General features: G+C 44.6%; 4 protein-coding genes and 1 pseudogene across 4 annotated transcripts in view; 3 read left to right on the top strand and 2 right to left on the bottom strand.

Annotated features, from left to right (window-relative positions):
- Positions 1-789, top strand: part of TCTE1 (t-complex-associated-testis-expressed 1) — a 10,301-nt gene extending 9,512 nt beyond the window's left edge. Inside the window, exon 4 of the mRNA XM_066623168.1 lies at positions 577-789. Within this exon, the coding sequence (XP_066479265.1) occupies positions 577-789 (213 nt within the window). The remainder of the gene's footprint in view (positions 1-576) is intronic.
- Positions 790-5,788: 4,999 nt separating this feature from the next.
- TMEM151B (transmembrane protein 151B) lies at positions 5,789-52,530 on the bottom strand. The gene is made up of 3 exons (XM_066618628.1): positions 52,154-52,530; positions 32,290-34,511; positions 5,789-14,813 (listed from the first exon to the last, which is right to left on the bottom strand). Exons 1-2 carry the CDS (start codon positions 52,247-52,249, stop codon positions 33,075-33,077), a joined length of 1,533 nt encoding a protein of 510 aa, XP_066474725.1. The 5' UTR covers positions 52,250-52,530; the 3' UTR covers positions 5,789-14,813; positions 32,290-33,074.
- Positions 52,531-76,664: 24,134 nt separating this feature from the next.
- Positions 76,665-76,777, bottom strand: LOC136637171 (5S ribosomal RNA; annotated as a pseudogene).
- A 4,831-nt stretch (positions 76,778-81,608) lies between these two features.
- NFKBIE (NFKB inhibitor epsilon) lies at positions 81,609-113,781 on the top strand. The gene is made up of 6 exons (XM_066611596.1): positions 81,609-82,132; positions 105,538-105,640; positions 106,593-106,821; positions 106,918-107,006; positions 108,768-109,016; positions 111,935-113,781. The coding sequence occupies exons 1-6, from the start codon at positions 81,753-81,755 to the stop codon at positions 111,998-112,000; spliced, it is 1,116 nt and encodes a 371-aa protein (XP_066467693.1). The 5' UTR covers positions 81,609-81,752; the 3' UTR covers positions 112,001-113,781.
- A 6,613-nt stretch (positions 113,782-120,394) lies between these two features.
- Positions 120,395-143,230, top strand: SLC35B2 (solute carrier family 35 member B2). Its single transcript, XM_066618627.1, has 4 exons — positions 120,395-120,476; positions 131,625-131,818; positions 132,988-133,148; positions 140,459-143,230. The coding sequence occupies exons 1-4, from the start codon at positions 120,466-120,468 to the stop codon at positions 141,395-141,397; spliced, it is 1,305 nt and encodes a 434-aa protein (XP_066474724.1). The 5' UTR covers positions 120,395-120,465; the 3' UTR covers positions 141,398-143,230.
- Positions 143,231-144,179: the final 949 nt, after the last annotated feature.

The following is a 144,179-nucleotide window of genomic DNA, read 5'->3' as shown; positions in this document are numbered from 1 at the left end:
TAAACCAATATACATTTGTCTAAGGGTAATATCTTAAATACACATAGCAAGGAGACATTAAGGGTCAGCTAGGTCAAGTGCTGGTTGAGGGACCACGCCATCAGAGGGACCACCCAACCAGGTTGTCCCCTGAACCTGAAATGCTGATGGAAGTGCTCATTGTCCCATTAGGAGGCTGTGATAGGAAGCCCACTGCTGGACTTTGCTCCAGCTTCCAGCCATCTGGCGCCAGCAACAAACCACAGTTCTGCACGTTTTCACCATGATGCACCTGGAAGGGGAAAATCCAGTTGCCTATGGGGAACGCCATGGCACTTTGGTTTAAACCGCTGAGCCGATGAGCCTGTTGACCGCAAGGTTGACAGTTTTCTTTTTGTACGAGATAACTTTTCTTTATGTTTACATACCTTGTTGAGAGCAGAAAATATACCTGCCCCCTTCTCCAGTCTTCTTTAGGCATTTCTTGAGTCCTTTAAGGAACCCAGGGTAGGTGTGCTTCAGATCAGAAGGGTATTTTGTTTGTATGTGTGTTTTTGCTTTCTTTGTCCTTCAGCCTAGTCATTTTATTGATTGCAGGATGGAGGGAAGCAGCTGCTGGAAGGCATGACCGATAACAAGACTGTGGTGGAATTTGACCTGAGACTGGCAGAGGTGGGACAAGAGAGTGAATACCTCATTAACCAGGTCATAAAGACCAATCGAGAACTAGCCCGTCTTAAAAGCCTTCAGCACCCTAGCAACATGCCTGGCCCAAACCCTGTTGAAGAAAAACATTCCGAGGGAGACTAACTTGCTCTGTGTTTTGGGCTTTACCTGCATCATCTTCCATTAAATGTCTATTTGAGTCAAACATTCTGGTCAGAAATTATCCTTTCTTTTTGGCTGGCCTGATTTTGTATAGGTTTCATTTTAGATAGGCCAATTTACCATTCTGGGACGTGAGTCTCATTATTTTTGAGGGTTCTGTTCCCAGAATTCACACGGTTGGCAAAAATAGCATTAAAGTAAATCCATTTAAAAAACAAAGTCCCTTTGCTAAGCGATTTAAAAACAGCCTTGTTGTACTTTGTGATGCAAAAGAGAGTCATTAAGCAGACAATCCATCAATCAGTCTCTCTCCAGATGCTTGGAAAGGCTTCTCCTCCACCAATGCAAAGTGATTAGGGGAGATTTGTACTTACCGTGAATCCCCCTTCTCAGTGGTCTCCATGTTTGGGTTAGTCCTCCTCTTGGGTAGCTCCTCCCTCTCAAGATAGACAGGCCAGTAGAAACAAAGTTCCTGAGGGGGAAGGGCTGCCTTGACTTTCCCAGGCTGTCCAAGTTTGAAGACCCCTCACCACTCTGCGATCCAGGAGATGGGTGGAAGAACGCCAGTCCTGGCTCTGGATGCATTGATCGACCTGATCTCGTGGCTCCGGTCATCCCAGGCATGGAAGGCAGTCGTCCTGCTGCCAGTGTGTGCAGAGGGAACTAATCCTGCCCTGCCTCTTCTATAGCCTCATCCCAGGCACTAGCCCCTGGCTACTCCACCCTGGTATAGAGTCTTTCTCTCTCACTCTGTCACACCCCCCTTAGTAGGACTTCTCTGTCTTCTCCTCTCTCTCTTTTTTTTTGGCTTCAAAGGCGGGTGGACTAACTCGAACATGGAAACCATTGAGAAGGGGGATTCATAGGGATTCATGGTAAGTACAAATCTCCCCGTTCTCCAGTGGGATCTCCATGCTCGGGTTAGTCCTCTTCTTGGGATGTGCCCAAGCCATGCTCCTCAAGGGTGCGAGCTGCCGGAAGCATGTGTAACGACACTCTGGAGAACACTCCTGGCGAAGGCTGCGTCTCCTGAGGGTGTCAATCTTATAATGCTTAATGAACGTGTTGGGTATGCTCCAAGTGGCTGCCCTGCATACTGCCTCCGGTGATGGGTGAGCCCTGAAGGCGGCGGAGGTAGCAGCTCCCTAGAGCTAATGCCCTTAGGGGGCTCCTTACTGAAAACCTTATAGGCCTCGGCTATGACCTCCCTCACCCACCTGGAGATGGAGTAGGGCGATACCTTCCTACCCTGGTTACTGGGCCTGTAGGCCACTAAGAGGGCCTCCGTCTTGCGGAAGCTGGTGGTCCTGGAGAGGTAGAAACTTACCGCTCTATGGACATCTAAGGTGTGCCAGTCCCTTTCCTTGGGATGGGAGGGATTGGGACAGAAAGTGGGCAAAATCACTTCCTAAGAACAGTGAAACAAGTTCACCTTGAGAAGGAAGGTGGGGTCGGTGCAGAGGACTATCCTGTCCCCCTGGACCAGACAAAGATCCTTGGCAATGGAGAAGGCTGCCATATCTGAGACTCTTCTGGTAGAGGTGATTCCCACCAGAAAGGCTGTCTTGTAAGACAGGAGTTTGAGAGAACAGGTAACCATAGGTTTGAAGGGGGCCTGGTGAGGGCCTGGAGAACTAGAATCAGATCCCATGTGAGAACTCTGGGGACTGGAGGGGGGTTAACCAGACTTACCCCCCAGAGGAATTTATGCACGTGGGGGTACAAGACCAGGGATCTACCTTTGGGAAAACCCAAGATAGAAGATATAACAGAGACCTGGCATTTGAGGATGGCTGTACTAAGGCCCCTTCCCAAGACCTCCCTGAAGGAAGTTCAGGAGGTCCCTGACCTTGATCCTCTTGTGGACACTGTTAGCAGGAAGGACAGGTGGCCCCCCAGCACTGCCACTGGTGCATCAATCAATAAGATACTGGAGAGAGAATGATTGATGGATTGTCAGCCAGCTGCCCTCTCTCGCATTAACAGGCCATTGTATGAGCCATATATTAACAGGATATGATGTATGAGCTTGTGCAGGAAGGGTGCAAAAGGTCTAGGGACATAGAAGCTGAAGAATAACTTAAAACATATTAAGCCAGAGGAGTGTCATATGTATGAGGCTAAGGCTGCAATCCTATCCACAGTTACCTGGGAGTAATCCCCAATGACTATAATGGGACTTAGTTTTGAGTAGAAATGCATAGAATTGGGTTGTAAGTCATATGGCAAGAATTAGCCTTTACTGTATGGTCACATGAGAACAAGCAGATAACCAAACTACAAGGGAAGCTCTTGTATATACACACCTGGAGAAACATGTAAGAAAAATGTGACTGGATCTTGGCCATACTGGTATACGCAAGCATGGTTACATAGTATGGAAGATATGTCAACCTGTGGAATTATCAGGAATTAACAAAACCCTAGGAATTAAATAGGTTTCTGCCATTACAATGGATGGGTACTTCTTCCTCTCCAGTCAAAGTCTGTACATGTTTTTGCTGGAACTAGCATAGTCTTTTTGAGATTGAATGTGTCTATCCTTATCTGAGAGGGTAAAAAAAATGGAGGAGGGCGACAGCTCCTACCTCCCGTATTGGTTTGGGAATCACCTGAGCTCCACTTTTGATAGGGGATCAACAGAATTGGGTCCTGCTACTTGTGCAGTCTGGCCAGGCCTTGGCATCAACAAAGTAAGAAGCTGTTCATTTGGCACTGCAGCTGGTGGTGCTGAACCCTGCCAGCAGGCCTGAGGCTTAATAGCAGAATTATGTATACCAGGGGTCTCCAAATCCTGGCCCGGGGGCCAGATGCGGCCCACAGCAAGCCTCTTTCCGGCCCGCAGCCAACCTCTTGTCCCCTGAAAGCCTGTGGCCCACTCAACTGAACATGACCAGAGCTATGCTCTGATTGTGTCTGGAGGGTGTTCTGAGAGCCAGAGAGATTGAATGAATGAGCCCATTCATTCATTTATTCACTAAGTTCCATCTCTAATTTATTTATTTAAATTTTATATTTAAATTTCTTTCCGGCCCTCCACACCACGCCAAATATTTGATGCGGCTCTCTGGTCAAAAAGTTTGGAGACCCCTGATGTATACCATAGGCTGCAATCACAAAACCAGCCACTTACCTTCTACCTGAGCAGTCAGAAACCTATTTTAGCCTGCAACATTAATCCTCCCATTCTGCAAAATTGGGGTTTGTGGAGAATGTATTGTGTGAATGATAGACTTGACTCTCAAGTTCTAAAATTGGGTGTGGGGAATGCATTAGTCCCACATGTCCCAAATCAGCCATGCTTAAGTGTAATCTGGAGTTTTGTTCCAGATATGCTTTGGGGAGGGGAAGAATATTTTTTTTCCATTTGTACAATTCTGCACAAGTATAGCAGTACAGTATAAACAGTTTTGACAAGTTCTTGGTTAAGACCTCACACTAAGGAAATGAACAACTCATACAAACCTCATGATTACAAAGATGTTCTTGCCTGTGACTGTATTCTGAAATGTTGGTTATTATAAAGCCAGTGATTGGATCTACTATGACTTAAATGATTTCCTGGATGCAATTTGCTTTTGAATTTAGACATCAACACTTTATATGACCCAGTTATGTCTTCTGCAGTGTTATCTTGCCTTTTTTCTTATTAATATGGTCAAATGGAGATCATTGGGGGAATCCAGCCAAGATGCTTGCAAGTGAGAGTTATCATCTGTTACGGGAAGGTTCTCATTTTTGACATCAAAGGGTACACTCCCAATCTGACCTAAGGTGTCCTGCTTTTTCAAGCTTCTTTGTGCAGTGGTGAGAGAACAGAGATTTGTAGGGCAAAAAAGGAATATCAGAATCTGCATCTCTGACTACTGTCCCAGTTTAGCACACAGCAATGAGGTCTTTTAAAACACAGCAGGTGCATTATTGCTTATATAATTTGAGGTTCTTCTGGGCTTCTTTTCCCTAGCCAACCCTAATGTTCATAGAAAGCAATTTGTCCACAATCCCCAACAGCATTATTTTTCTTTGGTACATGCCTCTGTTGTTCCTTTAGACTTGCTTGGGTTTTAATTATTATTATTATTATTATTATTATTATTATTATTATAATGATGATGATGATGATGATGATGATACATCACTTAGCATTTGTATACCACTTTCAGATGTGGAACGTGCATCATGTGTATTATTGTTATGCAATCCTTACAACAACCCTGTAAAGTAAGTACATTTTATTATCCCAATTTGCAGCTGGAAAACGGGGGGCTGAGAAGTGGCTTGCCTATGGCCACCTAGTTAATGTGTGACAGGCAAGATTTGAAGCAGGAAAGTGCATCTCTTAGAAAGTGCAGCTCCTATTAGCTTGCAAGTGTTCTGCCAGTGTTCCACCAGCGTAGACTGCTTTGTGGCAGCTGCAAACAACGGTCCGGCAGCACATAGGGTCACATATATTTTATTATAAATAATCAAATGCTTGCTAGGAAGGCAGGCATGTATTCCCTGCTTTATCCCATTGGTTCTGACTTTTTAAACAGTATTTTCAAAAGACATATAATATATTTGGTAAGTAAAGTCCATACTTAATTGCTACTTCAGTAACTTCCTATGTATCCTAATCCACTAAGTGCTTCATCCATCTTTTAACAGTAAGAGTTCAGATTCACATTCTCACATGGAACTATAGGAGTGCCAAATGTGAGAAATATACAAATATCCCAATCCTATCTCCACCAGCCTGTGCAACGCAGCAGCACTGACAGAGCAAAACTGTTCTGAGAAAAAAGGCTGAGATGTCACAAGTACCACCAACCAGTGTTGTGCACAACTAATTACTGTTGTAAACTAGAACCAGCTTTTCTCCAAGCTTGACTTTGTAGAAGATTCAGTGAGATAAGAACATGGTGGATGTGCTTACATAGCAGTCTCTAATCTTTTTAATGTGTTTCTATGCATCCTATGTAGAAAATCAGACATAAACACATTTCACACTGTGAATCATCTGGAACTTTTATTACACTGATTTGGTTTACAATCTTTGTACTTAGATATTTCCAACAAAAAAGGCAACATTGTGATATACCGTTTGTACATATAGAAAGACAGACAGAGCTAGATCATATTGACATACTGAAAATTAAAAACTGTTATCAGTGCTCACGGAAAAAGTCTGTCAGAACTGGATACATCCCCACCATTTCTTCATTCTGAGTGGTAGATCCATCCATGGCTCTGATATCTGCATGCCCCTTGGCCAATGGGACTTTTAGCTGCTTGATGTCATGGCCATAATAGATCAGAAAGGATACATGTGTGAGGTTCTCTAGGTGGCAATAGCAACCACTTTAGAGGTGTTGACAGCACCACACTGTAGTCCTAACAACCTGCGAGTCTATTTCCTTCCTAACCCATGTGTGAATGCTTCAGTGGCTTGAAACACAGGGGGATGCACCAGCATGAGAAAAATCCCAATGGCAGCAGCTACAAGATATCCCCCTGAGACACGTCTAGAACATTAGATATTCACCATCAACCACTTAGTTCTTGATGCTGAGGCAGACTGGCTTATTGAAGTTACAAAATGATTTATTACTTAAATTACACACCTGAATTAAGAAAAGATACTTTTAGTCACCCAGAATCAGTCAAATAAGGTAAGTGCAACTCTTCACAATGTGGATGAGACCTGCTAACTCACGGTTGGGTTTCAGTTGAGAATGAATGTATGTGATGGGCTCACCTGCCCATCCCTGCCAAAGCTAACTACCTGCAAAGAGTGCAGAGGAGAGAAAATAAATGTAGGCAATGAGACACTTGAAAAGGTGCAACAAATAAATGTCAAGTAAATAAAATGCAGCATTTGCTTCTTCATTCTTTTGAGCATCTGAGCTATAAAAGATTTCAAGCCTGAAGGGCTTCCTGTGGCAAGTCCTTTCAAAGCATGTGGTCTACAAGGATGCGCAGAAACAAACGTGGGCAAAGTCATCCTCTAAGAGCCCAATCCTACCCCTCCTCAGCCCAGACTGTGCAATGCCGCTGCCAGTGTGTGATGAATGTCATGGGCGAGGGGGGAGAACAGACGGACAACGGACAGAATGCGACCAGACAGCCCAAGAGAGGTAAGTAAAAATTTTTTACTTACCTCTCTATAGGCTGCCTGGTCTCCAATGGGTCTCTTCCAATCTACACCAGCTCTAGTTGGTGTAAGTCTGAGGTTGGGTCCACGCCAGGAGATAGGATTTTGCATGTACTTGTGCCATCAAGATCCACCCTTCCCCAGTTCACTCCCACCCACAATCTTCCCCTGAACTATTCCCTTGCTGACTTAACAGCAACTGCAGAGGACAGCAGATGTTCTGCAGACTGGTGGTGCTGCAGCAGTTTGTGCTGGTATGTCCAGCCAGCAGGATGGCAAAGCTGCTTTTGCCCCATCAGCCCAGAACTTATTGTGGCAGGTCCACCACTGTAAGGCCCAAATAAGTTTCCTGATATAGAGGCTGATGTTGTTTTTCTGTATATTTACCCACCAGAGAACCTACACAGCAGGAAGGCAGCAGTTACAAGGAAAAGCTTGTATCATATTCTGGTGGCAAGTAACAGAAATATGCAGTACCAGTAAAATATTCATTCATAAAATATGAGTCAGTTCAGTTATGTGACTGGGGTTTGACCTTGACCCTGGACTCAAATTCCTGCTCAGCCGAAGAGTGGACACCAGAGAAAACAGTATTAGCCAGAGTTATTATATCTTTAAACTGGGAATAATACCAACCTACTTCACAGGCTTGCTATGAGAATTTATGTATTTAGATCTATAGCCCAATTGTTCTGAAGGCGCAGGTAAAGTACTAGTGTAAAGGCTTAAAAATCCTTAAGAACAAAAGCCCAAATAGGTCAATCTTACTTAGTTGTAAATCTTACACCATTTCCAAAAGATGTTCAAGTTTTCACTTTGGTGAATCTCCAGCACAACACTGATGGGGGGACCATACACTAATATTGTGGCATATGCTGTCCTATGACATTGCTGTCCTATGAGTATCACAAACATGGCAAACATGTATCACAAACATGGCAAACTGCTTACAAATATCAGAAAATGACTGAGAACTCATTTTTTCCCCAGTGCTTGGCAGGATTTTGCTATGCCAAGAAAGTACATTGTAGGTCTCAAGAAATGCTGAAAATATATGCCAACTAGGCATTGCAAATCTAAGAAAAACTATCAAATTCTAACCAGAACAGGTATTTTTGCTATGCATTTCCAGAATATCCAGGTTTTCATTCTGTGACTTATGCAAAAGAATAAAGCAACAAAGGTAGGAAGTGCTATCATCGTTTTTGTGCAAGGGTTGGTTTAAAAATGTGGTTTATAGAATTTTCAGTTCAGGAGGATGATGTTAGGGCAGAAAGTAAAAGCCTTCATTTTATTCTAGTGGTTTGAAAAGCTGTTTCCAGGCAAAATGGCAAGTTCTGCTCTTGTTTTTATAAATTGAATGCATGTAACACAGTCCATTTTCCATCCTTGCTTATGTAGTCTTTCCAATAAGCAACAGAAGCACTATTTGGAAGATGCAAGGTTGTGGATGCTAAGAGGGCTTCTGCACACATTACATTTTTGTGACATTTCCCCAGTGTATGCTAGCTAGTTTTAGAGTCATTGCCTTCTGTCCCCATTTTATGCTAGAGGTAGACTACAGATGTCCTCTAGCATATGCCAATTACAGTACCTAGATAAGCTGTAAACCCAAGTTACAGCAACTAAGGGAAAACACATAATATGAGCACATGTTCTGATAACAGCAAACAAGTTTTAATCCAGTGCTGGCAACTAGGTTGTGGAACAGCAGATTTTACCTAGGAAGCTCTCATGTAATTCCTTGCGTCCTTCAGTTCCTGTCCCATTTAACAGTCAGTGCTCTGACTCCATCATGATGCTTCTTTTTCACACACACACTTCAATGTGTGAAGACACATTGCGGCTGCTGCAATACAAGTACATTGATCCACCTCTGTGTGCACTTAGCCTGTTAGAGGAGGTGACACAGAATAGCAGTCATAGGAAGGTGAAGATGACAAGTGTCCTGTTATGTTTGTCTGCTCACCTACAGACAGCACTACCAGTCATTTCCATGGTAACAAAAAGAAGTGGGAAGAAGCAGCTTCTGTATTTAAATAAATCTGTGAATGAATGTAATACTAATAGAATGAAAGACTAATGGGAATAGGATAGTCTATTTGTAGTATAGACAAGATTTTTTTCACTCACCTGTGAACAATATGCCTTGGATTAGGCTTGATATTTTAGATATTTTAGGCTAGATATTTTAGGTTTGATATCCCTACTCAGAAGGAAAAGGTCATGTAAATTGAAGAATCCTGCCTTAACTTTCAGAGGGGCAACCATGGTTGTAGAAGCTAAAAACAAGTAAGTCTGTCTTGTGGCACCTTAAAGATAAACAAATTACATTTCAAATGTAAATTAATTTAATTAAAATTAAATTTATTTTTGCATAGTCCACAAAAATTTATATACTACAATATATAGTATATATTGGGGTGGTGGTGGACAAATCTGGGGTCGTGCTGGACAGGTCAATGAAAGTGTCGACCCAATATGCGGCGGCAGTGAAGAAGCCCAATTCTATGCTTGGGATCATTAGAAAAGGTATTGAGAACAAAACAGCTAATATTATAATGCTGTTGTACAAATCGATGGTAAGGCCACACCTGGAGTATTGCATCTAGTTCTGGTCGCCACACCTCAAAAAGGATATAGTGGAAATGGAAAAAGGTGCAAAAGAGGGCAACTAAGATGATTGCTGGGCTGGGGTACCTTCCTTATGAGGAAAGGCTATGGCGTTTGGGCCTCTTTGGCCTAGAAAAGAGGCACCTAAGGGGGGACATGATTGAGACATACAAAATTATGCATGGGAAGGATAAAGTGGATAGAGAGATGCTCTTTACTCTCTCACATAACACTAGAACCAGGGGACATCCACTAAAATTGAGTGTTGGGAGAGTTAGGACAGACAAAAGAAAATATTTCTTTACTCAGTGTGTGGTTGGTCTGTGGAACTCCTTGCCACAGGATGTGATGGTGGCATCTGGCCTGGATGCCTTTAAAAGGGGATTGGACAAGTTTCTGGAGGAAAAATCCATTACGGGTTACAAGCCATGATGTGTATGTGCAACCAACTGATTTTAGAAATGGACTATGTCAGATGCAAGGGAGGCCACCAGGATGCAGGTCTCTTGCTATCTGGTGTGCTCCCTGGGGCATTTGGTGGGCCGCAGTGAGATACAGGAAGTTGGACTAGATGGGCCTATGGCCTGATCCAGTGGGGCTGTTCTTATGTTCTTACCATCAGCTTGTTAGTCTTTAAAATGCCACAAGACTGTTTGTTGTTGCTGCTGCCATGTGATAGGATACAGTATTATCAATAATTTCTAGAGGACTTCAAGATGTTCATTGTGTTTTATAATCTGTGTTTTGTTCATCTCATCATTAGCTTCCTAGAAATAGCTGTTGCTCTGTCTCACACACACAGGTGCACACAGGCTGCAATCCTATCCACACTTCCCTGGGAGTAAGCACCATTGACTATAACAGGACTTACTTCTGAGTAGACATGCACAAAATTAAGTTGACAGTGGATTACAACTGAGAAATTCAAAACAGGGATAATGCCCTTGATCTTGTTGAGAGATCAGTGGGAGCAGGTGCTACACAGAGCATCAGCAAATTTCAGACTGACTGCTAAATGGCCACCCCATGTGCTGCCAAATACCTACCAATGCCATCTCACCTGTCTTTGATCTACCCCCTTTAGAGGTATTAGGGCAAAGGAGTCGTTAGTGTCAACAAGTGGCTGGGAATTCTGTAAAATTCAATGGGGACATGACCTAAGGGGGAAATCCAATTGTTTAATGCTTATCTCAAGGTGCTGTCTCTGAAGCCAACTTTGCACACAAACTCCACACCTGCCATGGGAGGGCTCAGCCTTGTGGGAAAGGATTTTGGCTCAGAGATAACACACACACCCATTGCCACTTCAGTGAGGAAGGGAGAGCTCAGTTTCAATTCACCATTCTACCATTAGAGGGAAGGATTTGCAGTTTCCTATATTGACTGAGAGAATCTGATATATGCAACATAAGGTCACACCTAGGATTCGTTTATGGCCCAATCCTATGTGGATCTTGCTGATGAAACTTCATCAGCATAAGCCTGGGCCACTAGAACAGCAGCTTCAGCAATGGCATGCAGACTAGGGCTGCCACAGCACATTGCTTACAGACACAGGCACGGTGCAACATCAGAGCACACAGTCCCTGCCAGTGCTGGTAAGTCAGCAGAGGGGATGTTCTGGGGGAGGGGCAGGGACCAGGGCCACTTGGAGCATTCTGGGCTGGGGTAGATATTGGTGACAGCATATCTGCCACTATCTTACGCCCCCTTTCCAGCCTTGACATACCCCCTTGGGTCCACTTGGACTTATGCCAGCCAAAAGATTAGTGCAGATCTAAGCAGGCCCATTGGGGACCAGCGTAATAGGTAAATAAAAAGTTTTTTTCTTCTCTCCCTCCCACACCATAGTTCCTGGTGACCCATGTCATGCAGCTGAGGCTATTGCACACTATGGGCTGGCTGAGGACAGGATTGGGCTGTTATTTACACAAGCATTTGTTTGCTCATTTGGAAATTGAGCTGACATAATCCAACAGGAAGACATGGTACAGCTATCTACAGCACTATCAAGAGTAGATCTTTCAGAAGTCTAGAATGTCTTCTAGAATGTCTCTTTCAGAAGTATGACTTGTTGCTCTGTCTCACTGCCCCTTTGCTTTCTCATATGTTTATAACCTCTGAGTATATTACATGGAATGTTTTTGGTATAGCCTCAGTGACAACATGGGTTTATCCATTTGAAAGCCATCACTGTAGAAAACTAGCCTTGGGCTGCAATCCTATACACACTTTCTTGAGAGCAAATTCCAGTGAAACTTACTACTGGGTAAACCTGTGTAGAATTATGCCTGTACTAAATTCAAAAAAAAAAAAAAATGCAGATTAGCTTCTTGGGCTTAGGCTATTCAAGTAGCTATAAAACAGTCATTATTTTCAGAAGACGAATGTGTGTCACAGGGTACAACTAAAAGGAAACCATGCGATATCAGTGCCTCCATCCAAAGCAACTTCTTTGCTCCAATAGCACTTTTCTTAGCACTTTTCATTCAAACATTCTATAAAAATGGATTTCATTCCAAGCAACCCAAGTTTCAAACTACCACAATATAGCACCTCTTTCACTCCTGTTCATGATTTCCTATCATGCCTTGCATGTTAGACATTTTTTTAAAAATCTCCTCAAAAACTGAAACTTCTTGAGGTAAAGAATGTGCCTTCAGCACCAAGCCAGCATGGTAAATTTATAAGTACGTTCCTCAGGAGTAAATCAACTATTCTTTCTGCAATATTAACCACTTGTATCCACCATTATTAAATGCATGTTTACTTAGTAGTTTTAATGGGTCTTACTAGCTAACTACTTGTTTGGAATGTATGTTTGGGATTGCCGTCTTAGCTTCTTTCTCCATGAGTCCTTCTTTCTCTTTATGAGCCCCATGAAATGGCATGAAACAATCTGATGCAGAGGTTCGTGCAGCTAAACCCCTGCAATACAAGCCCTGTAACATCATAACTGGTGTAGACTGTATTCTTCGTTGAGGTTTAAAGCTGGAGTAACAGCCAATGTGGTATAGTGACACTGACACTCAGGCCAGGGAGACCTGGTTCTGAACACCAGTACCATGAAGCCTATTGGTAACTCTGAGCAACTACATTTTTAGCACAGCCTAGATTGTTTTGGGAAGAAAATAGGGAATTCTCCATGTATGTCACCTAGACTAATAAATAAACCAAATAAAAGCAGGGGATGTTTCAATAAGCTATGATGACTTTGGAGAACCAAAGTCAGCTGCTGGTTGAAATGACCATAGATCCCAGCATGCAACACTCTTTCTTCAGAAAGAACAACAATGATCAGTATTACTTACAATGAGCCGCAGATCTTATGTTCTTAGCACCAAAGTAACAAACAACTCCAAATTCTGTCCTCAGAATATGGAATTGGAGCTGTTCAGGATACTGAACTTCCACATCCTGACCAAGGGAATCCTAAACCAGATCCTTTCCAGTTTCTTTCACCAGACCACACTTTTATATTTACAAGCTTTACAACAACCAGGAAGGGACAGAGACATGTTTTTGTTTGTTTTAAAGAAAGCAGATTCTCACAGTGTAGTCTGGCACTCATATCTGATAAAAGATTCTACACTTGTGCAATTTGTTTACAGATGTGCAAATACAATCCAGATTATGATTTGCCATGATTAAAGAATTATGATCTTGAATCTTAATTTTTAAAGGTGAGATGTTCTCCTATTGGAGAGAGTAGTCTTGGTATTGGATATTGGAAAGTTAGTCACTATTCTACAATTTTAGATTCAGAAATGCACAGATCCATTAATACATCAAGTATATTTTATATTTATTCTGATGTCACCAACCATCTCTGTCTGCAGCAAATTTAAAACTGTTAAATTATTCCCTAAAGGAATAAGCCTTGATGCTCACTGCATTCTTACCAGAACGATTTTACTTCATGGAAATGTACAGATGCAGCAAAAAAAACACTAGCTGGCTAAGAATACATAAACTCAGTGCTTGCATCAAGGCACAAGATTATTATTTTTAACCAATGCGTCTGTGGATATTTTATCCTCTGAAAGTTCCCAGGATAAGTGTCAGAGATGCATGTCTACTCTGCACTGCAACAACAATATGAAATGCCTCCAAGACAGCAATTTTAAATTGCTGTGTTTTATTTCCCTTTTGGTAGAGACATTGCAATTTAATAGAGTTGGACAAAACATTCCAAATGCTGTTTTCTATTTAACCTCTTAAATGAAAAAATATTTTATGAAGAATTTGTTCCAGTTTGTTCAAACAGCTTAGTTTTTTAAAAATATAACTACATATATAATTATTTTTAAACCTCTCTGAACAATTTTGTTCATTCAGCTCTGATTGGGGAAAAAAAACCATGAAAGACAGTTTTATAGAACCATGAAAAACTGATGTTCAAAAACACTTTTACATACACACACTCACATACCTCATTATGCATTTTCTCCCAGCATTAGTGAAGCATTGTTGCTTAGTGAGAAAGAAAAGCAAATCACAAAAATCTTATCATATAGACTGGAGTGGAAAGAATACATTTATCACCTGGTCCTGTGCATAGGCCTCTGTTGCCTTGGGAGACTCATTCATGGTCTTGGCCATTATTTTTAAGTGAGCATTTTTCACCTTGATTGATTAATGGGATGCTGCCCAACATCAGGACTCATTAGCTATCACCTGACAGTGCTGCTAGGGAATATTTGAACCATGTGACTGATACAGATACTAAATTCTCTGGATGCATTCTACTTATATTCCCCCTTCCCAAATAAGTGAGCAGCTAAGATTGCCTTGAAGTTCATGCCAATGAAGAGTGAAAAGATTTTCCAAGTGTAGGTGTGAGGTGCTTTCCCCCCCCCCCACTGTGCTTTACAAACTAGTCTACTTATTGAAGTAGTACCCACTGAACGGCAACATGGAGTCATAGAATTTCAATATTTCCTGGATGTGTTGTATAGATGAGTAAATGTTATTGTTTGCCCGAAGAAACGGTTACACACTGCAGAAATATTTTCTCTGTAGGACTTCATATTGAAGCAGATCCATCCTAAGACAGACATGGTAAGCACAGGAAAAGAGAATGCTATGAGGAGCAGGAATCCTTTTAGATCATTCTCAGATCTTGAACTATGAGAAACAGAATCTTGGCTAGGAAGACCTATCCTTCAGAGATGCCTTCAACTGGGTAAAGTAGATCTCAAAAGTGTTTTCTTTTTGATGATGCTGGGAAGATTAAACTCTTGGGAACAGCACACCTCTTCTTCACAGTAGGGTTCCGTAATGAAGAAAGGAAAACAGAACAGGTTGGTCAATGAGATTACTGTTTCTCCAAACTCTACAGTTTGAAGAGCAAGTAGATGACTGAATGCAACTAAAGAAGGGAACTAGACAACCTGGAAACACATGATACCCACTTAAAAGCTTACCACACGGCAGTTGTAACTGCATGGAGACATCTACAGCCATAGAAGAAACCCATTGTTATTACCATCACTGCCTGCATCCACTTGGAAACTTGGAAAGAGAAAGCAGAAGTAGCCTTTCCAACTGATCAGACGATATAAGCAACACAGTGGCTCTTGGGACCAAAGTTTTAAAAACAGCTACTAGATAGTTCCTAATTCTGCTTCCACCAAAGGATTCCAGTATTAAGCGCATTTGCAGAGGTATAACAAGGGCAGAGCCTGAGGGGCACCTACCCCAGGCATTATGCCAAGGGGACACAATTTGTTTCTCTACCAGAGCCTCCATTACTTCTGGGTTCTCCAGAGATGGAGGAGGCACTGGTGGCAGCTGCTTTGCAATCTGGCTGCCACTCTGTTCCTTCTGTGGAGAAGAAATGGGGATGGCAGCCAGATCACTTATGATGCTCCTCCTCAGTTGTGATGCATCAACTGTTCTCATTCCTTGGACTGGAAAGAAGGAAAAGGGGGTTTTCCAAAAGAAGTGTGATGGCAGGGGGAGTGGTGCACTATTGCACTGGCTCTAGCCCAACTGTCTCCTCACCACCCTCCTTCAGGGCAACCGCCTCTTCTTTTTCCAACCCAGGGAATGGGAGGAGGTGCAATGATGATGAGTGGATTGACAGAGGTGGGTGCCACCCTGCCAATATGCAGCATCCTCAGTCAGCCTCATGGCCAGTTCAGCCCTGATTGAAACATTGCCACAGCCCGTGGCCTAAGGAAAAAGTGGCTTAAGCAAAACTATATCAGGTTCCAATATAAAACCTCTTAGCATGCACATAAAACTGTGACTTTCTAAAACACCTGTTATTTCAGTTGAGGTTAATAAAGTCAGTTGACGGGAAAAGTGGTAACTGTATTCATAATTAATATATCCAAACAAAGTATATTTTGTATAATATGTATCTCTATAATAAATTATTACCAAACTGGCCTGAAATCAAAGATCCTGTTAAAAACTGTCTATAGAAGCGTCATGGATTTGTGGTAGTTGTATATTCATTTTTTCCAGTGAAATATCAGTTCAACTGATATTATTCAGTTGATATAATATCAGTTCAACTGATATTATAATTTTACAAATATATACTCTGTGTTACAGTGTGGGACTATGTATAGCTTTGGCAGTATTAATTTTGACCAGGCTTTTAAGTTTTCATATATACACTGTAAAACAATGTATGCAGTAGGAGGTACGGCTTAGCACAGAAGCAGAATTTAAAAAATGTAATATGGACATGCCAGAAACAAAGGTACAAAGTTATTACTTACAACCTGTATGACAATTCAGTCAATAATCCATTGTTTTACCATTGTTGCCTCAAAGTCAGGCAATAGAAGACTTATGCTCTTCTCTCATAACACACACCTCTTGAAAAAACAAACTAAAAACAAATTACATTTTTGGATAGTTAAAACATGTGGAGTAACACTCAGTGAGGAGCTCTGCTTGATGACTTCCACTGGCATTTTGTGTCAAGTTATACCAAAGTCGCTTTAAGCCATGCTGCAACAGTATGTGAGCAAGTAACCTAGGGCATGTCTGTGAGGGATCTTCCAGTATTCTTGATTAGGTATTAAGGTGTCAAATCTGAAAAACAGAAATGAGTGCTAACCAAAAGAATATACAATGTCAGAAGAATATTTTGTGCATCTTTTTGCAGATAACTTCATGTTTCCTTTGCTATGCTATGTGAACTAGCAGAAGACAACTCAGGTCATGAATTGTCACAGCACACTGAGAGCCCAATCCTAAGCTCAGCGTGCTGGCTTATCACTGGCGTGCACTGTTGCAAATGTGCCATAAGGCACATTTGTTGGCCCTAGCACTGGGTGAGTGCCAGTGATAGCCCGGCGCCAGCTCGGCGCCCAAGTTCTGCCACTCAGCGGTCATATGGACCACTAAGCAGTAGAGAGGTAAGTGGAGGCATGTGAGGAGGCATTCCAGGAAAGGGGGAGGCGAGCAGTGAGCAGAGAGGAGGTGTTACGGGGAGGCAGGGAGAGGGTGGGGAGGAGGCATGCTGGGGGAAGGGAGGGAGGCGGGGGGGCTCACCACCCAATATAGAGGCACTTGATTCAACGCCGACCTTTAGGTTGGTGTCCATTAGACCCTTTGGAGTAGCCCACTGTGGGGCTACTCCATTTACCCAACGGAAGGGGACGAAAGTCCATTTCTCCTGAGGAGCCACCGATGACTACCTGGGATGTGCAGGATGCGGCAGCAGCCATTTTCAGCGCTGCTGCAATCCCGCATCCTGGGCAGCTCAGGATTGGGCTGTCAATCTGTTCTGCCAAATCCCAATCCACTGGGCCTTGTAAACCAGTCCAATCAATCAGAGTTGCCAATAAGCCAAGTTATAGTCCAAAGTCAGGTTCCAGGTAGGTCAGTCCAATCCGTCAGGGTATCCAAATCAAAGTCCAAAGCCAAAGTCCAGTCACAATCCACAGTCTGATTCCCAATTCCATAAACCAAGTCAGTCAGTCTCCTCTCCTACCTCCAACCTGCACTCCTTCAAAACCCACCAAACCCTTTCTGCCTCAGGTGCTCCCTATATACCTGAGGGATCTCCTTATGCTCTAGTGGCTGCAGCTGTGCAGCACACCTCCAGCTACCAGCTTAATCCTGCATTTACTCAGAGCAAGGGGCACTGTGGACACCACACCCTACCTCCTCGGCAATATCTTCTGCAATTCCAATACACAATCAATGCTTCAGAATTCCCCTCAACTTTCATGCAAACTTTGAAATTGCAGAGCCTTTAACTGACTCCGCATATACAGTCCAAGAGCTATAACAGTATACACATATGCCAATAGAATTTAAATGTAAATATGCTACTTTCATGTGTAGTCAAGCACAGGAATAATTTAAAATCTCTCAGTTCTTCTAACCAACTGTTGCAGGGCTGGCCAACTGATGGCCCCCAGGACATACATGCCCCTATCACTTGACAACTGAGAGGTGACCTGGGAAATGATTCTTGCGCTGCCTGATTGCATAAGATGAACTGCCTAGCTGCAACAAGCAGACTTCTCAGTGCTGAAGGGAAAGATCACTCAGAGGCCATTAGAAGATTTCTCCCCGTTCCAGGGGAGTTGGAGGGGTGGCCTGCAAGCTGCCTGATAATGGCGCTAGCTCAACTCCACTCCACACTCAAGCTCAGCTAGCTGGTTGGGGCTCTACTAACATTCTCATCTTTAAGGACTGATATGATCTTTCAGCCCAGAAGGCTGGAACCTTCCTACTAGAGAGAAGAGATGAGTGATGACATCATGGCTGAGAGTCTTGGCAATTTGGCCAAGAAGGATTATAACTGACATTCTGATTGTGAATTTTGTGTTAGCTAAATCTGCCCTTTAGTCCTATTGAACTAAGAAATCAAAGCTGTAATCCTTACAAATCAATCCTATGCATGTCTATTCAGGAGTCCTACTGTATTCAATGGGGTTTACTCCCAAGAAAATGGGTATAGGATGACAGTTTTAATAGAGTGTAAACTGTAAGCTTTAATAGGGTTTAACCTAATCCTAAATGTGCCCAGCACCAGCGCTGAGCCTTAGCACCGGGTCCCATAAACAAGCCGTAAAGCACATTTATGGTACCAGGTTAGTAACGGGTGTTGGCACCAGTCAAGTACTGGGCCTAGCACTGGCAGGAAGAAGACACACTGCCAGTGGGGGTGAGTGCAACTACTGGACAGCGGTGCGGCCTCTGGGGGAACAGAGTTGGAAAGGAACCAGGGCAGGAGGGGGGTGGGATTGGCGGAGCTTTGCTCAACAATGAAGCCCAGTGCAGACTTGAGAAGCCCCATTGCAGGGCCTGGGGTTTTCCCCACAATGGGGAGACCTCCCACAGAGACCTCCCGACCTTTCCCCAAGGAAACCTCAGGTTGCTTCCTGGCGCCCCTTGGATTCGGCAGTACAGTTTTGGCGCAGTTGCTCCAGAGGGCGCTGGGATGCTCAGGATTGGGCTGGCCATCCTCTTGAACACAGTGGGACATAATACAGAGTAAACATACACAGGATTGCACTGTAAGGCTGGAATCTTATGTGCATCTTCTAGGCAGTAATTCCCATTAAATTCAGTAGGACTGACTACTTAATAAACGTATCTGACACCACACTGTTTGTGCCCATACCCAATACCTTTAAAGTAAGATTCTAGTGTTTTGGATTGCAAAGATTCAGTTATGGGGCTGAGATCTATATGGGCTGAGATCTTCTAAATCTACAAACAATTGCTAATTCTGAGTACAAAATAAGCCTGTTAAAAACTGGTGTATTTTCTTTTCTCTGTTGTATTAGCTTGATTTTCTGGAATGTTTTATTGGTTAACTATAAACTAGCATTGGATCCCCTCTGGGACAAAATGTCAAATCAGGAATTTGAATATCAGTTCTGACAAGATTTAAACACCACCACCAGCTAGGGTACTATTGAAGGGAATTTCCAGGGACAATATTATATTATATAAAATACAATCTCTTCTGTGATAGCAAGCTGTACTTATTGCAATTAGGAAGGCAAAAAACCCTGTTTTGCTTTATCCAGACAAGGATGCTGTTTGTGGTCATCTTGCCTCCACAGGAGTCAAAGTGACCCAGCCTGCAATTAGAAACAAGACCACTGGGGGACAAAGTCACATAATAGCTTCCCTGAGCACAATATTGCATTCACTGCAAGGGATGATGATGATCCAGTGATGAGAAAAAGCAGAAATACCCTAAACATGTTGCTCTTTCTAGGCCCAGATCATCAGTGCTCAATGCAGCATGAAAGCAGGTTGTGCTCTTACAGAAGGATTCCTCTTGATTTCACTATGCTCAAGTAAGTATATTCAATGGAGCAGGTTCATTTCTGGAATCTCAATGTGGAATCTCAAATGTTTCTTCAAAAAACAAATATTCCAAAACAAATATTCACCAAGATTTGAAATTCAATATGTCTCAGTATGTCAGTATAGCAGACCTGCACCAACGATTTAGAAGGTACAGGTCCGAGCAGACCCACTGCAGCAGCTGGAGCTTTCCCTGGGGCAAGGGGACAAATGTCCAATTTACCGCAAGCCCCCATAGGATGCAGCTGGCCCCGTTGCACTAGTACAAGGGGGTTGGTAAGATTGGGCTGCCTGTTTCTTATTAACACAATGGGATTTACTTCTGAGTAAACCTGTATAAGACTGCACTGTTAGAAATCAAAGGAATGTTGCATAAACCAAGCATCAGATTAACTACACAGAGATTCAGGTCCAACTTTGTTATACACTGATTTTTTTTATACACGGGTTTAACTCAACACGAATAGCCACTGCAAATGAGAAGGAATGTGCTGATCCCTGGAGAAGGGGGAAAATGCATCCTTTTAAAAATCACAGTTTAAAAAACTGCTTTTCTTGCAGTTGTAGAGAGACAGTCATGCAAGTGAGTACAGATATAACCTAATTATCCACAGATTTTTCAATCTCAAGGCAATGAGAAAGGCCCTTTAAATTAAAGGAAAACAGTCTTTTAACAATAGCCTCATTAATGAGAGAGAGAGAGAGAGAGAGAGAGCAGCCAGCTGACAATCCATCAATCAGTCTCTCTCCAGGCAGCTTTAGCTTCACTCCAAGACCCCTCCCTTCCCCCTGAGCACTTGAAAGAAAGATTGTGCTCAGGGGGAAGGGAGGTGTCTTGGAGTGAAGCTAAAGCTGCCTGGAGAGAGACTGATTGTTGGATTGTCTTCTTAATGACTCTATCTTACATTACAAAGGTCAGAAAGGTTGTTTTTATATCACCTAGCAAAAGGACTTCAGTTTTTAAACTGATTTACTTTAGTGCAGATTTTTGCCATCCACTCTGAGTTCTGGAAACAGAACCCTATGGATTAATGTGACTCAACCTGTATATTTATAGCTAGAGAAGTGTGAGTACTATAATGTTAGACAATCATTCAAATGATTGGTTGAATACACTTAAACAACAGTTACAACACAAAAGAATCCAGAAAATCCTCTCTGGAGAGAAGAACAAGAGAAAATCTATTTTTGCTGCTGGCCTTTTTTTTCTTTTTCGTTGCTTCTTTTCTCCCTTAATTGTGTGCATACAAAGCTTGGTTTCTTTTGGTTTCTAGAAAGGATCTTCTGAATCCTTTGCATTGCTAGTACAGCATTGCATTGCCAGTGTGTGACTGGTGTATGGAGACCTACTGGGGGCTGCAAATGAGAAAGAATTAAAGCTTTCAGTTGTTGAAGACAATGCTGGAGAGCCAAGATTGTGCACAAACAGACCCAGAAGCCAAAGAGGAGCAGGGTCAATTGCACTGTTTAGTCAATGAAAGAGAAATAATGGGATTAAGATGTAAATAAGAGAATTCAGGTTGTTCCTGGTATCTAATCTGTCACTACAGGAGCAAATCAGGCCATCAGACTTGTTGCCAAATGAGGGCACAGTCCTAACCCCTTATGTCATTGCTTTCCAACACTGGCAAAGTGTTGCCAATGGGACATGTGCTGCATCCTGCAGTTGGGTGTCACTCACGGAGGCCCCTCAAAGTAAAAGAATGTTTGTTCCCTTACCTCAGAGCTGCATTGCCCTTATTTTGGTGCTGGAAAGCACCAACATAAGGGGTTAGGATTGCACCCTTTATCACCATCTCAGGAATAAATAAGCTGGAAATCAGTGATAAGGAGGGCTGAACATGAGGTAGGCAATTCCAGATGCTACACCAAGTCCGTACTGGCATGTACTGGATCATAAGAATATATACTGTCAAAAAGGAGAACAGCTGTTCATCTGTGCAAGTTATGGCTCTAAGGGCGCAATCCTAACCAACTTTTGAGCACTGACTTAGCCGCAATGCAGCCCCAAGGTAAGGTAACAAACATGCCCTTACCTTGAGGAGGCCCCCTTGACTGCCTCCCCACTGCAGGATGCAGTGCATGCCACATTGGCACACCTATGTCAGTACTAGGAAGTTGGATAGGATTGCACCCTAACTTGGGTTATTTTCACCACCTACTCTCAAATCCCAAGTAGTCTAGCATCCTAATCATCAACATGGGCATATATCACCACAATTGCAATAACAGGGCATGTTTATGACATTACTCTAGTGCAACAGTAAGTGTACCCCAACCTATGCTAAGAGTCAACAAGTTTTGAAGTTTTGAATCCTTATTACAAAAGTATTTGTCTATGATAGTGAGTCATTTTTAATCACATGGTGTAAAAGAAGTGTTTCTGTCAGTCCAACCTATTCACAATGTGACTGTAGATGGCAACTTGCCACCTTTGTAAAAGAATTGGAAAAGCATGGACCTTTGGACTGGACTGGCTTTTTCCCAGTTAGCTGCTTTGTACTGGTACTAATGGTTCAGCCAGCATAATGGACTAATACAAAAAATAAGGCAGAATCTGAGTTATGTTATTTATGTTCACTGTGTTGAACATCGATTAAATGTGTGTTAAGTTCAGTAAAAAATAAAAACTGATGGCCTTTGCTCAGTTCTCAGGAAGCCCTACAAATTTTATCATTATTCTCCAAAAAGATGGTTTCATTATCCCCTATAAGGTATATGTGTTTTGCTAGATTCAAAGACCAAGCTCTGCCTAGAGAATTATGCCCACTTTCAGCTAATTAGCTCTACTTCTTTCCCCCAAAATGACCCTAGTTCTGCCTTGCAGTACTGCTGGACCCCACCACCAGGGTAGCTTGCCTGATTAACCTGCAGAGGTCCTCCTTCCTCCCTCCCTCCCTCTCCTGCCAGCAGCTCCTCCCACCACTACAGCAGCACTTTGATCCTCAGCAGGCCTTGGGTATGGCAGCCAAACACCAATCTCAGTGTCTTCAGCAGGCTGTTCCAGTAGTCTCCAAAGTCCATTCACCAATCAGTCCATCAGCAGTTCCAGTAGTCCATTAGCCCAGTCTCCCTTCCACAAGCTTTCCTCCTTCTACTATACACCCAACTTGCCCTTCATCAGGTTCTTTTATGCCTGAGGGCCCTTTTGCCTTCAAGTGGATGTAGCTGTGCAGCACACTCTCCGCTGAATACCCAAGCCTTAACCCTTAAAGGGGCCACTGCTGACACTACATCCTACCTCTTCTCCAGATCTTCCACAATTCCAATACAATGGGACAAGGCATTTGAAAATAAATGGGCAACAACTTTATTGAAATAGCAGTATATGAGGAATAATTCACCTGACATTCCACTCCCCATTTAGTGTGGCAGTCTTCAAGGTAGTGCAGGTTCCCACTTTTAAGGAGACAGCTGAATCTTAATTCCTCATCTTATGCAAGCATCACCACCCTGGCTCCAAGCTGCAGTTTGTCTTGTGCCAAACACAGTGGCACAACCCTGTAAACCAACCAACCCTGTAAACAGTCTAGGACATTCTGAAATGCATAGCCTAACCCAAAGCCAACAAACCTTCACAATTGACTCTGCACTCATTGCTAGGGCCTCTGAGAGGAATTTTATAAGAGGGTACAAAGTTTCTTTTGGGCCCCTTTCCAAAGGGGGAGGGATGAAACAGAGTGGAGGAGGCTGTGACAGGTGAGCAGAATGGGGGCAGGGAGGAGCGAAACAGGGTGGGGGGAGGGTGGAGACAGCTGGAAAAGTCTTTGGAGCCCTGGTCTACCCACCCATGTGACATCAGCAGCTAGATAACAGTAACATGGAAAACCAAACACACTCCTAAGAGCCCAATCCTGTGGTCAGAGGCATGGCTCTGTGTCGCCGCGAACAGTCGCAAGCATGCCATAAGGCACGTTTGCGGGGCTCACCGCTGGGCTCCCGCCAGTGCTAGCCAAGCATCAGCCCGTGCTTGGCTAGCGCAGAGCGTTCACCCAGGTTCCACAGCTCAGTGGTCTCTTGGACCACCAGGCTGTAGAATGGTAGGTGGGGGCGTGGATGGGGGCAGGGAGGAGGTGTTCCGGGCGGGGAGGACAGCGGGTGGGAGAGAAAGCAGGTAGGAGGTGTGCCGGGGTGGTGTGAGGGGGTGGGCTGGAGGCGTACTGGGGGAGGGATGCTCCGCAGATCCAAGGCACTTGCACCCTACACGAGCGCCTTTCCCTTACCACCAACCTTTTGGTTGGCGGTAAAGTGAGTAGCCCCTTTGCAGGGCTGCTTACCTTACTCTGGGGAAGGGGACAAACAAAGCACGGGAGGCGCAGGATTCAGCGGCAGCCCTCCTCAGTGCCACCGAGTTTTAGAGAGACTACGTGTCTCTCTAAAATTTTTAAAATATCGAAAATCATGCAGGAAATTAGTGTCATCACATTTAGGCTCACACTAGAATGGAAAGTATCCCAATTGCACCAAAGCATACTTCTGCAGCAGCTATAGCCCCACAGCTATGTCCCTAAGCTCCTATAGACTTCCTTCATGGTAAGCAGATCCACAAGCCAAAGAGCTACTATAGCAGGTCAGTTTGCTCTATGATCTGACACTGTGTTAAGGAGTGTCATGTATGCATTCCTCTGCCCATCATATATGGCTTGCCATAACTGCAGCCACATGCTCATGGTAGTATCACCAGCATCCTGTGTGGGCAACAAATGTGAGTAGATAGAAAAATGTAAGATCCCAGGAAATTTCTGGGCCCCTTCAGGGCCCAATCCTATCCAACTTTCCAACACTGGTGCAGCTGCAATGCAGCCCCAAGGTAAGGGAACAAATGTTCCCACACCTTAAGGAGGCCTCTGTGACTGTCTCTCCACCACAGGATGCAGTGTACCCCCCGTTGGTACAGTTGCACCGGCACTGGAAAATTGGATAGGATTGGGCCATCATTTGGCTCCTGGGCTCCCTTTTTGAATCTAGGCCCAGGAACGAATTACCCCCTTTACCCCCCTCTCCTAGGCCTTGCTCAATGCTCAGTGGGGTCCCAACCATTATCTCTGTGCAGAACAGCCTCAAGATCAGCCTTGGGTGCCCTTTGAACTATTCCACTTATTTCAGTAGCATTCCTGGGAGGGGCCACACTGCTAAGTTTTGCCACACCAGCATGTTGTTGTTCTCTCTGCACTAGTGAAAGACTGAAAATGTATCTCAGTGCATCCAGAAAGCACCACAACAGAGACAGTGCTTTTGCAGTTGCTCAGAGTTTGCGGAGAAACCTCATTGATTTAAAATGTGTTCATGTGCTGTATTTTCCCTTGGAATCATTAAGAACCTATTTCATCTGTTTCAAAGGGAAGAATTTTTTCTAAGTACAGTTGAATTGCATGTGAAGAACACAAAGACATCCTCTGGATCAGCTGAACATGATCCAACTAAAATGAAAATAGATTTGTCACCAAAACATCCCTGAAAGGACAGTAAACAAGATATACAACTACATGAGTTGAATAGTACTGCAACATTTTCTATGCAACCTGAGAAGGAAAACTTAATTCAGCAAGCAGTCAAGTACTTGGAAGGGCACTTTTTAAAATTAGGGGAACTTTGAAAGGTCTACCTCAACTTTCAGTACTTTTGCCTGGCCAACAAGAAGCTCTCTGGAAGATTATGGTGTCAGTAAAATAACATTGGCTTAGCATTTCCAGAAACAAATTTCACTACGTACAATAAATGTGTACAAATTCTCCATAATGAAAAGTATAAAGTCTTTGGGAAAGAAAAGATTTTAGATTTAGCTCTGGCTAATAAGGAAAGATTTCCAGTTTTAGGAAAATTGTCTATGCTGCCTAACTCAACTGAGGACCCAATCCTTTCCAGTTTTCCAGTGCCGGTATAGCCATGACAATGGGGCATGCACTGCACTGTGGTGGGGAGGCAGTCACAGAAGTCTCCTTAAGGTATGAGAACATTTGTTTCCTTACCTTGGGGTTGCAATGTGGCTGCACCAGTGCTGGAAAATCGGATAGGATTGGGCCCTGAGACTTGTGAAAGAGGGTTCAGTTTTATGAATGTCATGGAAAATAAATTCAGCTCATCAACCAAGAAGAATATTTAAGTGACTTGTTAATCAACATGGGGCGCAATCCTATCCAACTTTCCAGTGCCAGTGCAGCCTTGAGGAAAGGGAACAAATGTTCCCTTACCTGGAGGAGGCCTCCATGATTGCCCCCTCACTGCAGGATGCAGCATATGCCCCATTGGCACGGCTGCACAGGTGCACTGGAAAATTGGATAGGATTTGGCCCATGAATGCCTATCAATGAATGGATTTGATCCTGCAAATGTTATGGCCCAGTGGTACTTCAGTTCCAAAACTACTCGTATAAGCAAGTACATGTCCACAAGAGGCCATGAGGTTCATGTGACAATGAGAAAAAGTGGAAGCAAGGCATAAAGTACGTACATTTGTCATTTCACATCAGATTATCTTATTCCATATGAGGTACTTGTCTACAATTGTTCTCTATGTTTCTTTATATGTAAAATCTAATCTATACCATTTACTATTATTAGTCATCGTTTTTGGTCATTATTAAAATATAAAACCTTGAAAGCTGAAAAACATGTTTGGTTCCTAAATTCTGGGAACAGCCCATACAGCCAAAGTAAATTTGTTGTGCCCTGCTGCACTGCATATACAGCAGTTTTGCTTCTCTCACACACTTCTCAGCAAGAAAGATGAAAAGACACTGTCATGATGACAATCTTCCTGAAGGGCCAGATGGTGAAAACTGAGAGGGAAATGGTTTAATTTAGGCAGCTGGATTTATAACAGTGCTAACATTTTGAGAGCAACAAGCATATGTTAATGACTGCAGAAAGACTACTTTTAGAAGTTGGTCTCTACACACATAAGACTGTACCTTTCAATTTTAAGTCTGATCTTCCTCCCCAGATTTGAACATTATCTAACACTGCTTTGTTTTCCATATGTTACAAGTCTGTATGCTGATCCGAAATGTGCAGGATGCTTCTGAAGTCAATGGCAAAGCTTACACTAATTTTAATGGTTTTGTTTGGACAGACTTATAACCAGGTACTATTGATTTCATTTCCAACTAAATGAGAAGCTATCTACACTTAAAGGTCTGCAATGAATTTGTATCCCAGAAAGCCGATATTGCATACAGATTTTAAATTGTGCTAGTGGCGGATCATGGGCAGCCCAGTCCAATGCTGCTCGCCCACTCTGCAGTATGTCAGCACTGAAACAGCCAACCCTGTATCCTGCAGGGAAGAAGAAGCAGCCAGAGGTCTCCTAGGAGTAAAGGAACATTGGTTCCTTACCCAGTGTAGCGCGTCTGCAGCTCCTATGGGTTAACTTGCATCTCCACCAGCAAAATCACTGGTGCAGATCTGAGTAGCCCGTATAGGGCTTTCGGGTGTGTGTGTGTGGGGGGGTAGAATCCAGTGACAGCCTCTGCTGCCGTCCCCACCCCCAGAGGCCTGAACCGCTCCTGGGCCACCTTCCCTCTGCTCAGTTTCAGTCCCTCCCTGCCACCCCGCCCCCCCCAGAAATGCCTACTTACTAACACATGTTCTTCTTGTGAATCCCGCTAGCACTGAGATCCAGCACCCATTGGCACTGACCTCTCCACCAGTGTCTCTCTCCTCCCAGCCGTCACATTGGTGACAGCTGTTGCCAGGGCAATATGTGTTCTGCCAGCACTGCCCTGGCACAGGATTGGACCCTCATACACTTGCTCAATTTGTATAAAAAGTTGATGATTTCAGTCCGCTGGAAGTGGGGTAGGTTGCAGTTTGGAAAATAACACAAAAAAGTAGGATAGCATGCCTTTGCCGGAGGGAAATAGGGAAGAAAACAAGAAGCTATGGAGAGATAGACAACAGTAGACATGGAAGGGCTCAAATAGTTTTCTCCCAGTTAAAATACCCCACAGCTCTGGGGTTGCCCTTGAAGAGTACTGGGAGATAAAATATTGCAGTCAATGTGCTAATGGGAACTTTCCAAGGGAAGCATATTACTCCTATCCTATAGGAATTACACTGGATTCCCATTAATTTCTGCGTCCAAATTCAAGGTGCTGGTTACTATCTTAAAAGCAGGATTTAGGGCCATATCCTATCCAATTTTCAAGCACTGGTACAGTCATGCACACAAGGCATATGCTGCATTCTGCAGTAGGGGAACAGTCACAGAGGCCTCCTCCAGGTAAGGGAACATTCGTTCCCATTCCTTAGGGCTGCACTGCAGTTGCACGGGCACTGGAAAGTTGGATAGGATTGGGCCCTTAGTTCTTTGGAACCTAATGGATTGTCTTATGCCATTCCATGTCTTATGTCTGGTACCTTATAGATTGTCTTATGCCAATCCTACCTTATGGCTATTTGCCTATTAAAATCTTCCAGGAAGGCCTTGCTCCACATGCTATCCCTAAAGCAAGTCAGGCTAGCTTGCAGGTGGGAGAGGGTTTTCTCTGTTGTGGCCACATCAACATCAATTGAGGAACATCCTGCTACGGGTAGTACAGGAAGTCCCACTTCTCTTGACCTTCAAGCGGCAGCTAAACATTCATTTGTTTTGTCAGGCATTTGGGATCCAGGTAAAAAATGTGTGCTGCTTACAGTGGTTGCTCTTTTGTGAGTTCATTATGAATTCATTTTTCAAACAGAATTGTTTGGGTTTATTGGTGCTTTTTAGGGTTACTTTAATTAGCTTCCCTGAGATTAACAATGATGAAATGTGGGACATAAATAAATAAATAATCTCAAAACTTTTGATATCTAGAATGGATTCAGAATACTCTTCTTGCATGTTTTCAAATATTTTATGTGCAACCATGAGGACTAGACATATATTCTGTTTCAAAATGATTTCACATTCTAGGAAATATGCAAGTTTATATGGTGATAATAATTGCACATTAATGGCCTCAAATTGAATATAGAACATGGCAGACTCCACAGTTGCCATGACCAAAGGAAAATAATGCCCATAATCTAAAAAACAGAAGCATAACATTCTGTCACCTACACCCTTGTGGTGCCATTATAACTATAACTTGTCTTTGATTTACAATAGCAAGGGATACCCTCAGGCAACAGCAGCAACTTTGCTAATGTCAATGGGAGGTAAATTAGTACGTAAATGAGAGAAGAACCTAACCTCAATGGAGAATCAAATGAAATATACAATAAAGACCAAGAGGATGGTAATTGATGCCACCTGATGGGAAGAATTGAGAAATTGAGAATTGAGTTAATGGGAAGAATTGAGAAATGTACCAAAATTGTTCAGAAGTGAAAGTTTTACAAAATGAAGAACAGAACACAAAATACCAGCAAGTCAGAGTCAGGGCAGAATGACAGTATCTCTTTTTAAAAACAAGTTCAGTTTGACATTGTTCTGAAATCAGATGCCAACTTTGTTACACTACATAAAGTCAAAGAAATAGGAAATAAGAGTAACTGGGCTGTTTTCAGCAAAGAAAGGAGGAATGGATTGGTCAACTAATGTTCCACAGACATGGCCAATGATTCTTCACAGGAAGGAAAAAGTGGGAGTGGTACTTTTATCTTCATTGACTCAAGTTTCGAGCTTTAACAGAAGCTAAAAAAACTTCAGGGGTCAAGCAACAGGATTCAACTGAAAACAAAATATAGAACAAGACAAGACAGAGAATGAGTGGATGGGTTTGTGGGTATTTTAAAGACATATGCTACCACACTACTTCGAAACCTTTATCACAAATGTCCATTTTAGTGATCACCACATTTCCTCAAAAAACTAGCATGCACTGGAAATGGAAAAGGTGCAAAAGAGAGCGACCAAGGGTGCAATCCTAACGCCTTATGTCAGTGCTTTCTAGCAATGGCAAAGCAGTGCCAATGGGACATGTGCTGCATCCTGCAGTTGGGTGTCACTCATGGAAGCCTCCACAAAGTAAGGGAATGTTTGTTCCCTTAACTCAGAGCTACTTTGCCCTTATGTCAGTGCTGGAAAGCTTCCTTATGAGGAAAGGCTATGGTGTTTGGGCCTCTTCAGCCTAGAAAAGGGGCATCTGAGGGGGGACATGATTGAGACATACAAAATTATGCATGGGAAGGATAGAGGGGATAGAGAGATGCTCTTTACACTCTCACATAACACCAGAACAAGGGGATATCCACTATAATTGAGTGTTGGGAGAGTTAGGACAGTCAAAAGAAAATATTTCTTTACTCAGCTGTTGGTCTATGGAACGCCTTGCCACTGGATGTGGTGATGGCATCTGGCCTAGATGCCTTTAAAAGGGGATTGGACAAATTTCTGAAGGAAAAATCCATTATGGGTTACAAGCCATGATGTATGTGCAACCTCCTGATTTTAGAAATGGGCTATGTCAGAATGCCAGATGCAAGGGAGGGCGCCAGGATGCAGGTCTCTTGTTATCTGGTGTGCTCCCTGGGGCATTTGGTTGGCCGCTGTGAGATACAGAAAGCTGGACTAGATAGGCCTATAGCCCGATCCAGTGGGGCTGTTCTTATATTGACCTTGCACACCAACATGCATTTGAGGAGTCTCAGCAATTTTGTAAAAAGCGTCTTTGTGGCTGGAATGTAATAAATGCTGTTGTGAATAAGGGTGCTACTCTATTTACAAGGTGGTGGAACCATTTAAAAAGAGTTAAGCTAAGGTGTGGAACCGCTCAAAAAAGTGTTATGCTGACAGCAAAGGGAGACATTTCTAAGTGGGCAGTGGTGGGTCTCTAAAAGTTACAGAAAGCAGTAGTGTCCCAAACTCAGGGCCAAAATTCATAACATTAACTTAAGAACAAAATGGGGGACTTTCAATCAGGAACAAACCACAGATTATCACTGGGTTTTCCTTTATAAACCATTGCTCTTCCATACTATCTCAAAGAAATCCCTCATTACTGTTGGGTACCCTGAGACACGCATGGATTTTCCATGTCTCCAAATTCCCCATTTCCACCTCCCTCTAAACGTAAATAAATTAGGAACTGTTCTATCTGTTCTACAAAGTGAATAAAACTTGCCTCTTGTACTTTCCCCAAGTTATGCAAGACGCCAACATAGGAAAAGAAGGACTGAAACTGGGTTCGAAAGGGCTCCTGCCCTGGCAAAAGAAGATCAAGGACAAACTAACATAAATTCCATAGAGATGTCAAAGAGACCATAAGGGAAGGTGAGAAAGAAGTTATAAAGCTAGGAATTAGTAAAAATCCATAAGTTTAGGTAGCCTTTTCACCTCAAATCATTCAATGGGGAGGCTTTTCAAGAGCTGACAGTCTGGAAGGCAATCTTGCATCTTTAGATGAGCGTTGGTTTAGAAACTGTTTTCATCTTGTTTATTATGCCACTTGTTTAATTTCCTCCTTAACCTACCCAAATGATTCTTAAAAAACTTTTATATCAGTGTGATTGTGCATTAAATGCCACATGTTGAATGAGAAATAGTGAACTGAGGCAAACCTTCATGACTTCTTTCTCTATAGAATTGGTACTTTTTTCCAATTTTGTTTACGTATCCCAAAGTGCTCTGGGATTTGGGCAGGCATTGCTAGGATTTCCAAAAAAGCCAAGGGGTGAGAAGAACTTGTTTGCAGCTCTGTGTACCTAGGATCAGGGGTCTGAAGCCTGGAGGGGGTGTAAGTGAACACTTACTCATGATGGCTTGAGAATCTGAAAAGCTTATCTTGATCCAGCATAGTTAAGGGGCATGAAGCTATTCTGAGGGAACTCAATCCTGAAAATGGGCAGCCCAATCCTGAGCTGCCCAGCATGCAGGGCTGCAGCGGCGCCGAAAATGGCTGCTGCCACTGCACTCCGGGCAGCCAACATCTCTTCTTCAGGAGAAGGGGACTTTCATGCCCTTTCCCTGGGTAAACTGAGTAGCCTCACAATGGGGCTACTCGAGTCTACGGCGACTCAGAAATAGAAGCAAGAGCCTTTGTGCCAGGCAACCAGCCCAACACAGAGGCTCTGAATCCAGTGGAACAAACAAAAAAATTGAGATACCACGATAAGACTCAAAGATACATCTGTTTCCCAACTTCTCTTTTATTCTCCCCACCAGCCCCCCCCAAATAATTCTGTCTCCCATCACATGCCAGAGAATATCAGCAAGCAACAGTTTGACTGTTTGTAAAATCTCCCCCAAGCACACACAGAGAGAGAGAGAGAGAGAGAGAGAGAGAGAGAGAGAGAGAGTTTTGCATCAACCTGTTCCTGTATTATTCATGGATAAACTTCAGCTGAACCTCTCAGAACCTCCCCCGATACCAGACATCTTGCCTGGCTGAGTTCATTATGACTAAGATTCATTCGCTTCAGAGTTTTTTGTTTCCAAACACCCCCCCTTTTGCCCACGCATCCACCCCAATGCCAGTAGCTGCCTCACATACACAGCAGATTCTGTGGCTTACTTTGTGCACTGTGCCTTCTCCTGGGTTTGGACTCAAGATTCCATTATATCAAAGTCTGGGGTTTCTTTTCTACATTCCCTGTTCAATCTTGCTTTCTGCCACCACAAAAAGAAAGTACTTTGAATGTTTTAAACTTTGCCTATGGAATGATTCTTCTCAGATGTGAAACACCAAGAGGCATTCTAAGATCTTATGTTCCCAGCAGCTGAGAATAGCATAACAGTCGGAGTATGGTCTAAGAAAAAGGAAGAAGGCCTGACCTGTAGCTGCTTCTCAACTACCTTGTACCTGGGAAATCAGTGTAGTTACTTGCCTTGCTTCTGAAGGAAGCATGCTGCACTGCTATGGATTCATCTGCTGAAGTACAACTCTACAAGGCTGGGATAGCAGCCCCTTGTACAGTATGAGGTTGGGACTGTTCCTGCTAGATAAATTGGTTTGAGTAGTTAGTTGGAAGGACAGCTGCGAAGAAGCAGCCCAAATTTTTGTGCTGTTACTGTCCCTCCTTCTTGCCTTTTTTTTTTTTGCATGTGGTTGTCAGTCTGTAGTTCTGTGCTGTGATTCTGACAGCGGTGTTAGCCACCTGCCTCCGGTCAAAGCCATCGCAGGTCCCCAGGGCTACAGCAGGACTCAGAAACCACTGAGTCCTCTGTGGGATGATGAGAGGGAGTTGTCCCCTCTGACTCACATAGATGTGTTGAAACCTCTGTTTCTGTGCTACCCTATCTAGTCACAAATGCTTGGTCTGGGCATAGGGTACTTTCTGTAGGGTACTGTCCACACCCTCACAGTGAGGTCTCCACACAGGACCCATTCCGATGGAGATGCCGGTGGTCGTGGTTGAGGCAGCCCTCATTTCGATGCACAATGAGGACAGGGAAATAGAGCGCATCCTGATAAGGAGGGGGATCCTCCTCCTCCACAGTGACTTGACTGGACAAGCGGGTCTGTTCAGTTGGACAGCTCTGCTCATTGAGGCTCCCACTCCGACTCTGCCAAAGGCAGCTACGCCGTGAGCCATAGAGGCGGCCCAGAGAGAAGCGACTGCTACTAAAGGGAATCCTGGGGCTGCCATTGCAGATACTGAGGGCACTGCGGGAGAAGATGGAAGAGCTGCTTATAGTCCTGTGACACTGCTCACAGTTTTGTCTGTAGCTCCCATAGCGGCAGGTGGAATAAGTAGTGCAACTAGACAGCCCCACCAAGTCCATGAGGACAGCCTCTGAGTAGCTGGGCACCAGCTGCTGGTTGGACCGGATGTGCCATTCTAGCTCTGTACTGTCCACTGTATTGACCCGGGGCATCCTCCGGCAGAAAGGGCGTTCCTCTGCCGGCGTTACTGCCACGTAATCAAACCCAAAGAGTTTCTCCACATGGTAGTGGACATAGGAAGTGCGGTACTCATTCAAGACCCGCAAGGGCCAGGATAAAGTCAAGAGCGCAGCCACCCAGAAGACACAGTGGGAGACATACCAAGGTAGGTTATCTGGGTCTGAGAAGGCTACCATATATTCCTTGAAGTCCACATTCTTGAGATGCATGCCTTCTCTTGCTTCCATATAGTCATCCAAACCCTCATTCTCTGTGAAGAAACGGGCCCGCTGGGTCAGATAGGAGTTCTCAGACTCCACATTGGCAAAACTGAAGCACTTGGTGAAGCGTAGCCGAGTGGCTGGGAAGTTCTCCAGGTCAATCAGATCCTTTGATATATCTTTCACCCCACAATTGGAATAATCAAACTCTGCTTCTGCCACATGGGTGTTGACTCTCTCATGATACACTTGGGTGGTGGTGTAAGCATCCCCGTTGCGGTAGCGGGTGACCTGGCGAGTTCTCCTGACATAATGGTAGCTGATGGCTTTCCACCAGATGCATGGTGTGGCCTGTTGCATCCTCTGGACACGCTCGTGCACACTCTCCACATCCACTCGGTACTGCAGTTCATTGCGTGTGTAGCAGTGCCAGCACTCCACCAGGTAGACGACATAAAGCATCACCAAAAAAGCAAGTGGGATGTAGACATAGCCATTAGAGCAAGGACTGTCATGGTACATCATGGACTTTACCTTGTAGGCGCTATCAAAGGTCAGCCGGGTCACCTTGGTCACATGGCACCAGGTCATGGCTCCCATGCAGCCATACATGAGGAGGGAGAGCACCAAGCATTTCCAGTGTGACTCTCTACACAGCGACTTGCTGAGGGACTGCTTTACTGGACGCTGCTGCTCCAGGTGCCGAGGTGATGGAAGAGAAAAAAAGAGAATAAAAGGAGAAATGGTGAAGGAAAGGGAAAAGCCACAGGGCTTCAAGACTACCTAGCTTAACACTGGTAACTAACTGGCTAGAATAGTTACAGATGGACACCCCTAAGGCACACAGTATCACCCAGAATATGCCTAAGTTAAGCAGCAGGCAGGTGAGAGGAGCAAGAGGTCTGAGCTCACTTGTGCCTCACATGTTATGTAGAATAATTTCCCAGAACCCCGATTGCACAACCTCCAACTATTTATGCACTCATGCACTTTGGTCATGCAAAACTATAAAGGCAAATAGGATCTCAAATTCCAAGAATGGCCATCAGACTGCAAATTTTCATCATTCTCCAATGATGGTGTCCAACATTCTAGGCAAGGACTGTTGTCTTGTCTACAAGACTATTGGGGACTCTTGTTAGTATAGGTAGGAGCCCTCTAAGAGGGGCTCAATGGCACAGCAAAGCTTTGCTTGCAGAAGGTTTAATCCTTGGTATCTCCAGGTAGGGCTGGGAAAGTCCCCTGTCTGAAACCCTGAAGAGCTACTGTCAGTCAATGAAGACCATACAGAAGTAGATGGACCAATGATCTAACTCAGTCCCAGGCAACTTCCTATGCTTTTCTATTCGTGATTATAGGAGGCAAACCCACCCAAGCACAAGAAAATGAGAGTGAACAGCAATCTTATGGCCCAGCAATCATGAACAAGCAACAAGACTGCAGATACCTAATTCTGGAGATTCTTTCCTTCTTTCTGCCTAGCACAATCCCGTTTCATTTCTAATACTGAGGATATCTAGTGCTGCATAGTGAACAAGAGAGCAGGACCTCTCCATATATCCTCATGCATCCATAGCCTAAAGGATGTCCTTTACACTGTTGGTGTTTCAGGGATATAAATAACCTCTCCTGTTACAGGTGAAATTTAAAAATAAAACAAAGAACTAAATTATTTTCCTATGTGCTGTTTATGGAACTACACTACAGATTATTCATATGGAGATACATTAGCAGCCACAATTTCTCTCCTGCTTGGTTGCTGCTAGTTCTATTTTTGTATATCTCACATTTTTTGTGAGTGACTTGAGAAGCCAGACTCTGTTCATGAAACTTCCAAATTAACATGACACAAGTAGCAGATTCGGCACTGATGTGGTTTGCTATCCTTGGGATCTTCAACAGGGTTCCTACAGAAAGTATTCAAAATATTGGATAAATGTTTTCAAAGTATAACTTATGTTTGCTTTTATAGTCACAGTTTTCCATTTGGGAAAGAGGGGCACTTGAAAAACATGCAGTCATTCAGATGTAATGCCAAACAACGTTTGATGTTACAAGAACGGGCTCAAGTAACCCTCTTTCCCAAAATTACAAGTTTCTGATCACAGTTGTGATCAAGTGTAGTTTATTTTATCTAAACCCTGCAAACTACGGTTGCTGGATTCAGATGCAATGTTCAACTGTCGTTTGCTGCAACCTGTTACTGGAAATTTTAAATCTCAGTGCACGAGGGAAAGAGCAAACAAAGGAATGGGTGAGCAAACCGGAGGCTCGTGGATGTTGGTTCTTTTAACACCACACTAGGGCTTGACACCACATCTCTGGCTCTGAGTCTCCAGGAATCGTGACCTTCTAGCTTCAGTAATTCCAATAAACACTTTATTGGGCTATCTGACAGTGCATTTCTTCCCACTGGCTTGGGAAGTATGACTGAGGGCCCAATCCTATCCAATTTTCCAGTGCTGGTGCAGTTGCGACAGTGGGGTGTGCGCTGCAACCTGCGATGGAGGGGCAGTCACTGAGGCCTCTTCAGGGTATGGGAATATATGCTCCCTTACCACAGAGCTGCATTGTGGCTACACCAGAACTGAAAAGTTGGATAGGATTGGGCCCTCAGTCTCTCTGAAGGAAATATAAAGCCCTCGCCCCAAATCGCATATAAAACATACATTTGAACTTGATTGTCCCCTTTCATTTCTGCTTTCAGCAGGGCTAAAAGACCGACCACCCTTTTCCACCAGGTTTAAGGCCTAGTTTAAAACTTCTTCAAGTTTGGTGTGGAGCCACTGAGTTTCCTCCTGTTGGTTAAAATCAACACAGAGAACAGGAGGAAACTCAGTTGCACCATTTTGAGTACTATGCAAATAGGGGGTATATAAGTTGAACAATAAATAAATAAATAAATAATAGGTGTGACTTCACCTAACTAACAGAGCATGGAGCTGAAGCAATATGAAATAGTAAGTTATACATTCATGAATGAATGATCCTAGGTATCACTTTTATTTTCTTTCTGTTACTTTTTTCTTTTGGAATTGGAATGCAGTATGAGAGTTATAGTATTCAATGTTTTTTTTAATTAGATGCACATATTTCTAAAAAACAAAATTAAAATAAAGGAAATAGTAAGTCATGACCTAAAACTGCAGAAATAAGGTGAAGGAAAATCTGGTCCCAGTCACTGATCAAAGGACCAAAAGCTGCTGCAAGATTGTACCCCTCCTTCCAAAACAAGACCAGTAAGAAGAAGGACCCTATGGTCCCAGTTTCTGGATCATCAGCTGCAAGGAGCATGCTATCCCCCCCCCAGAACTAGCCCATGATTGTCAGCTGACTTTGACTACAGAAGTAAAAGAATAACGTGGCCCAAGTAAGACCACAGGACTAAGGTTGTGTCACTTCCTACCAGCAACATCATCATCATAACTGGTAGTTCAAATACTTTTCTGGTTGTTACTGGTCACTGCCATAAGGCAATAGCTGTCTTGAAAGTACAGCATTTAGTGCAATATTTAGGAAACGCCAGTATAATATTTAGGAAACATTCTTTGACTTCTTAAATGTAAAATACAAATTTTTGAAAACTGTTCAAAGTCTTAAGGCCCAATCCCATCAAAGGCCTATGGCTGCAGATCTTGCAAATAACTGCTGTAGACCCTATTGTGGTGACACGAAAGCAGCAGAGCCGCTGGCAGAATTGGCCAGAGGCACTGTGCATGTGCAAGACTCACCTGGACACTCCACCAGCACAGGTAAGGTGGTGGTGGGGGCAGAATATGAGCAGGCCATGGGCAGGGAGCAGGTTGGAGGGGATACTTCTCAGTGGTAAAAATGCAAGCCGGATCCTGCCCCCATTTTCCAACCTGCCCTGCCCCTTTCTTCTTCTCAGACTTATGCCAGCTGCATAGCTGGTGTGGATTCGAGGAGACCCATCAGTGGCCAGCAGGCCTACTTGAGGTAGGTTAAAAAGTTTACTTACTACTTTTTGGCCTTCTGGTTGTCCCCCACCCCCCAGCATGTAGCACATACTCTGTTGTCACAGCTAAATGCTACAGCATATGGGGGATACAACTGGGCTGTTAGGGATGTGTTTCATTTATCTTTCTTAAAATTTACCCAAGGGGTCAGATATCAATAAATTGATATCAGTATGGTCTTTGCCACTGAGCAGAGCATATTCTGGGATTTATCCACTAGAAATATTCAGTTTTTCACACACCAGAAGCAGGATTCCCAACCTAGCAGCAAACCAGAGTATCAAACAGAAAGACAGAAGGCATGATAGGAATAATGGATAGTATAAACACTCCCAGTTTCCCCGTCTCCATATTTCCATTCAGTTCTGAAAATGTGGAATGTATCCAATGCATTTTAACACACCAGATTGCCAGGTGTCAGGGCCATCGTTAACCCTCAGTATCAGCACAAAATAGGATTGGCCTCTTGGGTTGAGTTAATTATGTCTCCAGGCAACATCCGGCTCACAGAAAGAAAGTGGCTGGCTCGGTGGCTGATGAAGACTAGCTTCACATCAGAAAGAGCATCACAACAGAAAATGAAGCAGATGGAGAAGGCGAGAGAGCACTTAACATGAGTGGTTATCTGCTGAGTACTGCTGACTGGCTCAGGTCACCCTCAGTAGCAACTCTAGCCTATCTAAAACAGTAAACACAGCTAGACTTGATCTTCTCCTCTCATCCTCCTGGGACACTAAATACCAACACCACTGTCTCCCTCCAGTTTTCCTGTTTCAGCTACCCTGCTCCTGTAATCTCCAATTTGGGATTCCCATCTGAATGTCAAAACACAACAAGGTCACTGCTACTATTCCGGCTAAGTTAGACTACTGCATATTCCTTATATTCTTAGCGCCAATCCTACCTAATCTCTGGTAGGACAGTAGTTCCCAAATATCCTTGTTAACCCAGGCCAGAGCTGCTCACACAGAAAAATTACAGAAATTCTATTTTCTTTGCATTTTATTTCTTAGCATAATAACAACAAGGTACTGGGTAGTTCCCATCATATTCTACTGTACTGTAGGAACATCCTTGCTTCAGAATTAGGGCCACAGGATCAGATCATGCATCTCTCATCAAATCTGGTGACAAGTATTTAGCACATGCAAATAGATGTGTAGGATGCAGAGAAAAAACTGACAATAAATAAATAATGTGCCAAAGAACCAGAATCCACAGAGCTCTATATGCTCTGAATATATCCCCATCCTTCAACAGGGTCCTGACCATGCTTCTCCATCTCCTCCCTTTCTTGTAATAAACAATTCAGTCTTTGCCAAGGTATTCTAAATTCCATAAAATTACAACTAGTGCAATAAAGCTAATTATTATTATTAACAGTATTTATATACCACTTTTCAACTAAAAGTTCACAAAGCGGTTTACAGAGAAAAATCTAATAACTAAATGGCTCCCTGTCCCAAAAGGGCTCGCAATCTAAAAAGATACAAATGAATACCAGCAGACAGCCACTAGAACAGACAGTGCTGGGGTGAGGTGGGCCAGTTAATCTCCCCCTGCTAAAAAAAGGAGCACCCACTTGAAAAAGTGCCTCTTACCCAATTAGCAGGGGATAGCAGGGGATAGCAGTAGAATTATGTCTGTATTCTACTGTTTTTATGTCTGTATTCTACTGATTCTACTGATTTTTAGAGCAATTTTCAGCATCCAATGAGCAAATGATAATAAATGCTTGATTTGATAATCAAACATTTGTCCACATTAAACCCTTTGTATTAAACCTTTTGCCCACATTAAACCCTGTAAAATTGCTGTTGCATTGGTCACTACTTGGGGCACACATCCCTGTAACATATAATATGCAACAACTTCTTTCTGCAAAGAAACAATGATGTTTTATCTATGGAGACAGTCTTAAGGATCCTGTGAATAATTAGAAAAAGATAAGCACATCAGTGTAACGTGTAAGCACATTTTCATTTATTCAGACCTTATCCAACAACCTATTAATGCCTTGAGAGACCGGATCTCAGTTCTGCCCTAGACCACTTTCAGGGCACAGGAGAATTCCAACAGTGCCTCCAAATATTCCACACTCGCTATGGCACTTAGCACAGCATGCCCATTTGCCCTCACCAGCCTTTCCTGCTCAGGTCAAGATGTACCCATTAAAGCTTCCTACTAATACCTCCTGCAAGTGACAGACCCATGCATCAACCTACTTTGGACATAATAAACGCAAGTGTGGTGAAGGCAACACTTCCAGGGGATGTTTAAACCTTGGATTAATTGGTCACTTATATTACCACACTGCAATACAGTATTTATAAGGTTCTGTTCATTCTATTTGCATGTTTTCAGGAATTTGGTGTAAACTAGCTTTTCCCATGCCATGCTCTGCAGAAGCGCGCATGGCCTCTGGGACACCAAGTGCATCTGTGCGAGGAGAAGGGGAAGGCAAGTGGACCTCTGAGTTTTGGAGAAGGAGAAGGAAGACTCCTTGAGTTGTGAAGAAGGGAGGAGGAAGAGAAGGAGAAGGTAAGTGTACTCTTTCAAACTCTTTGTCTTCTAACCTTAAATCAACCTTAGATCAACATTGAAATTTAGCTTTACTTTTAGCTTAGCTTTACCTAAGTTAGCACCTAATCTAACCGGAGGGAGGGATTCTAAGGTCCAGCAAGTTGGGGCACATGAGCTAGGTGAGGGCAATAAAAATAAATATGTAAGTGCATACAGAGGTCTACTCTGAGCAGGAGCAGAATCCTATTTGTGAGTAAGAGCCCAAGGTACAGGCACTTGGAAAAATAAATAAAACAGAGGAGGATAAAGTAGAAAGCAAGTTTTTCTACTTGGTTTAAATTAACCCTATACTTAACCCAAGTTAAACTTAATCTAAGATAGAACATAATCTAAAGGTTCAGTAAATTAGGACACAGGATCTAGGTGAGAGCAATAAATAAATAAATAAATAAAATAAAGGTGAACATTTAATAAGAGCAGGATTTTAGCAGGGCTAAACGGGATTTAAACCTTAGTGTGTAAGTTCTGCCAAGTCAAAAAACTCTTAAACCAGTGCAGTTTAAACTCAAATAAAAAACCAGCTTGAGGTTAAAAAACAGTCCAGCCTCAGAGAACTGAAGTAGGAGGGCAAGAACCTAGGAAGGGCCAGTTCCCACCCAGCCAGGGCAATTTAGCATAGTCATTGTCCTTTAGGTCATAACAATTGATAAGAGCCCCATTAGGCAAATCCAAGCACCCCATTCAGGGAAATCTCACCTGGGAAGACCAGCCCCTTTTCAATCAGCAAGGAGGGAGGGAGGAGGAGCTAGCTAGGAGTATAAAGCTAGTGCCTGCCACCGTGTGAGCCTCTCTGCAGAACTGTGTGTGGCCTCTGGGACACCCAGTGCCTCAGGAACAAAGTGCCAGGTAAGGCACCGCGAGTTTAGCATCTGTGCAAGTTCAGCAGCAGGGCCCCAGATACTGCCCTTTCTCTTCCCTTGAGAAGAGGGCTGCTAACCAGTGTAGGGTTGTTAAGTACCGCTAAACAAAAACCAACAAAATAAAAAAAGCTATGCAGTCAGCCAGCCAGCAGCAGGGTGGGGGCTATGCAGTGTTTTGCATCAAGTGCCACATGTATGACTATATGCCTCTGGGGCATAGGTCATGGCTGTGTCATCAGTGCAAGGAGCTCCAGGGACTCAGGGAACGCGTCTGCTCACTTGAAGCCTTGGTGGCTGACCTGGAGAAACAGAGAAAGGCAGAGAAGGACCATGGGGAGACTTCCAGGGACAATCAGGCTTCATCCCAACCTCAGGCGTGCAGCTCCTCAGCTGTGCAGGTGGAAAGTCTCGGGGCTGGAGGACGTCATCCTGGACAGGAGGGAAACAATCCGCTAGGTGGGACCCCTTCTCCAGGGGATGGGTCCGTATCCGAATGCACTCAGGATACTCCAAGGTGGGAGGGGGGTCCGGGGCTTCTTGTAGTGGGGGATTCGATTATTAGAAACATAGAGAGGGGGGTTTGTGATGGATGTGAGGACAGCATGGCGACTTGCCTGCCTGGTGCGAAGGTTGCGGACATCACTTCTCGTCTAGACAGGCTGATAGATAGTGCTGGGGAAGAGGTAGCGGTTGTGGTGCATGTTGGCACCAACGACGTGGGCAAGTGTAGCCGGGAGGTCCTGGAGGCCAAATTTAGGCTATTAGGTAGGAAGCTGAAAGCCAGGACCTCAAAGGTAGTGTTCTCTGAAGTGCTACCTGTTCCACGCGCAGGGCCAGCTAGGCAGGCAGAGATCAAGGGTCTCAATGCGTGGATGAGACGGTGGTGTAGGGAGGAGGGGTTTAGATTCGTTAGAGGAACAGGCTTGCTTGCTGTTCAATAGACGAACAGGCTTGCTGAGGGAGAATCAGCATGGCTTCTACAAGGGTAAGTCTTGCCTCACAAACCTCATAGAATTCTTTGAAAAGGTCAACAGGCATGTGGATGCGGGAGAACCAGTAGACATTATATATCTGGACTTTCAGAAGGCGTTCGACACGGTCCCTCACCAAAGGCTACTAAAAAACTCCACAGTCAGGGAATTAGAGGACAGGTCCTCTCATGGATTGAGAACTGGTTGAAGACCAGGAAACAGAGAGTGGGTGTCAGTAGGCAATTTTCACAATGGAGAGAGGTAAAAAGCGGTGTGCCCCAAGGATCTGTCCTGGGACCGGTGCTCTTCAACCTCTTCATAAATGACCTGGAGACAGGGTTGAGCAGCGAGGTGGCTAAGTTTGCAGACGACACCAAACTTTTCCGAGTGGTGAAGACCAGAAGTGATTGTGAGGAGCTTCAGAAGGATCTCTCCAAACTGGCAGAATGGGCAGCAAAATGGCAGATGCGCTTCAATGTCAGTAAGTGTAAAGTCATGCATATGGGGCAAAAAATCAAAACTTCACGTACGGGCTAATGGGTTCTGAGCTGTCTGTGACAGATCAGGAGAGAGATATTGGGGTGGTGGTGGACAGGCCGATGAAATGGTGGACAGGTCGATGAAATGTGCGGCGGCAGTAAAGAAGGCCAGGACAGGTTGATGGTGTCCAGAATGGTGGACCTGTCCAGAATGGTGGACAGGTCGATGAAATGTGCAGCGGCAGTAAAGAAGGCCAATTCTATGCTTGGGATCATTAGAAAAGGTATTGAGAACAAAACAGCTAATATTATAATGCTGTTGTACAAATCGATGGTAAGGCCACACCTGGAGTATTGTGTCCAGTTCTGGTCGCAGCATCTCAAAAAGGATATAGTGGAAATGGAAAAGGTGCAAAAAAGGGCAACTAAGATGATTGCTGGGCTGGGGCACCTTCCTTATGAGGAAAGGCTACGGTGTTTGGGCCTCTTCTGCCTAGAAAAGAGACACCTGAGGGGGGACATGATTGAGACATACAAAATTATGCATGGGAAGGATAAAGTGGATAGAGAGATGCTCTTTACACTTTCACATAACACCAGAACCAGGGGACATCCTCTAAAATTGGGTGTTGGGAGAGTTAGAACAGACAAAAGAAAATATTTCTTTACTCAGGGTGTGGTCGGTCTGTGAAACTCCTTGCCGCAGAATGTGGTGATGGCATCTGGCCTGGATGCCTTTAAAAGGGGATTGGACAAGTTTCTGGAGGAAAAAACCATTATGGGTTACAAGCCATGATGTGTATGTGCAACCTCCTGATTTTAGAAATGGGCTATGTCAGATGCAAGGGAGGGCACCAGGATGCAGGTCTCTTGTTATCAGGTGTGCTCCCTGGGGCATTTGGTGGGGCCGCTGTGAGATATAGGAAGCTGGACTAGATGGGCCTATGGCCTGATCCAGTGGGGCTGTTCTTATGTTCTTATGAAATTTCCCATTAAAAATTTTTTTCTTTTAATTAGGGAAAAAAAACTGACTAAACTTTAGGAAACTTTACAGGGAAGATTCTAATCCCAGTGGGAAGTGCCTCCTGTCCCAGAGGTGCAAATTACTCCCTTTCAAAGAACAGAGAACCATGTAACAGCTATCATTGTAAATCAAGTGGTACACTTAATCCAGCTGCCTCAGGAACATGCTAAAGAAGACCTCTTATTCCGAGCATAAGATCCAAATGAGAGAAAAAGCACAAAGAATCACAGAAGTCAAGCTAAATGAAACTTCTATGGAGGGTGAGCCCACAACTGCATGTAAGGCAGGCTGTTCCAGTGCTGGACAGCTCTTACTGTTAAGAAATTCTTCTTTTTGTCAACCCATTAGTTCTAGTCATTCTGGCAGGAACCACTGAAAGCAAGTCTTCCCCTTCTGTGTGACTCAGGAATGTGTGAGGGAATTCCCAAGTAGAGGGAAATTTGTTCCTAAGGTCTGTTTCTTTAAACAAGTAATAGGGATTCAACTGCAAGTGAAAATACTCTGCGCTGTAGTCCAGGTGTTCTCAAACAGGTCATGACCCACCAGCCTGGAAAGCCTTCTCTGCCCCCTTAAGGGGCGGGGAGAGGTGAAGGCAGTGATGCAATCCCCAGGATTGCGTCTCTGCCAGGGACAAAGGAGATATTTACATTTACCTGCAGTCAGTGCAGTCATCCAGGAGGTGCAGGGAGCCTCACAAACGCAACAGGGCTCTAAATATCTAAAAATTGCCATCAGAACCCACTTCAGGTTTTGTAATCAAAAACTGGAAGTGGGTTCCAATCGTGATTTTTTTGCTGTGGGGAGCCCTGCAGAGGTGTCCATGGGGCTTCCTGCACACACACCCGGAGGCCAGCGCTGGCTGCGGGTAAGTGTAACCCTCCCCTTTCTCCCTGGCCATGACATGATCCTGGGGATTGCATCATTGCCTTAGCCCCTCCCCCACAAAGACTTACTTCGACTCTCTAACTCCCTGAAGGAGTTTAAAGGGCTGTCACACAGAAGGGGAGGACTTGCTTTCAGTGGGTCCTGGCAGAATGACTAGAACTAATAGCTTGACATGAAGAATTTCCTAACAGTAAGAGCTGTCCAGCACTGGAACAGCCTGCCTTGCGTGCAGTTGTGCGTTCACCCTCCGTAGAGGTTTTCAAAAAGAGGTTGGATGGCCATCTATCAAGATGTCATAGTTGCCTGTGATGAACAAGGGTTGGACTAGATTAGAAGGTCCCTTTCAACTCTAGTGTTCTATGACCCCCTGGAGATCCACTTCAATGACACTCCATTTGAAAGCCTCATCCTTCATAACTAGGTATTCTGGGTGAAAAGATGGGACAGTGTGTTGTATATTAATCCACTAGCAGGATGGTACAAGCTCCCAAGCTAAACTTTCCAGACATCTGCCTTACAAATTTACTTGGTAAAGATGAAACCACAATCACTTTAGTTTCTCCCCTTCAACAACAAAATCTTAGACTGCACATGTACTATTTTCAGTTTTTCCTTAGTTTTCCTCTGCTCTAGAAAAATGGTACATTTTCAGTGTACCAGTGCAAAGGCTAGCTTTGCTGTGAAGTTCCAGAAAATGCATTACATAACCTTGGGTCCCAAAACATTCCCTAAGCATAGCTCACTTGATGATAATGAAGTGTTGTACATGACACTTAGACCTGTTATTAAACTAGCTAAGGACTTGCTATGTGGTCTTTGGGGTCATCCTCAGTTCTTCATCTGTAAAAAGGAAATAGGGGCCTGCCTCACAGGATGATTGTGAGGACAAACAAAACACTATGTACATTTACAATGCAAAGGCCTGCAAATTAGTATAATTTTTTTTTAACCCACAGCTGATTTCCAAGTTTCTAATCCTGGCTGGAAAAGTTAGAAGAACAAAATAATTTAAGAAAGATTCTAATTTCAGCTTCCTCCATTAGCCTGGACAAAGGGGCAATAAAGTGTAGACAAATGTTTGTGTATCTATGGGGAGGGGTTGGGGGCAGTGGGAGAGAAAAGGGAGAAATTAAGGGGAAGAATGTATTCAGTTGCAGAACATAACTCTTTGCACGTAGATGGTCCCGGGTTCAGTCCCTTGCATCTCCAGGTAGGACAGAGAAAAATTCCTGTTTGAAAGCCTTGAGAGTCAGGGTTGACAATTCTGAACTAGATGGATCTGACTCAGAATAAGTCAGCTTCACATGCTCATAGATAAGTTCCTGATACTGTGCACTGGAGCTTCATGTTTGGTCTAGTTTGTGACAACACAACAGCTGCAGTATCCCACTACTCCACCTGCAGACTGTTCAATTCTAGCAGCAGCAGCATGAAATCTTTAACAAGTCCCTGGAAAAATCAATGCTTTCTATGGTGATGTTGACAATGCAAGGCACTTCCCAGGAGGGCTGAGTGACAGCAGCGTCCCTTCAGCTTCATCTTCCTATTTTCCAGTTTAGCAGTCTTATTTTTCAGTTCCTGTCTACAGGTCTGAAGCATGAGAGATTCCAGGCCTTGGCTAACATATGCATTGAGTTCAGCAGCTTTTCCTGTGAAGTCCAATGGGAATGAGAATGCTGAGAAAAATGAAATTTCAGAATTGACTTGTACAGAGCAACACTGGTGGTTGTGGCAACAGCAATAGAATAAATTAAGGGAGAGATTATTTTACTATTTTCAGCATTTAGGTGCTAATCTTCAACCAGTTATTTATACACATCACACTGAAGTCAATGGAATATATGCACCACATTGCTGAGTTATAAGATTTCAAGTTCATTAAACTTTAACAGTAAGGTGTTCTTTACTCTCCATGCTTCTCACAGAGTAAGGTACCCTTTCCTAAGACAATAACACTTATCACCTGCATACCAATTTAAAGTATTCAAAACACGTCATGTGTATTCTTATTATACTACAACCCTATGAGGTAGTATCATTATCTCCATATCATAACTGAGACTAAGGCAGGCAGGTCCATCCATGAGACCAACCAAAGCAGTTGACACAGGCAGCAGATTGGGAGAGAGTGTCCACCTCTGTCTGCCTACTTGTTCCCACTACTCCTCCCACACCCTTGATTGGAAAAGAGAGGAGTGGAGCAGAAGAGGAGTGTAGAGATGCTTTGGTCCACCAGTCTCTTCTCTTGAACACCTCTTTTGCCTCAACCCTTCTTCCTTTCCCAAACCTGAGAATGGGAGGAGCAGAGGCAGGCACATTACCCAGTAAGGCGGAGCAGCATATTACCTCAGGCCTAAGGCCACCTAGCAAGGTCATGGCAAACAAGATTTAAATTGGAAAAATCCTGTTCATAGTTTGGACTCTTAAATACTACACTACACCACAAGAACTCAGATGATTATACTGAAGATCTAAGCTTCACCTGAATCCTCTCAAATCAGTATTTACCCATGCCTCGGTGCAACCTGTTTTCTCCAGTATCATGACTCAAGGATCACAGAATGAAAGCACTTCCCAGCACCTATGCTATATCTGGATAGGCTCACACATTTCTTTTTCTTAAGGAAGTTAACAGTGAGGTGTTTGAGATGCTCTCCTCTCTCTCTCATGAAATAATTCATTTCCTTTGTACTGACCTAAATTCTTACTCAACCCCATCAGTTCATATAGCTGTTTCAGCAAAATGAAAGGATGAATGAATGCTGGACTATCTTCCTGTGGTCTACCCAAGTCAGAGGACTGAAACACATTAACAGGACATTGTGAAACTGGAGTAGGTTATCCCTATTCAGCACCCAGAAGCTGTCAGCCTGAGGGATTTAAGTCCAGCCCCTTTCACCAGCCACTTCATTTTATTTGAAAACAGAACTGAATAGTAAAAACCAGAAATCCATATTTCTTTGAGGCAGTCACACTAAGGGGTCTTCTCCTTTACAGATTTGGTAGGGTCACATCCTGTTCAGGTAAAAGGAGGTCATGCTCTTGCCTCAGCCTCAGAGTAAGCATTAGTCTACATCACAACATGACCTCACAGGTTGCCTTAAAAAAGGCAATTTTCTGGACAGGCCAAAGCATTGCTGCCCAATCCTATGAGAAACAAAGAGTGTGTAAACCATTCAGTGAAATCAATGGCTCAAGCACCTTGACTACTACAGTCTTTTTCAAAATGCCACTGCCAAGGTCATTCATCTCCCTCATTACTCAAGTCATGCAGATATTCCTTCTAATCCTGACCCTAACTCCCTGTCTTCTTTGGCATCTGGTACATTCTCTCTGCCCCTGCCTTTAAATGGTCTTGCCCTTCTATATACTTTTCCTGTTACATTTCCTGTTACAGCCCTGCCAGTGGTATTCAGCTCTACCATCCTTGACCACATGAAAGCCTCCCACTCTTAAACTATTCCTTCATTCTCCATCTATTCCCCTGTATTTACATCTCCCTTCCAGGATGAAAAACCACCTTCTCAAAAACCACCATTTTCACAGACTCTTGACTTAAAAACTCTTATTCCTCATCCCTATCAGAAATGTTTAATGAGCAAGGACATTAACTGCGGTTTCTCACATTCCTCTCATGTACCCTTTCCTCCCTTGTGCCTTCCCTTCCAACCTGTTGTCTCCTTCACTGTCAAATGTCAACTGTAAACTTGGAACAGGGGCATACCTTTTGTTTATGTTACTCCTTAAAGTGCCATGTAAATGGTAGGAATGATAACAATCACAGCTGGACCAAGACCTTCTAATAACAGGTTTTTTTGCTAAATACTACTCCTTCTTGCTTGATGGTGTGCCAGCTTCTATTCCTCCCACTCTCCAATGTTCTAGCTCAGCACTCTCCTCCCCTTCAAATTTTCTCTCTCCCCCCACTTCCTTTTCCATCCAAAGAATGAAAGGAAGAAGAGGAGACATGGAGGCAGACAGAGATAGGCACTCTCCACCAATCTGCTGCCTGAGGCAACCACTTCAGTTGTCTCAGGCAACAGTAATGGCCCTGACAACAGGAACAATAACAACAACAGCTTTGGATCTGAATTAGGAACAGAAACAAAGTGTTGAAAGGAGAATACTGCAGTTGAAAAGCACTGCAAGGAAGATGCTGTTTGGTTTTGGATCCTTATATTAGTGGATAAATGTTAGGCAAGGTGGGGAGTTACAATGCTATGCATGAAATAGCAAGCAGAAGTGTGAGCGTGCATGCACAAGCACACACATTTGCATGTGCTAGAACAAATGACCAGTGAGCAAATTGCTACCAGGATCTCCAGGACAAAAGGGCAGGGAAAACAACAAATATATTTTGAAAGGGTGAAGGGGACAAGTTAACATAGGAGGACAACAGCAAAGAGATGACTAGATACAATATTTGAATTAATAGAGCTACTAGGTGGTAAAATTACTTCTGCAATAAATATTTCTATTCTCAAGACTTGTCACGCCTTCACCATCAATAGCAGGTGCAGCAGAATGACAACCACCCACCAGGGCACAGAATGGGCTTGTATTGTGACCTTAGATCACACTTGCTATTAGTGTAGAAAAATGTCTTGACTTACTTCTGTTTCTATTTCTCCGCTGTATCTCATAGTGTCCTGCCCTGTCCCCAACTCCGACTTTCTTCAGCAAGATGCTTCCTGAGGAAAATCATCCTGGGTTCTAGCTTAAGACTTAAGACACCTTTCCTCTTTACTCTTTTTTAAAGTGATATGGCCTCCTTCCAGCTGAAGGGCACTGTCCCAAGCTAGGTTCAACCTATACTCCCATTTTATTATATGTGGACGATGCTGTGTTGATTTCTCAAACACAAATTGGCCTCAAAAGACTATTAAAAAGAAGCTCTGCCTACCTTTCAAAAAATAAATTGGAGTTAAATACCCAGAAGACTAAGACATTAGTGTTCTCTAAATCCTGGAACCCGCTTACCTGGAATATAAATGGTGAGAAAATCAAACAGGTCTAGGGGAAAATCATCACACTCCTTTATTAAACAATTTTCTTTTACTTTTCTAGATAAACCAACCTGAAGTGTTCTCATGGCCACAGAAGTAGATTAAGAGCCCCATCCTATACTTCCCTTTCAAAGTCGTCACACCTCTTCCATTGGTGCTGAATGCCCTCAAGTCGTCAGCACCAGACATAAAAGGCACTCTGGCAGCATGCTACACAGCACACTGTGTAAATCAGCTAGCAGCCTCTAGGGCAGTGGTTCTCACACATTTGGCACCGGGACCCACTTTTTAAAATGAGAATCTGTCAGGACCCACCAGAAGTGATGTCATGACCAGAAGTGACATCATCAAGCAGTAAAATTTTTAACAATCCTAGGCTACAATCCTACCCACACTGACCCAGAAGTAAGTCCCATTTACTATCATTGTTAAAAGAATATAAATAACAGCTTGTTAAAAGTACAGGTCTGTAACATTTCCCCAAATGCAGCCACATACTAAGGTAGAATCAAGTCTAATATATTAAAAATAAAATATTGAAATGAATGGGGACCCACCTGAAATGGGCTCGCGGCCCACCTAGTGGGTCCCGACCCAGTTTGAGAAACACTGCTCTAGGGCATCTAAAGGGTTTGGAAACCACTGATTTAAAGCATCATAACCAAAGAATTAACATTACCATAAGAATGCTTTTGATATCCTGAAGATCCTGGTTTACAGTGCGTTTCTACTCATCCACATTAAGACTGATAATAGAACAATTAGTAGTGATGTAGAACTAGCTAACTACATCTACACATACAAGTGCTGCCACAACTAGCTATGCTGCATAGAAAAGAGAAAGAAAGTGGAGGCATGTATGACTTCCCTTCTCATTCCAGTGAAAGAGGAGATGCTAACATACACATCACTGGACACCTGTTCCCAGGCACATGGATTAAGTGCTAAACGATGGAAAACACTTGCAACCTGTCTTATCACAAATCTATCCTTGATAAGTGCTGAAGCCTGGAACCAGGGAAGAAGTTCAGAGTAAGGAATGAGGCAGCATTATCTTTGCCTGAAACAAATATGCAGACCCCTTTGGACAACCCTTTCTTCCTGGCTCTCTCTGTTTGCAGCCCCTTCCTGGCCACCTACACAGCTCTCTTGCCCTGAAGGGTTGTTAACAGTTATAAACACATTGAAGATTTGCTCAAAACCACCTACCCCCATGTTGTAGTACCTGTTCAGCATTCACTTTAACTTGCTTTATTTTATGTTTTGGTTGTTTTTTTTAAACAGTACTTCAGCATGTTTACAGATCCCTGAGTGCTGGTCACTGAAATGAGCAATCACAAGAGAAAAATCCCTAGTTTTTAGAACACGTCAGTGTGGGGAAACAGTTTCATACTCGATGTAACATACTGCATAAACCCTAAATGAAGCATCTGAAGAAACCATTTCAACTGCATGGCACTTGGTTCCTTTTACCGTTTCACAATCATAGAACTCTGGCTTCTCCACTTGACATCAAGATGAAACACAATTACTGCCTCATTGTAAATATATTGCGTACAATATACAGAATACCTCAACACATCCCAACTACCCTTTTGTAGGCAAATAAAACATGTAACAGACTCACACACAAACACTACCTTTTATGCCGGATTGATTTATTTGGAATCATTATCTAGCACCCCGAGTCCACAATCATGGACGAATAGAGCCCAGTCGCCTCAAACACATGCACTGATAAGGTGCAAAGACCACATGCGTTTAGTGGTCAAAGTATAGCTTAAATCTGTGTCAAGCAGTTCTTGAAGAGATGAAAGTGTGGATTACTCCCCCTCCCCCTGCAGTTTTACATCTAGTCAAAGTGAACATTTTAGAAACTGGGGGCACCAAACCGTGTTATTCCAGAGTCATTAATCCAGAGTTATTAATCCGGAGTAAAAGGAGGAGACAAGGCGACAAGAACATGACCACCCCTGCTAGGCAACAATCCTATACATGTCTATATTCTTGTATAGGAATCCTATAGTGTAAGATTTTGTATTTTCCTCTATTGTACAGGAATCCTATACAATCCTATGCATGCTACTTGTGAGTCCCATTAGGTCATTTACTTCCAGGAAAGCGTGGATGGGCTTGGGCTCTAAGGCTGCCATCCTGTCCACACTCACCTGAGAGTAAGCCCCACTGACTCTAACGGGGCTTACTTCTGAGTAGACATGCACAGGCTTGGGCTCTCAGTCTCACTGAGCACAATGGGACTTCCTTCGAAGTAGACAGGCACAGGACTGTGCTGCAAGCGGGCAGCCGGCGACTGGGCGAGGGCTCTTCTCGCAGGATGCCCGGCGGCGCAGACAGGGAAGGCAGCGGTGCAGGCGGAGGACTGCGTACCTGTGCGGGCAAAGCGCGCTGGCCCGGCCAGCGCCGGGTGCGAGCCGAGCCTGGCCGCGGTGCAACGAGCGAGCCATGCAAAGCCGGTCACATGCAGACGCTACAGGGTGCGTGGCCTTAAGGGCCGCCCGGGAGGCAGTGGCTCCGCTCCGTCCTCACCTCCTCTCGGGCCCCTTCCGCCTCCTCCTGCGGCACCGAGGCGCTGCTGCCTCTCTCGCTGCTGCTGGCCGCGGCCGCCGAGGACGGCGGGGACATGACGGCGACTCGGGGCCTGGCGGGGGGCGCCCAGCAGGCGGCGGCCACTCATGATCCCGCCACGGCGCCTCGAGGACCGCGCCGCGGCCGGGGAAGCCCGGGAGTCGGCGGCGCCCCCGGCATGGCGTCTCTGGCTGGGGCTGGGGGCAGAGGCGAGGAGAAGCCCGGCCCGGAGCCGCCGAGAGCTGGTGCTTCGCGCCTGAGGGACTCCTGCCCGAGCAGCAGCAGCCCGCCGGGCGCGCACGCACCGACGGGGGCGGAGGCGGAGGGCTGGCGAGGGGCTCAGGTGCCGGGCGGGGAGGGTCCGCTCTGAGGGGGGAGGCGCCTTCCTTCTCCCGCGCGCCCTTTTCTGCCCTCCTCTCTGGCGCTCGCCCCCCGCGCTGGAGAGCAGCCCGCGACCTTGAGCCTCCCTCTCGCCCCTTTGTCTCGCCCGGGCTCCGTGCGGAAGGCGAGAGGCGGCGGCGGCGGCAGCGGCAGCCTTCCCTACGCCTCCTCCCCGCCGCACACCCTCGCGCGTCCCCCCCCCCCCCCCGCAGCTGAAGGGGCGCCGCTCCCTTCCAGGCACACGCGCTTCACATGAGCAGCAGCCGCGCTGGTTCACCCGCTTGCTTGCCAGAAGCCTCCGGGGAAGGCAGGAACAGGGAAAGGAGAGGCCTGGCTTCAAAACAACATCTTCTGACAGCAGTACTTCGCCAGTGCCTGGTGGTACTCCAGGACTTCTCAGCCAGTGTCGCGGGCACCACCAGTGGCACTTGAGGTGGTGCCTCGTGGTACTCACAGGACTTCTCAGCCAGTGGCTCGGGCACCACTAGTGGCACTTGAGGTGGTGCCTGGTGCTACTCACTGGATCCTGGACACCTGCCACCTGGTAGTGAGACCAGGAACATGAAACAAGCAACAGCAGTAGGAGGCTCGGGAAGCAGAGCTCCAAACCATGCTTTTCCATGCTTGCAAAAGCCCTCCAGTCCACCCTCAGCTTCTTACTGGTGTTCGTCATTTCGCATCTGACCCCCCCAACCCAGAAGTAACTGGAGATGATGTCATCACCAGTTACTTCCGGTGGTACTACAAATAAGTGAACCACGTAAAGTGATGCGGTGGAAGACAAACTTTGAGAAACACTGTCTTACTGCATTCTGTTTCCTTCAGCTCTTTCCCCATCCCTGCAACATAAAAGGGTCTTCAAAATGTGTGTTTCCGGGTATGTTGAAAGGGACTGACCAAGTTCTCTTGACTGGGCAGATATTCAGGTCTTTAAAAAAAGACATTAATAAAGGCTGCCTGGCCACACAACCTGGCAGCACATGTCCATTCTCATGAGATCAACCCGTCTGCCAAATCAATGTATCCGACTTGATGAAGACAAATTAAAAGTTCCTGTCAAGGAGACAAGAGGATGAGTCTCATGGGTTGCATTAGCAGCCAAGATGAATAGCCACCCAGCCCAGATGTGGATCTGTGCTTTCATGGAGGAGTTGCTGAACTAAACAGACTGAAGAGAAGGCAAGCAGAAGAGGGTGGATTTCAGACTTCCCAAGACTTAAGGAAGTCTTACAATGAATTGATACAGTATGGCTTCCAACCTTTGAAATAAATCAGTGGCTCTTGAGATTTGTAGCTTCTACAGAAACAAATGCCATTACACGGATTCTTCTCCAGTTTTTTGCCAGCTTGTTGTGCGTTCATACTGGTGGCAATTAACTAAAACGATCAGGGCACTCACGGAGTTCCATCACTATCTTCTTTAGTCCTTAGCTGGCACTTGGAGAGCAGGTTGTCCTCTCAGCCAATATGCTGCTGTAGGTGCTACTGGAATCCGTGTATCATTTATGACATGCTTCTACTCTTTGCAATTGTTAGTGATACTTCTTGCCCTATTGATGGTCAAATGCTGGTTCCTTAGATCTTCCTCAGTGTGTTTGAGCCACATTTTCTTTGGTGTTGCTCGTTGAACCCTCCAGCAGGGAGGTAGCTCTCCCCAGTGGAGTTTGTGTGATAGCTGGCTGGTGTCCGTTCTGCAGATATGGCCAAACCATTGAAGTCTGCATTTTTGGATTTGCTCTTTGCAGGGAGGGGCAAATCCAGCACTGCTTTACTCAAGCAAAGTCATGAGTCTCCACCCCCCCCACTGCTTGAGTCGAAAACAAGTCCTAAAGGGGTACTTTCCAAGTCACCTGGAGCATTTTCGTGACTTGAAAAGACTCAAGTCATGAGCCTTTTTGATACACAATTCAGGTGTGGGAGGAAAAAAAAAACGGAGCTGCTGCCAAGGTGTGTGTGTGTAAGTTCTCTTTAACCACTCCCCTGATGTCCCCATCCCATCTCTAAGCATGGCAGGAGTGGGTGGGACAGACTGCAAGAGAGTGGGGACAGAAGCGGCAAGAGGGAGGAGACTCATGCACAGCAGCTGGAAGGCTTACCAGGATGACCCAATCCTTTGGAATAGTCCCAAGTCATTCAAGGGGGTGTCAGTCCTCCCCCCCCAAAGTAACAATGGAGCTCACAACAACCAAGCAATTAGAAAGTGTGATCTCTACAAACCTCTTCCCTCACTTCCCCACCTCCTTTTCCCCTTGGCTTCTCCAACCAATTCCAAGGCAAGAACCCCCTTGGTCTCCTTCTCCTACCCTCCATCATCCAAAGAAACAAATCAGACCTTCCATCTTTCATCCAATGATAGTTCCTTCAGAGATGGGCAAGAGAGCCAGCTCCTGCCTCCCCCCTGCTTCTTGGATGCAATAGCAAACATTAACCCTTCCCTGCTTCCTGGCTGGAACTTCCCTTGCTGCTCATGTGGTCTGAGTTAAGGCCCCACAAAGTTTTTCACACTGCAAAAACAGTAAGCAAGCACACCCAGACAGACTCTAGTCTGCATGTGTGGGGACCAAGTGCTGGGTCATGGACCCTTGACTCAAGTGCAGTGCTATAGCTAATGATCGTGTAGCCCGGTGCCAAGTTCAAAATGTCCCGGAAGTGATGTCACAACCGGAAGTGAAGTCATGCCCGAGCTTTTTAAAAAGTGAAAGTTGGAAGGAACCCACCAGCAGCTCGCCACCCACTTGCTCTGCTGCCTCCCCCCAGTCAATGGCATAGCTAAGGCATATATCTGCTACCAGATATAGTAGGGGTCAAACAAGATTTAGCAGCCCCCCCCCCCGCATGACAAAATAAAATCTAATTAAGTAAATAAATAAAAAGATATTGGTTCCATGCTGTATTATAATAAAATCTCTTTGGCACTCAGAACAATCTGTCTCACAGGTCAGTTTGGAGTTAAGCAAATCCACTTTTTGTTCCACAAGGCAGTTGTATTTTCATTTTCTGGTTAATTGGCCATAACTTTTTATAGAATACAGATATTCCAGTGCAGTTTGTTGCGTAGTATTCAGCATTAAGTTACCTTTCCAATGATATATAAAATGATGGTATTATTCATACATACCAAGATTTTCACAATTTTGGTCACTAGAGTCAAGCTCAGCTTGTTGCCCCCCTAAAGCTTGATGCCCAGTGCAACTGCTACCCCCTGCACCCCCTTAGCTACACCACTGCTCGAGTATTTTGCCGAGTCTTCCATGTGTGTGACTCAAATGTACACAAGTCAGCGAAAAATACTGATTTTCACAACCTGGACTCGAGTCACCTGACTCGAGTTCCCATCCCAGGCTCCTTGACTGATAGTTGGTGATCACACCTTATCTGAATTGTCTCAATATTCCCTCAATATACAGAATTCCCAGATTCCCTCAGTATAGAACTTCCTGAAAGCTGAAAAGGATCAAGTTTAAGTTTTTTTATCAGCATCCTGTGAGCCTTCTTTTTATGGGTCATATATAACTACCAAGGCATTTTCTGCATGTTGTTGGATCTGAGCCCCTGCTGTGAAACCGAAAGCAGCAAGAAACATAGACAGGGAACCAATTTAAGGTGGTCTCCAATCCATGGCCTACATAGTGGAGCAGAGCATGGTACACTGCAATTTTTTCTGAACTTGTCTTTAACAATTTCAAATCCATCTCTATAATTTCACATCTGGCTTGTACAGTCAGGAAATAGGGACAGCAAGGTAAAGTCAGCCAAGAGCAATACTCCAGGGCTGCCACTTCCCCCTGGACCATGGAACCTGACTTCTGCTTATTTGTGTAGGCAAATTAGCTTACATGTAAACATATTTCAGAAAAGCATGTATACCCCGTCAAATTTTTCATTAGGCCAATTTAACATAGGATGTGTGAACAAGTTATTATTATTATTATTATTATTATTATTATTATTATTATTATTATTATTAACAGTATTTATATACTGCTTTTCAACTAAAAGTTCACAAAGCGGTTTACAGAGAAAAATCTAATAACTAAATGGCTCCCTGTCCCAAAAGGACTCACAATCTAAAAAGATGCAAATGAATACCAGCAGACAGCCACTAGAACAGGCAGTGCTGGGGTGAGGTGGGCCAGTTACTCTCCCCCTGCTAAAAAAAGGAGCACCCACTTGAAAAAGTGCCTCTTACCCAATTAGCAGGGGTACAACAAGGTCTATCCAAGGAAGTGACAAGGGCAATTGAGGACAACTTGCCCAAGGGTTCACTTCTGTAGAAGTTCTATGGAGCTTACTGCAGTTCATAAGCAGAGACACTAAAAGAGAAGGAACTGCAGCAGCAGAGGAACTAGAGAAGCACTAATTCAAGATGCTACATCTTAAATCTCAGCACCTATGTTTTCTTTCTCAACCAAAACCTTCTGTTATCCTGGCTAATAACAAAAAAGTCCCTGTTTATTGCACAAAATTATTTTCATCACCGTTATAAGACAGCCTGTGTCCCCACACTCACAAGGACCCTTGGTTCAGCCACCTTTCTTCCACAAATCTAAGCAGGCAGGTCAAGCAGCCTCACACTTCAGTTATGCTTCTGAGAATAGAAGGCTGTGTAGAATTCAATCTTTGGAAAGTAGGGGCAGCCCAAGACCTCCTGGCACCTGAAGCAGGGCCAGATTAACATAACAGCAAAAGTAGCATATGTTATGGGCCCCGAATTTTTCAGGGCCCTGTGGTGTCTTGTATGCCGTCCAGCCTTGCTTTCTTCAATATCCCTTACCTTTGGTCCTTAACCCTTTATTCCAGGGAGCAGTAGTCAATTGTTTACATATACAGAAGACTACAGTCAGTTCTTGAGCAAAGGCAGTGTTTATTAGAACAGCCGTCCAAATATACATATACTCTTTTTTTCCAGATTCGGAACTAATTCAATTGACAACATATTATTCAATTGTATTATCTGCTGTATAGCAAATAAAAACATTGAATTAGTTTACTATGCAATAATTTGTTTTAATATTTGTGCATTTTTAATATATAGGGCCCCTTTATAACTTATGCTACAGACCTGCAGTAGCTTAAACTGTCCCTGACCTGGAGCAGAGTGCCCCTTAGCTCATAATGTGCCAGCTTCTTCTCTTCTTGGTTTGGCAAAGGAAAACAGGGACTGAGCAGAAGAGAAAGTGTGGCAAGAGGAGAGTGGTGGGCTACAGCACTGGGGACTCTCCAACCCACCACTCTCCTCAACACTTCCTCTTCCACTCTGCCCCCTCTTATTTTTCCAATCTAAGGGAGGGAAGTGGGAAGGAGAATAGACAGGCAGAAGTGGGCACTGTGCATCACTCAGCTGCCTGAGGCAGTCATCTCAGCTGGCTTCATGGGTGACCCAGTCCTGATGTCAGTAAAACTTTTGTTTGTGTTAAGAATATAAGGACAGCACAGCTGGATCAGACCAAAGTCCATTTAGTTTTGCATTTGGTTTCCCACAGCATCCAACCAGATCCCTTTGGTAAGGCCACATGTACATTATATAAATAATAACCCTTCCCTGCTGATGCTTCTCTAGCAACTGCATACAACTTGCAGCTGATGCCTCTACAGCAGGTCTCCAAACCCCAGCCCAGGGGCTAGATGCGAGCCTACATCTGGTGAGCCTACATCCTATATCCACAGCGAGCCTACCTCCGGCCCATGGCCAGCCTCTGGTTCCCTGAGAGCCTTTGACCCACTTGACTGAACACAACCAAAGCTGTGCTCCAGTCGCAGCCGGAGGGTGTTCTGAATGCTGGGGAGACTGTGTTTAGCCTCCCCAGACCTCAGCACACCTTCTAAAAGCCTAAAAGCATCACTTCCTGATTTTATCCAAAACTGGAAATAACTTTTTTGTGCCTTCTGAAGGCCTTAGAAGGCTTTGTGAGGGTCAGGGAATCCTCCATTTGGGGGTCCATTTGAATATGTGCTTTATTTTGTGGTGGTGCTTGGAAAAATCCTTGAAATTTGAGCCCATTCACAGCCCAATCCTATCCACACTTTCCTGGGAGTAAACCCCATTAACTCTAATGGGACTTACTTCTGAGTAGACAAGCATAGGATTCGGCTGTCATTCATTTATTCATTCATCTTAAGTTTAATTGCTTATGTATTCATTTAAATTTTATATTGTTAGAGATTTGACACGGCCCTCTGGCCGAAAAGTTTGGAGACCCCTGCTCTACAGCCTGCTGTCTCTGAAAATGGATCTCCAGCAGCTTATGAATCATTTTAGCAAGGCCTCCCAAGACTTTGGACTGACAATCAGCCTGAAGAAAACACAGGTCATGGTTCAAGATGTGGACTCACCTCCCTGCATTACAATCTGTGCATGAACTGGAGGTTGTCCATGACTTTGTGTACCTTGGCTCAACGATCTCCGACACTCTTTCTCCCGATACCAAGCTAAACAAACACATCAGTAAAGCAGCTACCACGTTTTTCAGACTCACAAAGAGAGTCTGGTCCAACAAGAAGCTGACAGAACATACCAAGATCCAGGTCTACAGAGCTTGTGTCTTGAGTACACTTCTGTACTGCAGCAAGTCATGGACCCTTCTCTTACAACAGGAGAAGAAACTGAACGCTTTCCACATGCGCTGCCTCCGATGCATCCTTGGTATCACCTGGCAGGACAAAGTTCCAAACAACACAATCCTGGAATGAGCTGGAATCCCTAGCATGTATGCACTGCTGAAACAGAGACGCCTGCGTTGGCTTGGTCATGTCGTGAGAACGGGCAATGGCCGGATCCCAATGGATCTCCTCTATGGAGAACTCGTGCAGGGAAAGCACCCTACAGGTAGACCACAGCTGCGATACAAGGATATCTGCAAGAGGGATCTGAAGGCCTTAGGAATGGACCTTAACAGGTGGGAAACCTTGGCCTCTGAGTGTCCCACTTGGAGGCAGGCTGTGCAGCATGGCCTTTCCCAGTTTGAAGAGACACTTGCCCAACAGGCTGAGGCAAAGAGGCAAAGAAGGAAGGCCCGCAGCCAGGGAGACACACCAGGGACACACTACATTTGCTCCCAGTGTGGAGGGATTGTCACTCCCGAATTGGCCTTTTCAGCCACACTAGACGCTGTTCCAGAACCACTGTTCAGAGCGCGATACCATCGTCTTCCGAGGCTGAAGGATGCCAATGAATGAATGACATATACAACACGATTAATAAGACCTCTCTTCCATGAATTTATCTAATATCCTTTTAAAACACTCTAAGCTAGTCGCCATCACCACATCATATAGCAGTAAATATAGCATAATGCCATAAATTAATTAGACGTGGTACAAAGTACTTTCTTTTCTCTGTCCTGGATCTGCTGCCAATACATTTAATTGGATGACCCCGAGTTCTCCTATTATAAGAGAGGGAGAAAAAAATATCTCTATCCATTTTCTTTGCACTGTGAATAATTCTATAAACTTCTATCCTGTCTCCCCTTAGCTGCCCTTTTCATAACAAAATTGAATGGTTCATTCTATTTCTCCAAGTTGGATCAATGTGTTTTGATGCCCTAGGCAGTGATTTTCAACCTTTTTCATCTCACGGCACATTGACAAGGCATTAAAATTGTCCAGGCACATTATCAGGTTTTTGACAATTGACAAAGCACACCATACTGCCAGTGGGAGCTCACATTCCCTTTTGGCCCTACTAATAAATGATCTTCCCTCAAATTCCTGTGGCACACCTTTGGACCACTGGCAGCCCACCAGTGCGCCATAGCACAGTGGTTGAAAATGGCTGCTCTAGGCAAATTAAAATGTTGCTATACAACCCCCTACCACAGCCATCTTGTATCTTACTGCATGCTGAGCATTAGAATAGCATATAACATGGTTAAAATCTGACTGGGGTATTTTCTTATTTTCATTTTTGATGTCTGTCATTTCTTTTATGACCGTGCCTGTACCCTGGGCAGCAGACAGAAATCAAGAGGCTCTCAGTCAGGTCCCCTGTAACCTAAGGAACTCTACCAAAGAGCAGCTTTTCTCCAAAACCACCAGCATCATTTTTTTCTTCAAAACACAGCTGAAGCAGAATTTGGGATCTCCAAACCATTTGCCTGGTTTGCTGTAGTGGCAGAAAACTACTTTGAACCAAGCACCAATAGGCAACTTGATTGGCTTTGAGTTTCCTTCACCATGCATGAATGAACAGAACATACAAGTTCCTGGCACTTCCTATTCCTGGCAGTTCCCAAAAGCTTGCACATCCCCTCACATCCCTCAAGCTATGTGTGTCAGACTGGACGTTGTTGCAAAGAAACAGGACATTTCTGTGTCCTTTTCCCATGCACAAAATAGCACCCCTGTTCCCCCACCCCCCAGTGAAAAAAATGCCAAACTGTTGGCAAGGGGGTGGGTGTTGAAGGGAAAATAACGTAGGCATCTCCAGTAGCAGATGTCATTCCTCTGCACCACATTGTGTTCAGTGCACATCCGGATTTAGGGGAGACCTGGTTGCTATGGCAACAGAGATGAGTTCTGTCTTATCCTCACCTAGCAGCAGCCGGATCTCTTTTGCATTGGGCACAAACTAACTTAATTAGTCTGCTAAGAGCTTGCAGGCAGAGGTTCCACTGTGCTATACAGCAGCAAACATCTTTATCCGATCCACCTCAGCTTCTCTTTTTTGAAACACAAATCCTGAGGAACAGTCCTGTGCAACTCAAAAGCTGGCTGCTTTGTGACTCTTAGTTCATTCTCATAAGGCACTATGACCCTTTACTAGCTTGGGGTTTTTCCTAACAGGCCAACACCACTGCCTGCATTTCTTGCCTACTTCATAGGGAACCTCACCACTGAAGGGAAGGAAGGTGGGGCTGAGTTTCATCTCTGCCTTCCCAGAGTTTCCATGGGAACAGCAGTAAACTGGAGGAGCCCTTTGTGAATTTCACAGCCTGCCACAAAGCCATTTCCTCTCACCTAGACAGTCATAGCCAGGATCATCTAAGCTTGGGAGAGAGCTTGACCCTGTCCTTAGGCACCCTGCAATAAAATCACTGGTGTGCAACCTAAAACCGAGAAATGAGGACAGCCAGGCGATGTTCATTTGCAAAGCTCTCTGCATGAGACATTTCCCTAGAATCTGCATGTTAAATAATTTGTATGCATTCTCAGTCTTTTTTAAAAATGTGCGTTACTTTTTATAAAGACTTTGGACTGTTTCACCTTGGGGTTGTAGGGGAGTTTGAAAGCACAGCAAAAAAAGAAATGCAATTGTATTATGATGCTGTGCTTATCGAATGTCTCTGGTGTTGGGAGGATATACTCTCCCAGGCTGAATTTCCTGCTTTCTGTTGATGTGTTCTTGTTCTTGTTTTTGCCTCTTAGCCATTGCAGCAGCATCATGGCAGCCTCTTTTCCATGCATTCAATCCATGCCACTGCATCAAACATTACATCAGTACTCTGGGATGAACCCATGGAAAAGCACTCCAGCACCACTGCTGTAACATCTGAAGGGCACTACAGGCAGCCTGGTTTCTGTTGGAGTTTCTGCATATCCTAGAGTCTCCTTCAGTGTCCAAAGAGTCTCTGTTTCCTCTGGCACAACCACCGAATATTTGTGGCATTCCTAGTGGAATTTGACACTAAAGAGAAGACCAGGCCCCTTATAGGTGTGGAGATGATGACACAAACAGATGCTTGGAGGGAGTCAGAGTCAGAGTCATAGGTCATTTGACATCTGGGGCCCATAAAATTTTGTCACCCCATATGATGTAATTAATTAATATATTATTAATTAATTAATTCACATTTTTATACCACCCTTCCTCTAAGCAGCTCAGGGTGGTGTACATGGTACCTCCCCTTATTTTGTCCTCCCAACAACCCTGTGAGGTAGGTGAGACAGAGATAATAATAGTCATGACATGAAATGAATAATAATAATGGCCAGAAAATAAATGCAGTGAATATTGCTCCAATGGATGAAATTCTGCATAAAATGGTATATAACGTGATGGTATTATTCCTAAAAGCCACAATTTCCAGAATTTTGGTCACTAGGAAGATTGTGGGAGATCCAGGCTTGGAGCGGAGGGGGGGTTAAAGGGAGATTGTGGGGGATCCAGGTTTGGGGGGCGGAGAGATTGTGGGGGATTCAGGCTTGGAGGGGGGGAGAAAGGGAGATTGTGGGGGATCGAGGCTTGGAGGGGGGAGAGTAAACGCATCAGGACTCACCCATCTTTGAAAGTAACAAATTCACCTTACAGCTGAAGCCTCTGTTTTATTCTTGGGGAGGGGGAGGCTGCCTTCTGGAGCATTTGTTGAGCTCCACTTTCATCAGATCAGAACCATGCAGATAGCCTTGCACTTCCCTGTGCCCAGCTTGACCAGGAACCAAGGCACACTTGCCTACTCGTGAGTAAACGCGACCATGTGGCTTCCTTTCGCTTTCCATAGGGCTCAATACATTCTTCAGCTTGGAGGGAGGGACTTCCTTCTTGGGTGTTTTTTGGGGGCTGCTTTCATTGGACAGGAACCATTCTGGTGTTGTTGGATTCCTCTCAGCTTGCCCTCAGACTAAGGCAAGTCTGCCTACTCACGAGTAAATGCGCGATATGACTCGGTTTCACTTTCCATGGGGCTCCATGCATTTTTGGGTTTCCAGGTTTTTTGCCATAACTTTTGATGGAAAGGAGATATTTCACTCTGGTTATTTGCATTGCATTCTGCTTGAAATTCTGCATCCAACGGTATATGGCATGATGAGGTTACTCCTAACCTTCATGATGTTAGCGATGTTGGCTCATTTGTGGCGTCACCCACAAGGGTGGTACCCGGGGCGGATCACCCCCACCCCCGCTAGCTATGCCACTGGAGGGAGTGGGTCAAGTAGTGAATCTATAAGATCAAAAAAGAAGTAATTAGGGATTCTATAGCACATGTGTGTACAGTAGGATCAAAACCTCTTCAGTTTAAATAGAAGAGTTAAGTCACTTAGGGTGCAATCCAAACCTGTGCTGGAGCAGGCAAGCCCAGAGGCTTGCGCTGCATCCAACGCAGGTTTCTGGCCAGCAGCGGCTCAACCAGAGGCAAGGGGAAGCTCTTCCCCTTACCCCTGGGTAAGGGCTGCTGGCCCCAATGGGTCTTCTTAGACCTGCACCACCTCTGGAGGTGGCACAAGTCCGAGGAGAGCGGAGCGGCTTCAAGCTGCTCCATTCTCCCCAGGGACGGGGGTTGGGATCCAGCATAACCGCCAGGTGCCAGCCCCGCCCCGGCTCCCTGTGCACCCGCTCTCGGGGTCACCCATCGCCCACCTTCCCCCTCCCAGAAACGCTCCCTCCCACTTCCGCCCCCCCCACACCTACCTTCACCGCTTGTGTTGGTGCAGGTGTGCTGGCACAAGCGGTGGGGAGGAAGCCGCCGCAGAGGCTTCTGCTGGCCTCCATGCATCGGCGCATCTAGATGCGCTGATGCAACTTCCTCCCACAGAGGCACAAACATGCTTTACGGCACGTTTGCAACCCTCCTGGGGCTCCTATACCGGTTAGTATAGTTAGTATAGTTAGTATAAGTGCCGGTTAGGATTGTGCCCTTACGGGGGGCGGAGTTAACACTCAGTGAAGTAGCAGGGAACCGTGGAGGGCTCCGGGGGGGACGGGACGGGGACGGGACTGCTAAATAGATGTGTTTTCCAAGGACCTCAACAATTAGGTACTCTTTGTTGCCAAGAAGAAGGAACGAAGGCTGAGAGCTTGAACGGGGCAGTCTCTTGAGATGGCGGTTTCAGAGATATTTTCCCCGATTGCTCTGTGCTGAATCACATCATATCCTGGACGCCATCTTCAGAGACAATTCAGACAGCTGAGGACTCCCCCCCCCCGGCCTAGATAAAACATGAAAGCGAACAAAACCTTTAACTGTGAGTAACCAGTTCATTAAAAGGCTACAAAAAGAATTGCAATCAAGAGGTTGGAAGGAGGGAAAGACAACTTTAAGATTATTTACGTTGGCTTGCAGCTACCCAGAGGGGGAAAAAAGTGAATGTGGATTTAAAGAAACCCCTGCTGGAGCAGTTTTTTTTCTTTTTTGTAACAAGAATGGTTGGAAGAAAAGTAAATAAGGGAATTGGAATGGTATGCATGGGAAAGAAATTAACAATTAATCTTTAAAGGATGGAATAACATTCACTTTTGTTTTTGCCGCAAAAGGCTTGACTCAGGCCTGAACAATTAAAGGTATATTAACTTAATTTGACAGTGTTATTAACTTGAATTGGATTACTGACCCACCCCTTTTGGATATAAAAACTTAAAGATTATCTTTGACAAGAAGGGATGTAAGACAATAAGAATTGGATGACTCTTTAACTGTGGGAATGTTTGGACTTCAATATTGACTTGAAGTGGATTATTGACTTATTCCTTTTAGATATAAAATTTGGGAATTAGCTTTACAAGAAGGTGAAGCAAGATAATGAGACTTGGTTGATTCTTTAATTGTTGGACCATTTTGTTTTTAGTTTTTATAGCCAGAGTTATATCGGCTTGATTTGATACTGATAAGAATGATATCAAAAAATGTAAAGGATGTTAGCGAAAGCCAGTCCTCATTAATGGATATGTTGAGAGAATTCAGAAGTGAAATGAAGCAAGAGGTTGGAAAACTATCTGAACAAATGAGGCAAATAAACTCCCCCCTGACAAACAGACAAACAAAGAAAAGTATGGAGGGGATGGAAAAAAGAATGGACCAAATGTCAAATGAAACTAAAGAATTGGAGGTTTTTGTAATGAGATAGGAGATGGAAAAAGCAGCATTTATTATTAGAACTCAGAATTTTCAGGAAGAAAAAAGAGGGAACTCTCAGAGAAAGAGAGCACGTCCTTTCAAGAAGAAGAGGAATCTTTGGATTAAATTCAAAAAGAATAAAATGGAGAAAACGGAAGAAGAAAAGAGGGATCAAGAAATATAAGAGAGTTAAGAGGAAGAAGAAGGAGTGAAAGGAGCAGTGGGAGGAGCAAGAAGAAAATATCAACAAGACAGAACAAAGAAAATACTAAGACAGGAAGTGAAAATGGCTGAATAACAAGTGGAAATTTTTTTGTTGATATTAATGGATTGAATTCTCCTCAGGAGTATTCTATTAATTATGTCAAATCAAAGCAGATGTAAATGAAAACAAAGTTGGAACACAAATATTAAGATAATTAAAGTGGTGTTAAGATAATTAAAGCGGTATCTTCTAAAGAGAATTTATATAAATTGTTTTGTAGATGATTTTTAATTCCAGAGGAAGTAGCAAAAATGTACCCTGGGTCATCAAATAACTGTTAGATATACAAAGAGATCGAGGGAATTCTTTATTATATGTGATGTATATGTGGAAAGTAAAGAAATATTGGAAAATGATATATATTGTTACAAGAGATATGGAATTGTGTAGTACCATTCAAACCGGAAATATTCCTCTTAAATGCGATATCAGAAATTGAAGACCAATATAAGAAACATTTTATTGTACATATCAGTATAGCAGCAAGAATATTGTATGTGCAAAATTTGAAGCCTTTTTATGACTGGATTAATAATTCTAGTTAAACAATATTGATTGTTTAGTTAAATCATTAATTTGTATAATGACAAATATGATAATTTTTGTATCAATGACTATTTTTCTCTTCAGTTGTTGTTGATTTCTTTTTTGGATTAAGACATGTTGTAATCTATGGACAATATCCTCATGTGTAACCTATGTAGTCCCAGCCCTAAGTTTAACCCATTTTCCTTACCGGTATCTGTAATAAATAAATAAACTTTGTACACACACAAAAATGGATTGTGCCCTTACAAATTCACATGCTCCAAAAAACGGAAATTGCATGTTAAGGCTCCCATCTTAACTGGCATGCCATGTAGGAAGAGCTAAAAGTGTTGTACAGTCTTACAGAGTCTGATAGTTGATTTCAACTTAGAATCCATGCACCTTGGTCTTTCAGTCCCAATTCTTTTCCTCCACACTTGCAAGAAACACTAAAGCTGGTGTCAGCTATTAAAATGTTTAAGAAGAATACTGTATTACATGTTGAAATGCTGTAGAATGCCAATTGGAAAGAATGGGTGAATGCCAATTTGGAAATAAATCCCATGGTCATCTTCATGTCATTAACTGGTCCTGAAAGAATACAGTGTATGGAGTTGGGACTTTTATTTTTATTTAATTTATTTCTTATTGGAGAGGAAGACAATGTGCAATAATGATGAAGGCACAAAAAAGATTGAGTGGAAGAAGGCTATAAGTATTACCATGGCCAGGTCTGAGGGAATGCTTGGCAAAGTGTTATCCATGGGTCCCTTCTTATGTGGAGTTCCCTTCTAACTGGGCAGAGAGGCATCTTTCTGAGTGGTGACTCTCATACTTAAAAGAGGGAAAGCAACTGACCCTATTCAGCTCAGCATAGCATCTTTCCCAGTGGCTGTTGCAAGTCTCTCCCTTGTGTTTAAGATTCTGAGCTCCTTGGGGTTTAGTCAGAGATCTCTTTTCAGTCAGGGATCTTTCTCAGCCTTACCTGGAGATAGCAGGGACTGAACTTGGGACCTTTGGCTCCTTCTCACACCAGGATTCTATCACTGGTACAACCTTTGCTCCAAGCTAGTTTTGCAACTGTAAATAAATTGCACCCTAGGTTAGTGATACAACCAACTATTTAAATTATAATTTGTATTGTATTTTTATGTAAGATTAAAAAATAATCCTTCCAGAAAAAGCCCAGGCTCAGATTTGGTAATTTCCCCTAGAACTAATAAAATGATATAGGCAATCCCTTAAGGAACTGGCTCACAACAGGGACCTGATTTGCACAAGGAATGAACTCTAACATGTTGAAACTGAACTTTTGTAAAGATATTGTTTATCTGGCATGGCTTCAGTCTCAAAACTGCCTCGTAGTGCAAGCCTAGAAATGTCTACTCAGAAGTACCATTCAATTCAGTAAGACTTACTCCAATGTAAGTGTGTATAGGATTTCAGCCATAATGAACCCTCACCATATTGCAGCTTGGAACCAGTGGTGCAGCAAGAGTACAAATCTATGGTAAGGCCACACCTAAAGTACTGTGTCCAGTTCTGGTTACCACATTTCAAAAAGGATATAGTGGAAATGGAAAAGGTGCAAAAGAGAGCAATCAAAATGATTACTGGGCTGGGACACCTTCCCTGTGAGGAAGGGCTACAATGTTTGGGCCTCTTCAGCCTAGAAAAGAGGCACCTGAGGGGGGACATGATTGAGACATACAAAATAATGCAGGGGATGAACAGAGTGGATAGAGAGATACTCTTTTCCCTCTCACATAACACCAGAAGCAGGGGACATCCACTAAAGTTGAGTGTTGGGACAGTTAGGACAGACAGAAGAAAATAGTTCTTTACCCAGTGTGGAATTAGTCTGTGGAACTCTTTGCCACAGGAAGTAGTGATGGCATCGTGCCTGGATGCCTTTAAGAGGGGACTGGACAAATTTCTGGAGGAAAAGTTCATTACGGGTTACAAGTCATAGTAGGTATGTGCAAGCTCTTGGTTTTAGAGGCAGGATGCCTCTGATTGTCAGATGCAGGAGAGGGCACCAGGACGCAGGTTGTGTCTGTTGTCTTTTGTGCTCCCTGAAGCATTTGGTGGGCCACTGTGAGATACAGGAAGCTGGATGGGCCTTTGGCCTGATCCAGCAGGACTCTTCTTAGGTTCTTATGTAAGAGTTAGAAACTCAGGACAAGTGGTGATGTGACTGTGGTGCTGCACAGTTCACAGGAAGCAATAAAGAAAAATAAAGAGGGTATACTAACTGGAATCTAAGGCTGCAATCCTAACCACACTTTCCTGAGAGTAAGCCCCATTGAACAAAATAGGACTTACTTCTGAGTAGACCTGGTTAGGTTTGTGCCCAAAGTCACTTGCCCAAATGATAAATTTAAACTGTCCCTGACATAAAAATAAAAGCAGTTAGCTGTCATTAATATTCTATGTGCTGAAATATGAAACAGGTTGTAAGCTGAATTTGTTGCATGGTTTCCTTAGCAACAATTTTATACATGTTCCTGTGGAACTGCATGACTGTACGCCCTAGTACCTGCTTTAAGATCTCTCACCCATTGTTGTTGAGATGTATTTGTCCCTATGAAACCATTTGTTACATTTTGAGTCTCTATTTACATAACAGATGTAACAGAATCTTGGGCTTAGAAGATGTCAGTCTTTGTTGGTGGCAATTATAATTGCAGGTTGAGTGTTTGGATAAGGCACACCTAGTATAATAGGAATTTCTCTCTATTCCCAAGTGCAGTGCTTTGTATTCCTACCTATTCCATTGTGTAATAATCTCTACATAAAGAAAGCTATGAGGAAATCATATCTTTATCAAATACTACAGATTCAAGCCCACTGTTAAGGCTAACAAGAGATTTTAAAAAGAAGGAGAAAAAGAGTTTTACACACACCCCAAAATCAAGGGGATTTACCCCTCCTACATCTGCCATCACTGATTTTATCACTGACTTCTGATAATTCCACACCCATGAATTGAAATATCTCTAAGGCTGCAATCCTAAATACACTTGTCTGAGAGTTAGGTCCATTGAACAAAATGAGGATGACTTCTGAGTAATCATGTATACCAGTAGTTCCCAAACAGGTGGGTCATGACCCAATAGCATGGGAAGCAGAGGTATCTGTCCTCTTAAGGGAAGGGTGGGGGAACTCCTGGTAGGAGTTCGGGAACCACTGATACATATGATTGTGCTGTAATTCATCTGTCTGTTTAGCATTCCCCTGAGACTAGTGAATCACCTCTAAAGGCTGAACTCAAGAGTGACTTAAATCCCCCTACCCCTAAGGCTGCTATTAATTCCCACCCACCCCTGCAGAGGGAAAGACAGATACAATTTGGGTACACTCTCCCCATATAATAGGAGCTTTGAAAGGCTAGTGCTTTAAATCAGAGGAATTGCATAGAGGGAAGGATAACTTCTTCATCTTCCAGCACCATGGCCCCATATGAATTGCCTCTCTCCTGTGGCTGCTTTTAATCAAAGAGACATGCATCAGGAGATCCATTGAATCTCCTACATTGTATTCCATTTGACTTTAAGGTTCTAAGGTATGATTTTGGGGGGAGGAGGGGGGATAGATCTGAGTCTGAATGAATCATACCAGATAAGCACACATAGCCCTGAAAGGAGAAGAGTTGGGGGGGGGGGAAGGTAACTGAAAATTACTTCCATACTACTTTTAAAGATGGATTGGGGGGGGCACTCTTGAGACAAAACCTGAAGCTGTTCCCTCTACTTGACCTAATAGAGCCAATGGGTGGGAGACTCACCATGAGGGTGCCAATCCCCATGGCAACTGTATTATAAACCACTTCTTAGAACTTTTCTAAAGGATTAGATGTATTCATGGATGATAGGTTGGTCAATGGGTATTAAGCACAGTAGCTAAATGGATTCAATATTCAGAGCAGTATACATCTGTATACCAGATGCTGAAGTCAAGAGAAGGCCATTATTGTCCTGACCCTACTTGTGAACTTCCCAGGGGCATCTGACTGGCCATTTCCAGAGATAGAATGCTGGTCTAGATGGACTTTGGTCTCATCCATCCAGATAAAGCACTAATGACATTGTGGAAATGATGGTGCCTTCTTCTGAACCTGGTAACCTTCTGTCTCATTCTCCAGGCTTTGTCTTCAATTTTCAGCATATGCTTGCTAGATTTGGACAAAATCCAAAATGGTGGCACTTCTGTCACTTAAGGTGCAATCCTAACCAACTTTCCAGCACTGGCATAGCTCTGCCAGTGGGGCATGTGCTGCATCCTGCAGTTGGGGGGCAATCATGGAGGCCTCCTCAAGGTAGGGCAATGTTTGTTCCCTTACCTCAGAGTTGCATTGCCCTTATGTCAGTGCTGGAAAATTTGTTAGGATTGTGGCCTTAGGCCTTTGCATTGCAGTGGTAACAGGTCCAGAAGGTCTCTTAACTTCCCAAATCAGGGGTGGGCAAATCATCTGTGAGATGACAAACTGTACCTGCTGAAATTCCCTCCTCTACACAATTGTTAAAGATCCAGGAGTCCTAAAGTTGAAAGGTTGGCCATCCCATCCAAAAATATGATGGCTGACAGTAATTCATGGTACTGTTATTCTATACACATTTACGCAGGAGTAAGTACCACTGAACATTATGGTACTTACTTCTGAGAAGACATGCATAGGCTTGCTCTAGCTGTGTATTTTTTGAAAGCAGGTGACCAAGAACATATGAAACTATCTGTTACAGAATCAGATCATTGCCCATTCTAGCTCAGCATTTTCTGACTGATAGCATTTCAGGCAGAGGTCCTGCCCAGAATTGCTACCTGAGATTGTTTAGCGCAGTGCTTCTCATGTTTGTCCTCCACCATATCACTTCACATAGTCCACCTATTCGAAGTACCACCGGAAGTAACTGGTGATGACATCATCACCAATTACAAGGCCAGATGCCACACTACAAGCACCAGTAAGTAACCAGTAAGAAGTTCAAGGTGGATGGGAGGGCTTTTTCAAGCGCAGCAAAGCATGCTTTGGAGTTCTGCCTGCTGAGCCAAGCCTCCTACCACTGTTTGTTGTGTCGCGGTCCTAGTCTTTCTGCTGGGTGGCAGGTGTCCAGGAGCCCCATAAGTACCACCAGGCACCATCTCAACTACCACTGGTGGTACCTGTACAACTGGTTGAGATATACACTGCTTTGGCGGGAGGTGGTAGGGATTTGATCTGGCTGGGAACTTTTGAAGACAGGACAAGTGCTCTGCCAGTAAACTATGGTCCCTCCTCTCATGTGCCTTCTCTGGTTCTAAATTTCAGCAACAACATAATTTACTTCCAGTCTGCAAAGATGTATTCTTTCCATGCTACCCTGTCCTCTCTGAAGTAGATGCAGACAGGTGTCCAGATCTCTTATTGTGGATTTCCTGGCTAGGCAAACTAGAACAACATCAATGAGCAAGCTTGGCAGAAACCAGCTATCATCTGGCTCTCCCCTTCAAGAGCTTCACCTGCCTGCCACAGAGGGACTGAAGAGTCAAGTCATTTCCATAGACCTTGTTGGGACCAGCTGTCATCTTTCTCCTGTGTCTGAGATTTGACCCCTATGACTGAGCTGCAAATAAATACATTCTGAGCTCCCAAGAGGCAGATCTAAGGAATGGGCCCCACTAAAGCACCTGGCTTCCTTCTATCTCCCCACAATGCCAATGCAATCGCTGTGGTCAACAGTGAAGAAAATCTTGGGTAATAAACATCAATGCAGAAGGCGCTTTCGATGACATCAGCACCAGGAACAGCTGGTTACCTGGGTAACACAGCACAACTTATCACTTATTCATAGAGCTTTGGTCAGGCTGTGCTTTGCAGCTCATGCCTAGCCCAATCTCTTCAGCACCTCCAGGGATTGCTGCCTGCTGTCTTCCCAGCCTTGTAGTCCTTTCCATCTTTTTATTGTTTCCAAGAGGTGTCTCTCTTCCACTTTTTTCCCCCTAAAGCAATCACTGCAGCCCAGCACATTCTTTCCCTGTTCCTCCTGAATTTTTCAACTATCTACCAAGGCGCAGACCCAATATTGAGAATTTCACATGAGTTTTAACAAGGAACAAATCACATGGGGCACCTGGGGAAGATAGCTGAAGAAGGCACATGACTCAGCTACTAAAGATGAATCCATGATAAGTGGTGGATGCCTGGAAAATATCTAGTTCCTCACTATGTTCCTCTCTATGATGGCTGATTTTTCATTGGGGTTCTTTGCTTTGAAAAAGCCAATCCAAAAATATTTTACTGATGAGTGGAAAACAAATCAAAAGGATCACATCTCTCACAGATCACAGGCAGCTCTTGACTGTTGTACAACTACAAGGGAAACATTGTATAGACCAAAAGTTACATCCCAAGCCAGATGGACCTTTCAGTTCATGTACTACTGCAGCGGGTGATGCAAGAGTTGTGCCCCCAGTATCCCCTGCAGTGTCAAAAGGGTTCAAGGTTGCTTCTCTGGGTACTGCTCCACTGACAGTGGCTGCTGCATATGCTCCACAGCATCCTCTGCAATATCACAAGGCACATCTCTTGGGTCACATGGTACATCTGCTTCCATCAGAACGTCACACTGACGAATGAGTGATGCCTCTAAAATTATACCATCTCATATGATTAATTTGTTCCTAGTTTTAATATTATATTTATATACTGCTTTTCAACAGAAAAGTTCACAGAATAGTTTACATCAGTGATTCTCAAACTTTTAGCACTGGGACCCACTTTTTAGAATGATAATCTGCCGAGACCCACCAGAAGTGATGTCATGGCTGGAAGTGACATCATCAAGCAGGAAGAGTTTTAACAATCCTAGGCTGCAATCCTACCCACATGTACCCAGGAGTAAGTCCCATTTACTATCATTGTTAAAAGCATATATATATATATATATATATATATATATATATATATATATATATATATATATATTAGCCTCTTAAAGTGTAGATGTGTCATATTTCTGCAAATGCAGTCACATACCATAGTAGCATCAAGTCTAATATATTAAAGATAAAGTACACATTGAAATGAATGAGGACCCACCTGAAATTGGCTAACAATCCACCTAGTGGGTCCTGACCCACAGTTTGAAAAACACTGGTTTACATAGCAAAAGAAATGAGATTGTTCCTTATTCCAAAGGGGATCACAATCTCCAAAAACAATGCTTGCATAAGGATGTTTATCCTGCCTATGGGTGCAATCCTATCTTGTTCTGGAACAGGTAAGCCAGGAGGCTTGTGCTGTATCCAGTGCTAGATAGGACTGCAAAGTGGCTCAGCCGAAGGTAAGGGGAAACTCTTCCCCTTAACTCTGGGTAAACCACTGCAGCCCCTGTGGGTCTCCTTGCCCACCCTCCTCCCATCCTGGAATGTCTCCCTCCTGCCTCCTCCCCACCTACTCCTTGCCCATCCCAGAGTCTTGCATCAGCAGAGCTTGACACAAGACTTGCCCTGCAAGCAGCCACAGAGGCTGGATTCAGCCTCAGTGTGCCAGTGCACCTCCATGCACTGGCACAGCTTGCTCCCAAGGAGGTGCAAGCAGCTTTACAGCATGTTTATGACCCTCCTAGGCTGGTGCAAGGGACTTACTCCTAACTCATTGTTAGGATTGCGCTGTATGGTGGCTTCCAAAGTGACTGTCAGCATGTTAAAAGCAATCAGTAGGGTGGGTTTTTCAGTGATAAAAAAATAAAAACATATAATACCACTTTCTGCACTTCTCTTTTTTGTACAAAAAGAAAGCAAAACCAGAAATCTGTGAAATAATAAAACCATACTCTAACACCTCTACATGCATGTGGCTGTATCTGCTGACACTATAGCACCTATATCACTTATAGGTGATATCACTATAGCACCTATATCACTAGTACACTTTTATAGCAATTATAATGGTAATTAATAAAAATGCACCCTTGGAATAAAAACACAACAGTTTTCTGCACTTCTAACTATGGAAAACACCATAATCTGTGAGAAAATAAAACTGTTTTCACCTATCTCTAACTATAATAGAACAAAATATAAAAAAATAAAAACAAATTCAAATCAAACTAACTAAAAAGCAAAAACAAAAACAAAAAAACCAAATGAAATGACAACAGAAAATAAAAACAAACTATTGTACAATGGGTTAAAAAAATAACTATCTACCTGTCTAACAAAAGGGTTTTTATAAGAAGGCAAAAAAGCACCAAAGTGTGGGTCAAATGTGCCTCCAAGGGAAAGAGTTCTAGCACATGGGGACTATGACCCTGTCACAAGTGCCATCCTAATTGGGGGGATTGAACTGCTTGTCATTACTGCCACACAAATGGTCACAACCTCTGCTAATTGCACTGAGAAAGTGGTGGTCCTCTAAAAATTTAGCAGGGGGACAGCAACTGTCCATGTTTACTCCAGCACAGCATCTTTCCCAATGGCTGTTTCTGGTGCTTCCCTTGTACCTCTTTTCGGAACAGGAAACTATCTTCCATTTCCCTTGCTATATACATTATGCTGTGAATGTTTCATTGAAAAGCAGAGCGTTGATATTCTTAAAAGTAATAATAGCAACAGTAGTATGTGCTGAAGCCCAGGTACATCAGATTTCCTCATGTGCGGTGGTGTAAAAGGAAGATTAGGGGCTGGGGGGGTGTATGTGAATTTTTCACCTGTGCTTCTTTTCTTGCATTGGGCGCCATCTGCTGGCACAGAGCACTTCACAGGAAGAAAAAAATAATAAATCCTTGCCTAGCCAGCTCCTATTACAGTATTTGCATTTCACTGATCAGGAAGAGGAACTGAGATTGAGAGATAGTTACTAACCCACAGCTATCCAGTGAGCACATGGCAGACTCAGAACTTCAACCCAGTTTGTCCACTCAGCCAAGATAAGTGCCCAGATAAATGCCATGTAACAGTTAATAACAAACAATGAGGTTCTAAGAATCAGTCCTCTTGTTTGTACCTATTGCACAAAATACAGGCACTGCTCCATGCATGTACTGTAATTGAAAACAGTACATGCACAGTTTTCATGTGCTGAACAAGACCTTCTAAGATCAAAAAGGTGTGATAGCATCCTTGAAGGAGCAGCTTATCTGGAAGACTACATTGCTCACAAAGTTGTTTTCTTGGGAAGCACCACTTTTCGGCACATAGGTATATGCAATAATACAGAATGCAACAATAATGTACCACAACTCTGCAGAGGCTGGTCTGGGTTGTTCAAACAACATATTTTTGTCTCCGTGCTGCCTCAGTCAATGTTGGTAATAAGGAGGACATTCTCTGGAAGCAGTATTGGCTTGTAGCAAGGTATTAGGAATTCAAGAATGAGACTAGATTCAGAGTGAGTTTAACAAAAGGCAGGGGTTAATGCTGAAATTATTTCCCTACAAATTGCCAACTGACAGTTGGGGAGGGTGGTGGCTGGAAGGAAGACAGAGAAAGAGGGAAAGTGAACAGAAGAAAAATGTATGACTCAGACACACCAGTGACTTCCTTTGCTTGCCATTGGGCATTTCTGTCTCTGTGGCTGCTGGGCGAGTGCAGTTTATATCTGAGCGGTTCCTGTTGCATTTGGAGCCACCAGGTGGCCCAAATCCACTGATTCCATGAACCACTGATTTTGATATCCGAGGGGGTTCCTGAACGAAATGAGGGCTGACCTGTACTTGTTTTTCTTATCATGCAAACTTATGCAAATATAATCAATTCATTAATCTACTAACAACAAGAAGACTAAGGGCCCAATCCTATCCAACATTCCAGTGCCGATGAAGCTGCCATGCAAGCCCAGGGTAGGGGAACAAACATTCCCTTATCTGGAGGAGAGCTCTGTCACTGCCCCCCCCCCCAAGCTTGTAGCACACACTCTGGAAAGCTGAATAGGGTTGGGTCCTAAGGTTGCAGTCCTATACACGTTTTCCTGGGAGTAAGTCCCATTGAACATAAAAGGACTTTCTCCTGAGTAGACATGCATAGGATTGTGTTCTAAGATTGCTTGAATCATGTGACAGTCCCACTGTTGCCATATTCCACCTGTGCCAATCACCTTGTTATGATGCCAGCAAGGGGAGTAAAAGCTGGATTGTCCCCCTCTGTTGCTTTGCCGAAATGGGACAAAGGCATGTTTTGTGCTGAAAAAGATATCAAAATCAGCAAAACTGCAAGGCAGTGCAGTCTGAAAGAAGCAAAAGCAAATTGTTTTCTTCCTGTTAACTGTCGGCTGCAAGCGGCTTATTCATTACATTTTCCCACATGCATCAGCAGGTTTTGTCAGTAAAACATTCAGGTCACCCACGCATGTTGGATAGGTCCCATCCCTACTTCTGATTTCTCTGCCATTTTTGTTTTAAAAAGTAAACAATGATCCAAAGGAGGAGGAAAAGCAGTCCTGAAGCTACAGCAGTGTATCAACAAAGTGAAGGAATTGTTCCATAAATAGGCAATCATTCTTTGATTCTCATTTCTCATGGTTGGCAACCTTCAGTCTCGAAAGACTATAAGCCTACAGCACCCGGTATTCCCAGGCGGTCTCCCATCCAAGTACTAACCAGGCCTGACCCTGCTTAGCTTCCAAGATCAGACGAGATCAGGCATGTGCAGGGTAACATATGCGGAAAAAAGGAAAAGAAAAAAAATTGATGAAAGCTGTTTGTTTACTGATGCAAAATGGAAAATGTTTTGGAAGAAATTTGTGTTTGTTATGTTTAGATCCAACTCTGCCCTGGCCTCAAGGTAGCTCACCATCAATATCGAACCTTGTCCCACAATGTGCTCACAATCTAAATTCAGGCTGCAGACCTATGCACACTTACCTGTGAAAGGAATAATTCCTACTGAGCACCTTGAGACCGGGTAGATGGGACTGGTCAGCCTGGGAAGGCAGCTCATCTGAGAGAAGGAAAACTCTGATCCCAAACCTCCACTGCCTTGTGGCTACATCCAGTTATGGAAAAGGCTTCAGGAGTCAACCTTGAGGCAAAATCAGGAGCTGGAGTCCCTGAGGCAGTTCATGGCTGAACACAGTCATGTTCTGGCAACTCCTGCGACGCAGCTGGAACCAACCATATTGGCCTCTGCCTTTCCATTGGACCATTTCAGCGACGTGGAGAGGGGGGATTTGCTGCTTGGGTAACAGCCTATCCTCCATACCTACTTTACCCAGGCTTCACGCACTGGAGAGGACACTCTGTTCCAGAACCACCATTCAGAGCGTGACACCATAGTCTTCCGAGACTGAAGGATGCCAACAACAACTACACTGTTAGTCACAGAAGGACATTATTGTCTGTAATTTTCTCAACATGAAAATCATTCAAGAATTAGTACCCCCATCTCTTACATGCATGTAATTATTTATGTGATCAGTCAACCTGGGCAAACAGCTCCTTAGCTCAGTTCACTTTTCAATGTGTCCTTAACCAATTAAATAAATCTTGGACTGCAGTCCTAAACGTACTTTCCTAGGAGTAAAGGCTACTGAACTTAATGGAACTTATTTCCAACATGCATAGACATGCATAGGATTTTATGGTTAGTCTATTAGGGCGCAATCCTAACCCTGACAAGTTTCTAATCCTAACCTTTCCAGCACTGACATAAGGGCAATGCAGCTCTGAGGTAAGGGAACAAACATTCCCTTACTTTGAGGAAGCCTCTGTGAGTGACATCCAACTGCAGGATGCAGCACATATCCCATTGGCTGGAAAGCACTGACATAAGGGGTTAGGATTGCACCCTTAATCAAGTTACAGGTAGGTGAAGCTGTACTTCCTGTCCAGCAAATCTCCTCAGCGTGTTTTGCATAGTGGTTAACAGCAAACCTAACTAAAGACAAAGGCCATGGATTGACAGCATATACAGGGAATAGATGGATCTTTGCATGGATCTTAGCATCTTTGTGGCCATGCATGTGAATTTCACTCTCAAGAGCAATGTGAATAGAACAGCCACTGACAGGGTTCCAGGAGAGCAGACCTAGATTTAAAGAATAGGAGAGCATCAGAGATTTAGGGTGCAATTCTATGCTTGTCTACTGAGAAGTAGGTCCCATTCTAGTCAATAGGGCTTACTCCCACGTAAGTGAGAATAGGATTGCAGCCTTAGGGCCCAATCCTATCCAATTTTCCAGCACAGGTGCAGTGGCAATGCAGCCCCAAGGTAAGGGAACAAATGTTCCCATACCTTAAGTAGGCCTCTGTGACTGCTGCCCCACCACAAGATGCAGTGCATGCCCCATTAGCACAGTTGCACCAGCACTGGAAAATTGGATAGGATTGGGCCCTTAGTGACTGTGAATTTGTTTGCAGATGAGAGGAGTTTACCATGGCTTCCCCTTTATTCTGTCAACAAGAGTACCACATGGAGGAGGAGGAGCCACATGCAATTCTGAAGTGGCATGAAAGTGGCCTGAAAAGGAGGTAACGTCTCCATATTTATTCATGTTTTAGTTTCTGAGACCAAGGGCCAGTTTTAATTTCCACATTGCTCAGGCTGATGTGTGTAATAGAGCAAAGGTTCTCAAACTTTTAGCACCAGGAGAACCCACTTTTTAGCATGAGAATCTGTCAGGACTGGAAGTGATGTCATGACTGGACGTGACATCATTAAGCAGGAAAATTTTTAACAATCCTTGGCTGCAATCCTACCCACACTTTACCCAGGAGTAAGCCCCACTGACTATCATTGTTAAAAGCTTATACAGAGTAGCCTGTTAAAAGTACAGGTCTGTAACATTTCCCTAAATGCAGTCACATACTATGGTAGCATCAAGTATAATACATTAAAAATAAAATATTGAAATGAATGGGGACCCACCTGAAATTGGCTCATGACCCACCTAGTGGGTCCCAACCCAGTTTGAGAAACACTGTCTTAGAGCATCTGAAGGCTAGCTCTGGTACTAGGATCAACCTAGTTAGCAGGTACTAGGTACTAGGTACTTGGTACTAGGATCAACCAGGTTAGCAAGGCTACCTGCAGCATCTGCACCCCACCCCATGGTGCTGCTACCAGAGCCATTAGAATGTCTTTGGCTGCAATCCTATCCACACTTACCTGGGAGTAAGACCCATTAACTGTAACATGACTAACTTCTGAGCAGACATGGATAGGATAGGGCTCTTAGTCATACAGCTGTGCTGCAGCAACATTAGTAGGCAAGCACTGGAGGCGAGCCACTACATTCTTCAGATGGGCTCTGGAAGCTGCTAAGGTCCTGTTCAGATTTTGTACAGTTCAGCCTGTTAAACACCAAGGGTGATAAAATGGGTTGCTTTGGTGCAGGCCCAGTTCTTTATCTTATTGACTTGCAGTTTTTTGACTCAATGTGTCTAATATCGTGATGAGTCATGCAATAACTACCAATTGCCTGATAAGCATTGGAGCTGAGGTGCTTTGCCAATGGTGATACCACACCAGCAGTGCCACAGTGTTTGTGGCAGCTTGGAGATCCCAGTGTCTGTCAGTCTGTTTCCAAGTCCCATTCAAGGTGCTGGTGGTTGCCAGGAAAGCCCTATAACTATAAGGCTTGGGACCCAGGTGATTAAAGGAACATGGGCTTCCATAGTGGCTGCTCTCACTCTGCACTTTGGCACTGGGAAAGAGCTCCTTGGACTATGGTATACTTCCTGGGGCCCTCTCTTGCGAAGTCTGGCCACTGCTTTTGTTGCTTTCTATTATGCAGCAGGCCAAGAAGTTCCTGTTCTTCCTGGCCTTTTAATGCCTCTTTCTAGCTTTTATCCTCAAAATTGGTTTTAGCTGCAGAGAATGGTTTAGTACTTTTCTGTGCTGCTGCTCTTCATGTTGTAATAGTTGTTACAAAACAAATTATTTTGAATGACTAATTTATTATTTGATTATTGATTTGATTTATATCTTAAAATTTTTATTTTGTACACTGCCCTTGTATTTGTGAATGAAAGGCAGCAAAGGAATTTGTTAAATTATATACATAGATAAAATTGGGCTGAGAGATGGGGTACCAATGCTTTAATTAATAAATAAAATGAGACTACTGTTGTATTGAGACCAGTTATATCTGAGCTTCTGGTTTCCAGAAAGAAAATGGGGAAAAAACAAGGAAGCTGTGAAACTTGTTTGGCATTCAGTTATGTTCTGGGGCTTACTGTCCACTGCTGAATTAGGTCTTACAGAAGTGAGTGCACCTGAGCACACGGAAGTGCTAATTATCACTGCAAAATTATTCATGAACATTTAGAAACCATATACAGAAAATCAAATAAGCAATTCACAACACTCTACTAGCCTTGTGCAAATGTTCAGTCTTTGAACATTTGCACAACTTACAATGAACACTTACAATGAACACTGGGTTTTATTTTGAATGTGTGATGGTTGATTAATTCTCTTGTTCAATTGTACGCACGTTTGTCACATAAGAGGAGCTCCACTCAATCAGACCATCTAGTCCTGCTTCCCACCAGATGCCCACCAGATGCCTCAGGGAGCACACAAGTCAACAAGAAAACTGCATCCTGTTGCTATTCCCTTGCACCTGGCCTTCTGAGGTAGCCTACTTCTAAAACCAGGAGGTTGCACATACCCATCATGGCTTGTAACCCGTGATGGACTTTTCCTCCATAAATTTGACCAATCCCTTTTTAAAGGCATCTAGGTGAGACGCCACCATGACATCTTGTGGCAAGGAGTTCCACGGAGCAATTACACACTGAGTAAATAAATATTTTTTTTTGTCTGTCCTAACTCTCCCAACACGCAATTTTAGCAGGTGTGCCCTGATTCTGGTGTTGTGTGAGAGGGAAAAGAACATCCCTCTATGCCAGGGGTCTCCAAACATTTTGGCCAGAGGGCCACATCAAATATCTGGCGTGGTGTGGAGGGCTGGAAAAAAAATTTAAATATAAAATTTAAATAAATAAATAAATAAATAAGAGATGGAACATAGATGAGTGAATAAATGAATGAATGGGCTCATTTATTCAACCTCTTTGGCCATCAGAGGACCATCCAGACACAATCAGAGCACAGTTCTGGTCATGTTCAGTTGAGTGGGCCAGAGGCTTTCAGGGGACAAGAGGTTGGCCACAGGCCAGAAACAGGCTTGCTGCGGGCCACATCTGGCCCCCAGGCCGGGGTTTTGAGACCCCTGCTCTATGCATTTATCCCCTGCATAATTTTTGCCCTCACAGTGGTGCCCACGGTGACGCAATGCTGGTTCAGACTCTGGGTGCAAAATCCAGTTCTTCTACAGAAGGCATTCCCACAAGTGCTGGTGTTCACGCGTGTGCACGCCAAGGGGGGGGTGTGAATGCATTCCCCCGCTTTGCCCGGGGGCTGCATTTCTGGCTGCGTGGCGCTAGGTGGTGCCTGCAGCCTCGCGTCCCTGGGAAGGAGGAGGTGCCTTCACTTCCTTGGGGCTGGGCGGAGTAAAGGCTGCGGAGGCTCGAGTGGGTTGTTCGGGTAGTTCTCCCTCTGCCGCCGCTTCGGAGTGTCCTGCTCTCGGCATGCGACCTCCGCGGCTGCTCTGCTCTGGGTGTTCTCGGACGCTGCTCGCTGCAGGTCGCTGAAGGTCTCTGCCCCGCCGCGGCTCCCCACCTGCAGCTGCACCATGTCGGAGGCGCGGAGCTACGCGGGCGAGAAGGAGAGCGGCGGCTGCGGCGCGTACGGGGAGGAGTGCCAGTGCGACTCCGGCGTCGGCGGCCTCCGCTCCCTGCCCGGCCAGCTGGGGGAAGGCGAGCCGCGCTCGCCGGCAGCCCACGGCGCCCCGTCGGACGAGGGCTCCGACCCCCCGGGCGTCGGCAAGGCGGCAGCAGACGCCGCCCTGGAGGTGGACGAGAGGCTCGACTCCAGCTACGGCTCGTCGTCCCTCGTCGAGTCCTTACCGAGGCTGGAGGAGCCTCCTCGGGCGGAGGAGGAGGAGGACCAGCTTAGGCAGCAGCAGCAGCCGCCGCAGGAGACTTTCACTTTCATCTCGGAGGACGGAGACACGTGAGTGGCCCCGCTGCCTTGTCGCACCTGGAGGAGGACCAGCTGCGCCTTTGTGTGGCTGCCTGACTCTTCTCCGCTCTCCTTCTGCCCTGCCCTGCCCAGGGGTTTCTCTTTCGTTCGTGGGAGGCTAGCCCCCCCCCCAAGACTGGGTGGGCGGAGGGTAAGTGGCTGCTTGACAGTTGCCCTGCCGCCTGCCTGGGCGCACCAAAGCCACACGCATGTGCCTGCTTTCCTGGCAATACAGGAGAGATGCTGGGGGCAAGGGGGGTCGAAAGGGTGGGCTTCCTAGCCAGTCCATCAAGCCACAACTTCAGGGGAACCTCAGATCTCCAGTGGAATGCGCAGTGAGACCCACTGGCATACTGCAGTACTGTTGCGTCCAGGGGAGCCCTCTGCGAGACGTGAGAATTGTGCCACTGCACATAGTGGGAAAACATGTGTGTGATCTCTGTTGTCATATGCGTGCGCTGTGGGAAGCCTGGCAGGTATCTGCATGATGCACACTCGAAAGTGCCTGTTGTGTTTTTTGCATGCTAGTCAGTTCCTTTTTGAGAACTCCTAACAAAAAATGATGTGGAGCACAGATTGTGCTGCACTAGACTGGCAGAGAGAGGGGGGATAATAGTGATTGTCTCTTTCCACCCCTACCAGCTATGATTCTTAATTGGCTCCAGGGTTAGTGTGAGTTTTGTCCTTTGAGGGAAATTGCTCAGCTACTAATTTGTCCAGTTTGAATATTTAGCCTCTGGCTTGGCGCAATCATCATCCACCTTTAAGGGCTTCATGCCCGTAAAGAACCTGTGGGCAGGCAGGTGGAAAAAGAAACGGGACTCTTGAACACACCAGCCAAGGCTGTTTGTTGACATTTGATGCCTAAATCCAGTTTCCAACATTTTGCCCTTGTGTGCTAATACAGTATGTAGGGCCCAGGGCAAGACTGGAGAGCATTGGAGAAGCCACCCTGCTGAAGTTAAGCAGGTCGAGGTCAGGTCCCTGGGCTAGATGGGTGGCCACCTTGGAGCCCCATGTGCATTGCCATTAGCTCCAGATGGAAGATGACTGAGGCAGAAGCGTGATAAATAATCTTAGCTCGCTGACTAAACTTTCCATGGAGTTTTTGAAAGCAGCAGGTGACTTTTGCATTGCAAAGCCAACCAACTGGGAGGGCACTTGCTGATCAGGGTTTTTTCAGTTCCTTGTGTGTTCCCCTCAGCAAAGTGCTTCTCACTCTCTCAAAAGAGGTGAAATTGTGCCTCCTAGCTGAGTGATCCATAACCCCTTCTCAACTGTTTGTGCTTTTTATAGCTTGCTTTGTAGATTCTCCGCTCTCTAGAGCGGGGGTGAGTCGGATGAGTTGGTATGGTGAAAAGTCAGTCTTAATCCCACATGACTCCTACCTCTCTGATGTGGTACTACTGGTTTCTCTCATGACCTCCTTCTGAGGCATCTGTTCCAAGTTCATGTTTTCCTGTAGCAATTGGCTAACTGTTTCCAGCTGGGCTGTTTCATGCAAAAGGGATATCTGCAAGGGACTTGAAAGGGATTTCTTCTTATGGAGGAAGTCTTTGCTGTCCTCGGCACCACAGGTACTGCACCACCAGTGGCCCCTTCCTTGCGCCTCCTTCTGTTCTTCTTTTTCTACCCTACCCACTTTCCTGTTCTCAGGGTCTAATTAGACATGACATCCACGTGATCTATGGGCCAAGCTGATCTAAAGGACAGGGGATATGTGTGAGAGGTGCTGCTGAACCCTTCGCCCCACTTTTCTACCTCAAGGCTCCTCCCCATGTTACCTTTGTCCCAAGCATGAGACCACTAGCAAGTCGTACAGGAAGAAGAGCGGTTTGTGGGAAAGGCGGGGAAGGGTGGGTGAAAGCATGTGCAGGAGGAGAAAGATTCAATGCCTCCCATTTATGTGTGCTTCTCCTCTGCATGAAAGACCTCTCTTCCCCACTGAACACTTGTGTGGGAGAACCTCATCTCTTCTGGAACCTGCTGCCTTCAGGCTTGGTTCTAGCAGATTGGCTCAGGCACCTCTGTAATTCTGCTAATTGAACTAACCTTTGCCATGCTTTTGTAGCTGTAGAGGAAGGACATGCCTTGGAACAAGGGTGAGGAAAGGCCTTTGACCTCATCGAACATTTTCTTGTGGGGATGGGGAAGCATGAAAGCCCATGTTTTATGAGTCTGTCTAGTCCCAACCTCCCTCCCTCCTAAGCCTTCCCTAGTTTGTAGTTCTGGATGAGTGGGAGGGGGAAGAAAGTGGCAACAACTGGTGCAGTGTGGCAGGACTTCAATCTTAATAGTATCCGCCTTCCCAAAATGTGGGGTGCATGAACTTGATGTTGAATGAAAGGAAGTCAAGTCAAATGGAGGGTTAGCCTCCATCTCTTCCTAGAACCATGTTGAAGACTCCATCGCCAGCTTCTTCTCTGCTTGATGACCAGTTGTACACTGAAAGTCTGTGCTGCACTTTTGTCTGCCTCTTCTTGAAAGTGCATATTGCGTCTTTTTTTTTTTTAAGTGTCTCATTCTGCCGGAAGAATCAGGAGCTGGTCTCATGGCCTTGGGCTGAGGACATCCTGTGAGGCAGAGCAGGGATTATTTTATCCACTATTTCTCATCAGTCTCCACTGGGCAATATCACTTCCTTGTAAGAATTCTAAATGATGAAAGAACAGAAGTTTGTGCCTTTAGATTTCTGCTTCCTGTTCTCTACCATTGCCATGGTAGAATTGGAGCTGACTTGGTTCTGGAGTAAATCACTGCCTGTGATATCTTCTGATAATGTTGTACAAGTGTGCAGTGCCAGCCCAAGTGGCACTCAAGGCAGTGTGCTAAATGTTGCCCCTGTTTACCTGGGGCCTACAGCAACCTACAGCCTCTCTTACTCCTACTGCCTGTATTGGAAAAGAAAAAGGGGAATGGAGTGGGAGAGCAAGTGTGAAGCAGACTGGTGGGTTAAAGCATTTTTACTTGAAAAATAAAGCTGTTTATCTGTATGGGTGAATCGGTTCTATGTGTCCTGTGGCATCTCAAGACCAAGCACCTTTAGTGTGGCCTGAGCTTGTGTGGTTAATAGCCCATTCTGATAGTGAAACATAATGACATAACTCTCATTGCAAGTTTGTCCCTTAGTTGATGAAGAGGCAGTAATGTTCAAAATTCAGGTAGGAATTTAAAGAAAAAAACACCTTTCTAAAACAGAAATAGGCAGCCAGATTATAAATGTATATTTATAGCGGAGCTGTAACAGTAAATTGGATCTTGATAGAACCCATACTGTTCTATAGCATACTGTTTTCATAGAGAGGAATGTGAGATATGTCCTTTGGTCCTTGAGATCTGATAAGACTTAAAGCAGTGCAGGCATGTATGTACAGAGAAGTAAATCTGCTTCAGCATAAAAACAGCAGCTTGTTAAGGTGGACTTGTGGAGCAGGGGACAAGGTGGGTGAGCAAAAGCAGTCAGCTATAGCACTGTGCTAAGATCTGAACATTTGTATGACTGTGATGGTACAAAAACAGGCTCTAGTTTTCTGTTGCAGAAGCTGGCGTGATCCACATAAGAAACGCCCCACTGGATCAGGCCGAGCCCATCTACTCCAGCTTCCTGTAGCTCACAGTGGCCCACCAGATGACTCAGGGAGCACACAAGACAACAAGAGACCTGCATCATGTTGCCCTCCCTTGCATCTGGCATTCTGAGGCAATTTGCTTCTAAAACCAGGAGGTTGCACGTACCCATCATGGCTTGTAGATCTTCAGAACAAAGCTTCTAGCCCTCATGACTGGATACAGTTTAACAACACGTAAAAAAATGTGGTCTTGCTAAAAGCTGCAGAAGGGAGTTGTGTGCACATGCTTGCATGTGTTGTCTTTGGTGCTGTATTTCACCTCACCGTACCCCTGATCCCTTTTGGTTCTGCATGTTTCTTCCCCAGTTCCTTGATTCTTGTCAGAGGGTTCTGAATTCTGGAAGCCTCTGTTATTTTGCTTATGAAATAAGCTTGGTAAACTAAATAGCTGTATGCACATGTGTATTACTTGTATGTTTTTCCCAAGGCAGAATCTGCTGGATGTTTCTGGATAAAGATATCCAGAATTTCTGGCAGTGATACTGTGGGTCAGGTTTAAAGTGCATTCCATATATTCCAGTTGTGGTCCATCACTGTAGATGTTGGTATTGACTTCTGCTAGTTACAAATGTCTGATCTGGTGGCTTGCTTCTGTTAAAACAGAAGTTATTCAGGATGCAATCTGACATGTGCCTACTTGGCAGTAAGCCTAACTGAACATGGTGGGATTTTTTCTGAGTAGACAGGCCCAGCATTGCATTTGTAAAGTCTGTGTCTGGGCATTACTGTAATAGAACTTTCAGTAAAGGGTTGGTTCCATTTGTGCAAGCCTCTTCTGTATTTGGATGGGATCTCTAATGTATGAGCATCTTTGAACAAATACAGTCGGGATCCTCATTGACTATGGTGAGATAACTGGTTATGCAATGTAAGAGAGAGGACTGATGTGAAGATACCAGTGGCTTCTTGTTGCCACTAATGGGAAACGTGATTCCACTGTGAGCAAGTCATCTAGCAGTGGGATGCTGTCTGATCTCCTGTCCCTAAAGAGTAGATCCAGAAGGTCATTTGAGTATGTCTATCATAGTTGTTTCACGCAGAAGAATGGACTTTGTACTCTCTTGTTCTAGTAAAGGTTGGGATTCCCCCAGCCGGAGCTGCAGGCTGAGAAACTGCTTTTTCTACTGTGTGGAAACAGTCAGTGCTATTTTGGGTAACTCTGAGTATGTGTGTGTGCTCTCTAGTGGGAGGAGGAGGAGGAGGAGGAGGAGGCAGGGAAGCCTAACTTCGTGGCATGTGGTTACTGCCATATGCTCTACTGACTGATGGGAAATCACATGTCAGGATGACATTTAGACTGGGGTTTGTTGGCTTGAAAATGGGAAAATGAATGAGTGTATTTCAACATGGGGGGGAGGCTTATCTTCATAAAATGATGGTAGTGGGGTAGCAGTGGTCAGGACCCCTTAACTTTTCTGGCTGTACATCGCACATGTGGGGGCTGATGGTTGCTAGTTCTGAAGTTTCTAGAATGGCAGGATATATCTTTGCTCAATGATGTTCTTGTGGCCTCCTATATACCAACTCCCTCTACCCCCCCCCCCCAATTCCTGCCAGCATTGCTGACGCCCTCCTGTTAATGGGGGATTAAATCTTTCTGTTCAGAGCGGAGATAATTTTTCTTATAAAGAGAATCCTTGTGGTTTCCTTAGCCCCAGGTTAAGTTTCTGTTACATCGAAGAAAGCTTCACAGTGCAATTCTTACTGGCTTTTTGGTGTTGCCATCCTTCAGTGGAGGAGATGTTTGCTTGTGTAATTGGTGCACATTATGGCACATTTTGGGGCCACGAAGTGGGTTGTTGGTAGACCAGGTAATACCTGGACTTTTAGCATGTGAAAGAGATGTAGAAAAACTGGCTTCCTATACCATTCATTATGCTGAAGACTGAAGGGCCAGTCCTATTCTACTTTCCAGTGCAGATGCAGCCATGCCAATGGGGCATGAACTGCATCCTGTGGTGGGAGGCAGACATGGAGGCCTTCTAAAGGGAAGCGGACATTTGTTCCCTTGCCTTGGGGCCTTATTGTGACTAAAAGTTTGGATAGGATTGGGCTGTGAGCAAGCATTGCAATGCAGCTTGTGAAACCTGCCTTTGCCCTGTGATTTGGAGGCTGGAATGAAAGCACCTTGCTCTTTATCAGCTTCTCGCATAACAAAAGATGATGTGGGGGGAACCTTATAGGTGAAGGCTTGAGCTGATCTTCCAGACAAGAGAAGAAACAAAGATATATTGCATAGGGGGTCATTTTAAGATGGACTGAATAGTTGACTCTCCTTTCCTAATCTACAATGGGTAACACATGGCCTTTGGATTTAAAGGTTCTGAATCTGTGCATTCATTATGAAGACTCTTCTGTCACTTGTGGCTCTTATTAGCACCATTCATTGTCCCAGTAAGTACAAGTTGAAGATCTTCCTGGTGACTGCTTTTTAAAATCTCATGGTTTCTAAATGCTCTGTCTCCATTTTAGCTTCTGCTTCTGTACATCTTGGTCCTTCCCTTCTGTGTAGTAGATCTTGCAGCATAACTGCAGCTAAAGTGCGAATCCTTCAATAGACAATTTCAGTGGTGAAACTGATTTCACTAAATTCAGCAGACAGCTTCCTGCATTGGGAATTTCCTCCATAAACGGCAGGAGCATTCTGCTTGTGCAAGAGGTCCTTCCATTCAGGGAGGGGAGGGCCTGACAGTGCAAGCACTAGTTGGGATGTGAAGCTGGGTTGGCGACTTGGACACACATGCCTCATTTCTAACCTTCATGGATCATAAATGCTGAGTGCTTTGCCTGTTGCAGCTTCTATATAGTAGTTGGCAACCTTCAGTCTCGAAAGACTATGGTATCGCGCTCTGAAAGGTGGTTCTGGAACAGCGTCTAGTGTGGCTGAAAAGGCCGATTCGGGAGTGACAATCCCTTCCACACCGGGAGCAAGTGCAGTCTGTCCCTGGTCTGTCTCCCTGGCTATGGGCCTTCCTTCTTTGCCTCTTAGCCTCAGACTGTTGGCCAAGTGTCTCTTCAAACTGGGAAAGGCCATGTTGCACAGCCTGCCTCCAAGCGGGCCGCTCAGAGGCCAGGGTTTCCCACTTGTTGAGGTCCACTCCTGAGGCCTTCAGATCCCTCTTGCAGATGTCCTTGTATCGCAGCTGTGGTCTACCTGTAGGGCGCTTTCCTTGCACGAGTTCTCCATAGAGGAGATCCTTTGGGATCCGGCCATCATCCATTCTCACGACATGACCGAGCCAACGCAGGCATCTCTGTTTCAGTAGTGCGTACATGCTAGGGATTCCAGCACGTTCCAGGACTGTATACAAGCTGTTCCAGCTTCTATATACAGAGTTCAGTATATGGTAAATCTGAGGATGTCGGATGCTGCTGTTTTCCAAACCATTTTTACTTATATAATGCACCTGCCAACTGATACTAATTTGCTTGACAAATACGTAGAGTACTAATACATTTGTCAGTAATGCATGAAATACTATAACAATAGTAATTTTACATGAAATAAGATATTATAGTATGCCTTTTAAAAGAAAGGAAAGTGAAGGTAAAGCAGCTGGTAAAGCAGCTAAAGAATAAAATATTTTCTGATCCCTTTGTAAAGATGAGAAGAAAGGAATGAGGATTAATATCTGCAGGGGATACAACTTATACTGCAGGATCTATCAACTTCAGGGAAGTGGTAGGACTGCCAAGCCTCAGGATATAAGTACAGATAGCGAGGTTCCCGGAATGGGTTTAAAATATTGTAGGTCTTAAACTGTTCAAGGTCATCAGAATTCACCAAGAGGAAGGCTGTAATTTGCAGCAAACATCCAGCTAACGGAGTCCACCTTTCCTGGAAATATTTTTTCCCTTTCAGAACCATTATGACTGTTTCTTCCATTCTGGGAAAAAATACATGTGCACACAGCTCCTGGCTATTTCCACTAGAGCAGTAGAATGTGTGGAGCAATTCTGCATTCCTCCTTTGCAGGTATCTCCTTGGCTAGTTATGGAACAGTGCAAAACACTCTTCGCTAATTTGGCATTCCCGATCAGCTGGGAGATATCTAGATACCAATGAGGCACTTGGTGTGTGAGAGTATTGCTTAGTCATCCTGTGTGACTCTTAATTGGTGTGATCATGTGGGAAGGTGCTGATCCAGCAATGAATTGCTTGGATGCATCAAGTTAAAAGTTGTATGAATTTGCCAGCTATCTTGGCGAGCCAATATGGTCTAGTGTTTGGATACTTCGACTTGCACTCAGATCTCACGTACCAGCTCTCACTGATCCAGCTGCATGAACCTGGAAAAATCACAGAATTTGTAGAGGTTTTTTTTTTTTAACCCAAGTATTTCAGCTCATGTCAAACTGCAGATTTTCACAAGAATACCTGTAATTCCCTTTTTAGTGACTGAGTATGCCATCCATTCAGATAAACACAAGTGGCAATAGTTACTTGAAGAGGAATTATTGACTACTTTAAAAAAAATTATTTCCTGCCCTTCCTCTATGTAGGTCAGGAAGTCATCTGTGCTATTATCTTCTTCTTTTTTTTCCATCCTGCACAACAGGATGCCCTGAGTAGTAGGTTAGGCTGGAGCATATGAGTGGCCTAAGTCACCCAGTGAGCTCCAGGAGAAAAACTCCTGGAGAGCTGCAGCCAGGCAGTGATGACATAGTGACCTATATGGACCATTGGTCTGTAAAAGTAAAAGGCAGCTCCCTGTAAACTCCTTTGCCTTGCGTATTTTAGAGCCACTTAACATTTGCTGCACCCAAGTGGGGACTGCCTCTGTAGAAGAAATGGGGACACAGGCACAGTAATATATAAAGAATGTGCATGGCTTCCCAGTTCACATAATTGTGGAAAAATAGACACTTTTGCGGGTGCACCCTCAAACTTTTGGACTCTTTCTGTGAAGTAGAATGCTACTACAAGATGGTTGCTGATATAAATGGGGGTTGCTGCCTCTGTAGAGTTGACTTTGAGGACTGTAACATTCTCTTTTCACTGGTGTATCTAAAGGTGGTTCTTTCAAAGCAATTAGAGCACTAACTTGCACTTACAACTAGTTAGGGACCAGAGCATGGATAAATGTCAAAGCATAGCCTTATTTAGCTTGCAGTTTTATTTTGGCTGGCAAAAAATGTAAATAACTACTATATAACATGAAACGTGTGTTAAACCTAACTAAACAGAAATAAATAAAAATATGAACATCGACAAACATCTTAGAAGGTTGGGTGAATTTGGAAGAAAGAAGAAAGCAAATGGACAAAATTTGAAATGTAGCTATAATTGAAACAGCAGAGCAATGAAAGTCAAGTGGATGAAAGTCAAGGTATGCCTGTACTCTCTCCATGGATTCTTTAGCAGTGAGAAAGATGTAGGCGTCCCTTAAATACTTTTTTTTAGTTTATCCTTGAGAGCCCGGCCTGTAGAGATGTCCCATGTAATCTTTATTCTTTACTAAACCCAGGGACGGCCCAGGAGCTCCTGACAACATTAACATTAACAGTATTTATATACAGTTTTTCAACGTAAAGTTCACAAAGCAGTTTACAGAGAAAATCAAACGAACAACTAATGGCTCCCTGCCCCAAAAGGACTCACAATCTAAAAAGATGCAAAAGAACCCCAGCAGATAGTCACTAGAAAAGATGCTGCTGGGGTGAGGAGGGTCAGTTACTCTACCCCGCTACATAAAAGAAGAGCACCCACTTAAAAAGTGCCTCTTACCCAGTTAGCAGAGGTTAGCATGGCATGCCAAATGCTGCCCCCCACTTAATTTTGTGCCAACCTCTGCTCCTTCCACCCTAGTTCAGCAGTCCCTTCTCCTCCTCATTTCCTCTTCCTCGTTGTCCCCACTTTCTTTTCTAGTTGAGAGCAGGAAAAACAGTGGAGACAAGCAGGCAGATAGAGATGGGTGCATCCCCCCCCCCCCAAATCTACTGCCTGAGGTGACCGGTTCAGTTGGCCTCATGTATAGGCTGGCCCTGGCTAAACCGAATGGAAGAATCATAGAATCACAGAGTTGGAAGGGGCCTAATAGATCATCCAATCCAACCCCCTGCCTAGGGGAAAATTATCCTTGAGCATCTCCAACAGGTGCTTGTTGAGCCTCTGCTTGAAGATCCCCAGTGAGGGAGAGTTCACCACCTCCCTCCGCAGTCTGTTCCACTGCTGAGCCGCCCTTACTGTCAGGAATGGTATTCAGAATTCTGTGGTATAAAACTATAGTGATGGCTGTTAGGGATGTCACATGTAATAAATGGCTAGAGATTTTGATTGGAATAGTTATGAATTTTTGAAGAGAGCACACTCATGAAATTGGCCACTGTTCCTGTGGGCAAGTGGAACTTCTTTGCCTTGTCTTTTGATACCTACACTCCAAAATAATCCCCATCTGCTGCCTTGTTCATCTCTAACCATATGCTGCAGTCCTAACCTCTCTACTGCAGTCAAGGAAGTAAGGTAGTTTGCAAGATTTTGCAGCCAGCTAGAAGGAACCGGAATAGCAGGGAGAAAAGGTGGATTAGGAGTGGCGTATTGGTAGAGATGTATTGCAAAGGTTACTGATGGTTAGTTTCATTTTTTTAGTACAAGAGGTCAGGGCAGTTTTAAGAATCAGCATGGGATAAATGTGGAATTCCCCTCTTATTTTCCTTGGAGATTAATTGATTAAATTCTTGGTAACAACAACAACATTCTTTCCGCACTCTCTTTTCCTAGTCTATTGTTTTATTACCAGTTCAATTATCCATATTTCCACACTGCTTTCTAGGAAAAAAACAAAAAACAGAGAATGTGATGATGGATGAATAGCCATTTCCTTTTGTTCATTTAGTGGTGTAACTTCTAAACCTAATTCCTGTATACCAGCGAAAGCTGGACCAATAAGGACATATCCAGTTATGCAGTGGGGGATCAAGTGGTCTGATTCCATTCTTTCAGTTCCCACACCCTATACTGATTTTTGTTAACTCTTATTGCTGGTTTCCCTCATCAAATACAAGAATGTCAGAGGAAAGAATTTGCCTTTTCCCAAGATCATCAGCTGTGCAATACATCACCTAACTAGAAACACTGGGAAGCTGCTGTTTGGACATCTCCAGTTAAAGGTTTCTCATTTCTTGTTTTGCTTCTCTAACCTGTGAGAAAGAAGCAATGCATTGGAGGTTAACTAGGAAATATCAGATGGGACCAGTTGGGTTGCATAGAATGTGGAGACCTGTGTTTGCTCCTATCTTGCCTCATAAATGCAGTGGATGCCTCTCTTTGTGTTAGCCACAGTTTCCCATGACTAATACTGTGGTGGGGGCATTAGGCCTGACTAAAAGAAAGCTTGCGGGAATCCAGTGACGTGATGCTAAAGTGCTTTGCACATTTATTTAGATAACTTCTTATTTGCTGCTGGATCATGTCACTGCTGGGTTGGCTGAGGGGATGGAAAGAGGAGGTGGGGAGAATACAGTGCATAATTAACTGAAATTTTCTCTCACAAGATGTGCTGATGGCCACTAGCTTGGAAGTCTTTTAAAAAAGTTAGACACATTCATGGAGGACAGTTCTATCAATGGCTTCTGGTCATGATGACTATTTGCTACCTCTGGGGATCAATAATGGGAGTGGTCTGTTGCCTTCATCTTCTGCTTCTGGGTCTCCCAGAGACAGCTGGTTGTTAGAGGTGGGATGCTGTACTAGGTGCTGTGGTCCACCTGGGCCCTGAATCCTGTATAGCAAACTATATCTGAGTTTAGAAAACCTTTCTTGTTTTTCTACTCTAGTTTCACTGAATTTGCGGGGGGTGGGGCAGAATTAAAGCCATAAATGTGACCTGAAAATAGGGTTATTCTTTAACAGGTGCACACACAATCATTCTGTGAAGTAAGCAAAGAAGGAACAGCACAAATCTAGGAACGGGCTGAATGAAGCGCAGCTGAAGCTTCCCCTCCCCACCTTTTCTTGTCTCATGACCTGCACGATCAGGGACTTCCCAAGGCCGTACTGAAATATCCTTCTCTCTGTGTAAATTCAGATTAGTCTTTGTGGTGACTGAGTGGCTCTCCCATGAGCCATGCCCAAGCCTGTGTGTGTACTCCACTTCAAATGAATGAATAAATAAAAATTCTGTACTACAGACATCCAAATTCTGCTCCAGGAAATGCTGAGTTATGGCCATATATAAACTGTACAAGTAAAATGGGCATTTACACAAAAACAGCATGTGCACTTCTATTTTTGTGTCATGGGGAGAAGCCAGGAGGTATACAGTACACTTGAACCAACTTCTTGACTCTTGGATATTCTGCTCCATCCTTCCCTGCCCATCTGTTTGAGTCTCTCTGGCTAATAGTTGTCTGACCAGGTATTGTTTCATCTTACCTTATCTTTGAAGCTTATAAGCGCAAGAAACCATTTTTCTTTCATGGAGGAAGCTTAGATTGTCAAGAGATACTGAATCCTGTGCTTGTGTAGTGCAAGTTGGAGTATGCATGCAGGGCTCTTGTGGTGTGTCATGGATGTACTGACAGAACTGGGATGCTCCTAAGCAAAAAAAGAAAGTCACTTATCTGAAAATATGGTGTGGTACTTCCATTCAGTTTTTTCTGAGAACGAGGGTGGGGACCCCACACTCCAGCTTACAGACAGTCCCTTCACTATGAAGGTAATGCTCACCCAGTAGTTTGTAGCTGGCAAGAGATCATTTGCCACCTCATGAGGACTTTTCATGCATTAACTTTGCAGCATGAGCACCGTTTATACAAGCAGGCAGCAGGCGTATTCAGAGAACTTAGCAGAGTTGCATCACCAGGTTGCTGCCCCAAAGGAACTGTCAGTCTAACCAGGTGGTGTGTTCTCGGATCCCTCTGTTAAAGTGTGAAGAACCACATGGGAGAGGTGCAGAGGTGTGACGTACTGACATTGATGTACAGCAACTCCCACTTCAGAAAAGTAACATTTGAATCTGGCTTGAAGAGTGAGTATTGGAGAAATTGTTCTATTTTAAATGTTGAAATGGATGGGCTGCTGGTTTTCTGTACCTTCTTGAGCTGGTGAAGGTCTGGATTCCCTCCTGGAGCGACTGTCATTGACAGCTTTTGTGGGAAATTGCTGGGGGAAGTGGCTTGCTTGGAGTCCCAAATAATTCTCTTTGGCTCAGGCAATCAGACTGTTTTCTCCTGACAGCTGAACTTAGTTCTGGCAGATAAAGGCAGCAGTGGTTAAAGTTCAGTCCAAATTGCTTTGGAAAGTCCCTGCTTCCAAGAGCTGTTATCTGTTGCAGAGCAGAAATATACCTCTATCCACATTGAAAGACACATGATGTAGAAGATTTGCAAGGATAAGCTGATAAAATCTGTGACAGTGGGGGTGGGTTGGGGAAGGCACCGTGGATCCTTGAAAGCAAGTGAAACAGTAGCCATCTGGCACTAGAGAGGGCGTAGTTCCTGGTATGAGATTGATGTGGAAGCAGTTGTCAGTGAATCAAGAGGGTTTCCCTGTGTGAAAATACCAGGTGCAGGTACCATGTTCAGGGCTTCTGAGAGGAATTTGTCGGGGTACAAAGGGTTTCTTTTGGACCACTTCTTGAAGCAGGAGGGGAGGGGACAAAACAGATCAGGAGAGGTTGGTGACAACCAGAAAAGTCTTTGAAGCCCAGGTTTGTTGGGCATCCCGAGGTCTATCTCCCTGTGCAGTGTTGGCAGCTAGATACAGTAATATGGAAAACCAAACGCACACTTAAGTCTCTCTAAAATCTTTTAAATATAGAAAATCATTGCACAAATTAGCATCATAGTATTTAGGGTCTCACTAGAATAGAAACTGTCCTTTGTGCACCAAATTGTACTTCTGCAGCAGCTGTATTCCCGCAACTATGTTCCTGAGCTCCTGTGGATCCACTTAATGCTAATTGGATCCACAAGCCAAAGAGCTACTGTAGCAGGCCGGTTTCCTCACAGATTTGACACTGTGTTAAAGGATGTCATATGCATTCCTTGGCCCAGCACACATGGCTTTAGGTAGCAGCAGCAGCTGTGCACTCAATAACACAGGCAGTGAGTCCAGGTGCGATAGAAAAATATAAGATCTCAGAAAATTTTTGGCCCCCTTCTTTGACTCCTGGGCTCACTTTTAAACCCTAGGCATATGTAAAAATTACCACGTTTAACCAGGGTGACCAGACATCCTCTTTTTTCCAGGACACATCCTCTTTTTTAGCCTCTTGTCTTGGAAAAGAACTTAAATGTCCTCCTTTTCTCTATGAGTGGGCCCCTGCAGACAGTGCATAACCTTCTTGTAATTAATAAATTATATGTAATATAGTTTTAAATTTAATAAGTAACATAGTGTTTAAATAAACACATGAAATCAATATACACGTGGTTTTAGCTTTTATTTTGTCATTTCCTACATTTTTCTGGGATGTCCTACATTTTGGGGTGCCTTACCCTCTTTTGGGGTTATGACATTTGGTCACCCTGCCTTTAACCCATTTCATGGGCTCTAACCACACTGACTTCTCATTGACTGAGAATATTCTAGAACAGTTATCTTAGATATAATAATACCTCTCGTTACACAGGGGATCCATTCCAGAGTGTGCTGTATTAAACAGTCCTATAGAATTCATCATCTAATAGGCAAGAATGGGGGGGGGGGAATTGGCCCAGAATACACTGATTACATTGGCTAAAATAGTTGCCAATCATGCTGGGACAGAGAGCATTGTAACAAATCTACTCTAAAGGAAGCAGTATTATAGGAGGTTTACTGCCAATTATGATACCTTTCTGATATTGTGAACTACCAGGGTACCTAAATTGTTCAAGGCTATGTCTGTTGTTTATCTTTCATGACGCTGCACAGAAGATTACTTGAGAATACTTTTCTGAACAGAAAGGGACAGAACTACAGTAATAGTGTCTTAAATGTAGTATAGGGTTTGTGCTCACGAAGGGGGTCATCCCATTTTACACAGTCATCCCATTTTTGCCTTCGGTGAGTAGGTTGTAGGAAGTGTGTTATGACTTCAAAAATCTGCCAAACCTCTTTGACTAGAGGTGATAGTGGAAAAGAAGAAATGTGTACACTGTGGGAAGAGACTCTCAAGACGCATTCACTTTTTAAAAGCTGTTAGACAATCTCAGCCTTGGTTTTTCCCCCTGAACTTGAAGTATCCTCCCCTTAGTGGTTATGATATCAGTCATAAGGAAAATACTGTCCATATACATTTTTTAAGTTATATTACTAATTATTTTTAGATTCGTCATATTACTATGTGTTAAGGATGATCAACAGTTTTGAGATGTTACTCGTTTCATAGTTCTTATCTTAGCCTTTCCTGCTTTGTTTGCTAGACAAGGAACTAAGTAGGAGTCCACTTAATCTGAAAAACCAAATGGGTCTGATATAAGATCTTGCAAAGGCTTCTTAACGTACAAGTCAGTAGCATATCTTATGGGGGAAATGGAAACAGTAAATTGTGGTTTTTAAATGTTCTTCTTTGGATAGTTTGCCAAAGGAAGGCTTGTAAATACTTTAGCTCCTTTCCTTGAGGCATACAAAATTATGCATGGAAGGATGAAGTGGATAGAGAGGTGCTCTTTACACTCTCACATAACACCAGAACCAGGGGACATCCACTAAAACTGAGCGTTGGGAGAGTTAGGACAGAGAAAAGAAAATATTTCTTTACTCAGCATGTGGTTGGTCTGTGGAACTCCTTGCCGCAGGATGTGGTGACGATATCTGGCCTGGATGCCTTTAAAAGGGGATTGGACAAGTTTCTGGAGGGAAAAATCCATTACGGGTTACAAGCCATGATGTGTATGTGCAACCTCCTGATTTTAGAAATGGGCTATGTCAGAATGCCAGATGCAAGAGAGGGCACCAGGATGCAGGTCTCTTATTATCTGGTGTGCTCCCTGGGGCATTTGGTTGGCCACTATGAGATACAGGAAGCTGGACTAGATGGGCTTATGGCCTGATCCAGTGGGGCTGTTCTTATGATCTTATGCCTAATCCCTAAGTGGAGCAGTCAGGAAAACCGACACTACAGTTCTAAACATGCATACTCAGATGTAACTTCCAGGGAGTTCAATGAGATTTACTCCCAATAAATAGGTGTGAGGTTGCAGCCTAAGGGTAAGTAATCTCTGTTCTTTCAGATTTTCAAATGACAAGGTATCATAGATATATCTGACAGGTGGGGCATCTAAGGTTTTTTTGGTCTCATAATTTTTGCAGACTTATTTGTAAAACCAGTTGAGATGTCTTGGCCAATATAGCCACAACAAAAATGAAACTTGTTCATTGGCCAACATTTTAAATATGGTGTGTTCCACCCAGAGTGTGGGAGGTTTTCAAGCCTACATGTACTTTGGTCAGCTAGTTGTGCAATGACTTAATGAACTGAGCTATATGGGGAAGGCAGAGTGTAGATAGAACAGATACACTCATGGAAACCTTTGTCCTCAAACGTGCTCTCCCTTTTCTATGCAATTGGCTGTTAGGAATCAGTGGTATCAATAGCCCATTTAGTTCAGCATCCTCTAAACGTGTGATTCCCAAAATAGGCTTTGTGGGCCAAACAAAGGTCACGTGGATGTTCTGGAGGCTTTCGGGAAACATGTTTTTATTATTATTGGTATCATGTACCAACTCTGTGGATCACCAGACTGAGAAAGTATAGTTAAGGTCTGGGTCAAAAAGGTTTGGGAGAACTGCTCTGAACTGATCAGTAGTAGATTCTCCATGTTTCAACCAGGGGTGTTGCCCAACCTTGCCTGGAGATGTTGTTGTCATGTTTTTAGACCCCAATTTCAGGAAAACCTCAATGGATCTCCTGCAAGTATTTGCCTTGTTGGCATCCTTCAGTCTCGGAAGACTATGGTATCGCACTCAGAATAGTGTTCTGGAACAGAGTGTCCTCTCCAGTGCGCAAAGCCTGGGTAAAGTAGATATGGAGGATAGACTGTTACCCATGCAGCAAATCCCCCCTCTCCACGTCGCTGAAATGGTCCAATGGAAAGGCAGAAGCCAATACAGTTGGTTCCAGCGACATCGCAGGAGTTGCCAGAACGTGACTGTTCAGCCATGAACTGCCTCAGGGACTCCGGCTCCGGATTTTGCCTCGAGGTTGACTCCTGAAGCCTTTTCCATAACTGGATGTGGAGGTTTGGGATCAGAGTTTTCCTTCTCTCAAATAAGCTGCCTTCCCAGGCTAACGAGTCCCATCTACCCGGTGGCTGCAAGTATTATAGATAGATAAAACTGATGTCACTTTAAATCTGCTTTACGTAAGTAATCCTAAGAATCAAAGAATCATTCAGGTGATGTGTGAGATAATGATAGATCAGTTTTGCTGCTTCTTTTTTTTCCCGCCCGGCCTTGTTTCTGTGCTTTTAATGTCGTTTGCTCACTCAGAAGCTTAGAAGGAGAAACTTTGCACCACAACTTTGTTCACCTGCCAAGAAATGTCTACTCCTGTTAAATTTCTGTGTATCCAGCTGGCACAGAGCTTGTCATTCTGTGGCAGCTGTTGAGGGCCCCATGCTCTCAGGAGAACCCACAGTCCATCCTTGACTATGGCAGCTGTTGAATAACTCAGCAGATTTGCCATTTTCTCTCCTCCCCCATCCCACCCTGAAATCGGAGATTTTTCCGAAAGGTCCCTGTGATGTGGGGGTTCTGGGGGATGCTCCCATTAGTGGGTGGGATACCTGGAAGAAGTGTTGACAGAGCTCCATTGTCACCCCACATGACCCCGGGGGAGGGGGGAAGATGAAGGAAAAAGGTGCGGGAGAAAGGGGGACTTGATGGTAGAGAAGCTTTACTTCTTTGGAAGGGGCTGGAGCTTGAGGGTTGAGCACATGCTGGGATGTCTGGAAGTGCAATTCTTTTTAATCCTGGATGCCTGAGACTTATGTACCAAAGTTACGTGAGTAGCACTTTTTTAAAAAATAGCAAGCTTATAAAACCAAAGTCACTGACTGTGCGCATGAGTCCCAAGAAGAACCCAGCCGTTTTCTTTCCACAGTTAGACAGCTCCTTGACACAGTCCCCCCACCTGTTGCTGAGGCAACTGTGGGTGGCCCTACTGGTGGGCAGGGAAATTCCCCTGTCCATGTGACCTTGGGCTTCCCCTCCGGCCTTGCCTGCTGCTAGAACCGCAGACACTCCTCTGACTAGGAAGGAACACAGTCAGCCCTGTGAGCTAAGAGTTCAGCTGCTGCACTGAACTGATGCAGTGCATCAGTTCTTAAAAGAGCTGATGGACCACAGCTTCCTCCTAGATCAGCCCCAGGCAGGGCATTTTGATGGCTTTGGCCGGAGCCTGAGTGTCTGAGCTTCTTTCTTTCCTTCTCCCCTCCTCCCCTTTCCTAACTGCTCCAGGATCTGCCAGTAGCACCTTCCATAGCTGCCCCCTCCCCTCGGAAATCCCCTTTGTAGATGCATTGGATGCAGAAGAGCTTCACAGTAAAAACGAATCTCTAATTTTAAGCACCCATTTTCAAATGCATTGTAACTTTGAATAAGCTGATTTTCACCCAAGCAGCTACTGGAGTTACAGTGTAAGCCAAAACGCTTGATATTTATGCAAGTATGTCTTTAGAAACAAAACAGAATGGGTAGATGTTGCTGCATCTTGCATTTATTTTGGAATTTTTGGGAGGCGGGGGAACGCTAGTATTTGCTGTCCCATCTAATCCTCCATTAAAAACAAAAATGTTGAAAATCATGGAGTTAAAAAAAATTGGACTTGAACTTATTCGTCTGCTTTTTTGCCTCCAATTTGCTTTAGTTCATGGTTTCGTAGTTTTGTAGACACTATGTCTTCACTGCAGTGAAACTGCTTTTCTTCCACGTATCTGAATATAGTCTTGTTTATCTCTCACATCAGAATGCCTGTACAGCTGGTCTTTGCATATGCAGCTTTATGAGGCAGTGATTTGTATGCTTCAGGGGTGGCTATCTTTAGTTTTTCTTCTGATGACGAGACATTAATGAAAAAGACGTAAAGAATTTGAAGTGCTCCAGCGAGGTCTTCTATGTAGCATAGATTTAATAACCTTTTTAATCTCATAGAATCTCACTCCCCTAAAAAAACAAGGTAGCCCATATTTGTTTTTATCGACATCCATATCCAAAAGTTTACTTCATATCTTCCAGGTAGTGAAAGTCCTTAGAAACATGAGGGTGGCTATTTTCAATAGGTGTACCACGGAGGCTTGGGGGAGGGTAATTTATTAATAGGGCCTTTGGGGATATGAGCCCCCCACTGGCAGCGTGGTGTGCCTTGAGATGAAAAAAGATTGAAAATTTCTGCACTAGGGAGTATTTCTGCCTCTGTTACTAGGAGTTACTTGGGTACTGTGTTGGATGTAGCAGGAAAAACCAGCAACATCACCAGATGGCTGTACCCTGGCCAGCCCTAAACTTGATGCCTGAGGCAGCATGCCAAATGCTGCCCCCTTTATCTGAAGATGTGCCTACTACTGCTCTTCTCCAGTGTTCTAACTCATCATTGTCCTCCCCTCCACACTTCTTTCGCTCTGTCTTCCTCTTCCTTTTCTAATCCAATAAGTGGAAGAAGGAAGAGCAGTAGAGGCACATAGGTGGAAAGATATAGGCACCCCATACCAATCTGTTGCCTGAGGCAACTGATTTGGTTATCCTCGTGGATGGGCTGGCCCTTTGAACACCTTTCAGGCTGCCTAGGCTTGATGATAGAACTACCGGTGGTCCTTTGAGGAGCAGAAGAAGGAGCAGTCAGTGCGGCATAATCTCCCACCCCCTCGACTGTAATTATTTTCCTTCTGCTTGACATTCTGTAACCACTCTGGGAGCCTTGTCAGCTGAAGAGCAGGGTACAGATGCTTTAAATAAATCAAATAATTGTGGCAGTGACAGCAGCCTGCACAAATCTGAAGGCTTGATTTGGTGGGAGTTGCATACAAGGTAAGATTTTCCATCTAGATGGATAGGAGATAATGAGGGCCAATGTGAAACTCCTTTCAGGAGTGCCACCTGTGGTTACAACACCTAGACCTTGCCAGTGGCATAGCTAAGGGGGTGCAGAGGGTAGCAGTTGCACCGGGCATCAAACTTTAGGGGGGCAACAAGCTGAGCTTGACAGTAGTGACCAAAATTGTGAAAATCTTGGTATGTATGAATAATACCATCCTGTTATATATCATTGGAAAGGTAATTTAATGCAGAATGCAATGAAACAAACTGCACTGGAATATCTGTATTCTACCAAACGTTATGACCAATTAACCAGAAAATGAAAACACAACTGCCTTGTGGAACAAAAAGTGGATTTGCTTAACTCCAAACCGACCTATAAGACTGGTTGTTCTGAGTGCCTGTGAGATGTTATTATGATACAGCTTGGAACCAATAACTTTTTATTTATTTAATTAAATTTGGTTTTGTCATGCTGGGGGGGCTACAAAATCTTTTCTGACCTCGGGTAGCAGATAGATGACTTAGCTATGCCACTGATGGGGGAGGCAACAGAGCAAGTGGGTGGTGAACTGCTGGAGGGAGGAGGTGGGTCAGTGGCATCACTAGGGTTCATGTCACCCGGTGTGGGATGCCAGTGCATCACCCCCCATGCAATGGGTGGGGCAACACCCCAGGTGGTAGGCGTGGTGATGTACCATCACTCCGCCCCCACTAGTTTTTTGGCTATACATTTTGATAGAACACATTCTGCATGAAATTACGCATTGATTGATATATAACATGATGGTATTATTCTTCCAAATTATGATTTTAGTGATTTTGGTCACTAGTGATGTCACACAAACCTCCCCCCCCCCCAGGTGTCAACTTACTAACACCTTATTGCAGCAGTTCTCAAACTTTTAGCATTGGGACCCATTTTTAGAATGACAATCAGTCCAAGACCCACCAGAAGTGATGTCATGGTGGAAGTGACATCATCAGGCAAATTAAAATAAACAAGTATAAATAATTAAAGTAAAACAAATAATTAAATAAGCAGAAGGCAGCCTTGGTCCACCAAGTGAAATTCCTCTGCAGCAATAACATCCCCCCCTCCAAAACCAGTAAGGTTTTCAGCCCTACCCAGTACCCATTTCAATTTAATAACTTCTGTTTAAACCAGATCACTGTCAGGATCCACGTGGCTTTGCAAGTCTCAAAAAGGTTCACCTTATCAGCTGAAACCTGTTTTGATCCTTTTTAGTGGGGGGGGGCTGCCTTTTGGAGCACTTGTTTAGCTGCAGGGGCATAGGATCAGGACCATTCTGGTAGCCTTGCACTCTCCTTCACCTGATCTTCCACACCAGCCAAGGCACATTTGCTTGCTCATGAGTAAACACGACCGTGAGGCTTAGTTTTGCTTTCCATAGGGCTCAATACATCCCTTTGCTTGGAGGGTGGGAGGGAGGGAGGGACTTCCTTCTAAGGTGTTTTTGGGGGCTGCATTCATTGGATCAGGACCATTCTAGTGTCATTGGATTCCTCTCAGTCTGTCCTTTCCGATGGACTAAGGCAAGTTCACCTACTCAAGAGTAAATGCATGATATGGCTTAGTTTCACTTTCCACAGGGCTCCATGCATTTTTGTTCTCCGGTTTTTTGGCCATAACTTTTGATAGAAAGGAGATATTTCACTCAGGTTTTCTGCATTACATTCCACTCAAAATTCTGCATCCAACGGTATATAATACGATGAGGTTACTCCTAACCACCGCAATTTTAGCATGTCACCCCCAGTGCGCGTTACCCGGTGCGGCCTGCACCCCTCTAGCGATGCCACTGAGGTGGGTTCTTCCCAATTTTTACTTTTTAAAAAGTCTGGTTGTGATGTCACTTCCGGTTGAGAATGTTCCGGGGCAACATTTTGAGCTTGGCACTGGGCTACATGATCATTAGCTATGCCACTGGAACTTGCTTTGCCATGTAGGCCATCCCTGATGGAGAAATCTGAAGAACTCGATCTTGGTAGAAAAGGCCTGTGAGTTCCTTCTCATAACCCTCTCAGAGTATGGCAGTTGTGATTTTTTTTGGTCAGTCCATATTGCATGACTGCCATGTATTCCTGGACAGGTTAGGAGAGTGCCAGGGCAATGTGCAATGTCAGCACTGAGGTCATGCCATCAGAACCTCAGCTTTATTGGTGTTATAATGGCATTCTAACTGCTGCAAGACAGCAATGGGTAACCACAGCTCTTGTGTGCTGAGAGGGTTGTCTGAATAAGGCCTCAATTCTAGAATAAGGGTGTGACTGGGTCTTAACATTCAGCTATTCCAGATAATGAACTAAAAGAATTCAGTTGGGCCATCGCCTCTTCTTGCCAGTCCTGCTTGGACTGGAATTGGCCACTGCACAAAGATAGTTTGAGGATTTGTCTTGTCTCCTGATCCCTCCCAGTTCCATACTGTTATGATATATGCCTCAGGCCTATAGTCAATTTACAGGCTGGATAGGGCAAGGCTAGGCCCTGATGTCTTGGCCTGCATACATGTAGTGTATTCCAGGTGCATCATGGGATTGGCTGATGCAACAGGGAACAGCAGGGATGATGCAATACCCTGCAATACCATGTCACCAGGCAATGAGTCATGCAGTCACCAGATCCTAGCCCGCCTCTCATTGGCCAGTGCCAATATATATTGCAGCGTGTGCAAGCTGCTGTGTGGGAGATGTTATGTGGAGTGTCTGCGGGAAGCTACGTCGGTGGAGTTGGTGATCTGAGCGTTGAGAAAAGTGCTATCTTTGCTGATTGCTTGCTGAGCTGCCTTTGCACTGTAAATATTGTACATACTTCAAGTAAAGGACATTTGGTGGTGGAGCACTGCCGTGTCTGTGCCTCGTTATTTACTGGGAGTATCTGCCTGACCTTGAGTCTCTGGAGCTGCAGTGTTGGCTGTGTACTGCAACACCCTGCTGTTGTATCAGGAAAGAAGGAATTGCCTTTTAAGAAAACAATTTGACCTTGGATCTCTTTCTAGACAGCTTTTCAAGCTTCCAGGCTTGCATCCTGGCAGAATTGCCTTGGGAACTCCTGAGGGTTTGTCTGTATTCAGTTGTTGGGATATTTGCTGGTAATCTGCAATTAATTGTGTGTCCAGCATGTGTGTGTTGTGTACATGTCTCCCCTTTAGACATTGGTATTCACCAGGAAGTGCTCATTTCCTGTCTAAAATGTGTGTTGGTTCAGGTGTAGGGGTAGGATGTAAAACTGTCCAGGAGGAAGTGTAAGTGATGTTTGCATGTGCAAGTCTGAGTTAGCTTTCCAATAAGCTAGTGCAGTGATTCTCACACATTTAACACCAGGACCCACTTTAAAGAATAAGAATCTGTCAGAACCCACCGGAAGTGATGTAATAACTAGAAATGACATAATCAAGCAGGAAAATTTTTAACAATTCTAGGCTGCAATCCTATCCACACTTGCCCAGGAGTAAGTGTCATTGACTTTCATTGTTAAAAGAATGTACTTTTAACAGGCTACTCTGTATAGAGCTGTAACATTTCCCCAAATGCAGTCACATACCACGGGAACATCAAGTCTAATATATTAAAAATAAAATATTGAAATGAATGGGGACCCACCTAAAATTGGCTCACGACCCACCCAGTGGGTCCCAACCCACAGTTTGAGAAACACTGAGCTATTACATGTGCATTGTTGTAGAATTAACAAGTAGCAGAGTAAAATGTCTTCAAAAAAAACTGCTTCTCCTTGGGAAAGTATCTTTCAGAGTCACAAACTGAGTTTTTCTTCTCTTTTCCAGGCTTCTGCACCTGGCGATCATCCACTGTATGCCCTCTCTAGCACTCTCCTGCATTACACAGTCACCAGTGGAGGTCTTGGAACTGCAGAATGACTTATTCCAGGTATGTGTTGGGATGTGGGGAAGCCTCAGTGCTTCTTTGAGCCTAGTGAAAGGAAGAAAATTGTTTTGGGTGGTGAGGATTGGGGCATATCCTTGCTATTAACAAGGCGCTACTATCATCTCTGACTGTGTATACCTGTACTTCTTGCAGATGTCTTGCCTCATTTTTTTCTAAGTCCAGCAAACAGGCATGCACAGATCTGTCATCCAGTTTTTCTGTAACATTCCCAGAGATTTTTCATTTGGTTTGGTGTCATTGCATCTCATACCAATGGCACCAATTCAGTTTTAAAAGCATGCAGCAACTCATGGCCTGGATGGGCTGAAAGATGCATCTCACTAGTTCAGTAGGGACCGAATGAACATTATAATGTGGAACCAGATGTTGGCTGAGCATGTGGAAGTCTCCTTCCATGAGTGGACTTCAAGTGTTAAAATAAGAGCGCTTGTCTGTCAGTGGAAAAAACACACACACTCCTAATAAGTAATAAGCTAGCATCCAACTTTCATTTTACCCACAGCTGTGTATTTTCTGTAATTTTAAAAATAACAATAAAATCAAAACTCCTCACTAAGGTGATGCAAACTTTGCCCAGAGGGAAGCTAGATTCTGCAATCAGTATACATTTAAGTGAGTTTACATATTTTTTTGAATTTTTGTCTGTCTGTTTCTACTAGTTACAAGAAGGGACTATGCAGATGCCCTTTACCACTGGAAATTCTACAAAGCCTCCCTCCCACCTCTGATTTCTGGTATTTTACTAGGCACAGCCACTACTTTCTTCACATGAAAGTTGAGATTTACAGAATGGTGAATTCTGCTTCGATGAAGAAATTCTGCACTTGCAGAGTTTATCCAGCCCTGGTCTTGTCCTTGCCTCTTCTTCTTCTCTTCCCCAGTCCTGCACAGCCTGTGTTGTGTTCTCTAAACTTTCTGTCTTTGCTCTTTGCAGACCCCTCTTCACCTGTCTGTGTACCTAGAGCAGCACACGGTGGTGGAAGCACTAGTCCTGCAAGGGGTGAAGAGAGCACTGCAAGACCGCAATGGAAACACTCCCCTGCACTTGGCCTGTGAACAACAGAGTCTTGAGTGTGCCCAGCTGCTGCTTCAGGAGCCAGTTCCTGGCAAGAGCTTTGGGGTCAGGAGAACCCAACAAGATCTGCAGCTCCAGAATTGGCAAGGTGAGCAGAAACCAAGAGCAATCTTGGTGTGCATGTCTTAAGTGTTGGGTTCAGTGTTTGCCTGGTAGCAACTTCCTGGGTTGTCTTCTTCTCCAGGCTTGACCTGCCTACACATCAGCACCCTGAAAGGGAACTTGCAACTCATGGCGTTGCTGGTGAAGAATGGAGCTGACATTAATGTTCAGGTATGGCAGGGTCTGGGTGTAAGGGCATCTGGCAGAGCCCCACATCCTTTACATGTTGGGGGGGGGCATGTGTATTCTATACCCTTTTTGACGGAACATGCAAGAGAATTAAGTGTCATGCACAATTTAGCATGCTAAAACACGTTGGCATTCAGTTTCTGTCCATTGTGGCTGTAACAATTAATATTGAAAATGTGTAGGCAGTGACTAGTGAAATCTCAGAAGGTGGGGAGAAGAGGTTGAGCAGGGCTTAATGGACTGGGGCTTTGCATAGTGCCTTGTCCTTACCCATGTCTAGTAAGAAGCAGAAAACCTGTATGCAAACTAAAACATTTGCAGAGCTGTGTAATCTGTATACCTTGCTCCAAGTTGCTGAATACAGCTTTTTTTAGGACAGAATTTTGATTTATGTAAAACTGAAAACAAGAGTTGTGCATTACATATATTGAGAGCAAGTGTAGTGGTTAGAACAGGGGTGCCCAAACCCTGGCCCTGGAGCCATTTGCGGCCCTTGAGGTCTCTTAATGCGGCCCTCAGGGAACCCCCAGTCTCCAATGAGCCTCTGGCCCTCTGGAGATTTGTTGGCAACCACACTGGCCCGATGCAACTGCTCTCAGCGTGAGGGCAACTGTTTCCTCTCATGTGAGCTGTGGGATGAGGGCTCCCTCCACTGTTTGCCGTTTCACATCTGTGATGCAGCAGCAGCAAGGGAAAGGCCAACCTTGCTTTGTGCAAGGCCTTTTATCGACCTTGAGCTATTGCAAGACCTTCATTCATTCATATAAGTTCATCTTTAATATATTCATTTATGTAAACTTCTGTAAATTTATTCAAATTTTAAATGTAAATTAATTCTTTTTTTCCCCTGGCCCCCGACACAGTGTCAGAGAGAAGATGTGGCCTTCCTGCCAAAAACTTTGGACACTCCTGGGTTAGAACATTAAACTAGGAGTAGGGAGACTCTTACAGCTCTCACCCTGTGAGTTTCATGGCTGATTTTGGGTCAGTCAACCTTGCTAAGCTTGATAACTCATAGGGTTGTTTGTTTGTAAGGATTAAAAGGAGTGGTGGTGGGCAGTGGTGGACCTCCCCAGCTCCATGCCCTAGGGCAAAGGTCTGAAATGGCGCCCCCCCCTTACCTGGAGCACATGGTATCTCTTGCAACTCCAGGATGCGTCAGGGAAGCCTCACTAAGGTTTTCTGACGCCTTAAACTGTGCTTCCGTTAAATTGGAAGCACAGTCTTCAACCCCCGTCTGCAAGGTCCTAAAGCTCCACGCCTGGGGCATTTGCCCCATCGAGCCTATGGGAGGTCTGCCACTGGTGGTGGGAAGACGTAGTGACTGTGTATACTCCCCTGAGTATCTTGAAAAAGAGGTCCAATGGATAACAATGTAATAAATAAATGCATGTTCCATTAGACAGGCATACTAAAAAACGGAGGCCTCCCAGTGCATATTCACTAGGCAGTATTGCATCTCTTGTGACAATGTATTCAGTAGGGCTGTCATCAAATCTCAAACAGGATCTCCCATGCTGGTGAGTTCTCCATGTAGCCTCTTCTGAATTTAGTTTCCAGGTGTGTGTCTTTGAGTGGTAAAAGATCCAGAAAGGACTCTATTTTTTGAACTCATTTTATTGATAGACCGTCTTTTGGGTTGTGTATTTCCATGCTGTGGGTTCCAGCAGGTGTTGTTCCATTCCTTTGGGATTCTGCTTCAGGGGTGGAATGGCATATTGATTTAATATCTCTTGGTTCCAGGATGGCACGAGCGGGAAGACTTCCTTACATTTGGCAGTAGAGAACCACGATGAGATGGCTGTGAGGCTCCTCCTGCGAATGGGAGCTCAGGTGGATGCCCAGATGTTCAACGGTTGCACCCCACTGCACCTGGCTGTCGGCCGGAAGGATGCTGTCATTGCTGCCATTCTCTGCCATTCAGGGGCAGACACCTTGCTGCGGAACATGGAGGATGAGACTGCTCAGGACTTGGCTGATGGCAATGATGATGTGAGAACCACTTTTGGCAGCATTTGCACACACATTGTAGGTTTACTGAACAGGGTGGGCAGAGACCAGAGTCCCAAGAGGATCTAGAATCAGAACGGGAGGGACAGTCTGTTTGGGGAATGATCACGAAGCATGTGTGTCTCAATAGCAGGTTCATGGAAAGGAGCATAGGTCAGGGGTTGAACATATGCTTTGCATGCAGAAATTCCTGTGTTCAGTCCTTGGCGTGAAGGGTTGCTACCAGGAAGGCAAATTGACCTGGATGGATTTGACTCTAAAGAAGGCAGCTTCAAATGTGCGTATTCATATGTACCGCTTGAATAGGAATTGCAGTTCTGGCTATGAGTCGTTGTCCCTCTTTCTAGGCTGCTGGATTTCAGTTCAGATTAATCTGGAATCCTCAAAGCAGTACAGCAGGGAGAAGCTGTTAAACTGGCTGATCTGCCTCATTGTCACTATCACAATGGCACTACTATCGCTTCTTTATTTGCAGCAAGCAGTTGGAAAAGGTAGGGCAGGTAGATTGCAATGCTTAGGTTGCAGTGGAGCAGTGCGGCGGCCGATCTTCGTCTTTGCTTAGGGGGGATGTAGGCAAACCACAGTTACTTGTAGGTCAGGATGAAGCTACCGTTGTTGCACTCCGTGACTGGTCTGTGCTTGCCTTCACAAAAAAACCCTCAAACTAAACTGGCTGAAACAGAACTGTACTAAGGAAATCAGGTGGTTTATGTGCAACTGTGTTTTATGATACTGTCTTGCAGACTTCACAAGCCATTCAGATTCCTTAGCCTACACTTGCAGATGTACAAACAGGCACTGAAATTGTTTGCTTTACTCCCACTCTGTGAAACCTGCTGCTGTACAGAGAACGTGGCTATGTTGTTCTGCCAGTGTGTTGTAGTGAACAGAATGTTGGCATTCAGGTACTTTGGGGATCTGGCTTCAAATCACAGCTCAACCATAGAGCACACTATGTGACATTAGATGGAGAAAAAGTGACTGGTCCAAGATCATATCACAAGTAATTGTGGCGATAAAATGAGATAGTGCCATGTGCGCCATCCCTAGCTGCTTCACAGCAGGTTGTTCAGAAAAAAACGGAAGTGATATTTTAAGGCCTTATAAGGCCTCAGAATTTCATTCTGAGGGCTGGGGAGGCCATGCACAGCCCCTGGATGCGACTGGAGCACAGCTCTGTTTGCAGTCGAAGGTGGCGGAGGTGGGGCAGCCCCGGAGCTCCTCCTGAGCATGCGGGCCGCCCAAAGAGGTACTGTGGCCTGTATGTCTGACAGCCCTGCAATAGATTATGCTGTGCTGAAAACCAAATACGAGCTTCTTTGAGGATCTCTTAAGAGGTGGCAAAGCAAGATACAAATATCTGAGTCCTGCTTGGACTTTGGGAATCCTGTAAGTCTTTGTGGGTGGGGGTTTCACGCCGCTGCCAGACAGAGAAGGGTTTTGTAACTTACCTGGGGGACACTATGGCTCTCCAGTGGATCTGGGGAGCCTGCGACCACCCTCTGCAGCCCTCCCCAAGGCTTCAAAATTTTTGAAAAAAGGAAAAAGCCCTCTTCCAGTTTTCTTCCTGAAAAACCACTTCCTGTCCTTTTTTTGGGGGGGGAGGGCTTTAGAGGGGGTTACAGGCTCCCCAGACCCTCTGGAGAGCCATAGCGATTCCCTTCTAGGTAAGTTACAAAACCCCTTTCCTGCCCAGCAGCAGTGCGATCATGGCAATCACATCGATGTCTATTTCTTCCGGTTTTTCCAGTTCCCCAGTGGGTCATGACCTACCAGTTTAGGAACCACTGATCTAGATAAATAACTTTCATGCTTTTGAACTGGAGGGAGTTGCTGGGTTATTCAGTGCAGAGAACATTTTAAGAAAACAGGAGAATCTCTCGGTAACTACATCATGTTAGAGCCCTGGCCAAACTGGGAGCCTGCCCTGTACTCTGTATAGTACCCTGGGGTGGAGACTGGTTATCTTGTAAGTGTTAATCCCTATTCGCTGTATAGATCCACATATAAAGGGACCACTCCTGGCACCTTTTGTGGTGTATACCAGGTCATCAAAAAGCGAATAGTATCCCTACATATTACCAGAAGTTACATCCTTGCATATGTTCCTGTAATATGTCTTAGGTTGCAGTCCTATCCACACTTACCTGGGAATAAGACATGTTGGCTGTAATGGGACTTACTCTGTGCAAATTATTATTATTATTATTATTATTATTATTATTATTATTATTATTATTATTATTATTATTATTATTATTATTATTATTATTATTATTAACAGTATTTATATACCGCTTTTCAACTAGAAGTTCACAAAGCGGTTTACAGAGAAAAATCAAATAACTAAATGGCTCCCTGTCCCAAAAGGGCTCACAATCTAAAAAGATGCAAATGAATACCAGCAGACAGCCATTAGAACCGACAGTGCTGGGGTGAGGTGGGCCAGTTACTCTCCCACTGCTAAAAAAAGGAGCACCCACTTGAAAAGTGCCTCTTACCCAATTAGCAGGGGTAAACATGCATAGGATTGGGCTCTTCGATGCTAATAGTAGCAGACAATGTTCTTTTTTTAATAACTGTTGTCTGATGTTGTGTATGGATCTTGTTCTCTCTTTTCTTGTGTATTAAAAGAATAATATGAGTTCCTTAGCAACTCTCTTGGGACACAATCCTAACCAACTTTCCAGCACTGGCATAGCTGTGCCAATGGGGCATGTGCTGCATCCTGCAGTTGGGGGGCAGTCATAAAGACCTCCTCAAGGTAAGGCAATGTTTGTTCCCTTACCTTGGAGTTGCATTGCTTGGTGCATACCTTGGTGCTGGAAAGTTGGTTAGGAGTGTGCCCTTAGCCTACTGTAATGCTAACCCTGTTGTCTTTCTCTCCTCTGCATTGGCAGATCCTTACTGTCTTGCCTTTTGATGACCTGAAGATCTCCGGGAAGCCTGTGGTATGCTCAAGCTGAGCAGCCTGAGTCAGAAAATTACTCTTTGGGAGATGGACTGCAACACTGCTGCAGCTTCATGAAGGTTGACATGAATAGAGCGTCACCAGTACATCCACCAGTACATTCCACTTGATGTGGAATCTGAAGCTCTGTGCCCCTAGCTGACACTTTCGATATTGCAAGGAACTGTGGGAGCAGTGCAAAAGGAAAAATTCTCTCTGTGTTGAGTGTGTGCCCTGAATGGTGACACAGAAGTGCCTCCTGTTTGGAGAATGCATGATGGACAGGGCTTATGCTTGCTGTACTTGCTTTAATGAAAATAGGAGAATCCTATAAAAGCCCAAAGTCCTAAGATTCCAGGTGGAATGCATCCTCCCCTCCAAATGTCTAGTGCATTACGGATGTAAAAGCCTTCCTTTTTTACCCCCTACCCCACAGCATCTATGACAGACAATTATTTTTTGTTTTTCTGGGGTGTTTCTGTTCCCAGAGTTATTTTTGTGTTTCAGATACTTTCTTCCTGCTATAACAGTTTCCTGATGCTTGAGTGTTCCAGTCTTATGCATTTCTTTGGGTGACCACTGTAGGCTGCCCAGTTACTCAGGCTTCTAGTTCTGTGCTATCCAGGGTTGTAGAGTTGCCCATTTCTCACTTTAGCCCACGCATTGCCTCCCATGGAAGGCGGACTTGGTTGGACAAGAAGCTGCTTTTTGTTCCATCCAGCTGCTTCAAGACAGAATTTGAAGGATGAACTTGTAGGGGGGAACACACTTTTTGCCCCCAAACAATTAGTGTTATTGGGACCAGTCCCAAGGGGATGCCCCATTCTGTTCTGGCTCTGTTCAGGTTTACTAGCTGAAGGTTACTAGGTTTACTACTACTCCACAGGAAAGTGCCAACTTCTTTCCTGAACTGGTGTCCTATAAATACTAAACTTTCCTCAGGAAGGCATGCTGGTAACTTGAAATTCCACTTGTAACTGCAGCTTCAGTTTAGGAGCAAAGAAGAGTGGGGGGAATATCAAGGGCTGTCTCTCTTTGCCAGGGGTTTTTTGAATCCCATGTTGAATATTTGCTCTTGTTCATTTTTAGCATGAGCTTTGTGATATGGGAAAAAAAGGTTCTTGATGTTTTTCCAGCACTTTGGAGGGAAAAGCCGCATCATGGGGACTGTTTTCCTGGGTTTTAGCACGTACATACAGATCTGTTTAAGATTGGATCTGCCGTGCTCAGCTTGTGGGGGACCAAGTTCTCTCTACCTTCTAAATTGTGGGATTAGTGATTCAAAGCCACCTGTTCTGAGAAACCTCACTCAGTAAAGTGCAAAGCAGTCTTTGCAAATTGTGACCTCAGAGTAATTGTTGTTTGGTTTTTTGGTGGCATTTTCTCATGATAGGTGCAGTATTTGACCCAGAGCTCAGTATTTGGCAGACACTCTTGACGCATTTGCTGCAGTTGTTGGGTGAAGCATTTGGGTCAGCAAACGGCAGGAATAGGAGTAGCTATCATGCAAACCATACTCTGGACTGGGGAAATTCCCAGCTCTCTCCCTCCCACTATTGCTGCCTGGGAGCGGCTGTTCGTAATGTGGCAAGTCCTGAATGGCGCAATCAGCTGGGATGTTTCTAGGAGAGGTTTTCTCCTCTTCCTTCCCTGTTTTTTAGAAGACAGATTTAAAAGCAGCAGCAGCTTCATGTAATATTTTCACTAAAGGACTTCTTTGTTTTTGTTACCTTATTTGGCTTGAAACCTGTGTTTCTCTCTCTCTTCCACCATGGTGTTTTGGTGGGGGTTTTTTGTTTCCCAGTTATAAAAAATAAAGTTAAAGTTGAATGACTGTGCTGTCTTCATGTGTAATGATATTTATTGGTCTTAACCCAAATCTTTCACAATAATGCATTTTCTAGTTCTGAACATCGTTGGTCAGTACATCTGAGAGAGACTTATCAGCTAGAACAAGGGTGCCCAAACCCCGGCCCTAGGGCCACTTGCGGCCCTCAAGGACTCCCAATCCAGCCCACGGGGAGCCCTCAGTCTCCAATGAGCCCCTGGCCCTCCAGAGAGTTGCTGGAACCCATGTTGGCCCAACGCAACTGCTCTTAACATGACAGCCAACTGTTTGACCTCTTGCATGAGCTGTGGAACAAGGGTTCCCTCCACTGCTTGCTGTTTCACATCTGTGATGTGGCAGCAAAGGAAAGGCTGGCCTTGCTTTGTGCAAGGCCTTTTATAGGCCTTGAGTTATTGCAAGAGCCTTCATTCATTCATATAAGTTCCATCTCTAATATATTCATTTATGTAAATTTATTCAAGTTTGAAATTTTTTTTCCCAGCCCCCGACACAGTGTCGGGGAGATGATGTGGCCCTCCTGCCAAAAAGTTTGGACACCCCTGAGCTAGAATAACAAGGAAGACTGCAGGTCCGGTTTGAGCTGTAGTGCTGGGGAGTCCCAGATGACTGCAGCAGTGGGCAGCTGGCCTGTTGAAGGAGAAGTATCAAAAGCAAGCTAGAGAAAAAAATTAATGCAATTTTGCAAGCAGTTTAAGTTTTACAATGTGCTGCCACCTTCTGGCTATCCTTAATTACAACTCTTCCCTGAGGTTCCATTAAAGTCAAGCTACAATATAATTAACTTCATGCAAAATATGTAGGTTTTTTAAAAAGTGGCCACAGACTTCTGGCAAAAGTGGAAGAGGCAGATTTCACATATTTGGGTAGCTTGAGTTCAAAGTTCTTTTGTAGTTGCCAGTACTTTGGTAGTGGCCTCTAACCTTAGCTGTAGAATGGACCTATTGTAGCAGTATGCCAGTTAAAGGCTACATTTCATATTCACAGAAGTGAACAGTGCTATGTCCTTCTGTATCGGGAATAGTTATTCAGAAGTAAATTATATATTTGGTATCTTTTACCATAAAATGCATTTGATCACTAAGTTATGTGGGAGGATCCTAGCATTCTCTTGTGCACTGTGCATTCTAAAGAGAAACTGAATTCTCTGCTCCCGGACCACACTTTGGGAAATGGCAAAAGATGTTTTGTTTCCAGGACTGTGGTGCACACATTTCAAGTAGAAACAGGTGACAGGAGAAGAAAAAAACCAACTTGAAATGTCCTCATCTGTATTTATTTCTTTGTTATACTATCCTGTTGAACTCCTGCACTTTCAAAGATACTGCTATGCCATTGCCTGCATGTACAGTGGAGGTGAAGTGCATGATCTCTCCAGTCACAACTGGAATTTATCTTTTCCCCCACATGGGCATGTATGAACTCTAGTGTGTCTAGAATGTAATAACTGAGTCTAGTAATCTGGGCTGACTTCTACAAGCACGCCTATTGATCAACTCCCAGGAGTGCACCCATTTTCTTTCTGTCATAAGGTCAAAAGCAGCCCACATCTTTCACAAGCCTACACATCCTTTGTAGGAAGGGGACACACATGCATGTCACTCTTCAGCAATTAAGATCAGATGAGAAACCTTTTTATTTTGCTACCTAGGCAGCCAAAAGCAACGGGAAGTTCTCCTTTCACCTTCAGCCACAGCTCTTTTCATCACACTGGTTGGAAAGAACCAGTCAGCTGCTGAACAGGGGCTGACCAGCACATGGGATCTGACCTAACCTGAGGCTCAGTGCAACAGTTCCTCTCTGTATTTTAGAACCCTGTCTAGTCCAGGACTCCCACAACAAGAGTGTCATGGAGGTGGATTCCCCTCTCCTATTACATCTTCTTAAAGAAGTGGGTGGGGAAATGTGAGAATGCTAGTCCATCTAGTGTAGCATTCAGACCTCTAGGAAGCTCACAAACAGGGCATGAAGCTGTTGCAAGGTACCCAAGATGTTCCAGGATATTCCCAGATGTTGCAGGGTAAGCCCAGATGTTGCAAGAGATCCCAAGATTCCAAAGAAAACTCAGAAGGCAGTGGTGATCAAATCCAGGCCTTTATTGTAAATCCAAAGTGAGAGAAATCACCCAGAGCGCCCTCCTGGACTTGCTTTTATTACAATCTGGGATTCCCTCCTTGAAACACATCATTGGTGGGTTACAAATCACCAGATGTTCAGAATAGGCGATTCCATACATCCAACATCATACAGATTTGAGCAGGCAGTAGATGGGTACTGCACTTTCAATTTCGCTCACAATGACCTCACTGCATAACCATTCTCTATGACTTACTGTGGCCTTCGGGTGTAGCCCGTGAAATGCAACACACTTGCAGTTTGGAAAAAGTGTTGCGGGCTCAGCTAAAGAGAAAATGCTATCTTGCGTTTTCTCTGGGAACTTGACCTGTGAACCTGGAAATAGCTTTGATATGTTTTCTTAAACCCTTCAATATAGTTAGACCACTAAAACTTACTTAAAATATTACTGTTTGCTAGTCACACCTGTGTATGCACCAAAACTGGTGTTAAAATGAAGAATAAGAAATATAAGGCAAGGTAACCTGACTAGTTTCCTTCTATATGACAACTGGTGTATATATTGCTTTCTAGCATTTGTGTGTGCAAGTGGTGCCCTGAAGAAGCCTTCAAACCGAAAAGTCCAAACTGCTGGAATTTTTTTTTTCTGTGGTTTGAAAACAAAGGAATATTCATTGTGCTTGCATCTTATCTGTTGTGCCGGGAACATCTGCGGCACACAGCCAAGTCCAGCCAACGCTTGACTTCTAAAAAAACCGAAACTGTTTTATTTTCTTGCACTTAAAGAGATGATCCAGAGGGATGCTGCTTACGTTTCAGATAAGCATACTATAGCATAACTAACAGTCCTTTATACCTTGTATCAAAGCTACTACCTCCAGCATCTGTTATTCAGAGCTTTACTGCCTTGGAACATGGAAGGTTCCACTACTAGCTATTGCAGCTAATACTTGTTGATAGGCATATCATCTATGAATTTGACTCTCAGAACTCATTCCTGTAGTGTGGTGCTGTGAAATTGAAATACCCATTCTCCATAGTAAGTGAAGGTATGGTTCTACCAAAGGTGTTTTTGGGGAAGGGGGGGCATAGTACTTGCCATATAGCCCATAAAGTACAATTTCATAATTAAGTCATTTCTGCCCAATGTTACATATATAAAATAGCATCCAAATGCAAACACCCACGCGCTGGGCAAAAATGGATTAAATGCCATAAATCACTACAAAATATCTCGTTCCTGAAATGCTATCTTTTTTAGGAATGTCAAAGTTCTTCAATGTTAGTTCAGTGTTAGTCCTGCACCCAGGACAAGTGGAAAGTAAATTTGATTGCCAGGTTTAAATACAGGTAGATTATGCCCTTATGTGGCCTTTTGAAATCCAGACCTTTTGTCCCAGACTTTTAAAAAAGCTTTCTGTAGTGTGAACACTAGAAGATCGTGTGCTTATTCTCACATACAGTGCAGCTACAGGCTGTTAAGTTCAATTCTCTGTGCTGTGGTGTGTACCTGTACAGACATTGTGGCATTTTTCAACAAAGGCCTGCATACACCTATGGATGACAGCGAAAAGAATAAGTGGAAACATTTCTCATATTTATGCAATTATTCTGAAATCCAGAGACCTTTCTGTTCCAAGCAGTTCAGATAAAGGACACTCAACCTGTAATGCACAGACTAGCAACTTTTCCGCCTACAGCTGTAAGGGAAGGTTTTGCAAAATATTCAATTTTGTGATTACCAGTTCTGGAAAGAAGCTGGAGGGGAAAGGGGCTATTGCCTCCTTCACCTGTTTTGTGCTAAGTCAGCAGGACAGGAGGACTGTATGGAGTGTGCCTTTAAAAACCTTCAGAAATTGTGTTGGACCCTGGGATCTGAAAAAGCAGAGCGTCTCCCTCCCCTCTGATGAAGAACCTAAGAGAGGAAAACGTAATGTGATCTTTATCTGTTACTGGTGTTTCTTGGTGTACACTTGTAAAGTAAAAATAATGGGAGGAAAAAACCCAGTTTTGAGTCATATAAACCATAGAGGCTGGTTGAAGAAGAGAGTGCCTCTGATTGTGTGAAGAGAGCTGATAAACTCTCCCGAAACAGCAGTTTGGGAGACAGGATTCTAAGGTTGGAGTTTACCATAGATACTCGCCTACAGAGTGAGAAATTTCTGCCAAGAAATCAAGCTTAGATAATCACTTTGCCTTATCTCTGAGGTTGCTCAGGGGGTAGAGCTTTTCAAGCAGCATTGCTTTTCAAGTGCACCCTGCAATGCAGAGATATTAGAGGCTGTTAATCTCCAAGGCAACCCCTGGAAAGCTGCAGCCAAAGTTAATCTTTTCACAGCTCCTGAGACTTTCATTGAATTGAAGCAAGCCTCCTTCTCTAAGGTTACAGAGTGTGCTGCTGCAGCCTGATTCTGCTTTGCAAATGCTTGCATTTTGTAGAGGTCTGTTTTTTTAAACACCAGGATGTAATCTTCATTTCCAGTTGAAACAAAGTCCCAGGCTACAATTCAGTGCACCATTACTTAAGAATAATACCCATGGAAAACAATGGGTCTGCTTCTGAGTAAACAGGGTCGCAACTATGTGCTGCTGCACTTACAGTAATTCCTTGTTGCTTGTCTCTCTGCTGTGAATTGAATTGCGCACTCCCAGTTATGTGTTCTAAGTAGTATATGTTGAACCTCTGGCTTAATATACCAGGCATCAAAGAAGGCTTTGATTAATGGTTCTCCTGCAGTGCTTCCCAACCTTTTTTACTTGCATACCCCTTGGCAGCCCATTTCCATAAATTTTATCCCTCATATTAGCTAAATGTTTGTAATTAATATTAATATAAGCCCTCATCTTCTCCATATGAAAACCCATACTTCATGTATTCATCACAGTATTTTCTCTTTTGGTCTGTTTGAAGAACTGAAGACTCTGCCTTTGCACTGTTTTGCACCAGAAGTGTCCTGAGAAATTCTAGGTGATTGATCACTTTCCATATTATGTTTCATCATTTTTACTGTGCTGATTTTCAATCGCTGGTTCATACATGAATTGATCACCAAAAATTAGCTATTGGTGGGGCTTTCACAGCCAACTAGCTACCTCCCTTCCTGCCTTGCTGGCCCTGCAAGGCATTCTAGAGCACTACTTACCTTTTTCTGCCATTATTCAATTCTTTTTCAAGCACTCATAAAGGTCCTGTTGAGTGCCCCTGGAGATACATGAACCCCAGGTTGGGAACCACTGTTCTTCTGGTATGTTGTTTACAGTGCACTTACACTGCAGTGTTGACAAAAAGGTTGTGAAGACCAGAATTTTAAAAGTTAAATAAAAATGTATCTCATGATCTTTTACTGTATTTCTAATAAATTAGAGACTGTACAGTTCTTAGGCAACAATTACTGGTAGGTTATTTTTCAGGATCTGGCCTCAGATAAAATCAGACAAAACAATAGTCAGACACCCAGCAAACTTTAACCCCCAACTTATCCGAGAGTCATAGAAAATTTCATGATTTTGGCTCCAAAACCTGCCCTTGACTTATCTGAGATCAACTTATAGGCGACTTATAGGCAACTCTTGGGGATGGGATGACTTTTAGGGAAAGGATTTGTCTTATCCTTTCCTGCTACTGGGCTCTGTCTCTAACGTAGTGTCCCTGCTAGGTAGGTGTTATAGATCAGTGTTTCTCAAACTGTGGGTCAGGACCCACTAGGTGGGTCGCAAGTTGATTTCAGGAGGGTCCCCATTCATTTCAATATTTTATTTTTAATCTGTTAGACTTGATTCACGGTAGGTGACTGCATCTGGGGAAATGTTACAAACCTGTACTTTGAAGAAGTTACTATGTATATTCTTTTAACAATGATAGTAGACGGGACTTTCTCCTGGGTAAGTGTGGGTAGGATTGCAGTCTAGAATTGTTAAAAATATTCCTGCTTGATGATGTCACTTCTGGTGGGTCCTGACAGATTCTCTTTCTAAAAAGTGGGTCTTGGTGCTAAATGTGTGAGAACCACTGCTACAGATGTTACAGTGGCAGCAGCTGCAGAAGAATAATCTATTTTAATTTATGGAAAGTATCTTAAACACCAAAATGTGGTGTTTTGTATGTTTTATCCGAATAATTTGACACCCGAAAGGCGGTGTTTTTCTGCGTTTTTAAGGACAAAACATCCCTCTGCATAGGGAAAAACGGTGTGGGCGACTCAAGGTGAGAGGAAAGCGCTCTGTACGTTCTCAGAGGCACTCTTTCTCTCGACTGTTCCCCGTCACGAAGGCCGACGTCGTTCTCAGAGACAGGTCCGCCGCCTCCGGCGGAGAGAGCCGAGCACCGCCCGAGTCTCCCGGCCGCCCTCTTCAGCCAGTCTCCTTCTTCCAGCCGCCTGCCTCGCGCCCGGGCGCCTTTCGTCCTCCCGCGGCCAGGAGCCTCCGGGCCGCCGGGTGGCGCTGTGGGGCCTCGGCGGGAGAACGGCCGGGCCCTGGCGCTGTGGCGCCGCGACGGAGGCGCGGCTGGGCTCCCAGCAGCGAGGAGCGGGGGAGCGGCGCGCACCGGCCCGGCCGGCATCATGGGCCGCAGGTGGGCTTCTCCGAGCGGCGGGAAAGGGGCTGCCGGGCCGGGCGGAGGCGCCGACGCCTGCCGGCATCTCCGGGGCTCTGGGCTGAGCCGGGGCCGTGGGGCGCACTGTGGCCGGTGGGTGGGTGGGAGTTGCGGCTTCTTCAGCCGCCCAGGGAAGAGAAGCGGCCCCTCTGCGAGGAGAGCGGGAAGAGCCTCGGGCGGGCGGGCTGGCAGGCGGCGGCTGAGGACACTGGAGGGCTCCACCAGTGGGGAGTTTCCTGTGGAGCAGGCAGGGGCCATATGGGGGGAGAGCCTGGCCTCTGTGCTGTGCTGTGCAAGGTGTGGGAGGCCGCTATTCCAGCTCGGTTTGCATCGAAGTTATATCTGGAAGTGTGTGTACACGCACACTATATACATAGAGAGAGTACAGAAGTCTGGTATAATAGGAACAGGCTCCTTTTCTTGCCCTCCTTCACAATCAACCCTGTGAGGTAGGCCATTTCCGCTTATGTTTCTTTTTTGTCCCCTTCCGAGTGGGCAACCTGCTGGAGCAAGAGAATGAATGGCTTGCCACTAGGCTTGCTACTTGATCTCATGTTGCAGCAGGACTGGCACCTGGGTCTCCGTACTCTGCCCCGTGGATCACATACAGTGACATTTCAAGTTCCGGCTTAATGCAGTCTGAAATAGCTCCTGGTTTTAGAGGTAACTCAGCTCTGAATGCCAGATGCAAGAGAGCGGGAACAGGATGTAGGCATCTTTGTCGAGTGCTCCCTCAGGCATCTTGTGGGCCACTGTGAGACACAGGAAGATGGACTAGATCAGTGTTCCCCAAGGTTTGTCCTCCGCAGTACCACTTCACATGGTACCGCTGGAAGTAACTGCTGATGACATTGTCACCAAGATGATGACATCATCGCCAGTTACTACTGGGTTGGGAGGCCGGATGCGACACAACAAACATGCGACACACCAAACACAGGAGGGCTTTTTCAAGCATGGTTTGAAGCTCTGCCTGCCAAGCCTCCTACCACTGTTCGCTCCATCACATTCCTGGTCTTGCTGCTGGGCAACGGGTCCAGTGGTCCCGGAAGTACCAGCAGCCATCACCTCAAGCACTACTGTTGGTACCCATACCACTGGTTGAGACACACTGGACTGGATGGGCCCTTAGCCTGATGCAGCAGGGTTCTCTTATGTTCTAACTGCATGTCTAACTGCTTCTGTGGTTCAATAGTGCATGCTGAAGATTAGTTAATTTTTTTTAACTCGTCTATAATTGCAGACAATTTGACTCCACTGGTAAAGCATGATTAATCTCTCCACTTTTCCCCTGCACTTGTATACATAGGGTGAGAATTCAGATTCACATCAGTATACACCTCAGATGACTTTTAGGCCAAAGATCTCCCCTTAGAAATTCAGAATACAGAATTTGGGTTGGGAGTAATTCCACAAATATGAATCCAGAGTAAAAGGAATTGTGTATCAGGCTGCAGAAATCAGCATGGGAATAGCTTGTCCATACAAAAATGCCCTGAAGGAATGATAAAATACTTTTGTTTGCTTATAGGTCATTCTGACTGTGCATCCAAAGGAGAGTTTTAAAGTACATTTTAAGTAGGTAATCATTTGATCTGCCAACTGTCCCTAAAGCTCAGAGTTGATAACATAGTTTCCGTATTTCATTACTTATCTTGACAACATCTCTGGGAGGGAGATAACTAGTTTCCGCTCTTTGGAGTGCCACCTGCCCAAGATCTTCCAGTTTGTTAAAAGAATTTGAATCCATGCGTCCTAGATCAAAACCTAGAACTTGGCCAGTTGGGGAACACACCCTCAATACAGCATCAAATAATCTTAAGAATGCATTTACAGAGTGATGAAGTGGCAGTACACATTATTACCAACTGAGAATTTTGCAATAATGTAAATGCATACTTATTATATTTATATTCACCTTTCAAAAAGAGTTCCAAAGTGGTTGCCTAATATACAAACATACAGTTAAAATGTAGTCATGATCCAAATTGAAATTCAAAGATCATGCTTTCTATTAGCATAACAAATATGGCTAAAGTATATTCATCTGTCACAATATTTCACATATATCTGTCTAGGACAGTGAGTGAATGTGTGTGTTATATCAAACAATGACAGAAGGCACAGCTGGTTGACTTGATACTGAATCCAATCAATTGATTGTTGATATTCAGTATTTTTTCTACTCCTGTCCAAGGAAGAGACTTTGCAAAGCAGGTATAGAAATTGCCTCTGCCAATGCTTGTGACACAAGTGGTCTGATGTAAAATTAAGTGGACATACAGGTGTTCATCTTGAAGGAGACACTATCCAACTCCTTGAGCCTCTAAAACAAAAACAACAAATGGACAGGGTAGAATTGTTATTTCCAAAAAATGACTTAAAGCAGATTAATCCTTAATCCAGCCATTAGTTCATGCAGCACATGTGGTTAAAGTTAGATATTGTTACTCTTCTAATGTTTGTTTGTATGAATTCTAATCTAACCTTGTAAGCAAGCATGGGGTTCTCCTGTCCCCTTTTCTCCAACCATCCTGCCTTCTTCTTCCCTCTACTTTCTCCCCATCACATATGAGCTCATCCTCTGTCTGCTAGTAGAAGAAAGAGAAGGCAGTTTTCCTCCATTCTCCATCCCAGACTGAGTTGCCATGAAAGAGATGCACCCCACCAATTTCTGGATCCTTCTTAGCCCCAAGGTAAAGAACAATAGGAAAAAGGAGGTTGCTAGTCAAGCAACCAATACCCCAACTCAGAGTTCAGTGGTGGGGAGAAAGTTACTTCACCTTCTGTCCCACTTCACTCATCACCTGGCTTCATCCAAGGCGGACACACATGATAAATAACCTATCCCAAAACCACCTTTTCAACAGCCTTGAGTGTCTTATATAGCTCTAGACCCTCCCCTTCCTGGGCTATCTCTACCCTATCCCCATTCCCTGTGTTACTTGTCCTGGTCCTGTGGTTAAAGGGGCAGTCATGGCCCAGAGTGGGAAGGACTTCATCCTGTGAGGAGCTGCTGAAGAGGCTGTTTTGACCTCCTCGTTTGGGGATTCCAAAGACACACTCAGGGTTCTCTCCTTTTGCTGTGGTGTCTACTGCCAGTCTGCTATCTTCAGGTGTCATGATCCTTGAGTCTTGGCCTGTCCTTATGAAGATTCACAGGCAGCTGAGGATTGTCTGTATCCTTCTACCCCAGCAGCTCCTGGAATGGTGAGTGGACCAGATCTGAATCTATGCTGAGGCAGCATGGTGCTGGTTATTGGCCCCCAGCTGGGCTGGTATTGAGGCAAGTCCAGAAGCAGTCAAACAGATAGAGCAGTCATATAGTGCTGCATTGTGTTCCCTTGGCAAGGGAATCCACCTTGAGTACTGTACCTGCTGCCAGCCTTGGATCTTCCTTTTTCTCTCTGTCCTTCTAGCACACATAGATGCATTTGTTTTCTAGTTGGAAAAATATTGCATTGTAGCTGGTATGACAGTAGTGATCATGATGTTGGGACAAGACCAATCCTAGCATGTAGCAGTTATTCCATATTAACTAACACAGGCCAACACACATTTTGCTGTCTTAAAAGTTAGACCTACTTCTGGGCATATTAGGGGTGCTGATTCAAAAAAATGGCATCTGTTTTACCCTATCAAATCTAGATTTGGAGATATTGTATAACCTAGTTAGTAAATTGTTCAAGCAGTTTCCTTGTGAGGAAGCCTACACCATGGCTCCCTCATGAGGAAGCTGTTTCAACCATTCACTAATGTGGCAATGCCATATATCTGAAACCAGGCGTGATAGGGTAAACTTGATGCCATTTTTTGAATTGGCACTTCAAATTCATGTAAAACCACCATAAATTTTGAAAAAAAGTTTTTATAACCCTTAGTTTCACAGGCCTGTGTAATTGGAGATAAGAATGTAAGTTAGAATGTGTTGTTGAGGGACAGAATAAACAGTGTTTAGGGGTAGTTAGGATCAGGTTCGTGCCCTGGTTTTATATCCCATTTGCAGGTAGTATTGTCTTACTGAAAATGCACAGTATCTTACAAAAAGGTGCTAAAAACAAAGTGTTTGTTCTGGGTTTAGAGCAGACTCCTTGGAGACCAGTAGGTTTGACCTACCTATGGGAATTTCTCATTGAAGCTAGAAACAGCCTTTGTTCAGGCAAGACTGTTAGTCTGATGGAAGTTCTTGATATCATCAATCCGTTGTCCCAGTAAATAGATGGACAAGTGAAGGAAGGTTAATTTAAAAAAAAAAAAAGCCTCTTTTGATTAATGGCTACTGTCTCCAGTGGAAATTAGTATTCTTTAGTGCTTAATCCTGTCCAACTTTTCTAGCGAAATGCAGCCCCAAGGCAAGGGAACAAATGTTACCTTGAGGAGGCCTCCATAAATGCCCTTCCCCTACCGCAGGACTCAGTGCATGCCCTGTTGTTACAGCTGCATCAATGCTGGATAGGATTGGGCCCATAGATGTTCTGCTCTGGCTAGATTTTCTCCTGGACTCAACTTTCAGTCTTTTACAGTCTCTAACAACTGGATACTGTTCTTCTGATATGCATTTCCTAGTCCTCTAGGTTTTCTGTGCTTGGGACCTGTGATGAGAGTGTATAGGAGTTGTGGAGATTTGAGGCATTAATGGAATTTGTAACATCTGTTTTTGGGTGTTTTTTTAGGGTCCTTTTTGTTGTAGGCATCATAAAATTGATTTTAACAGATGCGGCCAAAGTACTGTCATCTATCTTAGTAAGCAGCTTCTTGTACTGTTACCATCCATGTCTCAGTTTTCCAAAGACAAGCAAAGAGTAAGCCCTAGATTTCTTGGGATGTATCAGAAATATTGAGAATTCTAAGGAAGCAAATAAAAAGTCTGAGTGGCTATTTGATTATACAGTATCACTATAGAAAATTGAGGCTGCAATCCTATGCACACTTACCAGAGAGTGAGCCCCATTGAACTCCATGGCACTAACTTCTGAGGAGATATGTATAGGATTGTGCTGTTCATTGTTTGAACTTGAGATTCAGCATCTTATGTTGACAGAACCCAGGTGTGTCCTGCTCTCTATGTACACTTTCCTGTTTTCCTGGCATGAATACTCCCCTGCATATCCTTGATTTTGTGTTCCAAGGTGCCAGTCACGGATGTGTTCCCACACAGCCCTGTAATTGCCACCAAGGTTTTGTTTTTCTTTGTTTTTAAATTGTTGTCCTCTTTTGCTAGTAATGGGAGCAAAAGAGACAATGTGACTTGCTTGTCCGGTTAACCGTGATGATTGCCCTCTGGTAACCAGCACAGTGTTTGGCTGTTGTATGCATGGCTGTTGGTGTCTTGAAGGCAGAAGTGAGAGAGAAATATGCTCACCACTAGTGTGATGCTGTGCTGTATTTTTGGATTGTCTGCTCAGTTGTCTCTCCATTTTCCCCCTTGCAGAGACAGGCAGATTAGAATCATGAGCTGAATTTGTCTTTTAATACAGTATGTGAGGTCACACCCTAGTACTCTGCATTAACAGTTCAAGAACAATTATGAACTCCCAGTTCCTTACTTGCACTCCATGAATTCAGACTTCATTAACACATGTGTATTAAAGCAGTGGAGCAAACTTACCATTTTCCTGTTTTGTTAACCATCCTGTACTTCTGCTGAGTGTGACATTCTTGTGAGTTGGTTGGTAATCCTTGCTCAATAATTCTGAGTATAGTTTATACCTAGGGAAAGAAAGAATCTTGGACCTGGAGATGGAAGCCGTCTAAAGAACTTTAGATACAGGAGAATTATGAGTGAAGAAGAAGACAGTTGCTTCTGGCACTCTTCTATACTCCCCTTTCCCATTGATTTAATGCCCCTTTCCTGTTGTTTTATTGCCATTAGCAATAAAAAATTAGCATATTAAAACCTGGAGCCTATGTGGATTTGTTCTACTCTTAGTGTTAGAACCAGCTTTTTGAGTTGCCTGAAGGACTGAAATTAAAGGAGGCTTTATCCTAGGCCTTGTCCTCGTAGAGAGCAGCCTATCTACAAGGGGTGTGTGAGAGAACAGCATGCCTGTCCTGTGTGAATGGTAACAGTACGTGTATCTATGAGCTCTGGCTTCCTGGTAACTTTGTGGGTTTGCAGTTATGAAAGCTTCTTTCATGCCTAGCACCAATGTTGCCTGCCTGGCAGAAGTGAGAGCAGCACCTAGAACACTAGCTTCCCTGTCTGAAGCAAGCTGGGTTGGAGTGACACCGCATGTGAAAGTGGCAAGGGATCAGCTAACCAAAGCAAGGGACACAACCGTTGTTTGTCTGCTTTATTCTTGTGTTGGGAACCAGTAATAGCAGAGCTCCTGCTCCAGCCCAAAGCTGTGTGGGTTCAGCCTGATTGAAATTGATCTGAACCATTTGGGTGCTGTACATCCAAATGGCTAACCACATGGGTGAGGTGCCTATTCATTTGCGTTCCCAGGAGCAACTAAAAAGGGCCTGAATTGGCTCTTTATTTCTGAATCTGGAATTACGTAGACCAGTGCTTCCCAAACTCCTACAGGGAGCGCTGTAAGTGTATGCAGGGAGGGAGAAGGCAGCAACGTGATCCCCAGGATTGCGCTGCTGCCTGGGGGGGAGGGTTTTTTTCCTAACTTACCAGAAGGAGTGTCAGCCTCCGGGGAGGAGGGGTGTGTGGGAGGCCTGCAGATGCCTCTGCAGGACTCCCCAAGCCTCTGTAATAGTAAAAAACTTGATTGAAAGCCACTTCCTGTGACTTTCAGTTAAATTTTTTTACTATTACAGAGACTTGGGGCGCTCCCCGCACCCCTCCCCCCTGAGGTCAACACTTCATCTGGTAAGCTGAAAAAAATACACACACATGCACACCCCGCAGCAGTGTGATCCTGGGGATTGCATTGCTGCCTTCCCTCCCGCCCCTTAAGGGGCCAGAGCTACATGCTTACCAGACTGGTGGGTCATGACCCACCAGTTTTGGAACCACTGATGTAGACCAACCAAGGGTATCTGTGTGTATAAGAAACCTCCTGTCTGCTTAAGCAGGGCCATACAAAGCTCTAGCTAAACAAGGAAATGTAGATGGTATTTCCAAAACTGGAAATAATGCTGTGTCAGTAATGCGCCAGAGGGCTGTGGCAAAACATTTGCTACAACTGCAGAGTGTTCTTGGATCAGTTTTTCCAGGTCATTGTTTGTTATTTCTGTTAAACTTGCAAGTGCACAAAATGTTTTACAGCTCTTTTATCACTTGCTCAAGGCCACCCAGCGAGCTTCATGGCAGAGCAAGGAAGGGGTTGACCATCTCCCGCATCTGAGCCTAGCACTGTAACCATGCTCTGCAAACCTGAATGATCTTAAAATGCCCCTTTTATCCTCGGCATGTGTCATGTCTGTGCCCCAGACTTGAAGGGGGCAAGGGAAAATCTTGTGGGGGTCACTGGGACATGACAAGCTCCCTTTGCTGTTTAACCTGCCAATCATGGCAACAGACTGACTCACACGGGGATGCCTTAGAGCAATTTATTCTGTGAAGGATTTGATATTCATAGCAGTCCCAGATTCCATCACTGGGTTGGAATCACTGGACCTAGTATGAGTTTCTTCTCCTTTCTAGTTCAGAACTGGTGGAGTCATTGAAAAATTGTGGTGGCTGTGGGATGCCACCTGGTGGTTGGGGTAAGGTATAGCAGGGGTCCCTGTTCTGGCGGGATTGGTTGGCTGGATGCATCAGGCTCCCTTGGGAGGGGCTGGGGGTTGCTGCCCCCAGAGGTGGAGCCACTTGTCTTGATGGCTGGAGGTTTGGCAGGATTTTGTCTCTGCATCAGGTGGGGGGGCTGGTCTTCTGTGAGCCCTCCCTTCCTTGTGGGGTGCTGACTTCTGCAACTGGGAGTTGACTTCTGGTTCAGGGGCAAGAGGCAGCTCCTCCCTTCCCAAGGCAGCCACCTGTCTGGACTATCCTCCTGCAGCTGCCCAGCTCAGTTTGGAGCCAGCAATCACATTGCCTGCCCTGTCCCTTCCTGACCACCTCAAGCATTCTGGGTCCAGCTGCGGCATGACAAAATGTTTCAGAAACATGGCATTAAATTCAGGCTGAGGAAGCCATGCTGTCCAGATTTGCTGAATGTTGTGGTTTTAGATTTTGCAGAATTCTCTGGAATCTGCTTGTAGGGGTTCTGTTGTTTAACTTCTTGTCCCAGAGTTCTGCTGCTTTCTGCATTCATCTGAGATCTTACAGAGTATTATCTATTCACAGCATGGGGGGGGGGGGAATATTTGAAATTCTTGTGTGCTAGCATCGCATTTCAATGCAAGCACTGTAGATGTGGGGATCTTTCCAGCAGTTATTTCTGTAATTTTGGTTACATTTGCTGCAGTATGAACTAATAATGCAAGAGTGAAAGTGGTCTCAGAATGAAATGGCAAAGTCCAGCTGAAATGTCTGCGTGACTTCCTCTTTGCCGACGATGCAGCTATCACTACCCACTCTGCCAAAGATCTCCAGCAGCTCATGGATCGTTTTAGCAAGGCCTGCCAAGATTTTGGACTGACAATCAGCCTGAAGAAAACACAGGTCATGGTTCAGGATGTGGTCTCACCTCCCTGCATTACAATCTCTGCACATGAACTGGAGGTTGTCCATGACTTTGTGTACCTTGGCTCAACGATCTCTGACACTCTTTTCTCTCGATACCGAGCTAAACAAACGCATGGGTAAAGCAGCTACCACATTTTCCAGACTCACAAAGAGAGTCTGGTCCAACAAGAAGCTGACGGAACATACCAAGATCCAGGTCTACAGAGCTTGCGTCCTGAGTACACTTCTGTACTGCAGCGAGTCATGGACTCTTCGCTCACAACAGGAGAGGAAACTGAATGCTTTCCACATGCGCTGCCTCCGATGTATTCTCGGCATCACCTGGCAGGACAAAGTTCCAAACAACACAGTCCTGGAACGTGCTGGAATCCCTAGCATGTATGCACTACTGAAACAGAGACGCCTGCGTTGGCTCGGTCATGTCGTGAGAATGGATGTTGGCCGGATCCCAAAGAATCTCCTCTATGGAGAACTCGTGCAAGGAAAGCGCCCTACAGGTAGACCACAGCTGCGATACAAGGACATCTGCAAGAGGGATCTGAAGGCCTTAGGAGTGGACCTCAACAAGTGGGAAACCCTGGCCTCTGAGCGGCCCGCTTGGAGGCAGGCTGTGCAACATGGCCTTTCCCAGTTTGAAGAGACACTTGGCCAACAGTCTGAGGCAGAGAGGCAAAGAAGGAAGGCCCATAGCCAGGGAGACAGACCAGGGACAGACTGCACTTGCTCCCAGTGTGGAAGGGATTGTCACTCCCGGATTGGCCTTTTCAGCCACACTAGACGCTGTTCCAGAACCACCTTTCAGAGCGCGATACCATAGTCTTTCGAGACTGAAGGTTGCCAACTACTACTTCTAAACTCCTTGGTGTTTTACTCAGAACTGATAATCTGTGGTTTCATATCTTGCAATGGGATGGACATGCCTACCTGTAGCAGTTTGTGGGAGGAAAAGGGAAGGGGGGAGCAGTTGAAGGGTTGGGTTGTCAGTGTTAGAGTAAGAAGATGTTTCTGCTTTGGGAGCTTCTTCGGGTTTACTAATGAGGCAGCTGCAAACTGGACTACAATCTAGTCACACTTACTGGAGGGTAAACCCTGTTGCTTGCTGAAATGTAACCTCTGAGGAAGCACGTCTAGGATTGGGCTCTTTAGGTTTTAATCACCATGACTGTGTTCTGGGCATCTATAAGAAAACCCCACAAGTGTAGAATTTGGTATTCTTTTTCATTTTTTATTTCATTTATTTATAATAATAAAGGAGAAAAGAAAAGAGAAAAACACAATAAGAGAAGAGAAAAAAAGAAAGAAAAAAACAGATAACATTAAGGATACATTAAAAATATAAAAAGTAGAAATTGGTATTCTGAGAATCACGGCTTTTTTTCTTCAGCTAAAGTCTCTATTCCCCATAGTTATGGAAAATGTCTAACAAATGTGGGAATAGAGTCTTTTAGGTGTAGGAAATGTGGTGGGGTTTGGTTATATAGGTTGCTTTGGTGATAAGAGTGTGGAACTTAGTGCTCTCATAGCTTGCTCTTCATGGCTTCTATTCCTTGACAGTTGCTACCTATTTTTCTGACTTTCCATGCCTCTTTTCAGTCCAGAATATTGTATTGGAATATAATGCTCTTTTCAACTACAGGTAAGTGGGGTTTTGGTTTAACCTTGCTGGTTCAAATTTCAGGTGAGACTCTGTAGGCCAAGTTTATTATTTACTGAGATGAAGAGGCAAAGATAAATGATGTGGCTGTGAATTATTAATCAGCCTTCCCTTCTTGATTGGCATTTCTTTGGGGTGGTCATGGTGGGGCAGAACAGTCAGGCCATGTTGATAGCATTTGCTCCACAGGTAGATGTGTCTGTAGCAGATTTTTATATGGCTCCTCAGCTGCTCATCTCCTGTTAATCTAAAGATGTGCCTTTGTTATTTCCCCTCTATGTTCATGAATGTTCTTCAGCTTCCTGAGTTCCACAACAAAGTGGTTCTTAACACTTGTGTTTCTTGGTACTTCTGAGGGTTGTGCTGCCCATGCAGCGAGAATTTTCCATTTCTGTAATTCATGAATGGCAGTTCCCAAAGAACTTAGCTGCTACAGTTCTTTGTTTTGTAAGACTGTCACTTTTGCTTTGGTGCTGAAATCAGACCTGGCTTTGCCTGTTCTAGGTTATACAGGATATGCATGTTTTTAATTGTGCTCTGTTTGGCTGAGATCCCAAAATGGGGATAAAACCTACACGTTTTCTTTTTTCATTTGTTTGCTGGTGGGTGTTTTACACTAGTGGCCAAAATTGTGGAAATCTTTTAGAAAATTTATGTTTATGAATCAAATGAGATTTCAACGCAATAATTATATTATTCTTGGAATCAATATTCCTAAATACTTACTGATATCTGGGCACCATTGAAATTGCCAAGCACTGAATACACTCCATGCAATATTGTCCCTGAGCGTTGATGAAATCTTGTATGTGTGATAATGTGTTGTCCCTTCTTTCCTTTCCATTTGGCCTGTACAGTCTCTTTGACTTACTTCCTGCTCTTCCTCTTTCAGGGTTTGCCTGGCTCTTGTGCTGGCTGCTCACCCCATAGTGGCTGCCAGTGAAGAGGTATCTGATGTTCACCAGGATGCCTGGGGAGAATTCTGGCTGCTCCGTTTCTTAGTCAATGCTGCAGGCTACGCAAGCATTGTGGTCCCAGGTTTCTTGCTTATACAATACTTCAAGAGGAAGAATTATCTTGAGACAGGTAAGAAGTTGCAACACACAGCCACAATTTACACATAGAATGGTGTCTCAACATTGCTGCAGACCTACTGCTGCATTCCTACCCATAGTCTCTCCTTCACTCTGTCAGCTATGTATGTACAGGTTTGAAACTACAATAGAGCTCATTCATTACTATGATGGTTGTTTGGTCAGTATACTAATGGTATGTTCACTCCCCAGTGTTATAATCTTTCCAAACATTTTTAATTGAGGAAATTTGGGGATCTGTCAAGAGACAGTGAAACTGTGGTGTTATAGTACAATGCACAATCTTTGCATCAGCATCTGTGTGATTTTGTGTATCTCTGGGAACTAGATTAATGTGTCCTTGTACTGGGTCAAGATACTGTGTGCAAAATGAAGTAGCAAAGAGCTAGACAAGAGGTGATTGAAGTGTTTGAAATTGGCATTGAGAATCTAAGCTAGAGATGGTAAGGGTAGGTGATACCACAGGCAGTCAATTCTAATAAGACATAGTGGAAATGGAAAAGGTGCAAAAGAGAGCGACTAAGATGATTACGGGGCTGGGGCACCTTCCTTATGAGGAAAGGCTACGGCGTTTGGGCCTCTTCAGCCTAGAAAAGAGACGCCTGAGGGGGGACATGATTGAGACATACAAAATTATGCAGGGGATAGACAGAGTGGATAGGGAGATGCTCTTTACATTCTCACATAACACCAGAACCAGGGAACATCCACTAAAATTGAGTGTTGGGAGAGTTAGAAAAGACAAAAGAAAATATTTCTTTGCTCAGCGTGTGGTTGGTCTGTGGAACTCCTTGCCACAGGATGTGGTGATGGCGTCTAGCCTGGACACCTTTAAAAGGGGATTGGACAAGTTTCTGGAGGAAAAATCCATTACGGGGTACAAGCCATGATGTGCATGTACAACCTCCTGATTTTAGAAATGGGCTATGTCAGAATGCCAGATGCAGGAGAGGGCACCAGGATGAGGTTTCTTGTTATCTGGTGTGCTCCCTGGGGCATTTGGTGGGCTGCTGTGAGATACAGGAAGCTGGACTAGATGGGCCTATGGCCTGATCCAGTGGGGCTGTTCTAATGTTCTTAATATAGACAGCTTTTTCCTACTCTCCTGATGTGATCCACTGCTATGGATAATGTTCTTCCTCCTTGTCTTTTTACTCTTAGGTCGTGGCATTTGCTTTCCAGTTGTCAAATCATGTGTCTTTGGCAATGAAGCCAAGTCAGCTCACCAGGATGATGCCTTGTTGGCAGCGCGGAATGAGACTGTAGAGTCCTCTACAACCTGGCAGATTTTAAAACTGCTAATCTGTGCAGCAGGCCTACAGGTAAAAAAAAAAAATTCTCATTTCAGTGATAGGGAGCTTGAAGAAGGCTGAAAAATGCTTATGGGATTACAAGAGTTGGCAACTGGTACTCCATTTTGATTTGTCTTGAAGGTAAAACAGGCCAAAGGCCCACCTAGTCCAGCATCCTTTGGTCCACAGTGGTGCACCAGTTGCCTCTGGGAAGTTCACAAGTAAGAGAGAAAAACATGCTACACTCCCCACCATTGCTTCCTTGCTACTAGTGTTCATAAGCACACCATTACTGAACCGAGACGTAGCTCATACCTATCATGACTAGCAGCCGTGGTTAGGCCTGTCCTCCAGGAATTTGTCTGTCCCCTTTCAAAGTCGTGCAAGTGAGTGGCCATCACCAGGGTTCCCACTAAGCTGTGTGGCTGTGCAGCTTGAAGCTGAGCTGTGTGCAGCATGGAGCTCGGCAACCTGAAAGTGGCATCATCACCAAGTGTCCGGAGATTATGTTGCGACTGTTGTGACATCACACAGGAAGGTGTTCTTGTATTGGTATGGACTTCTTATAGGGAATTTAGGCAATCACATTTTCTGGCAGCAAATTTCACATACTAATTATGCACCATGTGAAATATTTTTTGTACCACCATCCATTTCCCACCAATCAGTGTCATTAAATGACCTTCTAGTGTTGTGAAAGAGGGCGAAAATGTTTTTCTATCCAGTCTCTTCAAACCATGTGCAATTTAATCTCAACCCCATAATAACCCTTTTTTCAGGCTAAAAAGCCCCAAACGTTATGGGCTTTCCTTGTTAGGAAGGTCTCTCTCTTCCAGCTCTCTGATCATTATTTGCCTTAATATGCATCTCTTTGCACTTATTGACGATGAACCACATTTGCTGCTTGTTCACCCATTCATCTAGTTTGGAAAGTCCTTTTGGAATCCTTGAGGTTTTACCACTCACCCCAAATAGTTCATATGTAGACTTAGCCACTTCATGGTTTATCAGTAATGAATAAGTTAAAAAACAAATCCAATATTGAATTAGGGAAATCCATCCCTCCACTGTGAAAATTGCCCATTTGTTCCTACTGTTTACTTCCTGTGCTTTAGCCAGTTACCAATCCATAAAGGGCCTGCCCTCTTATTCCATGTTACTCCTTTTTTTACTCAAGAGCCTTTGTTGATGGACTTTGTCAAAAGCTTTTTGGTAGTCCAGGTATACAGTGTAAATTGGGTTATTTTTATCCGCTTGCCTGTTGAAGGTTAGTGAAGCAGAACTTATTGTTGCAGGAACAGTGCTGATGCTTGTTCAGCCGGACTCCTTGTTCTGTATGTATAATTTATGTTTAATTGTGATTTTGGCCAGCTTGTTGCAGGTAGTAGAAAGCATAATTAGATAAAATTGTTATGCATATAGAATATGCATGTAGACATTAAGCTGGCTAGTCTGTAATTTCCTGGATTCCCCCAGATCACTTTTTCAATATTGGTGTTCATTGGTTATCTTCCCACCCCCTAGCAGAGGCTGATTTAAAGGACAAGTTACATATTTTTGTCAGATAATCAGTAAGTTCACATGTGAGTTTTTAAGAACTCACTGGGATGGATTCAGTGATTTTGTTACTGTATAATTTGCCAATATGTTTGCCTGGTGTTGATGGAGAGTATAATTTTACATAGTATGTGTACAAAGCTTTTGAAGGTGCTTTTTGTATGATTGAGACATACAAAATTATGCATGAGAAGGATAAAGTGGCTAGAGAGATGCTCTTTACACTCTCCCAAAACACCAGAACCAGGGGACATCCACTAAAATTGAGTGTTGGGAGAGTTGGGACAGACAAAAGAAAATATTTCTTTACTCAGTGTGTGGTCACTCTGTGGAACTCCTTGCCGCAGGATGTGGTGACGGCATCTGGCCTGGATGCCTTTAAAAGGGGATTGGACAAGTTTCTGGAGGAAAACTCCATTATGGGTTACAAGCCATGATGTGTATGTGCAACCTCCTGATTTTAGAAATGGGCTATGTCAGATGCAAGGGAGGGCACCAGGATGCTGTATTGGCAACCTTCAGTCTTGAAAGACTATGGTATCGCGCTCTGAAAGGTGGTTCTGACACAGCGTCTAGTGTGGCTGAAAAGGCCAATCCGGGAGTGACAATCCCTTCCACACCGGGAGCAAGTGCAGTCTGTCCCTGGTCTGTCTCCCTGGCTATGGGCCTTCCTTCTTTGCCTCTTTGCCTCAGACTGTTGGCAAAGTGTCTCTTCAAACTGGGAAAGGCCATGCTGCACAGCCTGCCTCCAAGCGGGCCGCTCAGAGGCCAGGGTTTCCCACTTGTTGAGGTCCATCCCTAAGGCCTTCAGATCCCTCTTGCAGATGTCCTTGTATCGCAGCTGTGGTCTACCTGTAGGGCGCTTTCCTTGCACGAGTTCTCCATAGAGGAGATTCTTTGGGATCCGGCTATCATCCATTCTCACGACATGACCAAGCCAACGCAGGCGTCTCTGTTTCAGCAGTGAATACATGCTAGGGATTCCAGCACGTTCCAGGACTGTGTTGTTTGGAACTTTGTCCTGCCAGGTGATGCCGAGGATGCGTCGGAGGCAGCGCATGTGGAAAGCGCTCAGTTTCCTCTCCTGTTGTGAGCGAAGAGTCCATGACTCGCTGCAGTACAGAAGTGTACTCAGGACGCAAGCTCTGTAGACCTGGATCTTGGTATGTTCCGTCAGCTTCTTGTTGGACCAGACTCTCTTTGTGAGTCTGGAAAACGTGGTAGCTGCTTTACCGATGCGCTTGTTTAGCTCGGTATCGAGAGAAAGAGTGTCGGAGATCGTTGAGCCAAGGTACACAAAGTCATGGACAACCTCCAGTTCATGCTCAGAGATTGTAATGCAGGGAGGTGAATCCACATCCTGAACCATGACCTGTGTTTTCTTCAGGCTGATTGTCAGTCCAAAATCTTGGCAGGCTTTGCTAAAATGATCCATGAGCTGCTGGAGATCTTTGGCAGAGTGGGTAGTGACAGCTGCATCGTCGGCAAAGAGGAAGTCACGCAGACATTTCAGCTGGACTTTGGACTTTGCTCTCAACCTGGACAGGTTGAAGAGCTTTCCGTCTGATCTGGTCCGGAGATAGATGCCTTCTGTTGCAGTTCCAAAGGCCTGCTTCAGCAGGACAGCGAAGAAAATCCCAAACAAGGTTGGTGCAAGAACACAGCCCTGCTTCACTCCGCTTCGGATGTCAAAAGGGTCTGATGTGGAGCCATCGAAAACAACAGTGCCCTTCATGTCCTTGTGGAAAGATCTGATGATGCTGAGGAGCCTGGGTGGACATCCAATCTTGGGGAGAATCTTGAAGAGGCCGTCTCTGCTGACCAGGTCGAAAGCCTTCGTGAGATCTATGAAGGCTATAAAGAGTGGCTGTCGTTGTTCCCTGCATTTCTCCTGCAGTTGTCTAAGGGAGAATACCATATCAGTGGTGGACCTGTTGGCTCGGAATCCACACTGCGATTCTGGATAGACGCTCTCTGCAAGTACCTGGAGCCTCTTTAGTACAACTCGGGCAAACAGCTTTCCTACAACGCTAAGGAGAGAGATGCCGCGGTAGTTGTTGCAGTCACCCCTGTCACCTTTGTTCTTGTACAGCGTGATGATGTTTGCATCCCTCATGTCTTGAGGTACTCCACCTTCTCTCCAGCAGAGACAGAGGATTTCATGCAGCTCAGTGACGATGATCTCTTTGCAGCATTTTAGGACTTCAGCAGGGATGCTGTCTTTTCCAGGTGCCTTGCCAAAGGCAAGGGAGTCCAGGGCCACATGAAGTTCTTCTAGGGTTGGTTCACTGTCAAGCTCTTCCAGCACAGGCAGGCACTCAATGTTGTTCAGTGCTTCTTCGGTGACTACATTTTCTCTGGAATATAGCTCAGAGTAGTGCTGCACCCAGCGTTCCATCTGCTGCGCCCGATCCTGGATGACCTCGCCTGTGGCAGACTTCAGAGGGGCAATTTTCCTCTGTGTTGGACCTAGGGCCAGCTTGATACCATCATACATCCCCTTGATGTTGCCCGTGTCAGCTGCTATCTGTATCTCGGAACAGAGCTGGAGCCAGTAGTCGTTAGCACATCTCCTGGCAGTCTGTTGGACTTTGCTGCGAGCAGTTCGGAGGACCTGCAGGTTGCGCTCACTGGGACAGGCCTTGTATGCTGCTTGAGCTCTCCTCTTTTCCTCAATGACTGGTGTCAACTCCTCAGAGTGGGCTTCAAACCAGTCTGCTGCCTTGTTGGTCTTCTTGCCGAATATGGACAAGGCGGTGTTGTAAACGGTATTCTTGAAATGCTCCCATCTGTTGGATGCGTTTGCGTCGGCCGGGCCTGGAAGAGATTCCTCAAGCGCTTGTGCAAATTCTTCCACTTTCCTCTGATCCCGGGTCTTGCTGGTATCAATGCGAGGTCTTCCTTCCTTTTTCGTGTGATACAGTCGCTTTGTTTGCAGTTTCACTCTGCTGCACACCAGGGAGTGGTCAGTGTCGCAGGCAGCACCATGATAACTGCGTGTGATCTTGATGCTGGGAAGGCTGGAGCGTCTGGTGAGGATCAGGTCGAGCTGGTGCCAGTGCTTTGATCTTGGATGTCTCCAAGAAACTCTATGTTGGGGCTTTGTGTTGAAGAACGTGTTGCTGACACAGAGACCGTGATGACAGCAAAACTCTAGCAGGCGTTGGCCATTTTCGTTCATCCTCCCAGTGCCAAACTGACCTAAGCAAGTGGGCCATGAACTGTTATCAGCACCAACTCTAGCATTGAAATCGCCGAGGATGAACAATGGCTCTTTTACAGGGATTTTCTTGACAGTGGTGGCCAGGTCATCATAGAATTTGTCTTTGGCTTCTGCTGGAGACGACAGAGTAGGTGCATAAGCACTGATGAGAGTGACAGGTCCTGCTGATGACTGGAGCTGCAGGGACAAAATTCTTTCACTTCCCACAGTAGGTGGAATGATGGATTTCAGCAGGGTATTTCTGACCGCAAAGCCAGCGCCATGTTCCCTGGTTTCGTTTGGTGGTTTTCCCTGCCAGAAAAATGAGAAATTTCTCTCCTTGACAGATCCGGAATCTGGCAGCCTAGTCTCTTGAAGGGCGACGATGTCCATTTGCAGTCTGCTCAGCTCCATGTCGATGACAGCTGTTTTGCGTGCGTCGTCTATTTCTTGCAGGTCATCAGAGAAGCCAGGTGTCATTGTCCTAACGTTCCAGGTGCCCAGCTTTAGGGCAGTAGTTTTCTGTTTTCTGTTGCATGGTGCAGAGTTGTCGATCCGCTTGTCGGTTTTCACCCTAAACCCCACGCACCCCATGAGGTTAACGGACCGTGGCGAGGCAACACCTTACTGGCTGGGGACTGCCCAGCTTAAGGCGGGCGGTAGCTGCCCAATGAGATGCAATGATCTCTCCCACCGTCGGAAGCAGCCCCTGGCGTCATGCTCTACGCCAATCGAGCAAAGACTTATAACCGGTAAACTGCTGCTTCCCGTGTTGTGCCGACGCCGTATGGCGAAGTTGGAGTGTCCTCTCCAGTGCGCGAAGCCTGGGTAAAGAAGGTATGGAGGATAGGCTGTTACCCATGCAGCAAATCCCCCCTCTCCACGTCGCTGGAATGGTCCAATGGAAAGGCAGAAGCCAATACGGTTGGTTCCAGCGGCGTCGCAGGAGTTGCCAGAACGTGACTGTGTTCAGCCATGAACTGCCTCAGGGACTCCGGCTCCTGATTTTGCCTCGAGGTTGACTCCTGAATGGATGCAGGATGCAGGATGCAGGTCTCTTGTTATCAGGTGTGCTCCCTGGGGTGTTTGGTGGGGCCGTTGTGAGATACAGGAAGCTGGACTAGAGGGTCCTATGGCCTGATCCAGTGGGGCTGTTCTTATGTTAACCACTACACCTCCCTGGCTCTGTCAACTGGCATATCACTCCCATTTCTGCAGGACATGGATAAGAAATTTGAATTTTAGAGGAGTTGCTGTCCCAGCACTTGATCCTCTCAAAGCTGTATGCCTCCTGTCAAATACCGGGGACACATACAGCTTTGCACATACGGAAGCTTGTTTGGTGTGACTTGGTTCCTTGCAGGTGGGATGTGCAGGAAATATTTCCTCCCAAGTGCTGCAGCAAAATAAGAGATGAAAGAGATAGTCTGGTATTATTGTGCTGAACTAAACCACTGAAAATGTGTGCTCGACCTTGGGCAAGTCATATAATCCTTCTCTGCCATGGGTCATTCTGAGTACACAAGTAAGGATTCATTATACTTCCCATAACTGCTTTTCTAGTTAAGAGTTCATGAAATAAGGAACCTAGTATAATGTGTTTGCCATTTCATAAAACATATGCCAGATGTTTTCCTGATGGTTGGGGCTGATAAAATGTTCTGCTTGGCATTTCCTGTCCTGGGATTACAAAACAAGCTACCATTTGAGTGTGACAGTAGTAATTTGTCAATGTTGTGGTGCCCCAGCATTGCCTTTTATAAAAAATATATTGAGACGCTATGGGATGAAGTGCTGGATAAAGCCTTATACAGGTTGATACTCGTTATTCGGAAGGGTTCTGTTCCCAGAACTCAGGTGGATGGCAAAAATCTCACTAAATCGAATTCATTTAAAAAACAGTGTCCTTTTGCTCAGTGATTTAAAAATAGCCTTGCTGACCTTTTGTAATGCACACAGAGGCAATCTGTTTCTCTCCAGGCACTTAGAAAGGCTTCACTCTGAGGCAGTGACCCCTCCCTTCACTGGGAGCCCAGCTCAGGGAATGAATGGAGGAGGTGATAATGATTTGCATTCTTTCACATGCTCAGGGGGAAGGGAGGGGGTCACTTGCCTGGGAGTGAGGCTGTTTTAAGTGCTTGGAGAGAATGATTGATGGATTGTCTACCAGCTGCCCTATCCCCCATTAATAAGGCTATTGTTAAACGTCTTCTTTCCTTTGATTTAAAGGACCCTTCTCATCACGTTGAGATGGAACAGCAGGTTAAAAAAAATCTGTGGAAAATTAGGTTATACCTGTACTGCTGTCTCCCTGGAGATGTGTCATGTTATGGCCTGATTGAAACATGGTGTCTCCAGAGGCAAGTTAGATCTGCCCTTGCTTTCCTCATAGGTGTGTAGACAGTATAGGAAACATTGGTACAAAACATTTTTTGGTTAGTTGGTTGGCTGGCTTTCAGCAATTTCAGAAGAGTCAAGATGATTCATGCTGGGTGAGCTCTCCACAATGCCATATTGTTGTATATAAGGGTGGTCACTGCCTTCCTAATCGCCTCCTTACTTTCTTCCTCTTGCCTTTTAGCTCTCCTACCTGACATGGGGTGTCCTCCAGGAGCGTGTGATGACCAGAACGTATGGAGCAACTGAGTCAGACCCTGGTGAGAAGTTTAAAGATTCTCAGTTCCTGGTCTTCATGAACCGGATCCTTGCCTGCACTGTGGCTGGCCTGTACTGTGCCCTGACCAAGCAACCTCGCCATGGCGCCCCCATGTACAAGTACTCATTTGCCTCTCTCTCCAACATCCTCAGTAGCTGGTGTCAGTATGAGGCGCTCAAGTACATCAGCTTTCCCACCCAGGTGCTAGCCAAGGCCTCCAAAGTGATTCCAGTTATGCTGATGGGTAAGCTGGTGTCTCGCAAGAGCTACGAGTACTGGGAGTACTTGACAGCAGCACTCATTTCTGTAGGGGTCAGCATGTTCTTGCTCTCCAGCTCACATGACAAGCACCTCTCCACTGTCACCACCTTCTCTGGCGTGGTCCTCCTGGTGGGCTACATTGTCTTTGACAGCTTCACTTCCAACTGGCAGGATGCCCTGTTCACCTACAAGATGTCCTCTGTGCAAATGATGTTCGGAGTGAACGTCTTCTCGTGCCTCTTCACGGTGGGCTCGCTGCTGGAGCAGGGTGCCTTGCTGGAATCTGTGCGCTTCATGGCACGCCACTCAGAGTTTGCTGCCCATGCGGTGCTTCTGTCGGTGTGCTCCGCCTTTGGGCAGCTCTTCATCTTCTATACCATCAATCAGTTTGGGGCAGCCGTCTTCACCATCATCATGACATTACGCCAAGCCTTTGCCATTCTCCTCTCCTGTGTCATCTATGGCCATGCAGTCACCGTGGTGGGTGGGCTGGGAATAGCGGTGGTCTTCACAGCACTCTTCCTCCGTGTTTATGCCCGCAGTCGCATGAAGAAGCGAGCAAAGAAGCCACCTGTTGGTGAGGCTGCTGTGCAAAAGGTTTAGGGGCTGCAGGGCATGTGGTGCCTGCCCCCCAGCTCCTACCACACTTTTAAGCGCTTGCTTAATCTGTCCCATGAACCCAGCAAGGAGCTGAATAGGGAGAAACTGTTGTATTTTTTCCCCAGCTGATCATTCTTTGGAAAATGCTGCTGGGTTTGGCTTGGAGGAAGTGGGGGCCATGTTTCTCCTGTTGCCTTTTATGGCCGAGCATTTCAAGTCTGCTGCTGCTCCCCACTCAGTATGACAAGGGGTTATTCACACTGGAGACCCCTTTCCTTATGAAGGAGGGCAGGTGTACCTCATGCTGTCCCTGACCTCATACTTTGGTCGGGAATTGAAGCTTTCTTGGTTTTTCCTGCAGTGCCCACCTGCTTACCTAACCACACCACCTGGAGATGTGGTTAAGGGGAGTAACAAGGGAAAAAAGACATTTCAATTTTCTATTTAACTTTCCCTCCCCTCCACCCAAAAAATACATTCAAAAACTCTGTGCTGTTGGAGGGAAAGCTGGCAGCTCCTGCAACCCCAGCCTCTTCTACAGGAAACTGGCACGGTTGGGGGAGGTTCTGGACTAATCCTGCTGGGTCCCAGAATGAGTCTGCTGCATAATCGCTTCTCTCAAATCACAGCCTCTTCTGCCTCAAAGCGCCCATCTGTTCTTTTACCCCTTTTGGACTGCGCACTTTCCCCAAAGTCACTTGGTTCTGCTGTTAATACTAGTTGTCCCTAAACCGTTCTTTCCTTTCACTGCCTTGAACTACAATCCTAGAACCCCTTGAGACCACTCTTGGGGTGTTTTCTAGGGATTTATATTAGTTCTGAACAGTTGAGAAAAGCACAAATATTGGCTTCTTGAAATACTCCTCTACAGCCAGTTCAAAGGTTTTGTTTTGTTGCTGCTCCAAGGAAGGTGCTGTGGGAAAAGGCATTTCAACACTTACTATCCCCTGGTAACTTTGCAGAGGATTCTGGGAAATTCTACTGGTTCATGTTAGGAACCAACCGTATAAAAGCAATGTGAGTCCGGACTTGCATGCTTCTTCCACATGGTTGGCTTCTCTGGGTGTTGCAGAGCCATCCTGGGGGTGTTGCAGAATTCTGTAGTGCACACTATGTGGGGGGAGCTGGCTATGCTACAAGCAGCATGCCCAGGCACAGAAGGGCTTGGAATTGTGCTTCCCCAGGTAGCTGCTTCACTGCCTGTAATTGGCTGGCTCTGGCCTTTTCATTTTATCTTCTTTCTGATGCAAGGAGGTAGCATCTTGGGGTTTAATGTGGGCTAGCAATAGGACCTTTTGGTCCAGAGAGGGAGGACTGTGTTTTTCCCATGTGACCAGTTAAGATCTCTTAGGGGTGAGCTGAAGGAGAAATGTTTTTGGTACTTTTGGAACGTTCTCTTTTTTGTTAAATTTTAAAGATGCTGCAAAATGGTGGCCTAGAGAGGGCATTAGGGGGACCAGTTACCTGGCTGTATAGATTGGCTCTTTCAAGAGGATGAGCAGGACTGTGTGCATAGATTCATGGTATAGGCTCAGGAGTTGTAATCAAGTTTTACATTCTGGAACCTTTCACCTGTGAAAAAGCCTAGCAGCACAGATTAAATTGAAATGGAGCTGGTAGTATCTGGTGAAAACTAAACCCAACACCCCTGGCTTAAAAGGGTGGGTTTTTTTTTTTTTGCCCAGAATGTAGTCTCAGTGCCCTGCAGAACTCTGTCGTTCTCTCACTGGCTTCTGTTCTCTGTTCATTATTTCCATGTTTTACCTTTCTAGCCATTGCCAAGATTTCAGATCCTGAAAACAAACAAGATTCTCAAATATATCCAGAAAAACTGCACTGAATGAGTCAATTAATTGCATTAGCAACAGGGCTAATTTTAGCAACTTTCTGTCCTATGTGCTCAATGTTGATTTGGATAGGCAATTTTTCATATTTTTTACTACTCTTCTTCCAAGGAGCTCAAGGGGGGGATGTACTATACATGTACTGTTCCCTGAGCTCTGCTGAGTGATGCCTTTTGAGGCAGTTTGCTGTGTAGTGATGCTTTGGCAGAAGTGTGTGTTGGGGGGGGGAAGGTCCTGTGTGGTAATTGGACCTTTGCCTGCCTCTTCCTCTGTACTGTTCTTCACTATCTGAGGCCTCCTTCCATCTTTCCCTCCCAGCACCTCAGCAGAAGCAGTACTGGAAGAGCCAAAATTATCACTTTCAGCAGCAACACCTCAGCAGGAGACACTGCTGAAAGAGTGGCCTACATCACCATTGAAAGTGCTGCCCTTTCAATGCCAATGCATCACTTCGCATCTGCAGACAGCTGATGACGCTAGGAGAGCCCAATTATCTCAGATAACACCCCAGTGCTATGCCATCCTGGCTCACCTGGATTAGGATATAGTAGTTTCCTGGCTGTTAGAAAATAGAAGTTCTAATACACTGAGCAGACTAGTCTGCTCTAAAGTGAGACGTTCTGTAACCTTGCCTTTGAGAAGGAAAGCAGTCCTTGTAGATGGTAAACACAGCCAGGGTAGGGGGGTTTAGATGGGCTTCAAGCATCTCCTGCCTTGACAAGCTGTACCTTTTCTAACTACTTAAGCAAAGGCCATTCCCAGCACTGCTCTCTAAACCTTTTTAACTGGAAAAGTTTACTTCTACAGCTTTCAGTTTACACAAAGGCAATTTGAATAATCATGGCAGGGGCTTCCTTCAGCAAAACAAGCACCAATGTTTTTACACAAAGCCAGATGAGAAACTTGAAGGCAATTAATACTGCTTCAGAACATGTCTGTAA

Source organism: Tiliqua scincoides, chromosome 1 (assembly GCF_035046505.1).
Source record: "Tiliqua scincoides isolate rTilSci1 chromosome 1, rTilSci1.hap2, whole genome shotgun sequence".
Classification (NCBI taxonomy): Eukaryota; Metazoa; Chordata; class Lepidosauria; order Squamata; family Scincidae; genus Tiliqua; species Tiliqua scincoides.
This window is presented reverse-complemented; position numbering and strand designations above follow the sequence as displayed.

What these genes read in the sequence shown, in the direction of transcription:
- TMEM151B (XM_066618628.1), bottom strand. Translation starts at nt 52,249, where the DNA reads ATGTCCCCGCCGTCCTCGGCGGCCGCGGCCAGCAGCAGCGAGAGAGGC. An exon ending in CGGAAGGGGCCCGAGAGGAG is followed by an intron (nt 34,512 to 52,153) that starts GTGAGGACGGAG and finishes CACCTGGAGCAG; the next exon opens with CAGCGTCCAGTAAAGCAGTC.
- NFKBIE (XM_066611596.1), top strand. Translation starts at nt 81,753, where the DNA reads ATGTCGGAGGCGCGGAGCTACGCGGGCGAGAAGGAGAGCGGCGGCTGC. An exon ending in ATCTCGGAGGACGGAGACAC is followed by an intron (nt 82,133 to 105,537) that starts GTGAGTGGCCCC and finishes TCTCTTTTCCAG; the next exon opens with GCTTCTGCACCTGGCGATCA. An exon ending in TGCAGAATGACTTATTCCAG is followed by an intron (nt 105,641 to 106,592) that starts GTATGTGTTGGG and finishes TGCTCTTTGCAG; the next exon opens with ACCCCTCTTCACCTGTCTGT.
- SLC35B2 (XM_066618627.1), top strand. An exon ending in GAAGAATTATCTTGAGACAG is followed by an intron (nt 131,819 to 132,987) that starts GTAAGAAGTTGC and finishes TTTTACTCTTAG; the next exon opens with GTCGTGGCATTTGCTTTCCA. An exon ending in TCTGTGCAGCAGGCCTACAG is followed by an intron (nt 133,149 to 140,458) that starts GTAAAAAAAAAA and finishes CTTGCCTTTTAG; the next exon opens with CTCTCCTACCTGACATGGGG.